The sequence below is a fragment of the Benincasa hispida genome, chromosome 3 (genome assembly GCF_027475165.1).
Source record: "Benincasa hispida cultivar pf3 chromosome 3, pf3_genome.v1.1, whole genome shotgun sequence".
NCBI lineage: Eukaryota > Viridiplantae > Streptophyta > Magnoliopsida > Cucurbitales > Cucurbitaceae > Benincasa > Benincasa hispida.
Window position 1 is genome coordinate 945317 of NC_143480.1, and position 131479 is coordinate 1076795.

General features: G+C 37.2%; 6 protein-coding genes, 1 long non-coding RNA gene and 1 other non-coding gene across 38 annotated transcripts; 2 read left to right on the plus strand and 6 right to left on the minus strand.

Annotated features, from left to right (window-relative positions):
- The first annotated feature begins 7162 nt into the window (after positions 1 to 7162).
- On the plus strand, positions 7163 to 16380 carry LOC120069972 (uncharacterized). Of its 22 annotated transcripts, XM_090312211.1 has the most exons (9): positions 7174 to 9484; positions 10256 to 10339; positions 11062 to 11084; positions 11185 to 11235; positions 11374 to 11488; positions 13815 to 13887; positions 14127 to 15097; positions 15857 to 16025; positions 16108 to 16380. In XM_090312211.1, exon 1 carries the CDS (start codon positions 7486 to 7488, stop codon positions 9481 to 9483), a length of 1998 nt encoding a protein of 665 aa, XP_090168337.1. In that variant the 5' UTR covers positions 7174 to 7485; the 3' UTR covers position 9484; positions 10256 to 10339; positions 11062 to 11084; positions 11185 to 11235; positions 11374 to 11488; positions 13815 to 13887; positions 14127 to 15097; positions 15857 to 16025; positions 16108 to 16380. The 22 variants fall into 22 exon arrangements, with proteins under 22 accessions (XP_090168340.1, XP_090168329.1, XP_090168328.1 ...); XM_090312203.1 differs by having other exon boundaries at positions 7170 to 9484; positions 11062 to 11235; XM_090312209.1 differs by lacking the exon at positions 11185 to 11235 and having other exon boundaries at positions 11062 to 11164.
- Positions 16381 to 17904: 1524 nt separating this feature from the next.
- LOC150036936 (uncharacterized) lies at positions 17905 to 18677 on the plus strand. Its single transcript, XR_016528583.1, has 3 exons — positions 17905 to 18043; positions 18149 to 18212; positions 18515 to 18677. It is a non-coding gene; the product is annotated as an uncharacterized LOC150036936 (long non-coding RNA).
- A 675-nt stretch (positions 18678 to 19352) lies between these two features.
- LOC120069945 (translocator assembly/maintenance protein) lies at positions 19353 to 23050 on the minus strand. Of its 3 annotated transcripts, none has more exons than XM_039021787.2 (11): positions 22882 to 23050; positions 22032 to 22157; positions 21877 to 21933; positions 21714 to 21776; positions 21560 to 21628; positions 21370 to 21462; positions 20693 to 20797; positions 20548 to 20625; positions 20150 to 20278; positions 19909 to 20014; positions 19353 to 19824 (listed from the first exon to the last, which is right to left on the minus strand). In XM_039021787.2, the coding sequence occupies exons 2-11, from the start codon at positions 22137 to 22139 to the stop codon at positions 19628 to 19630; spliced, it is 1005 nt and encodes a 334-aa protein (XP_038877715.1). In that variant the 5' UTR covers positions 22140 to 22157; positions 22882 to 23050; the 3' UTR covers positions 19353 to 19627. The 3 variants fall into 3 exon arrangements, with proteins under 3 accessions (XP_038877715.1, XP_038877716.1, XP_038877714.1); XM_039021788.2 differs by having other exon boundaries at positions 22437 to 22971; XM_039021786.2 differs by lacking the exon at positions 22882 to 23050 and adding an exon at positions 22297 to 22496.
- A 1681-nt stretch (positions 23051 to 24731) lies between these two features.
- Positions 24732 to 29038, minus strand: LOC120068814 (Haloacid dehalogenase-like hydrolase (HAD) superfamily protein). 2 transcript variants are annotated; one of them, XM_090312494.1, is made up of 5 exons: positions 28531 to 28799; positions 26942 to 27144; positions 26254 to 26640; positions 25648 to 25854; positions 24732 to 25223 (listed from the first exon to the last, which is right to left on the minus strand). In XM_090312494.1, exons 3-5 carry the CDS (start codon positions 26509 to 26511, stop codon positions 24939 to 24941), a joined length of 750 nt encoding a protein of 249 aa, XP_090168620.1. In that variant the 5' UTR covers positions 26512 to 26640; positions 26942 to 27144; positions 28531 to 28799; the 3' UTR covers positions 24732 to 24938. The 2 variants fall into 2 exon arrangements, with proteins under 2 accessions (XP_090168620.1, XP_038876374.1); XM_039020446.2 differs by lacking the exon at positions 26942 to 27144 and having other exon boundaries at positions 28531 to 29038.
- Positions 29039 to 30816: 1778 nt separating this feature from the next.
- POLH (Y-family DNA polymerase H) lies at positions 30817 to 39168 on the minus strand. Of its 3 annotated transcripts, none has more exons than XM_039020445.2 (16): positions 38727 to 39168; positions 37678 to 37798; positions 37505 to 37616; positions 37250 to 37420; positions 36210 to 36374; positions 36018 to 36121; positions 35816 to 35935; positions 35385 to 35508; positions 34598 to 34711; positions 34264 to 34479; positions 32916 to 33018; positions 32607 to 32833; positions 32053 to 32131; positions 31857 to 31963; positions 31425 to 31524; positions 30817 to 31308 (listed from the first exon to the last, which is right to left on the minus strand). In XM_039020445.2, the coding sequence occupies exons 1-16, from the start codon at positions 38800 to 38802 to the stop codon at positions 31091 to 31093; spliced, it is 2157 nt and encodes a 718-aa protein (XP_038876373.1). In that variant the 5' UTR covers positions 38803 to 39168; the 3' UTR covers positions 30817 to 31090. The 3 variants fall into 3 exon arrangements, 2 of the variants coding, with proteins under 2 accessions (XP_038876373.1, XP_038876372.1); XM_039020444.2 differs by having other exon boundaries at positions 31857 to 31981; positions 38727 to 39166; XR_005479365.2 differs by lacking the exon at positions 31857 to 31963 and having other exon boundaries at positions 38727 to 39166.
- Positions 39169 to 50998: 11830 nt separating this feature from the next.
- LOC120068815 (small nucleolar RNA R71) lies at positions 50999 to 51105 on the minus strand. The gene has a single exon (XR_005479366.1). It is a non-coding gene; the product is annotated as a small nucleolar RNA R71 (small nucleolar RNA).
- Positions 51106 to 72263: 21158 nt separating this feature from the next.
- On the minus strand, positions 72264 to 79115 carry LOC120073336 (alpha 1,4-glycosyltransferase family protein). The gene is made up of 5 exons (XM_039026119.2): positions 77308 to 79115; positions 77083 to 77232; positions 76144 to 76278; positions 74624 to 74812; positions 72264 to 72746 (listed from the first exon to the last, which is right to left on the minus strand). Exons 1-5 carry the CDS (start codon positions 78681 to 78683, stop codon positions 72560 to 72562), a joined length of 2037 nt encoding a protein of 678 aa, XP_038882047.1. The 5' UTR covers positions 78684 to 79115; the 3' UTR covers positions 72264 to 72559.
- Positions 79116 to 79849: 734 nt separating this feature from the next.
- LOC120072709 (uncharacterized) lies at positions 79850 to 113326 on the minus strand. 5 transcript variants are annotated; one of them, XM_090311595.1, is made up of 4 exons: positions 113135 to 113314; positions 112550 to 112923; positions 111595 to 111711; positions 79850 to 80080 (listed from the first exon to the last, which is right to left on the minus strand). In XM_090311595.1, the coding sequence occupies exons 2-4, from the start codon at positions 112871 to 112873 to the stop codon at positions 79988 to 79990; spliced, it is 534 nt and encodes a 177-aa protein (XP_090167721.1). In that variant the 5' UTR covers positions 112874 to 112923; positions 113135 to 113314; the 3' UTR covers positions 79850 to 79987. The 5 variants fall into 5 exon arrangements, with proteins under 5 accessions (XP_090167721.1, XP_038881098.1, XP_038881099.1 ...); XM_039025170.2 differs by lacking the exon at positions 79850 to 80080 and adding an exon at positions 107698 to 108381; XM_039025171.2 differs by lacking the exon at positions 79850 to 80080 and adding an exon at positions 107698 to 108381 and having other exon boundaries at positions 112550 to 112920; positions 113135 to 113290.
- Between the last annotated feature and the right edge of the window lie 18153 nt (positions 113327 to 131479).

Sequence of the window (131479 nt, forward strand, 5' to 3'; positions counted from 1 at the left end):
AACCTCAAAAGGACTTGGATGCCGCATACTCTCTAACCCCACAAGCTTCTTGGCTACCGCACACTTGATCAACGCTTCATGAAAATCCATCAACTCATGCGTTCATGCTTAGCTCCAACACATAGTTTGTCCTTGGCTTCAACACTTAGCCTCACACAACCTCTACAAGCCTTGGTTGCCACACACACAATGCCTCGTGTGTCAATGCTTCCCAACACCAACACATGCCTACTCTTGGGTTCTATACTTAGTCAATTTTTCACTTGTTAAACTATCTAAAACTCACCCGAGACTAGGTTTTTCCAACACTTAGAATTTTCTTCCTCCATCTTCCTACTTTCTTTAATACCTTTCACAACATTACTTTAACATATCCTTAGTCTTTGCTTAGCATACTTATTACTCATTTATGTAGAGAAAATGGAGTATGGGGTTTACATGCTCAATTTGTAAACCAAGGCAAAATTTTTCCTTTCCGAGATCTTTCATCTCAAATTATTTCTTAAGATATTTTATTGCCTTTGAAAGCTCTTCAAGAGTTAATTATATGCAAGTCATCAACAGATACAATTATAGTACCAAATCCTGATTCTGATTTCTTTATAAAAACACAGGGATATATTGGATGATTTTGATATCCTTCTTTCAATCAATATCCACTCAGGAAATTGTACCACATTCGTCCTAATTGTTTCAATCCATATAGTGATATATATAACTTTCTTAAGATATTCTATTGCCTTTAAAAGCTCTTCAGAAGCCTAACTATTACAAAATAGATTCCGAACTGCTCCCGGACCGCTCAAACCGTTCCAAAACAAACTCAAGTAGCTAAAACCGGACTAGCCAAAAACCATTCGAAGCTGAATCGGACCATACCACAAGAGAATAGGTCGAACCGGTAGCCCTCGCACATGTTCAATCGCTAAGTGTCATAGTTTAGCAATAACGACCATCATTTTGCAATTTGCCTGATCGTTTAGTAAATACTATACGATTGTTTAGCAAAGCTACACGATCGAGTAGTATTTTCTTTCTATCGCATAGTGTCATCGTCTAGTGCCAAAGGAAGCTACATGATCGTTTAGTGTCTCACACTATCGCGTAGGTCCATCGTTTAGCACGGACAATTTACTACACGATCACTTAGCTCCATCGTCTAATGCATGAAGCCGATCGTTTAGCACGCGTAAAAGGTAAACGATTGTTTAATGTCATTGCATAGCATTCAACGTATTGCCCAACTGCCACACAAAAGGTATGCGATCGCGTAGTACTATCGTATAGCAACTTGACACATCGCTGAGTTGCCATATTGAGGCAAACGATCGCGTAATGCTATCGCATAGCAACTCAACGCATCGTTTAGCTCTCGATCAAAGATAAACGATTGTGGTAAGCGATCGCTCAAGGCTATCGTATAACTCTTCATCACATCGCTTAGTTCTATCGTATAGAACCAAACAATCGCTTAACACCATCGTTTTGCTCTACATGTCATCGTTTAGTATCCTCCATAGCTAAACGATTGTTTAGCTCCATCGTATAGAACATCATCGCATCATTTAGCATCGTAGGTAAGCGATTGTTTAGTTCTATCGCATAAGCACTTCAACGCATTGCTTAGCTTCGCATCTAAACGGTCGCTCGGCGCTATTGCATAGCACTTCATCGCATCGCTTAGCATGTATCATTGCTAAACAATCGCATAGTACCATCATATAGTAAATTCGACATATCGTTTAGTTCCCACCCCAAAGCTAAACGATCGCTTAATGCTATCGTATAGCAAATTGAATGCATCTTTTAGCTCCAACAGGTACACGATCGTCTAGCGTAGGATACCTCAACGATCAACACTCAAAACTACACGATTGTTTAGCTTTTCTTCACATCATCTAACGAATGAAGCTAAACAATCGTTTAGCTTCTGAAGCTCAACGATAATAAGAACAGAGGTTGATTTTCTGGAACTGCAACTCAGCCTCTTCACTTGTTTCTTCGATTTACAGCTTAATTTCAACTATAATGACCCCAAATAAATTACAGACTCTTATGAACACATTAAAGCTCATCAAGCAAGAGCCAATTACAAATTTAAATGAGAAATTAAAGAGAATTAAACAGCCAAAACTCAGAAAACCATATCAGTGCACTAATTTCATATTTCTCATATAAAACACCCACCAAATCAAAATTAAACCTAATTGAATGCTTATGTGATTCTCTAATACCAATTGTAGGATTGTATCAATAGCAGTGAAAACACAAGGATCATCTAAGCATTTAAATTCACTAATTTGGGCAAAATATAAAGCATGCTTTTGTAGAAAAAGTGAGTTTTAAGACATACCTCTTGTAAAACTTCTTCAAAGCTCCTTCACCAGCTACAATCTTCTTCAAATCTTGTTGTAGACCACTTCAAGATTTTCCCCACTATTCTTTTGGTACTCTAGATTGAGTTGTGGGACTCAAAACAAGCTTGAATCAAAGGTAGAAGGAGAAAAGCTCACTATAGCAACCTTGTTGAATAATCTTTTCTTCAACCTGATTTTTCTCTAAAGTTCTCTATAGATTGCATGCCCGATTTTCACTCTAATCTCTTAATTATATAGCATATCAACATGCAAAGAGAAAAGTTGCATGAGTTACAACTCATGCTTGGAGAAGACAAGGCAAAGATATTGCCATTTGAGTGAGCTACTTGGTGATGGATAATAGAAAAACCTCTTTTTCCATTTAAGTGTTTTGTTTTCTTTTTGCTTTTTCAATTTTATCTTTAAAAATCAAAATTTGATTTTATTAAATCTATTTTGATTTTAAAATGAAAAAAATTAATTAATTTCATAAATTAATTATTAAATAAAACTTAATTAATTTAATATCAAACATTAAATTAATTCTAACACATATCCATCTTTATATAGTTAAATCATATTTAAATATATAAATTCTCCTATTTTGTTTAATTCTAAAATTAAACATATAATTATATTTCATATAATTACTAATTCCCTTAATTATAATTTGAACGTTTCAAATTAACTTATCATGCTACTCTAGAGCTAGTCCGTTACAAGCTAGTAGGAGGACCTTGCGGACCTACAGATCATAGGCTCCAACGATCCGAGATGAATTGGCTAAACTCATTAGACCAAATTAATCCCCATTAGTTAACTAATCTGTCATTCCACTAAAGCCCATAGTTGCATTCCCCTCGCTGTGGATATATTATGTCCACATGATTTAATCATAATCAACAAATCGACCATTCACAGATTGTTCGTAATAACGGTGGGGTCAAATATCTATTTTATTATTTCTCAAGTCTCTACTGATCCTCTAATGAACAATTGGTTTGTGATTCAATCACCAAACCAAAATCTCTCAGCCCAGTGAAAGGGTGAGACCCCTTATTCAAAACCTAGACTCAGTACTTGAGAGAACAAACTTTCTCCTATCCCTTACTTGAGTAAGCGTAAACTTCGTCTTGCACCTTATGTCCCCAGCTATCTATCTGGTCTTACCCCTGAAATAAGAGTCTTATTGAGTCGGCGCTGTTGAGCCAACCCTCAACTATGCAAATCTAAAGGCAATCCTGAATAAACAAGAGTTCATAGTTAGCTTAGGATTAAGATCGAGTTACCTAGGTCATCGGTTAGTCTTAAACAGTAAACAACGTTATAAAGTAAGAATGACTTATTTCTTGGTCTTGATCTTATGCAAACTCATTGAACATGTCATAACATGTATGAATTAGGATCACATTGTATGCAACACTTTACAACTCTTTGTAACAACTACAAAGTAGGTCGCATCCAATGGTGTTACCAGAATAAGGTACTCAACCTCATTCATGTACCATAGATTATTTTGACTATTTACTCAAACCCGATCCACTCTTATGTCTCCACATAAAGTTTAAGTACTCGTACAATAGTCATGGTCTTAGTTTATTGGATTTAGACTTTCGTACAATTTATGAAATCAATAACAAGTATATTAATTATAGAAAATATTTATCATTTTACAAACTGCAAGTTTTTAGGACATAAAACTCAACACATAAGCTAATTGTAATGGCGAATACTTATGATAAGCTACTGGCCTAATCCGTACAAGTGACGCTGCATGCAAAATAGCATGTCCCCATACATATGAAGGAAGCTTAGCTCTCATAAGTAATGATCTTGCAATTAATTGCAAAGTTTTATAAATGATTATGCTAAACTATTTTGTGTATGAATATGAGCTACAGGATGTTCAATATTTATCTCAATTGACATACAATAATTATCAAAAGCTTGGGATGTAAATTCACCAACATTATCAAGACGAATGATCTTAATTGTATAATTAGAAAATTTTGCTTTTAACTTAATTATTTGAGCAAGCAATCTTGCAAATGCAAGATTTCGATTTGATAATAAGCATACGTGTGACCATCTGTCGTATGCATCTTTTAATCCCATAAAATATCTAAATGGTCCACTTGGTGGGTTAATGGGTCCACATATATCACCATGAATTCATTCTAAAAATGCAGGCGATTCAGTCCCCACGCTGGTGATGGTCTAATTATCAATTTTCCTTGAGAGCAAGCATCACATGATAATTCATTAGATTGAAGAATCTTCTGGTTCTTCAATGGTGTCCATTTTGAATTCTAAATAATTATACTTATCATTATATATCCTGGATGACCCAATCGGTCATGCCAAATTGTAAATATGTATGAATTCACGAACTTTAGGTTTATTGTTGCATATGTTTCAACTACTCGTATATGAGTATAATACAATTCAGAAGATAAAAGCAGACAACTCTTCCAATATATGTTTTTCATTCGAGATAGTAGATATGATATATAGATATTCCACATTATTCTTATTATCAGTCTCAATATGATAACCATTGTAACGCATATCTTTAAAACTTAAAAGATTTCTCTTTGGTTGACTAAATAACCATTCATTATCAATTGTGAATTTTGTTCCTCTAGGCAAAATAATATTTGCTTTTCCAAAACCCTCGATCAAGTTTGCAGAACCTGATATTGTATTCACTTTTGCTTTCAGCATTGTCAATTTGGAAAAATATTTTTTTATTTGTAAGTATTGTATTTGTAGTTGCACTGTCTGCCAGACATATATCTTCTTTGCTTATCTTTAAGTCACCCAACATATGAAAATGATCCATGTTTCTTCATTAAAATAAAATAATCACAATAAGAAAAACAACACAAAGTATATAAATTTTACTTAAAAAAACATGAAGATAGATAAAAGAAAACAACAACATTAAGTCTAAATATTCTCAAAATCAAAAGAAACACTTAATATGCCACAAACTGTGCCAATCTTCTCTTCAGGAGATTCAAAGAAGTCCGCCACATCCAAATTTGTAATATGTGATGGATCAAATATGTCATTATCCTAGTATGCAAAATTTGCTTCCACATTTTTCTCTTTTTCCTTAAGGGAGGCTTGATAGAGGTCAACTAAGTGTTTTGACGTACGACAGGTACGTGATCAATGCCCAGTCATTCCACATCGGAAGCATTTATTTTCAATACTCTTTGAACTTTTACTTCGTGGAGTTTTTTCCTTTGTGTTCATCATTTTGTGTGGTTCTTTTGAAATTTAAATGATTAGAACGACTACCACGAAAATAATAATTATTTCTTCCTCTGCTACATTTACGACCTCGACTGCAACCACGACCTCGACCACCATCACGATTATTATTAAAATTCACAGCATTCACTTCAGGGAATGGTGTTGTTCCAGTTGATCGAGATTCATGATTTTTCATCAATAACTCGTTATTTTGTTCAGCCACAAGAAAGCATGAAATTAATTCAGAATACTATTTAAAACCTTTCTCTCAATGTTGTTATTGTAGGAGCATATCTGAGACATGAAATGTATAAAATGTCTTCTCTAACATATCAACATCAATAATTTTCTCTCCGAATAACAACAATTTTGAATTGATTTTAAATTATGCGGAGTTGTAATCACTTATTGATTCGAAATCTTGTAACCTCAAGTGCATCCACTTATAACGAGCTTTAAGAAGAATAACTATTTTTTTTTTACAATCATACCTCTCTTTCAAAATTTTCCACAAGATACGGGGATCTTTTATTATAAGGTACTCCATTTTCAATCCCTCGTGGATATGATAACGAAGGAAAATCATAACTTTTGTTTTGTCTTGACTGGATGTCGTATTTCTTAATAGTCTCCCCAAGATTCATAGCATCCAGGTGGATTTCGACATCAAGTACCCATGAAAAATAATGGCGACAAATCCTAATTTTGTGAGATTTGTCATGACAACACTATCATAAAATATTGTACTTATGTTAGAAATTGAATAGATATTGAATATGCAAAATAACATTAAATTTATTAATTATAACGAAGAGGAAAAAACTGACATACCTTATAACCTACCTTTAGTGGGGAAAACAGCAGGAGCTCGTGCTGATAACGTGTTATGAAATTGAGGAGCACAACATGAATACAAATATGAAAAATATAATATAATATTATTTTTATATAATAATAATAAATAGATAAAAACTAAAATTATAAAATAAAATAACTAAAAACATAAAATAACCAATATCATAATTGGATAATATGAAAATTAGTGGAAGAGGAATTCTAAGTATTTTTAAGATCTACCAAATGTTATTATAAGCAAAGTGACAAATATGATGTGAACTTACATGGACACCAAACATGAATAATTACAAGACACATGGACATGAATGTTGACACAAGACCTTTGGGACATTAAGCAATGTGTATCTATTTTCTATTATAATATTTATATTTTTAGACCTATTACGTTGAAATTTTAATATATGAAATTTTAAATAAATTATTTATAATTTTCATAATAGAAAAAAATTATTCACCCTTGGCTTTCTAGTATTTTAGTTTCCGACATGAACTCTTGTAAAACAGGATTATCCATTTCGATTAATGAAGTTAATCTTTAGAAAAAGAGAAAAAGAAAAAGAAAAAAGTTTCAATTTCACCCATTTAAATAAGTGTATCAATTAAAATTGATCGAATCAAACAAATTTAGGGTGAAAACTATTTATTATTTTTCTAACAATTAAAATAGAAGAACAAATGCTACTCTTAAAACCTAAATTTCAACAAACAATTACGAGCGGCGGCATTCGAAACAAGGTGGGCAAGTCTGCAGCCTGCAGGGAGTGAAGGGCATTGGCCATGGCTTTCAGTTTCAGTCATCCAATACTGCGCTTGCAACCCCCCCGATCTCAAACTACAACCAACGTTTCCATGGCTTTCAGTTTCAGTCATCCAATACTGCGCTTGCAACCCCCCCGATCTCAAACTACAACCAACGTTTCTCTCTCTCTCTACTTATAACTCTTCATTCTACGCTATTTCAAGCTCCACATACTCCGATTCCTCGCCGTAAAGAAAGCCTTTCGATCCCATGCCAAAATGTTCACTTCACCAATTAAACCTCCTGAGAATCTCTCTCCAGAGGCCGCCTGGGCTTCATTTCTATTCAGTTTCGCGCTACTATTCAACCGTTTTGCCTCTTTTATATTTTTCGTCTCTCGCTCTTTCTTCCAACCCACCTCCCCGAAGCAAACCCGGGAAAGATGGCGATAGTGAGCTCTCAATATCAGGTAAAATATTCAAATCCGGCCCCCAATTGGGTTCCTATAAGCTGGGGGATGCGACATTTTATCGTTTAATTGAAAACTATGCAAGTTCTGGGGAATTCCGCTTGATAGAGCAAGTTTTGGATAGAATGAAACGTGAAGGGCGGGTCCTTGTGGAAAGTAGTTTTATCCTAATATTCAAGGCTTGCGGGAAAGCTCATTTACCTGGGGAAGCTGTGAAGTTTTATGATAGAATGGTGAACGAGTTTCATTGTAAGCAGACTGTAAAGTCATTTAATTCAGTTCTTAACGTAGTTATTCAAGAGGGGGATTTTTCATACGCATTCAATTTTTATTTGCGCGTTTTCGGTGCCAATAAGAAGAGTTTTCAGCCAAACGTACTCACTTATAATTTGATTATTAAGGCACTGTGCAAGTTAGGACAGATAGATAGAGCCGTCGAGACTTTTAGAGAAATGCCACTTAAGAACTGCAATCCTGACGTCTTCACTTATAGTACGTTAATGAATGGGTTATGCAAGGAAAGGAGGATAGACGAGGCAGTGTTTTTGCTGGATGAGATGCAAGCAGAAGGCTGCCTTCCAAATCCAGTGACATTTAATGTGTTGATTGATGCACTATGCAAGAATGGTGACTTGAGTCGTGCAGCAAAGCTTGTGGATAATATGTTTCTCAAAGGTTGTGTTCCAAACAAAGTGACTTATAATACCCTCATCCATGGTTTGTGCTTAAAGGGCAAGTTGGATAAAGCTCTTCATCTTTTGGATAAAATGGTGTCGAGTAAATGTGTTCCTAACGAAGTCACATATGGAACAATCATTAATGGTCTTGTTAAACAAGGAAGGGCTGAGGATGGAGCTCACATTTTGGTGTCTATGGAACAGAGAGGATATAAAGCAAATGAGTACATTTACTCGTCTCTCATCAGTGGCTTGTTTAAGGAGGGCAAGTCTGAAGATGCTGTGAGGCTGTGGAAAGAAATGGTGGAGAAGGGATGCAAACCCAATGTTGTAGTTTATGGTGCGTTTATAGATGGTCTATGTCGAGATGGAAAGCCAAATGAAGCCGAAGACATTTTGCAGGAGATGTTAAGTAAAAGTTGTTTTCCAAATGCTTTCGCTTACAGCTCCTTAATGAAGGGGTTTTTTAAAAAAGGTGACAGCCAGAAAGCAATTCTTGTGTGGAAAGAGATGATGGGTCAGGATATTAGGCACAATGAAGTTTGTTACAGTGTCTTACTTAATGGCCTGTGTGAGGATGGAAGACTAAGGGAGGCGTTGATAGTGTGGAAGCACATGTTTAGAGAAGGACTTAAGCCTGATGTTGTGGCTTATAGTTCAATGATTAAAGGCCTCTGTGATGCTGGCTTTGTAGACCAGGGCTTGAAGCTTTTCTATGAGATGCAATGTCAGGAGCCTAAATCTCGACCAGATGTGATCACCTATAATATACTTTTCAAAGCCCTTTGCAAGGAGGATAATCTCACCCGTGCCATTGATCTTCTAAATAGTATGCTCGATAAAGGCTGTGACCCTGACTCAGTTACATGCAATATCTTTTTGGAAACTTTGAGGGAGAGGATGAATCCACCACAAGATGGAAGACTGTTTTTAGATGAGCTCGTGGTAAGGTTACTTAAGCGAGAGAGAAAATTATCTGCTTTGAGAATTGTAGGCGAAATGCTCCTGAGATGTCTACCACCAGAGGCATCAACTTGGTCCAGAGTCATTCAAAGGACATGCAAACCAAAAAGGATTCAAGAAACCATAGACGAGTGTTGCAGAAGCCTGTATGGACAATGACGTACGTCTCTCTCTCTCTCTCTCTTACAGATATGTGCTCACACACTCTTTTAAGTCTCAAGTGAAAATTTTGCTAAAAACTTATTGGACGTACTGACAACTTCCTTATTGTTTCCTCCTATCTCTTTTTTGTACTTGGTCGCTTGGTTATATATTTTTTCTTCACCCCCTTCAAATTAAAAAAAAAGAGAAAGAATAAATCCAACAACAAAGTGCCTTTGCGATAATTCGTTGATATACATTGGAGATCATAAGAAAGTTCCACTTCCATGTAATGTTTTGTACGTGACAAAAATGAGTACTCGAGTTTCAATAAGTTTTGTGAGTATGAAGTTCAAGAAACTTCTAGAACTTTGGTGTTATGGAAGGTCAACATAATATGATGAAGGTTTGAAGCTGTTGTGAAGTTAAATTCCAGACGACTCAAACTTGATACTCTTTCTGATGTGACTGAGGTTCTCTCTGCAAATGCAAGACAAGGTCTGAGATGCAATATTTAGCTTGAAAAGTATGCTTTCAAATTTGAAGACGGTGTTCTCAAGTTGATAGAATTAGAGAATTACCATCTGTATTGAAGATATGAGAGTTTTTCCTTTTCCATCCATGCACAATAAATATTTGTTCCTTATTTTCATGTATGGACATAACGTGCATGCATATTCTTTTTCACTCCAAAGTTGGTTGCATTGAACTTTTTGCACAGTTCTTAGATACTTTATTATTCTTTTAAAATGTGATTTTATTTTGAAGAATCATAGTCATTCTATTCCAGTTTAGGGACTGTGCTGTCCTTTGAGATGTCCAGTATATGGAGCATGATGTCTCAGAAGAAGAGTTCTCCGAGTTTCAAGGTGAGGTGAGAAACTCTTAGTCTCATCCATTTTAACCTTCGGTAGGTGTGCAGGTCCTGTAAATGTTTTATATATTTACCCTATTTTCGATGAACTTAATCATATTTTTATTTGACAAAGGTTGAATGTTCTCTAAATGTATTATTTTCACTGATTCGGGAAAAAGCAATTAACGTAGTAAATAATTGCCAATTTGTATCTTGTTAAAAAAATGGCAATTTGTAATGTATTTTAGTTGCAGAGAGCACATATAACCTTGTAATGGATATTTTGGTCACACTTCACTCCGTTCTGAGCGTTATGGAAATATGTCAAATGTGTTGCTATACAGTTGACACTTGATTCTAATTGAGATGAAATTGAAAGCTCTGAGTTATTTCTTAAGATGGATGTAATGCAACCACTCGTCCTTTAATGCGAATTTTCTAAAATCATGAACCAAATTTAGTATCCCGCTGCGATTATAAGTAGCAGTGGCTTTGTTTTGTTTAGTTTCTCTTTCACACTCAGCTCTACCTTGATGGAGCTTGAGTTTGAGAATGATTTGTAGCTGGAAGATTGGACTTTCTTGCACAAGCAAAATTTCCGTATTTCTTAATTTTTCTTCACCTTAGTACGCAAGTCCACAGCATTTCTACTATGATCTTGTTGCCACATCAATTTTCTTGACTAGCGAGTTTGATTTCTTTCATCTTGAATATTCCATTAATTATAGTGTTGAATCCAGGTGCCTTTTTAACATCAAATGACGTAAGAGTTTGGATCTTTCAGTCACTTCCGTGCGGATTTATTTCTTTGCTCAGTAAGCACTGAAAGAAGAAACTAATGTGGTATGTTTCAATTGTGCAAGAGTTGTATGCTAAAAGACTTAGAGCCAAAGATAAATTCCTTCAACTTGAAGGTACTTTGTTTTGCATTTCGATTGTGACTCAATTATGAACATATTATATATGTCGGCCCTCTCTTACGTTTTTCAGTTTTCTTTGTGGATGTCGTTTAAACTTTTCTAATTTTATGTAGTGCTTCTTCTTTTTTGCAGGAAACAAAATTTTTAGCTTGGTTGGTGGAGAATTATTGGTAAATATACGTCTAGCAGTACACCATGTTGAAAATCAAGAGTTACATGTCCAAAAGTAGATGAAGGGTACAAAATGGTATGGATTCCTTTGCGTTGAAATTTAAGTATTACTTTGTCTAGGGGTGTATATAGGATGAGTTGGGTTGAGGGTGTTTTTGGACCAACCCAATAATTCGAGTTGTTGGGTTGACAAACTAAATGACCCAAATAAAGTCTCCAACCCAACCCGACTTAATTCGTAAAATTCGGGTTTGGTTGGGTTGGGTTGCCGGGTTTTAACTTTTTTTTTTTTCCTTTAAATTTATCTACAACATATGTTTAGTAACTAAAATCTCATAAAATTTAAATGTTAAATATCAAATATCTATGATATTTATTACAAACTTTAAACAAAGACAAATATCATAAAAAATTTAAAAGAAATATAAATATACACACACACATTCGGGTTGGGTTGTGGCAACCCATTTTTTAGCCAACCCACAACCCAACCCGACCCAACCCAACAAAAATTAAAAAAGTTTAACCCAACCCAACCCAAAAAGAAAACTAACCATTGAGTTGGGTAGTCCGGATTGTCGGGACATTTAAACACCCCTAACTTTATCCTCAACAATGTGAAGCAAGGTTTGTAGAATTCCAGTTGTCCTCATAATTAATATTTAGTGCCTTGTTGCTCGTATGCTTTAATTTCCTTTGATTTGAGGCTGACCATTTGAATTTAGCCCGTAAGCTCAATAGTAAGATAAGTCACCTTTACTGCCATTTGAGAGAACTGTACATTTGATAGAACTGCCATTTTTAGTCTCCTTTCATTACTTTAATGAAGGGACTTGTTTCCTTTTCAAAAAAATTCTAAAGCCTTTAAAAAGGTGCTATTGGAGAACCCACTCAATTACTAACTCCTAAAAATACATGTGGAGAAAGTACTACTCCAAAAAATCATCTGGAAAAACGATTCTCATATATAACAAGGCCAAGTAGGAAACAAATATTTCTCACATATATCCCAATAAGCATCCTCTTGAACTCAAATTGAGCCAAAGTACCCCCTGTTAAAGGAAAATTAGGGATTATGACTAATTATTATTTTCCTTTTTGGTATTGCCCATTTATGTATTTTTCCTTTGAGGTCTATTTACTCTTGTTGTAGAAGGTTTATTATGTATTCTGAATTATCCTGATTTATTCAATAAAATACAAATTTAACATGGTATTAGAGCTCTAGGGTTTTGTATCATTGAACTCTAGTCGCTGTCGCTCTAATCTTTGTCTCCGTCGATTCGACTAGCCATCGACGGAGGCAGACCCACGTGTTGATCCATCTCTCTCTTTTGATTTGAACCTCCCTTGCTAAGAATCATTCCGCTGCCCCAGATCCATCTCCGATCCAACTGGCCTTCAGCCTATTCGTCCACAAAACTATTGTGCATAGTGCCAACGAATCCTCCCTCCCAGATCCAGATTTTGTTGTTCATCTTCGTCGCAAGTTTCGCACCGCTCGCTGTGGGTTTCATCCGATCTTCAGAATCCTTCAGCTTTGTGCTCAGTTTCGCATCGCTCTGTCCTGTACCTCCCAGATCTGCGCCGCCCTAATTCGATTTGTTAGCGCTGCTCCGTTGCTTTTGCGTCGTCGTCATTCCATTCGCGCCCAGCAAACATGATATCGTTCGTCCATTCGTGGAGTTTTTTATCGTAAAAATCTTGAAATTTCAAATCTGTTTTGGATTGAATTTTTGGTTAAATTTGTTCCATTTGGTTCGTTTCAGTTAAGGCCACTTGGTTCGATTCAATGCTCGTTTGGTTCAATCAAATCGGTTTGGTTTCAATTTCAATTTGGTTCAATTTAGTTTAGTTAGTTGGTCAGATTTGTTTTGGTTTATTTGATTGCTTTGGTTCATTTGTTTTCAGATCTACATTTGTGGCGTTTTGTTCCATTTTCAAACTGGCCCTTCGTGGGTTTTGTTTTAGATTTATCAGTGAGGGTTTTAGATTTATCAGTGAGGATCTTTGTTCCAACCCAGAAGTTCTTGTTTCGTTCTTTGTAGGTTTTGTTATAGATCTCTATATGAGGATCTATGTTTCTATCCCAAAAGGTTCATGGTTTTGCTCTTCGTAGGTTTCTGTTTTGCCTAGAAGTTCTTTACATTCTTCGTGGATTTCTGTTTCCATCCTAGCATTGATTTGTTTTGAAAGTTATCTTTGCAAACTCAAGCTGTTCGCCAATCTACCACCATGAGTTTGAGGGAGGGTTTTAAAGGAAAATTAGGGATTATGGCTAATTATTATTTTCCTTTTTGGTATTTCCCATTTATATATTTTTCTTTTGAGGTCTATTTATTCCCCTAGTAGAAAGTTCATTATGTATTCTGAATTATCCTAATTTATTCAATAATATACAGATTTAACACTCCCAACTTTATTATGAACAACCTGAAAATGTGCTTCAAAGATTTTAAAGGTCCTCCTTAAAAGGTAAAAATAAGAATCTCCCCAGTTTGTTATTATTATTTTTTCAATGTTCCTTGTGATAAGGCAGGACTTGGTTCTCCGACCTGCATGTGAGGAAAAGGTGGCCAATCTCTTTAAAATTCTGATGAATTCTCTGAGATCTCTTTTATGTTCTAGCTCAACATGAACAAAACTTTCTTTGGTATTAAATGGTCAGCAATCTGAAATTGAACAACTTGCTTCGTTAATGAATTGTACGACAGGTTCATGGTTCTAAGTATCTGGGGCTCCGCTTGGAGGCAACTCAAATTCAGCACATATTTGGCTCCCCTATGCTGAGACAACGCAGAAAGTTAAGTGCAAAAAGGCAGGGATTTCTATAGGTGGTTGGCTCATGCTAGTTCCTATGGTTTTATTTAGTCTTTCTTGTTCCTACTTACTATCGGTCAGGTTCTTGAACCGAGATTGCTTCAGATTTGGACAATATATTAGAGATGTCTTATGCAGAACCTTTGGATTGGAGAAAGGCAATTTACTAGTTAGGTGGTTTGGTGGGAACTGGAAGCGGCATTCCTTCCTCGAGCCTGATAATTTGGGAATTTATTTCAGAACAAAGATCTCTTGCTGAAGTTATCCTCATCAAGCCTCATTGTCACAGTTTCTTTAAGATTATGGCAATGGCAACCGTTGGTAGTTCTCTTGTTAGTAGCCTGCAGCAAGGTAATGGTAGATACGTTGGTTTCATAGAGCCAAGTGCAGAAGTATAATTGATGCCTTGGCAATACTTTGCATTCTTCTATGACGATGATAGCTGGCAACCGTACCAACCTTAACCAAAGGTCTCCTCACCTATGTTTTTGAGCTAACTAAAGAATATCCTTGTCAAGATTGCTAGAGGAGGTGTTTCAAGAGGGGAACTTTCATGTGAGGAGGTCGTTTCTTAATACAGAAACAGATAGGTGGGCTATACATGAAATTATGAAGATATCAGGCTGAACCATAGGAATAACTAGGTGGGGTGGAACTGAACTTCGACTGCAGTTTTCCTACAAGTCTTCTTATGAGAATATTAATGGTGACGACCAGATTATCTCCTGGGCCTCTGGCTAGCCTTTTCACAACATTCAGTGAATGGAGGGATTCTCACTTAAATCTCCCGAAGTCACGTGAAAAAGAGAGATGAATAGTCGAATTTCCTATTTGTTCAATGCCCAATTTCCCAAGCTCCGCGGAGGTATCTTTCTTAGTTTAGTTTAATGCATACTAGGGTGTCGCTAGGCTAATCAGACTTGGGAGCTATTACTTGAAGATATTATTATTAGTTAATAAACATCACTTTCCTAAAAATGGTTATTTACATAGCTTTTAGTTGGGCACTTAAGAAAAATGATTGTGAAGAAAAAATATGAGCGATTGATCCAGGCATATACTCTGCCCAATAGGTTGGAGGTTAAAGCACCACCCCATATTCTTCGAAAATATTAAAGTTACTTGGACTGCCATTTTATAATCTCTTCTTTACCTTGGTTGTGAACTTCCCATTCGTTTGCATTTTAGTACTGTCAGTAATATAATATTTCCGTTTCCTATCGAGCAATGAAAGCTTGGTTGCTTAAATAATAATAATATTTCCATTTCCTATCGCAATAGAAAAGGAATAAAGTGCACATTACAACTTTATAAATCATCGGGGATATCTGCACAGGGATATATCTGTAGTATGATTTATGTACAGTTTGATTGCATAACCAATTGGCTAATTCTCTTCTAAGTGGATAGTTTTAGGGTACGGGTTTCTGCTTGGCCTGACTAGATGCTGTCATTTTTTCTCTCATGTCTTTAACGCTTCAAGAACCTGACCTCCCATTCTTGGTCTTCTAAATTATCATCATATCAAGGGACTATGTGCTTCTAAATCCATAAATGTATTATGTATATTAGGTTTGATAGGAGTATGGTTTCCTCCTATAGAGGCCTAATTTGCTTTCTGTAGGATGTTGATTTGTAAAGAGTATAGAAACGGCAAGAATGAGTTGGCCAAGATGTAGGAGAGCGACAGGCAACCAGCTTCTATCCACGTATATTGTCCTGTGTGAAGTAACATAATGATGATGATGGCGAAGGATCAGCATCTAGCATGCATGCTCATTCTCCCCAACTTGGTTTGGACCTCTACAACCGCACCATTGATTGTTTCTTGGTCAATTGCCTTCTCTGATCATTTATATTATTTTTCTGATGCAGGTTAGGCGTTTTTGCTCCATCTACAGACTCTTTCAAAACCCAACTTCCAAGTATATGCAGTTGGTTTTTCTGGTGCAACGTGAAAATTTCCATTCACACCTATTTTCTGTTACAGACTCTTTCAAAGCCCAACTTGGTTCCCTTTTTAGCTAATACTATGAGCTATTATTGATGTACAAAGATCGAGGATATGGTCTTGGGGTCGAAAAACGAGCCTTGTATTGACGTCCACCTCAAAAGGATGGATCGAAGAAAGACCTCTTTCTTAGCTAACTGTTTGCCCTCCAAGTTCACTATCATATAGTAGTTGAATCAAGCAACGTATACACCAATCTAAACTCCTCATGCTTAATTAACAAACGTACGATAAAAAGACAAAGTACCTAATCACAGAATTAAGCGCTTCAAAAGAAAGGGATAGCTTAAAAACATTCAGGATACTGAAAAGGAAACAAAATGTCAATCTGTCTGATATCACCTTCCAAATAGCAAGGGAAAATTGTAAAAAAAACCGATTTTGAAAGTTCAATGGCAAATGATCCTGTTTTCTTAAAAAATTACTAAATGACTTTTTGCTGATGTCAGAGATATTTGAAGCTACACATTTACCTTTTCTTTTTTCCTCCATCCTAGCACACAATTTCCTTCTTCCTTCACAGATCTAGCTTTTGGAAAAACTCCGGCAAAATTTCTTTTTCTCTGCGACCATGCAGCTTCAGACTAATGATGCTCTGTCTTGCATGTCTGATGAGCAATGCATAACCAGCTCTGACCAACGATGTGCAAGATAACAAAAGAGAGTGAGAACTTCTCTAAGACTCTGCAGCTTCGACCAACACTGTGTGACTAGAGTTAGAGCGAGACAGGTGTGTGAAACCCGGATTTTCATTTTTCCTACTTAAGCAGGTGATTAAGGAAATTAACTAAGTGAAAGTTAAATCCTATGTTAAAGTGAAAGAAATTTCTAAGTGTTGAATAAATTTTCTTTGAGTAGCTTTGAGTTAAGCTTAAATCCCTGAAAATTGACTAAGTGTTGGACTAGACATTGTTATGTATTGGCCACAAGATCTTGGAAAGAGTACTTGGGCAAAGGGGAAATTTGGAAATTTGGCTAAGTATAGAATATTGTGTGGGATGCGTGGAGGGAAAATTTGAAAATTTGGCCAAGTATAGAAAGTTGTGTTGATGCGTTGGAAGAAGTTGTGTTGATGCGTTGGAAGGGTTGTTGGTGATGGCATGCTGCTGAAGGAAGGAAAATGGAAGTGATGCGTTGAACATCCTAGAGTTTGTGGACGCATATGAAGGATGAACTCATGGAGGATGTCATCTGGACATGTGGCTTGTTAGGAAGAATTCTTAAGCCTTAAGTAAAAAAGGTGGCATCATAAGAAGACATATAAAGTTAAGGGCCATGTGTTGGTGAAAGGAGAAGAAGACACATTGGGTTGTGCTAATGCAAGATTGCATTGATGGTGTAAGGAAGAGACACTTGGTCATGCGGCCAAGTAGGAGGTGTCGGCCATGGAGCAATCTTGGATGCCTATAAATAGAACTAAAGACTTCATTCTTCAGATCACAACTCAAAATACATTTAAGAAGAGTGGGAAAGTTGAGGAAACCTTGCGTTAAAGCAAAATCCATGCATTGGACATAGAAGTTCAAAGAGGACGCATTGGACAGTGAAGTCTGGAAAGTAGCATCAACTTGGAACGAGGAGTTCTCCCAGAATACTCGTGCGGTTGATGTGATTCCAAAGCCATTTGAAAGCTAAAAGAGTCTAGTTTTCATGGTGGGGCTGCCGGAGAAGAAGCTCCAAGGAATTGGGCTGGAGAATGAGGAAAAGACAGAAGGGTTGAGTTGTCGAGTAAGCTGGGCCAGTCTTGATGTTTTGATGATTCCGGCCAAACCACGAGGAGTTATGAGCTAAGATTTTAGGGTAAGATTCTTGAGACATTTTAGAGCATATTTGTAGAAGGAAGTATCACTAGATAAAACCAATTACTATGAGTAATCTGAGCTTTAAGTTGAATCTGGATTTTAGGGTTCAAAAGGGAGCCTGAGGTGACAAAGGAACTTCTAGAGAGGAAGGTTCCTGAACAATCAAGGTGAGTGACTAAAATGTTTTCAATGTTTTAAGAAACCATGTGCTAAAGAAAGATCTTTAAGATAAAGACATGTTTTCCAAGTTTTATTAAAGAAAGTTATTTTATGACTAGTTTTACTTAAAACTCGATACCGAAGGACATTTGAGAAGGTATCCGAGTAGCTCGATACTGAAGGACACAGTTGAGAAGGTATCTGAGCAAAAGTACCCAAGTGTGGAGTAGTTCTTCTGATAAAAATTAGTTTTCTGGTCACTTACTGGGCTTTATAGCTCATGCTTTCCAAATGTTTTTCCTTTTCCCAGGTAGCGAAAGGTGAGGAGTTCTAGGGTGCTGCTAAGGTCAAGGTCTGCCACGTGCCACAATTACACTTCCGGAGGGTTTTACAGTTGTTGTAAATTTTGTTGTTAAGTCTTTGAGTTGTATAAACGTTACATTGTTGTAATATAAGATGAGCCTACTTAATCAGTTGGTGGTTGAATTTATTCATTGGTACCAGAGTTATTTCCGCAAGAGTTATTAGGCAGTAAGTGTCAACCAAAGGGTTGATAACTGCTGTCAGTCACGCCCTTTCCCAGGTGCGGAGGGTGGTCTGGGGCGGGGTGTGACAGGCGAGTGGGAAAGAAGACGATTCATTATTTCATAGATGTTCGCAAATGAATCATTAGCGAGAGTGAGATGAACTTTTTCACGTGTGCAAATTTATTTTGTTAATTTCACTCAAACTTGACGTGAGAAAAGAGTTATTTGATATTTTTTCCTTGTCATTTGACATTTTGGTTCATTCGTTTAAATCGTCGCTCATAATAGAGTTTCGGATTATTTTGGTCCAACCACATGGCAGCGATGTTTGTTCACCATGGTCCGTTTTATTTTTTGTTCTCATTTTATTTTTTTTCCCGAATATTGTACTCTACAAAAAACAAAAATCTAGTTCCTTGTCTCATGTTCAGTTTTCAAATCATAAATAAATGCATCATTTTATTAAATTATATTAAAAAGTATATATAATAGAATAGATATTAATATTGTATTATTTTAAAAAATATCTGATTTCGAAAACAACATTGACTTTTATTTAAAACTGGAGATAACAAAGAATGCATAAATGGTTGTCAAATGTATTTGAAAAAACAACGGTAATGACACCAACAAAGAAATCATTCTCAGGCAAGTTTGTATTTTTCTTCTTCGAAAACAATAAACAAGAATAACATGAAACGAAAAAAGGTCATCAATACATTTTTTTAGATGATAATAGCAATAATATTAATAACTAAACAATTAAGGAACCCATTCTTATTCATCATTCTTAAAGCAGGAAAAACTGAAAACTGAAAATAAAAAAGAAACCCGAAACAAGAAACAAAAATTATACCAAAATGGTCCCTTCCCATGTTACGAGAAGTTGTTCAGTTTCATCTCCAGGATCTCCAGGCCTTGCACATTTTACTTGCAAGATACTTGGCAGCCTTAACACCGCCTACAGCCAATACACCAGACACCGCCTGTCTTGCACTTGAAACCATCACCTTTTGCCTCAGAACCCCCTGCATGCAATCTGCTGCCTCTTTTCTCGACCGTATCAACACTTGGTTTCTGCTTGTGACTCCACCTTTTTCATGACAGACACAATGTTTTAGGATCATGTGACGTCAAGTTCACAGTAACAGTACAAAACGATCAAATGAAATTGTACCGGATCCACTCAGACTTCTCATCTCCCCAAGCCTTATCGCCATTGTGTTTCGGACCGTCGTTGGTAATAATGAAACTAAATACTCAGTTGCTGATAACCCACAATCCTGTTTTACAAGGTCTGTTTAGTGAACATAAACCATCTGAATGTATATAACATTTTTACTGTTTGCCTCTGTTTTTACAACCATAGCGAAATACCAATCTTGTTGGACTAACACAACTACTAAATTTCAACAAACCTGGGAAATATTTGCTTGATGACCTCCACATGGCGAGAATTGCAACAACTCTTTTGTTTTGTACTGTTCAAGACAAGGTTGGTACATTGACTGAAATAACTGGAACTGCCCTCGAACTATTTTGTTAACCTAAGGAAGGTGAAACATCCCATTGTAGCATAAGTCAACTAGTGGTAACAAATAGTGAAATGGCAAAAATCTCTGCTTGCAACAGAATGAAATTAGGTACACAAATTTATAGAATATTTTTAGCGTTATCTGTAAAGCAAACATGATATTTCAGCACATTTACAACATAATAATTATAAGGCAAGCAAAAAGCAAGCCTACGCTATTAAAAAGTACACTTTACAGGTTATTTTGCTACATCCTATGCAAGTTAACTTAGAGTTATGTACCTTATCCCTGTCCTCTGCAAAAAGCATGCGCAAATCACCCATATATGAAAGGCTACATATTTTAGCATACAAGTCAACCTGCACAAATTAAACGTAACTGTAAGTTCAGAAATTACAGAGATGCAGTATAAAAATGGAAGACAACCTCAGTAAACTCAGGTGGCAGAAGAAGGAGAGCTGCAGATACAGCAGACCTCAGATTAACATAGTTAAGCTGTTGAACATCCAGGGAATCCACTAGTATATTAACCTGAACAGAAAAATTTAAATTCCTTAGAGATTAGGGCAAAAAACCCAGCTGGACCATTAATTTTTGCTGCTCAAATTTGGGCTATATAGAGATAGAGCGAGAGAGCATCTCTTTATATCTATACAATTCAATTTAGACAGAAAATCATGATTCCCAACATCAAACACGATAAACCACCGGCAACAGGTAAGAATGTAAAAGCACCAATGAAATACATCTCCCATTAGTAAATTAACACTTCCTAATTTACATGATTGGAAGTAGTGAAAAAATAGAAAATGGGATAAATTATCTCTATAGAGCGCTTATGAACATGTGATGATCCTTCTAAGAAGCCAGAACAAATCACTTGGTGTTTTAATTCTCACTATCTTTGGTACCTGTGCGCTGCCTATTCATGAAAAATCCCTACTAAATATTTGTTTTTCCATTTCACAAATTTAAACCAGAGGGCTAGATGTCTAAGGAGGAGAATATCTTTTCTGAGTATCTGACAAACAAATTATTCCCTGAAAATATAAGAACAGAAAATAGTTATTTTTTCAAAATGCAAGTTCCTAGGATACACAAACCGGCTTTTGCAAACGGCCACTAAGGTAGAATGTCTTCCAATATCGTATGTCCTGTATCAAATCATGCATCCGTACAACCCCATACTTGAGCATCTGTACAAATGTTCATGCAATGAGGCTTGGTACGTACAGAAAACCAAAAGCTTTTTGAGGTTGGAAATCAAATTACAATTTTACTCTATTCAAATACCTTCTCCTTCCACGTAACATAAGGATTAAAATGTACTCCAACACCAATTTCATCAGCAACTTCAGTAACCTAATCAAATCAATTAGAGAAGTAGCCACCAGGGGCAGAAATAGAAAAAAGAAATTCAGAAAAAAGAGAGAGGAGAAGGCATTACCAGTTTCCCCCCTCCAAGGTACACCATCCATGAGGCATAGTGATATTTGTTTAGTTGAATATTCTAGGTTCCAGGATGAATAAAATAAGTTAGTAAACATAAGGCAGTACCAAATCATGTTATAATGCACACTAAAATGGTAACGAACATTTTAAGATTTTACCTTTTCGTGCCATTTTTGGGGATCAGATACGCCAAGGATAAGGTCAACCATTTTTGACTGCCGATCCAAAGTTTTGAACCAAGTAAAAAAAATTGCAGTTACAAGTATGGAATAGTATACGTGTAGAGAAAAGGAAGGGGAAACCCAAATAAAACCTTATCATGATTGTTTGGATGCAGAGTCGAACCATATATGCAGCAGAACTCTACTGGAGGAAGTTCTTTGAGAAAATCTATAAGCTCGGTATTTTCTTTATTCTTCATGATGTTACCGTCTTCCGCCTATACATGTTTGTAAACAAGGTCATGACACAAGCAAGGATAGTAATTGAGAGAGATATAAGACAAATATGGCCGAAACATCTTAAGCATAGAAGTCAAATTTTACTTCGGAAACTCACAATAAACTCCTATAACTCACCATACTACTGCAATTAATTTCTGGACAAAATCCATTGAATAATTAATGAGACAACAAAGGTAATGTATCCAGCACATTCACTTGGACACGGATTAATATGTAAAAAGACCGCATATTTGAGATGAATATGCATATCTCACCCGATCTTTCACTTCAAAGTTCAAAGCCAAGGAGGAGGCGGGAAAAAGAAAAAGATAAAAAAGGGTTATTTTTCTTGACTAGGGGTAATTCGTAAAATGGGCCTATCTGAATCTATGTTTATACGCAGAACCAATGCAGCACTGAAAGGGGAATTTCATCGAACAGTTTGAAAGCACACCCCAGAACTTCCGCAGAAAATCTCCGTCATTGTCGAAGAGATCAGCAACAATGGAAGAATTTTGCAGCAAGTATTTTTTTTCAATCAAACACAAAAAAGAAAAGAAGAGGGTGGATGTCAAAGTGAAACAGTGAGTGTGAGTATAAGAATCCAGCCTCCTTCTTGGTAGTTAGATGTTCATGAGGTGGAGCCGTGTTCATAAGAGAGGGAAAGAAAACAAGAATGAAGCAAGACGGCAAAAGTGTGAGTGATTGAGAGTGGCGTACATCATCTCATTGTCATTGGCCGGCGGAAATAATAGAATAGGTGGCGCTCTATCCGGCAAGCGGTGGTGATGGCGGTGGCGGGGAATGAGCACGAGCCGCTTTCTAATTGTCTAAACAAAAATCGGTTTGTGTCATTTGAAGGCGGAAATGTCTTTTTCAACCTCCAACCAATTTTGAGTTTTTTTTCTCCCCAAAGGAAAATACTAAAAATATTTAACAAAAAACGGTTTGTATCCTTTAAAGTACTTTTTTTTAACAACCATATGCACTCAATTAAAATTTTACGCATGTCAAATTTTTAAAAGGATTAACAAATATATATGTGTATATATATATATTTTTTGTATGTATAGAAAGGGAAAGTTTGGAACTTAGGTGTAGAAGTATTGCTCGCTTGGAAAATACTTGAGTGTATCTTGGACATTGTTGCACCCAATAAAATTTGACACGTTTCAAAAGAAAAAATATTAAAAATATTTTTTTGTGCGTATAGAGGGGAATATGGAACATAGGTGTAGGTTACAGCTAAGTATTGCTCGCTTGTAAAAATACTTGTGTACACCATGGATTGCACCTATCTATGGTGCAGCTCTTGTTGCACTCAATTAAAAATTGACACATGTCAATTTAAAAAGAATTATTAAAAATAATTTTTTTTGTGTATGTATAGAAAGGGGGAATATGGAACTTAGGTATAGCCCTAGGTATTACTCGTTTGAAAAAAATACTTGGGTACACCCATGACAACTGTCTATTGCCGCTCTTGTTATACCCAATTAAAATTTGACACATGTCAAAAAAAATTTCAATATATATATATATATATATATATATATATATATTTGTGTATGTATAAAAAGGGGAGTACGGAACTTAGGTAACAACCTATGCTATATCTATGTATTTGGTTAGAAAAATACTTGATTGCACCTATCTATGGTACAACCCTTGTTGTAACCAATCAAAATTTAGCACATGTCAATTTGTATGTATAAGAGGGGGTATGGAACTTTGCTCACTTGCAAATTGTCCATTTTTTTCAAATGGTTCCTATACAAAATGTAGGTAATTAATAAAAACATACGAAAGAAAATAATATAAAATAATTTTTTGAAACCAGATGTCCAAAATTTAACTATACCTTTAAGATGGTAAAACTCCAGCTATGAGTAAGGTGGGTTTAATTCTTTCAAACCTGTTATAGTTCAGAAATTAATTTTGTACCAGGCCACAATTATACCGGTTGAAAAATAATTCATTATGATAATATAAAAATTCATTATGATAATATAAAAATTTACCTGCTTTCCATGATCGTAATGAGATGTAAAACCCACCTTGAAATTTGTAACTAAATTATGTAATCTGATTGAGGAATAAAAAGTGTCTTTGAAAATTACATAGGTCCACTACCTTTATCGTTACCTTCCGTTATAAATATTGTTACTAGTATGAAAATTATGAATTTGCCATGTCTATTGTTATCTTTATAGTTACTATTAGTGTTACTATAAGGATGAAACAGTAACGATAACTATAAAATGGGATAGATCCATAATTCTAGATAAACACAATAAAAAATAATTCAATTGTGCTTGCGATTCAAATTTATTACAATTCATATCAATAAAGTTCATTCGGATTATACCAATTTTTATTACGGTTTGAATATAAAAAAAAAAAAGGTTCATATTTCAAATACATGCCACAAAAAGTTGAAAACTGAATAAAATTAACCCATACCCATCTCAAGTAGACAACAACTAGAGTAAGCATTTCCCAAGTTTTTAAAAAATCAGGAAGCTAGTCCAAACATTAACTTCCATGTGTTGTTTTGTTAGCCATTCACATTTCACTCTCCTCAATTTCTTGCCAACTTTGTTATTGCCTCAACCACTTGGATGCATGATTTCAAGCATATTCGCTGAAGTAAAATCCTTACATATGTAAATTAACATTACATTTGTTTTTGTTTTTTTTCCTTTTTCTTTATAAGAAGAGAAGCCTTATAACAGATGACTTTGGAGACCCATATTTTAAGTTTTCAACATAACAAATCAGTTATTCTGAAGCCAGTCTCGAGCAGCCACCAGATCGGGAAGCACCACTGCCCCAGATTTTCTCCATTCCTCAGCATCTAATGTCTTAAATCTATCCAATAACAGACCATGCATTCCCACACTCTTTGCAGGAATATAATCTTTCCGCAAGCTGTCTCCAATGTGGAGAGCTTCTTCTGGGGCTATATTTCCAGCCCTCTCGATTGCAATCTCGTAGATTCTAGGATCTGGTTTCTCCACACCCTCGAGACCGGAGAATACACCAAAGTCCCATTCCGATCCCTGAATAGTCATGAAGCATAATATCCATTAGCAAAACTTGCTCGTGTATTCAAAAAGAACACTCTTAAATAAAAAAGAGTACCCCTACCCACTACTCACTGTGGTACAAAATATACTAATATCAGAAGGATTCTAAGATCATTTGTTAAACCATGGAAATGAATAATGGCCATTTGCATTCACATGTGTCGTAACACATCATTTGTCCTCCAAATGCAAATGGTAGTGATATTGAATATTCTCAAGTACTTAAAAATCACTTAAAAGTACTTTTCGAAGCACCTTATTAATGCCATTTTCAAGAGTGCTTTGAATTTCATTTAAAAATACAATTTTAAGAGTCATCTCCATCTCATCACAAGACCAAAATCTAGATGAACAGTATGCAAAAAAAAAAAAAAAGGTACAATGAGTTCATACATACCTGATTCAAGCCTAAAGCTGGAAGGATCACATCCTGGTACCGGTATTCTGCATTACTCACGATGCCAACCATAAGACCTTGCTCACGCACCCATCTAAGAAATGGTTGGGAATCTTCGAACACCTTATAAGGAGCGGATGAACCAAAGGATGCATATATACGTCTAAACACCTTCTCAAAAGTCTCTTCATCATAATCATATCCAGCCTATCGGTAAAACAAGATTTTTCACGTCACAAAAATTTTCCAATTATGTGCAAATTGTAGTCTGAAGGTTTTTTCAGTTCTGAGCTAGCGGTTGATGTGTCCCATTCTACATATGATATAACAACAGGTTTGACTCGGACTGACTATGCCTTCAAAACAGAATGTGGGGACAAAATTCTTACAAATGTGACAGCTTGAAGAGAATATGGAGAGAAAATTCTTATAAACGTGATTGGCTGAAGAGAATGTGTGAAGAAATTTCAAACAAATGTGATTGCCATGAATCTAATACTATTAACTACAAGCTATGCAAAGTCAATATAAATGAGAATGTCTATGAATCTAGTTCACTGCAAAATGTCGTGCCTGTATATCTAGATGGATATATCGATCTCTTACCCTGATAAAGGAATCTCTAACGCAAGTTTTCCACCAAATGATGTTAGGCATTTTTGCTGCATATCCAAAACATGGATAGTTTTTTGCCATCTCCTTGTAAGCAAGTTTAAATCCCTCATGCACACGTTTGTAGTCAGGGCATGGCAACCCCACGGACTTGGCTGCCATGCAATAGTAATCACCTAGCTCACCTTTGTAAGCTAACAATGTACCGGTAACATCTATGGTGATGCAACGCAACTTTGACAAAAGCGACATGTTAATAAAGAAACCGTTGCAGTTCCAAAGTGAATGATATTGACAATCGCTGCTAATGATTTTTTTTCTGAAAGCACCCAGCTAACAGACTTCAACCAAGCAGCCAGCTACAGCATTAACCAATAAGTCCTGCATTTAAGTACATGTACATCTTAGGTTATAAATACACAACAGCTGTTCAAGCAGATAAAAAGCAACGTGTCCTGTAGACAATTCAACTTTAGTGTTGAAATACCAAAAAAGGAAAAAAAAAATCCATAAATTCCAAATACTGACCATTTTGTACATAAGTTCACAAATTAGACCTTTTGGTTCACGTGGCAAGTTTAATAAGATGGTGAATGATTCTAATAGCAAAATGTATGCGAAAAACATAGGTGATGAGAATAGAAGGAAAGATGATAATTTGAACAATAAGCAAAAAACTGACAAAGTATATATCTATGCTGCGAGTCAGTTGTCATTTGTAATTTTCTTAAACTCCAATAGCAGGTAGTTTGTGGATCTCCTCCTTGATCTTTATGAACAATTTAAAGCATCTCACAGTATTCTCTTCAATCAACCAACAACCCGATATTTCATGGCTCCTACTGTAGCTTACTAGATAATTTCTACTTGCTTACCTGCATCGCACTGAATTTTGGGGGGTGGGAGTGCAGACATCAATGTCCATTAAATTTAGGGCAGTTTAACTGATAATGAAAAATTCAAGTCTAAATATAAATATTAATTCCTAAGACAGATACAGTTTCATTCCTCTTTTCCTATTTGCTCCCTACTGTGTCAATGTATTTCAACGCATTCCTTCTACCTAAGACAGTTTTCAATTTCATTCCCCTCTTTTTTTGAAAAACGTTCTATGCTCCCTACTGTGTCAATGTATTTCAACGCAGTGCTTCAATAAAGGTTCATAAAAGTTAAAGCTCCCATTTGATTACTTTTCATCTTTAACCTGACCATTACTTCAATCAAAATAAGAAAAGGACAGAGCTAGAGACAATGAAAAAGACCAAATGTGAGAGAAATTGAGGCAGTAAGAGAGAAAGGTTGAGTGGATGCGAGAAACAGAGGATTCTGAGAGATTGAAAGAGTAAGAGAGAGATGGAAGGAAAGAGTTTGATAGATGGAAGGAGGGAGAAAAGTTTCTGTAGCATGTAAAAATTTAAAAAGATTTCATTTTTTCCAACACACGAAGATAGGCAATACCAACCATCTTGTTTTTCAATTAATGTTAAATTGCACATCAAGGATTCAATTGAAGTAATCTGATACATTAAAAGGAAAACACAAATGTTGAAAGAATAGGAACAAAATTGAAAAACCACACACGAGACTTCATCGGTATATTTAGCCAAAATAAAATATCAATGCCAACACAATTAGCAGAACTGATTAGGAAGTCGGCCGCTGTTAAGGAAATTCTACAAAAAGTATATTTTTAATGATCAAAGGGGGATCTGAAAACATAAAAGCGCCAAAAAGATCTTCGATCATCAAATACATCAATGCCTACCCTGATGCCTTTTTCTTCGGGAGATATAAAGAAAGAAAGTTGTAGAAAGAGAGTGTACATAGGTTACATTTAATCAATGAACATGAAGGCCATGAATAACGTTAGCTTCACTTCAGAACTACTAACAGTGTCGAGAACTAACTGTGGAGCATGAAAAATGTTCTTCAGACTTAGAGATCCTCACGAAAATGATTAAAAAATGTGGAGGGAAAAAACATAGTTTGACTTTCTTCAGAAAACCAAACAAGCAAACAACTAGGATCAGATCACTGGAAATACTATAGACAAACAATGTTGCAACGATTTCTCAGCTGATTGATTAACCGGCGACAGTGAAAATTTCCCAAAAAACAAGGAGAAAGGGGAAACTTCGATACAGTCAAGAATATGAAGAAAAGCTCAATATCAAAATCACAATACTCGTAACAACAAAGTACTACAGGGACTACGAGATAAAGATAGAGGGAATAAGAGATTTCAATGAATAAGATGCTGCGAAAACATACCCAGAAGCCCAAAGGATGAAAAATTCGCAATGGTTGGCGCAAATCACAATGTCATCAGAAGCTAAAAGCTTCGGCAGGAGGTTGGTTGAAGTAATGATGAAGAAGGCAAGGCATGGGGTTTGGGGAATGAAAAGGTTTTGGATACTTATACAATGGAGGGAGCTTGATTTCGCATACCTTTCGTCCCAAGTTTGAGAAAACCAATGGGTGAACTGTACATATACATTCTCCCCACTTCTGTTCGCCATTTCCGTTTCTTCCCCCTTTCCTCTTCCGTATTTACCATCTTACCCATTTAACCTAGCATTCTATTATCATATGTTGATCTCCGGTCCAAAAAAGTTTATTGTAATTGGATAAAGAATATTCGATCCCCCTTTTAGAATCACATGAACACTTTTAAAAACAATCTAATTTTAAAATATTAGCATAATTCAATTTCGATTCCATTTTGTTTTGTAGTTGAATTTTCATATCTTTACTACATTTGATCCAAAATATTAAATATGATATGAAATGAATTTTTTTTTTTAACATTAGAGATTTGTGATTGTGTATATCTATTATCTTAACCTTTACCTAAGTGAATTATGTTACGCTAGCCCTAATTTCTCATATTAGCAAAGCAATAACTAGAGGTTGAGTATTTAAAGCTGTTTGTTTCGGCAACTTTCAATTTTTATCTTCCATAAAGTTTTGACAAAGCCTAATTCAATAACTTACAGAACTTAAAATTGTTGCACGTAAATTCATAATTTTAACAAAATAACAACTTTGACTATGTTACTATTAAAAGCAAACCAAGAGGGGGGAAAAAAAAAGTGCTTTACTTTCTGAAAGAAAAAAACATTAATTAAAGCGCAGTTACTTGGCATTAATTAAAACGCAGTTACTTCTTTATTGAAAAAAAAAAAAAAAAATTCAAATTCTGATGTGTGCCGAAATTTAACTTTATCCTATGGTTTGAAAGAAAGGGGAATTCTATAAATAAACAACGCGCTTGAAATATTATTAAAAAAAATAATGTCATTCACAAAATTTCAGGTAACTTCATTAAAATAACAATCAAAGCAAGTAATATTATAAAATCTAATAGAAAAAAATATATAAAAAAGTGAATATCTGTTTAGGCCTCAAAATTGGAGGGAGAGGGCGTGATTATTGTTATTTCGAAGAAGAATCAGAAAGTAAAATGGCGTCTTGGCAATAAATCTTGGTTTTGGTTAGGAAATAGAAATAAAGGGAAATTGGAGGGCATCTGATGAAAGGCAAAGTTTGAAAGAAAACTGTGGACTCAGCCCACGGGTATTATCCCTATCTCTCCCTCTTTGGGAATTGCTTTATGGAGAATGTAATACCACTCTGGTTTTGGGTTTTACATTCACTGCTTCCGCTCTGGTTTTTTATTTTCATCGTCTCTGTTCACCACGGTTCAAAATTCGAATTTTCACATTTCTTTCTATTCTACCCTGTATATGTTAACAACCAATTGTACTAAAGAAAAAGAAAACAAGCATGTTAAAAATTTAAACTAGATGCTTGTTCAAAATAAATAAAAATGTGCTTAAATAGATGATATAGTGATAGTAAAAACACTATGCTCATTTTGGCAACAACAGTTCAATGTTAGTTACAATGTATTTTCATTTCAAATATAATATATATATTTACTAACCCCCTCCACCTTTTCTTTTCTTCATTTGGTATTCTAAAACTCAATGAATGATTATATTAACATTTATTACACACATTTTTCTTGATTGGATTAGTTTTTTAAGTGTGAAAATAAATCATTTTGAAAAAAAATTGAAGTATTTACTAATCACTCAAAATAATTTTTGGAACACTTTCAAAGTTCATTTTAAACCGTCTTTATCAGAAGAGTTTAAACAAAAACAATTTTTTCAAAAAACACATTTTTCTCTAGTCAATCTAATCCAACACTCATACAGTCAATTTTCCAGTTTTAGAAACCACCTCCATGCTGGAGAGGGGAAATTCTTGATTCTTAGTCATGTTTCTAAAACTAGAGAAAAAATCAAAACAATTTTCTCCACAACAAACAATACAGTACATCATCAAATACAATTTGAAACAAATTGTCAGGTAAACAGAGCTTGAAATGTCTGTTTTTCCCCTCTTGGAATGCATCATCTCAGATCTCGAAGTTGATAATACAAGTTCATGTCAGTTGAGCGTCATGTTAGCCTCATTATGCATCTAACAAGATCAAGACTGGCAATACTTAATGCATGACTTTCAAATGCAATACTTAATCTGATGATATTTTGCAACAAAAAACGAACATAATTAATATAAGGCTATATCTGTAACACCTACAACTGCATACATAAATTTTAATGGATCTATAACCTTAATCAATGGAGTGGTTTTAAGTTTTTTAACAGTAATATCCTCTCTCGAGTATATTTGTCTTAGACAAATACTTACCAATCTTAAGAATGTCCATCCTTTGAGGGATTCCTGCTCTGTAGCTTTCACAAATCATTACGGAGATAGTACACATATACAACTATGATATCTAAAGAAAGCACAAGTGTCAACTACTTTTGGAAGGTAGAAAGTAATGAGCAAGGGTGGAACCCCGATTTGCTGTATTGGATCGCTTGTGAGGCCTAAGCCAAGACCATATTTCCTTCTGCATTTCAGGCGGCAACTCTTCAATGACCGAAATGTCAATTTCGTCAACTTTATAATTCCATCTTTCACCTCCTTGTTCACCATGATCAGACAATCTTAATTCACTACTGTGTCCATCTGGCATTATATACATAAAAGTTCAGTTCCAAGTGCTTATTCACTATTACAGATCAATTCTATGCCTAATATTTAATTCAAAGGGGATAGAAGAGGGCAATATATTTGAAAAATACCAGCAGATGACAAGTTATCTTGGATGCTTTCAGCAAATTCATGATTCCTTGATGTGGAAGAGTGATCAGGCTTAAAGAATCTCAAGATTGAAGCTGTGCCCTATCATCACATGTTACAGAATAAAAACAACAAATCTTCAAAATGTGATATCTCTATTAGTTAAACAAGAACTTTTCTGGATACAAAAACAATAGTTTCTTTCAAAATTCAAATGTACAAAGATCAACCATTTTTTTTCAGAGTATATTTATGTATCCAGTTGGCACCCATTAAAAATCCACCATTATGCTCTTGAATTCCATAGGGGCAGCCAAACAATTGTATATAACTTCGTTGATCTATTGAAATCTTTACTCCCATACTTCATAGCAAAATCCCTCCATGGTAACGGAACTGAGTAAATGAAATAGAATAACAAAATACATTGAAACCTTGTCTTTTGATTTGTTCCTTTTAGTACACAGCGAAGAAGTAATTCTTGTGTTCTTGGACTTCTGCTCTTCTATTGGAATTATTTGGAACTCACTTTTACTTGAGCCTGAACAGAACTTACTTTCTGTAAAAACCACCTGTATTTAGATTAGAACTGGGAAGGAAAGGAAAACACTTTGGAGTACATAAATTTACCTGCGACGACTACGGGCAGTTGAGTTGTTTCTATGATGACACCATCTTTTTCTAACTCTTTGGAAGAAGAACACGTATCCTGATTATCAAAGAATCTCGAGTTAGAAATAAGAAATGCTCTTTTACTAAAATTACTTTTCAATCAATCTTCAGAACTAGTATCGAAACATAGCATTTAGCAAGCATAAAAGATGATCCACTGAAGTGCTCAGCAACTCTTCACTCAGTCTTGTAGCAATGAAAATGCTCGTTACAATTTATCTGGGCACACGCAGAACTGCTTGATACAATTTGCAAATAGGAAAAGTGATCATATATACTTGGCGTTTGCAGTTATACCTATAGTCTTTCTAATATCTTTAATTGGTTCACAAAAGCTCAGAAAGGTCAATTTTGGAGCTGGAGGACCTAAAAGTAGAACTCGAAAACTATTGATTTAAAAAACTCAAGCTACCATAACATTAAAAGATCATATTAAAACAGCTTGATATGGAAGTCGTAGAATATGTTACAAGAACACAGATTCAGCAAAAGAACTATAGATTATCCTATACCATGACTTCTTCTTTCCATGAACCCCTTCCACCTTCCTCTTCATCCAAATTGCATCTATCTGTAGCCTTCCCTTCTTTTTCTTCCCCAGTGAATTTATCAAGAGCCTCACTTGAGTCAACTGAATAATTTGTACAACCTAAATGACTGTAGTCAAGCTCAATCTTCGTTTCTCCAGTACGTTCATCATGAGCTTCATTTGAATTCATCATGGAATAATTCGTACAACCTAAGTGACCAGGAAGTTCTCATCAATGAAAAATAAGTAAAATGAGGCAAAACTAGAAGGAAACATATTTCAACTCTTAAACCTGGATGTAAAGCAGTTTCTTGTATATCATTATCCTGAGGTTGCCCAGATGATGTGCAAGATGAATGCTGGACATGCAGGTACTTTGTAATTGAACATGTTCCCTACCACAAGCATCAGAAGGCTGAGAATTGAAATTAAAAGAAAAATAACACCAATGTAAAGAGAACTGATTGATCACTATGAGAGTCGAGTGGTTCCCACACACATCAACTAGTATTGTTCAACAGTAAATTCAGTTTGACCATAAAAACAGTATGAGTTAAGATGCTAAAACATTTAAACAATCATAGATACAATTTCCTATCAAATTCAGAAAGAAAACCTGGGAAGTTCTTTCAGCCGAAAGTGCATATTAACCATTCTTCAGCATCTTGTACTGACAAATAATAAATTAAAATAAAATAAACATTCTTCACAATGTTTCTCGATGGATATGGAATATTTGGGAGTTAAATACCTAGGACTTAAATGTCTAGGATAATGAGTGTCCGTGTTTGGATATGCAGAATAATTAATATATAAGTTAAATATTTGTCTTTGTTTTATATGCGTTTTGCTCAGGTAAAGAATAATTTAAATTAGGTTCATACCATTTTGGTACCTGTATTTGGAACTCATTCCATTTTAGTTCATGTACATTTAATAAGCGTTAAAATTAGCCATTATTGTTAGTATGAACTTTATTTGTATTAAATTTGATAAAGTAATAATAACTATAATTTCCATTTAACAACACACATAATGTGAATATCCTTCCAAACTTTATAGAACTATGGCTAATACAGATCAAACTTCTTCAGAAAAGTTAACCATAAACTATCAGTAGAGACTAATTTATGAACTATTGAAAGAATGAATTAAATTTAAACATCTGAAAGTACGGGGACTAAAATAGAACATGTCCCAAACTATATGGACCAAAATAGTTTAACCTTTAAATTATTCCTATTCAATTTTTTTTTTTATAAAAAAAAACTTTAAATTAATAGATTTTGTTTTAAAATAATATTTCTTAGTTAATTAAAATATTAATACTATATAATTAATAATAATATAAAGCACTACAAATTGTTTTGACATCAACTTGAAATTAATCGATGAGTATTTTCTCTCTCCTCCTATTCATTTCCCAAGAAAAATGTCTCATCTTCAAGAAGGACAATAAAATCTCATGTTTCATCCTTAGATAATAATTACATAGGTTTTAGAAGGTAAACATCTATGAAACAAATATGATTTTTTTTATATCTTTGCCAAAACTCATTTCAAACATGTGAAACAAACAGCCTTTAGTGATCAAACATAATCAGACCACAAAATTAGTTGCCAAGTATGCTCAAACTTACAGATGGTATGGTCATAATTTTACTTGCTGAGACAGAAAGAGAAGTTATTCTCCATCCACTGTTTGAATCTCCCTGGGTGTTAGCTCTGTAAGAACCTAAATAATCCCGCAGTGCAGCCTTAAATAAGTTTAGTGCATCCTCCTGAATTTTAGCAGCACCATATCTCAAGGGACAAGACTTGGATGGGAACTTTTTATGTGAATCTGAGTCACTCAACTGCACCACCAAGAATAATCATACCTCAATACATAATGAGCAGCAATCCATCTTATGAATACTTGATTCGTGCTGTGGGACAAAATCTCAGCAACATGTCAAAGCACAAAAAACATACCCTGTATGCACTAGCATGAAGTGTAAGGGTGTGAGCCATCCGCCTATTCTTATCTAAATCAGAACAAAGACGCTCGCTCAGTTCTTCAGAAAGTTCAGTTAGCCAGTGCTGAACCTGCAGAAGGGGGAATGATGATGGTAACTCTGTGATGGTTAAACAAGGCCTTCCAAACATGTACCTCCAATCTTATGTCTTATCCTAAGGGATTAGAAAAAAATCTCCTAGCATATGGAAGATGTATGGAGCAACAGTAAGCAGCAAAGCATAGAAAATGCCATACGGTAAAGAACAAAAACAAATCCATTTGCAAAGTTTGTTTTGATGCCAACGGACCTAGAAACCATTAATTTAAGCACAAATACACACGAAGAATCCCTACCTCCCATGTTATCGAACTCAAAAAAAATCAAAATCATGTCAAGTAAGAATTTTAAAGAACAGATCCATTATAAATACTTCAAAATTGACAAAATAAGACAAATAGCAAGTGGATTTAACTGAATATATGGTAACATCAATTTAGAATATCCAGCATTGGACACTCAAAACACTTCACATCAAAACCTTAATCAATATGCAATACAAAGGACACTGCCCATCCTCCTATATACACGCTCACATCAAGGAAAAAAGACAGAAAAGAAAGAAAGACCAAATGACGGGAAAATAAATCTCACTGATGTCCTCAATAAAAGAAATAATAAACAAAAAAACGATATATATATATATATATATATAAATTTAAAAAAAAAATCTTAAAAAAAAAAAAACTGACTGACAAACTTACTGAAGAAATTGTCCTCAGAGCTTGGGGCCCAGGAAAACTCTTCCCAGAACCATGGCTTTTGGGAAGAAGGCGACATTCTACTTCTTCCCCACTGATTCCTCTAGCAATATTCCATAACCAAGTACTGAGCAAAAGGAAAAAGTAAAATTATTATTTTCCAAAAAAAAAAAAAAAGGAAAAAGTAAAATCATTCTATTACACCTGTTCTGTTGATTAGTGACCAGGCAAAGAGATAACCCTACAAACCACAATAGCCTTTGATGTTCTCTCGCAACCCCCCAACCACCACCAAAAAAACAAACAAACAAAAACAACTTCACAAAGTATGAAACTACAAATAAGAACCTTTATTCATTGTCTACTTTATTCTGTTTTCTGTTTCATCGCAGTTATTCAGAAAAGATCCAACATTGAATTCAGTTAACAAATACCCAGTATTGATGCCATAACATTCTTGTAGCTTCTGCTCTGAAAATTTCAATAGATCTCCAACAGTGTTCACACCAAGGTCACTTTCTAAAGAACTCCCAAGCTTCCCACCTAGTTGCTTCCTGCCACAAAATTTCAGAACTGACACAAATAAGTAAAATGTTAACATAACGTTAGCATGTGATATGACATATGGAGACTTACATTTTTTTTATTGGCAGCAAATCAAGCAATCCTTTCACGCAGGAGAGAGGCACAACAGTTTGTTGGGCAGGTTTATTCATGGCACTCGCAAGTTTTGCCAGCATCTGCTCACAATCTCATATATGATTAAAATATATATGTGTGTGTGTATTAAATGATAGGATTCAGTATGAACAAATAATTCCATCCAACCTTGTTATGAGCAATTCCAGCAGAACAAGTAAACTTGGTCTCTCTCAACACTTGCATCCTTAATTCAGCAACAATTAGAGTCCCACAAGCCAACAGCTTATCACGATAATCTGCATCGCACTTCGTAAGCCACATCCTTACACATTCTAGGCTGTCACTTTGTCCCTGACTTAAAACCAATTTCAATATTGAATATAATACAGTGGCTGATGACCAAGCCAGTTCATAGCTAATATTATCAACATTATGGAGTAGATTTAATTTCTTAGAATTTTATTGGTACAATTGGAAAAAGCAAAACATCTCGTTTATACCAAGCTAAAAGGAAGAGGGGAAAAAGATATGCATATAAGAAATAAGAATTTGAGTCTTAGTGATTCCCCTCAAGTTTATGGTGGTTTATAAGAAAATGTCGGGAGCAGAGTTTTCACTGGAGAAATCTTTCGGAAGAACACATGTTTAATAGAAAGAAATCGGCTTCCTTTTTCAAAAAGAAGGTTTTCAAAGTCAAGAAGGGCATTGATACAAGCCAAATAACAAAATTGGATGGTTTTATCGGCAACATTCTCAAAGAGCAGATAGTGAAGGTATTCCAAGACTGTATTCCAAAAAGAGGGAACCTCCACCCACAAAAAAACTAAAGAAGTGCTTTCAGTTGTTCATGATCATGAACAGACTATAGTTACAAAAGAATTTCCGACTAAAACACTACCAAGAAGCAGCGTGTTGTACGTGAAGTGTTATTCCTGGTACAAACTTTTATGATTATGATCAGTCACTTATTTGTGTTAAGGCTCTTTTTGTAACTTATTTGTCCGCTATAGGCTTTCAGCCACTCATTTATCATTGCATCAGTGAAAGCTTATATATATATATATATATATATGTATGTATGTATGTATGTATATGTGTATATATATAACGGTCAAAATTATAATGCAAATTGGGCCTAATAATTAACATGTTTTATGTCTCTACATATTTGAGTCATGACTTAGAAGGAGATCAAGAATGAAGAAATCTCAGAGATTGTATTTGACCTCTTGATCAAGACCTAGGACATGTGATTTAAGAGCCTCAACATCAATAAATTCCATGCTCTCTGGAGGAGTTTCAATTAACATTGCTTCAGCAGCATCGGTAAGGTCAAGATATACTTCATCAATTGATGCTCTCTCACACCTTCCCTTCTTTGAAAGAACACTAACAACCTACAATTTTGATAGTTCTCCATCGTGAAACGTCAACGTTCCTTGTTAACAGAGACGACTTAATGCACAAACGGGCCTACTGACCTCTGAACCTGCATCCCGGTATGTCTTGAGGTCTGCTTTACCACGTGCCACAGGAACCTGAACGAGCTGAATTTGAGGGCAGACTTTCTTTGCCTCATCACCTCGCATCGATCTGAAGCTAATTAGATTTTTTAAGAGAATAAACTATAACTCAGGGGAAGAAGGGTCTATACCTCTTCACACCAAATTTGCGTGCCTCGTAGCCAACGGCAATCAAACCACCACCTTTCCATGAGTTATATTGAACCACAGCAGTAGGTAAACCCCTTAACTGTGGCTGCTTCCGTTGCTCAACTGCAGAAATAATAACAATTAACAAGAAAGCTTGAGGGAGAAAAAAAAAAAAAAAAAGACTTTGTCAATCAACCATAAAAAAATGTTGTCTGGCGTGATAACAAAAATAGAGTATGAAAAGCATGACATAGACAAAATTTTTCATAACTTCTCTGATCATACATTACTAATTTCTGCAAGAGGGGAATACGGAAATCTAATCCATGATACTAATGCTAACCTTTGCACCCAAAGGAATACATGAACCCCACTAACAGCTCATCACGAAGTTATGCAGCAACAACCTAAATTTCCTTGTCATATAAATCCTTATCAAGAATCTTTACACTCTCGCCAAAATTGGATACCATCACCATTGATCCCAGAAGCTTATGTAGATGGATTACAGTAAATTTAATCCTATACCAATACTTCACTCCTCTCACTTGTGGGCTTAAAAATTTGTAGAAGACCCAACAAGTGAAAACCAATATTAATAATGAGAAAATGATATTACAAAGATTGGAGCACAGGACCCCTCACTGATACCATACTAAATCACCGCAAGACTCAAAAACTTCAGCTAATTGGTTACGATAAATGTATTCTTATATCAATACTTAACAATAACCTATGTTTTTTAGATAGGAAATGAACTTTTCATTTTGAGTGAACCACTTTGGCTTTCTATTTTTCTTCTTCTGATCAAGAAAACTTTCATGGGAAAAAAAAGTAAGGCGCGAGATGACATGAGGTTAGAAAGCAGCCCCCATAAAAACACCAAAGAACTAGACATTTCAGCCATTAGGAACTTCGAAGTCCGAATTCAAAGTTGATGGTAGTTTATAAAGATCAGTATTCGAGTGGGGAAGTAGAATTGGAACGAAATGGGTATCTCAAAATAGTTGGGAGAATGGGAGCATAACAAAGTGTATAAGAGAATTGGAACCTTGAACGTAGAAGCAGTCCATATCTACGTGAGCGATGATTCTGACATCTGACGATTCCGGCTTCGCTACCGGCATCCCTACGCGATGCCCTGATCCAGAGGATAAGCATAAGCCAATTCCAACACCGTCAGAGCAACACACTCGTGAAAGGAAGGGAATGAGTAGTGTGCTTCTTCTTCTTCTTCAAGTAAGTAATATCAGGGAATGTTTAGCAGTTAGCATGCAGTGGCAGATGCATCGATCGAATACTAGTTCGTTTTACGAACATCGACGAATTAGAACTGGAACAAGGAGAGAAAATTAGACGAAGGGACTGCTCGGAAACCCATAAAAACCAATAAAACATAACCCGAACCAGAATGTGTAAACAGGATATTGTAATTTGCAAAAGAAATACACGTTCATTGCGAAATTTTAAAATTAACAATCTCCATGACTCTTATTTCGCCGTTCGTGTGAAATTGATCAAAATACCGCTTTTTTTTTTTTTTTTTTTTTTTTTTTTTTTTTTTTTTGGCATGGATAGCCTCTTTTCAGGGTGCCCATGAAGAATGGTCACCCACGAGAAAACAAAATGAAATTTGGCTTCCTGCTTGCATCGACACGTTTCGTCCCTGAAATCTACCCACATGATCCTCGATCACCTGATGCACGATCTTTGATCATTCGATGTACAATAGCTTTTTCACGATATTTGCCACATCATCACTGATCGCTAGATGTAAGATTACTCGATGAATCATCCTCGGTCCCCAATGCACGTTCTCGATACCCTCTAACTTTTTGAACTCTTACGTACCCACTTGAAACTTGGATCTTAAGCTAATTTTAGGATATTTTAAAATAATTTAGGGTTAAAGGTGCTAAAACCCTAAATTAAGGATATTTTGGAGTTAAATGACATTCAAGGGACTTTTAGTTGAAGTTATGAATTATTTATGGAATACTCAGGCTGAATAATTGTTTAGAGAGTAACCCTTGGCTTGTGACTTGATTTGTAGGCCAAACAAAGATAGGTGAAACTTACAAGTCCGAGGGGACAAATCGGTGACACTGGGTGACGTATGTTTTCAAAATGAATTCTTTTAATGATTTTAAATCATGATTTTGTAGAAGTATATCAACATGCAGTGGAAGCAACAAGAATCAAGAAGCATTCTAATTCATTAATTTTGGCTCTGAATCTAAGCATGCTCATAAAATACAAAGTGAGTTTCATGACATACCTTTGAAGAACACCTTGAATCACGATTCTCAGCTGCAAATCTTCCCCAAATCTCGTTGTGAACCACCTCAAGATCTTCCCTACTATTCACTTGGAGCTTTAGATTGAGTTATGAGACTCAAAATAAATTTGAATGAAGGGAATTTGGAGAAGAAATTCACTTATGCAACTTGAAGAACACTTCTTCAACCTTACAAGATTTCAACAAAACTTCAGCAAGTTCATCAGCTATTGCATGCCCGATTTTCTCTTCCATCTTCTCTATTTATTACAGGACATTCATGCAAAGAAGAAGGTTGCATGAGGTGCAACTCAGGCTTGGAAGATTGAAGCAAAATCAAGTGGGAAAATGAGTGAGCTACTTGATGAATGTAGTGGCGAAATCTAACTTTTCTCATTTTTGTGTTTTTTCAATTTTGCTTTCAATTTTGTTTTTTTATAAATTGATTTCCAAAATTAATTTAGTTTTTCAAAATTAAAACTTTATTAATTTTACAAAATTGATTTCATAAATTAATTTTCTAATAAAATTAATAATAAATAATTAGTTAAACAATTTAATTAATTCTAATTAATTTAATATCACATATTAAATTATTTTTACACAAATTCCACCTTCATGAATTTAATATTTAAATCATATTAAAATATTAATTAAATTCTTCAATTCCGTTTAATTCCAAAATTAAACGTGTAATTATATCTTATATAATTACTAATTCCCTTAAGTCTAATTTAAACGTTTCAAATTAACTTATCACGCTACTCTAAAGCTAATCTATTTATGAGCTAGTAGGGGGACCTCGTGGACCTACTGATCATGGGCTCCAATGATCTGAGATTAATTGGCTAAACTCTTTACACTGAATTAACCCTCATTCGTTAACTAATGGGTCACCCCACTAAAGGCCATAGTTGCACTCCCCTCATTGCAAATATATTATGTCCACTCGATATAACCATGATTAGTAAGTTAACCCTTCACAGGTTGTTCGTAATAATGGTTGAATCAAATGTCTATTTTACCCCCGAGATTACCTCTTATTCCTTAAGTCCCACTGATCTTCTAATGAACAATTGGTTTGTGATCCGATCATCAAACCGAGTCCATCTTGGGTCAATGAGAGGGTGGGGCCTCTTGTTTAAGGCCCGAAGTCACCACTTTAAGTGAACAACCTCTCTACTATCCCTGAAAGTGGGTAGGAGTGAATTCCATCTTGCACCCTATGTCCTCAGTTATCTACTCGGTCTTACCCTTGAAATGGAGGTTTATTCAGCCGACACTGTTGAGCCAACCCTCACCCATGCAAATCTAAGGATGATATCGAATAAACAGGAGTTCATACTTAGCTTAGGATTAAGGTCAAGTTACCTAGGTCATCATTTTGAAATAGTCAGTCTTAAACAGTAAACAACGTTATAAAGTAAGAGTGACTGATTTCGTGGTCCGATCTTGTACAAACCCATTGCACAGGACGCCTCCACTCCTCATGTCATAACATGTACGAATTAGGATCACATCGTCTGTAGCACTTTACAACTCTTTGTAATAACTACAGAGTGGATCACATCCAATAATGTTACCAGAATAAGACACCCAACCTTATTCATATACTATAGATCATTTTGACCATTATTTACTCGAACCTGATCCACTTTTATGTCTCCACATAAAGTTAAGTACTCATGTCATAGTCATGAATCTTTTAGTTTATTAGATTTATTTTAAAACGAAATAAACAATACATATATTCAATAACAACTTATTGAATTTTCAGAAATAAGTTTTATTGTTTACAAACCACGAGTTTTAGGACATAAAACCCAATAAATTTTCCCTTAAATAAATTGTTTATTTTGATAAGTTCTTGAATATAGTTGACTTATCATAAATGTTATGAGTTATATTTTCCATGAGCTATGTTTTAAGCATGATTATACAATTCGAGCATTATTAGCATGATTCCTAACTTTATAATTTTAAGAAAAGATATGTGCTCTTCATGCTTTGTTATCTTGGATTAAGTGCAAAACCCTCATGTTTTAAAAGTACAATTTTACAAGCTTTGAAGTATGTACCCTGATTTAGAGACTCCCGATACTCAAGGAGATAAAGGTATTTAGGAAGTTTAGAGAATGAGTATAATAGGTCTTTGGGACCCACCTCGGTGCACATATAGGCTTTGGGCCGTGTGCAGGGGTGCTTAGCCTTTTGGTGGTATTTCTATGTGCATGTATGAGATTTATCGACGCTGATTGTATTGAGATTACTCTACATCGACCCTAAGTGTATCGAGCTTGCTCTACCTCAATTAAGGCTTAGGGTACAGGTTTATGAATGTTTATGAATTATGAGATTACAAGTTTTATGTATGGTTTATAGATTATGAGATTTACAAACATGATATTCCATGTTTTAAGGTTTTTCAGATATTCTTAGTTTGAAATTATGAAAATGATTTCTAATGTTGTTGGTTTTGCTAAGCCAATTAATTTCCAAGCATATTTATAAATTCCGAGTTCTGAAACAAAAACCTATTCTTGGTTTCTCATTGACTATTAATATTTCAAAGCATGTTTTTACTTAACTAGTCACTCGCTGGGCTTCCCAGCTCACATTTTTAAAATGCTTTCTTCTCTAGATAGTGAACGAGTTCTCGGTACCTAGGCTACTGTAGATAGTTTGCCACCTTCTTAGTTGTAACGACCCGACCCCCTAGGACTTAGGTAAGGCCATTACTAAAATAAATGCATGCGCAGAATTTAAAAATAATGCTCAATTATTTGAAATAAATGCTAATTAAATAAGAGAAGTTCAAAAGACATTTATTAAATGTAATTGTTAAAACAATAATAGGGTACCCATAATTCGTAAAGACTATTAAAAGTATGCAAAAGACATAATCCTTAATAATAAGTTTAAGACAATAAAACTAAACATTAAGGGAAAAAAATATAAGGATTCTAAATGTCATGATGCGGAAGCGTAAAAACTAGTCCCAGTGGCACGATCACAAATTTCGCTACGCCATCGCTGGTGCATCTCTACCCTTACCTGAAACATCAACATAAGAAAGAATGAGCATGAAATACTCAGTAAGTAACCCCACCAATGGGGTCAGGCTAGGCATCTATGTCCTCTAGATACCCACCTATGGCACATAAACAAATGGAATAAACAAGAGACTGAGTCCTGTCCTATTGTAGTTAAGTATGCCCACAAAACTGATGAACCCCAAAGGGAACACAAACTGGTGAATCTCGAAGGAAACACAAACTGGTGAATCCCGAAGGAAACACAAAACTGGTGAATCCCGAAGGAAACACAAATTGGTGAGCATCTAACTAATCAATGAGGATATTCACACAGTCTCAACGTTCTAAGAATCAACATTGTACAATTCTAGAACATACATGAAAATCCCTGATACTATGGCTCCATCACATACACATGATTATTAACAACATATCATACTACATTCATGTATACCTTACATCATAATTCCACAGCATGCAAGTATGCCTCAACACCAGCAAATCAGATATCAACATATGAAAACACATACCATCACATACTAACAATCGAGTACCTAGGTGTATCTTTAAACAAAATAGAACCTGTACCAGAACATACTTGATTCAGGTCATACTATCAGTCAACGTGCTAATATTTACTATAACTTAACTTATCACGTGAACATACAAATAAAACCTGGCCCGTGGGCAGTTCCAATGGTAAGATTACTTACCTTAATCGAAATTCCATAGATAACTCTGACAACCAACGATGACCGCGATTTGAAGAAACGACTCTACCATACGAATGCAACCATAAAATTTTAGTTCAATAATAATTGTGACATCTCAGATTCAAAACCACAACACCCCAAAAGCTTACCCAAGGAACTTGATTAACAACCATTCCAAAATCTCCTTCCAACAGGTTTTAACTCCCAATGGATGATAGCTTGGAACCTTAAAGATTCAAGGGTTAAGTCAACTTAATTTAGTAATCAAAACGTGCCCACAAACCAACAATAAGGACCATAATTCTTATCAAAACTCTTGTCGAATGATCTTGAATCCGCTGGACAGTCGCTGCTGTAATTTCCCGAGCTCAAATCTAAAATCAAGATAATGCGACTAATTTAATCTTTAATCCAACTTAGTGGGCATCCAAAATCTTTCAAGAAACCCAACCACAAAATAGATCTTATCAAAATCTAAGAGTCAAGCTGCTGGAAGATGGTGCAGCACGCGACGATCAGGAGGTTTGATCGGCGGTGGAGCGTGGTGGTCAGGGGGCTGGAGTGGCGGCGACTCAAACAGCTCTCCGGCTGGGCGAGCGGTGCGACTTCGACGACGACTCTGTGGCTGGGCGAGCGGTGCGACGTCGGGTTTCGATAGTGAGAGAGGCGGCGGTAAGGAGGTTGTGACCGACAGTGAAGGAGATGGCGGCAATATGGGTTTGGGCAGTGAGGGAGGCGACGGCGAGACGGCTATGAGGGAGATGGGGGGTGCCCTTTTTATTTAAAAAAAAAAACTAATAATAATAATAATAATAAAAGGAAAATAGTATAACTCTAATTAAATCCTTTCCTTAACCCACTTTATAATATTTAATTCCTTTCCTTTTTCCAAAAATAATTAATTCTTGCCATAACTTTTCAAATTGAATTTGAAAATTGAATAGTTTTTGAATAATTTCCACGACAACACTTAAATCCTTGCACTTATACTTTAAATTCAAAATTCCAAACATGTCCTTCAACTAAGGACAATTACTGAAAAAGGAAAAATTTTACATTATTAATAAATAAATAAAAAGGTGTAGGATGTTACATTCATTTACCAAATAGACCAGAGTCTTTCTAGGTCTTAGTTACGTACTTTATCTTGACTCAACGTGTTATACATATTAGTTGGGAATGAGAGGGTACCTATATGTGTTGGTAAATATTTATGTATGTTGGGTCAGAAAGAATGGAATTCCTGCAATGGAAGCGATTGATCGCGTACGTGTCTTAGAATTCATTTGGAAACTTAGCAAAAACAGAGAAAGACAGAAACATGGATAAACATACATAAACTTAAGCATGCTTTTCTACGAAAAAAAAAATTACAGAGAAGAAAGGGGAAATGATATACATAAGAAAGGGGAAATGATATACATATCCTTGAAGAACCGTTTTTCTCGAATTTCCTCTCTAGCAAGATCATGTACTTCTCTGTCATTCTCCAGAACACTGCAACACAACGAACAGAATGTGACACCACCACAAGAGTTACTTGTTATTCTCAAGAATCAAGGAGAGTGTGGGCTTCTTATTCAATTCTGCTGAAAGGAGAAAGAGTGTTTGTTAAGAGAAAATGCAAATGGAGAAGATGAAGATACAAAGAGGTTTTCTACAAATGAAACAATTTCACATAAAAAATTGACTTCTCCTTTTTCCATCAATCTGTTATATAAGAGATGTGTGAGTGAGGGAGTTAACTCCCTCCACAACATATATAATAACTCCCAAAGAGACAATTTTTTAATTTAATATAATTATATTAACTATTTTAATATAATTAAATCTAAAAAATATATTATATCCCATATAATATACAACCTATAATTTTATATTATATCATACATGATATGACCTATAGTTTATATTATCTCATATAACCTATAGTTTTAATATAAATCATATTCACGTTAATTTTAACCTATAGTTTTTATATGAATCATATTCATATAAATAATATTTGAATCATATTCAAATATTTATTTATCTCATTAAACTTTATATTATAATATATCAACATACATTATATTAATTGTATCTTATACTATTAATTTCCTTTAATTAATTTGAACAATTCAAATTAAATCAGAATTAATTGATTCTCATTTCTTATTAAACTAACAAAGGGACCTTATGGACCTATAGATTAGAAACTCTAATGATATAAGATTAATTAATTAAACTCTTTAATTTAATTAAACAACATTCATTAACTGCTAATCACTCCACTAATGACCGACAGTTGCACTCTTCGTATTGTAGATATATTTCTGTGTCTATTGGATATAACCAATCAACAGTAAGTTGACCCTTCACAAATTGCTCGTAAGTACAGTTGGGTCAAAATTATTGTTTTATCTCTGTAGTTAAATCTAACTCCTTAAGTACCACCGATACTTCTAATGAACAATTAATAATAGTCCTACTATAACTAGACCCTTCTCTGGCCAGTGAGAGGGTGAGACACCTCATTGTTTATGACCTGGAATTAGCACTTAAGGAAGTAATTTATCTACTTACCCTAACAATAAGAAGGAGTGAATTTCTTTTTGTGTAGCTGCGTTTCCAACTCACCACTCAGACGAATCCTCAAAATGGTAGGCATATTAAGTTGGCGGATCTGACCACTCTCATCCATGTAGATCAAAGGACTACCTTCATAGGTAGAAGTTTACAACTCACTTAGGATTAAGGTCAAATCCCCTGTGGTCATCCTAGTGAAATGTAAGTCTCTTTAAGTAATAGTATTATAAAGAGAGACTAATCATTCCGTGGTTCGGTCTTATACAAACTCTTTGTATAGGATATCCCCACTCACATGTCTCCACATGAATGATTAGAATTAAATCATTTGTAACACTTTACAATAATTGTAACAATTACAAAGCAGGTCGTTGATACCAACGCAAGTGTATGTATCGAAGTAATAAATTTCCAGTTAAATTAGGGTATCATCCCCAGAGACTAGCATAAATAAATTTTCCCTTGACTTAGCTATTGTAGTTCCTAAGAATCAAAGACATAGATACGGATACATGATACGGATACGATACGATACGACGATACGTTAATTTATAAAAAACTAAGATACAGACACATTGAAAATACGTATATATATACAATGTCTAATTAATTGCTATAATACTTATTTTAATATAGATTAAAATAGATTTAAGAAAAGAGTGAAAACTTGAAAAGTCCAGTAATGTTGAGCGATTGGAGTAGACAATAGGAAATAAGTAGAAGATGAAGATTGAGGAATGAAGTTGAGGATGAAAGGGGTGTAAATCATGAGAGAGAAGGGAAGAATAAAGATATGATTACATTTTGGGTTTTTTTTTTTAATTTTTTATGTTTTTATCATTTTTAATTTATTTTGTTTTGGATTGCTCAATTTAAGTGGACTTTTATGTTTGGAAGTGATTTTAAAATGGTTGAAATCACTTCTGTCATTTTCAAAATCACCATGAAACATGTTTAATCCTTCAAAACTAGTTTTGATGATTTGAAAATTGCATTTAAAAGTGTAAAATTGAAAACTAAACTAATTTTGAGTAATTAAAAGTGTGTTTTCGAGTGATTTTAAAAATGAAAAAGTGATTTTTGATGATTTCAAAATCACTCCTAAACATGCATTAAAATAAAATGTTTTGTGGGTTAGACTTTTTAAGTGGTTGGGCTTAAATTTGATAGAAAAAAAAATTTGACCCATGTATCCCCTTCACGTATCAGGAAGTAGATGCACGTATCTGGAAATTAAAAATAAAAATAAAATAATCAGATACTTCAAATCACATATCAGACACATATCTACCACGTATATGGATGTATTCGTATAGTACCCATATCTGATATCGATTCTCTGCACAATTAGAAGTGTCTGTGCTTCCTAGAGCCTAAATTCAAGATATCCGAGTTTCTGCCTTAGGCAGATCCTTGTGATCACAGATGAGAGCGTGAGAAGACATTCTTTGAGAATTTTTCATTCCTTCAATCCATTCCGAGTGACGACCGTTGTTCTCCCAGAGATAGATCTCGAGAGAGACTACTCCACCGCCCATCCATGGCACCACCGACAACATTGACACACATCTGATGGAAGCAAGAGATTCCTACATCTAGCCCTCCACTTCTTTTTTTATCTCTATATTGTATTACATTTCAGCTTAAGACATTAATACATTTTGTAAGCAATTCATCTCTTTATTTCCTTCGACTCCATATTCATTATCTTCTTTTTTATACTTTCATTACAACGAACTAAGTAAGATTGCAAGAGTATCGCATACTTAATCATGTGACATAGATATATGAAGCATGTAGCAAATTGCTGAGAGGTGTGTGTTGCGCGAGTGTAGTGAGTAAATCCTCTTTGCTTAGTGCGAATCTGAAGCAACGCTTGTCTATGAGCTTATCAATGGCGACTAACTGTCCGAGAGGGTAAGTAGTAGTGGAACCATTAAGCAAAGTAAGCAATGTTCCCAGAGATAGGAATAATCTTATGTCAACCATGTTTTGTGTGATCATCTTATCTTATGCATGCATCATTCACTCTTTGGACATACTTGAGAGAGTAGTCTAAAGATAGAATCTAGGCTTGAGAGAGTCGGATTAGAATTGCATAAGCAAGAAGTAGAAACTTAGACATAAGTTCTATCTGCTATTTACAAATCACATGCGCCCTAGAAATAGGATATGGTGGTATGTGGTCACCTTGTTTTATGTATGCATTAGTCATCGCATAGGCAAGAGTAGAAACTTAGAAATAAGTTCTATCGACATTTTCGCATATGCATCGCATGTATATATTTGTGTATAGCATGATTGCATAACTTGTGCTAGCTGGGATTACCCTTGCGATCAAGCTTAATGATGCGGTGAAGTCACCCCCTCCACCATTTTATCTATTTTTTCATGCATTTTATTACGCGTTAACAGTTGTCGCGTCTCTTGATAACGGGCAGAAATGCATGTTATCATAGTGCTAACTTCTTAAACAATGCTGATTTGTGTTGATAAAATATGTTAAATTGCGTCCAAAAAGCAGTAAGTTTATTATATTGCGGTCGCATACGTTCATCGCATAGGAACAATTGATTTTTGTGTTTTTATGCAGAATATGCGTTAACGTAAGGCGAAAATTGCGATCATAGGAAATCATTGGTCGAGCGTAGCATTACTGCAAGGCTTTGCGGTAATTGTGCTCGCAACATTTGTTCAAGAAGGATTGCCACAACTTGATCAGCGCAAATAATGGGCGCATTTGGGTGAAAGGCATAATTAATCACGATGGGACAGAAAGTTTATGACAGTCGAATCCGAATTAAGTTGACAGCCGCTAATGATAACAAGTACATTCAGCTTTTCGGTGACAAATATTCGGCGCATCAATTAAGGAATTAAAACCGTCCCATCTATACAATCATGAGAGAGAAGCCACCGTTCACACTGGATGTTCTATAAATACCAAAACATCTTTCAGAAAAGGGGTTCACCGTTCCACCAGTTCGGAAGTCTGTTCATAGTTTAGACTTGTTCTTAGATTTTCTTTTATTTTAAGGCGGACGAGAGAGAAGAAGGTTGTGCCGACAGATCCTTTCGATAAGCTTACGAGAGTGCTGGAAGCTTTAAGGATAGAGAGAGGGCCGACGCCTGCAGAAGCAGGAACATCTTTGGAGCCGAATAGAGACTTACAGTGTAAAAACCTCGGTCAGCAAGGAATTGCTACTAGGCTCTCTATACCTTCATCTTCCATTATTATTTTGTACTCAACTCATTTATCGAAATGGAATTTACTTCTCTATATTTGTTCACTCTCTGTTATTTACACATGAGTAGCTAAATCAGTTGAATGGGTTGAGAAGCACTTAGCTAGCACAACTAGGGAATCTTCATTCTATGCGATTATGTTGTATTATGTATGCTTCATTCGTTCATTAGAGATACTCGGAGGGGGAGGGGGGTAGTCTAAGGACAGGATCTAGGCTTGGGAAGGTTAGGTTAGAATCTAGGCTCGAGAGAGTCAGATTAGAATGCATAATCAAGAGATAGGAGCTTAGGAATAAACACTATTTGCTATTAACGCATTGCATGCATCCTAGAGATAGGATATGATTGTCTGCGGTCACCTTGCTTTTATGCATTTTGTATCATCGTATAAGGAAAGAGTAGAGACTTAGGGATAAGCTCTATGGACACTTTTGCATTCAACACATGCGTCCTAGACTTAGGAGTATCGCATTTACATTGGAAAATGACTTGTGGTGCATGGTTGTAGCATGATCGCATAGTCTAACGCATTCCCAAGTAATGCTAGCTAAAGATCTTCTCAACCCGTTCATCCCCATACTCAGTGCATCTATCACACAACTGACTTTTCTCAAATTCGTCGCATTTGTTTATTTTTCATTAATGCAATCAACAACAAACCAACAATTAATTGAGTTACCGGTTACCACAAAGTTTCCTAAAAATTACCAACGCAACCTGTTTTCACAAGTCAATGAGTTCGACCCTGGACTTACCAGGAAACTCAGTGAAGTTTACACTTGGATTCCATTGAGGAAACTTAAGTGCTTAACGCAATTTCACCATCGCATATCACCCACATTTTCACAACATAAAATCAAGCATCAAGTTTTTAACACTGTTGCCGGGGACTTGGGCAAAATAGTGTGCTAACGATAATTTTTTTGATTTCTTTGCAGACTCTCAATCTCTGGAGAATTACGACCTGGAGATTGAGAGGACGTTTAGATGGAGATTAAGAGACCACCACCAACAACAACAATCAGATAAAGAAGAGATGGCGGAGCAGCCTGGAAACGGAGCACCAAATGAAAATAATGTCATGGCGAATCCAATCCTGCTAGTAAACGATCGCAATAGACCCATAAGGGACTATGCATCGCCAAACCTCTATGATTTCTCTCCAGGAATCATGAGGCCTTCCCTCGATGGAAGTAAATTTGAAATGAAACCGGTGATGCTGCAGATGATCGAGACTGCAAGACAATTCGGAGGCCAGCGTGGCGAGGACCCGCACGCCTACCTCCATAGGTTTATCGAAATCTGCAATATTTTTGTGTTCCCGAACATCTCTGCCGAAGAAGTTCAACTAACTTTATTCCCATTTTCTCTTTGTGATCAGGCAAGAAAATTGGCGTATTCTCTCGAGCCGGGAGAGATTACTTCATGAGAACAAGTCGTGGAGAAGTTTATGAAGAAATACTTTCCACCTACTGAGAATGTCAGACGAAGGAAACTAATTACAAATTTTGAACAAGACATAGACGAATCGCTCAACGATGCCTAGGCGAGGTTTAAGAGGTTGGTCAGGGATTGTCCACACAATGGTTTGCCACACTGCCTTCAGATGGAATTTTTTTTATCATGGTTTGAATCCCGCTTCGTAGACCGTTGTCAATGTGGCAGCCACTGGTGGTCTGCTTGATAAGACGTATGACAAGGCGAAGATTATCTTGGATCGCATCTCCAGAAACCACGAGGATTGGAGAGAGTGTGACCAAAGATTGAGAATCAAAGACAATGACGCAAGTAATGGTGCTATTGCTTCACTACAAAATCAGATGACCGCAATGATGAACTTAATCTAGGGAATTGTGATCAGCAACCCAACACCGCAAACCAGGTAAATCAATGCAATTAGTCAAAACAACGCAAGGTGTGCGACTTGCGGTGATGGGCACGCGATGGAGGAATGACCCCAAAATCCACAGTCCGTTTACTTTGTAAAAATTAATCCCTTTTCAAATACCTATAACCCCGGGTGGAGAAACCACCCCAATTTTGCATGGAAGAATCAACAACAGAATTTCCAATCCGTGGCGCAGAAAGAAGGGCCACAAGGATTTTTCCCACGCAACAACGGTCAGACAAGCAATCAATCAAATAGCTCGCAACTACCATAATCATCCTCATTGGAGAGCCTGTTGAAGCAATACATAGAGAAAAATGAAATTGTGCTTCAAAGTCAGGCTACGTCCATCCGCAATCTAGAGTTACAGATGGGTCAAATTGCAAATGAGCTAAAGAGTAGAGTGCAAGGGGCTTTTTCGAGTTCAACAGAACTCCCACGCAACCCAGGGGGATTAGGTAAAGAGCAATGTCAGGTTGTGACATTGCGGAGTGGGAAAACTGTGAAGGGAGAAAAGAAAGAGCTTAGTTGAACAGCTCCCATTGCGACAGATCCTGAAATTGCGATGACGCAAGAAGAAGAAAGAGAAAAAGAAGCAGTAGAGTCAGAGGATGCGTCGACCTCAAAGCCAACTAAGACGGAGACCGTGAAAGTGCAGTTACCCCCTTTCTCGCAGAGACTTAGAAAGAAAAAGAATGAAAGAGGTACAGTACCAACGCTTTCTGTCTATGTTAAAGCAATTACATATTAATATTCCTTTCAGTGAATTGATTGAGGAGATGTCTGCCTACGTAAAGTTTCTGAAGGATATGGTAATTAAGAAGAGGGGAGCTGGTAAGTTTGCCACGGTGGCATTAACACAAAGTTCAAAATCAATAATTCCACTGAAGATGAGCGATCCTAGGAGCTTTACTATCTCTTGCTCCATCGGAGGACTGTACATCGAGCAAGCCTTGTGTGACCTTGGAGCCAACATCAATTTGATGCCTCTGTCGATCTTTAAGCAGCTGAATGCGGGGAAACTTGTGCCCACGACTGTAACTCTCCAACTAGCCGATCGATCTCTGGTGCATCTAGAGGGAAAGGTGAAGGATGTGCTGATCACCATTGACAAATTTATCCTACCAACCGATTTCATCATTTTGAATTATGAGGCCGACAAAGATGTACCCATCATACTGGGACGACAATTTTTATCAACAGGTCATGCCCAGATTGATGTGCATAAAGGGGAGATCACTTTGAGCATCAACGGACAGAAGCTCAAGTTCAACATAATTTGTGGCATGAAGTTTCCGAATGAAGTGCATGACTCAGATGATGACTAGAATTTTATTAAAGAAGAAAAGTTTGATGAAGAGAATGAAGAAGAGGATGCCAACACATCCGTTGCTGCCTGGAATGCGATCATAACAAAAACAAGCAAGGAAGAAGAGACGATCGCAGACCAAGAAGGAAAGCCAACAGAAAAAGAAGAGAGAAAATCTACGCAACCATCCCTAGTAAAACCACCAACACTGGAATTAAAGACCCTACCGATCCATCTAAAGTACGCATTTTTGGCGCAGAACGAGAAGCTGCCAGATACTATTTCCTCTGAGCTCAACGAAGACCAGAAGAATACGTTGATGAGCATTCTAAGGAAACATGTTCGAGCAATTGGTTGGACGCTCGCTGACATTAGAGGAATTAGCCCAGTGTACTGTATGCACGACATTCGTTTTAAAGAGGACCACAAGGAAACAATCGAACATTAATGCAGACTCAACCCTGCGATGAAAGAAGTCGTTAAAAAGGAGATCATTAAATGGTTAGATGCGGGCATTATCTATCCTATAGCAGATAGCACGTGGGTTAGCCCCATGCAGTGTGTGCCGAAAAAGGGTGGCATGAAGGTAGTCCCGAACGAAAACAATGAACTAATACCGCAAAGAACCATTACTGGGTGGCGCATTTGCATGGACTATCGCAAGCTGAATGCGGCCACAAATAAAGATCATTTCCCTCTGCCATTCATTGATCAAATGCTAGACTGTCTAGCTGGAAATGACTTTTACTGCTTTCTGGATGGTTATGCCAGGTACAACCAAATTATGATAGCTTCAGAAGACCAAGACAAGACCACATTCACCTGCCCATATGGGACCTTTGCTTTTCGCCGCATGCCGTTTGGCCTCTGCAATGTGCCAAGCACATTCCAAAGGTGCATGATGGCTATCTTTTCAAACTATCTTGATGACTCTGTCGAAATCTTTATGGACAACTTCTCTGTTTATGGGAACATTTATGAAGTCTGTCTCGCCAACTTGGAGAAGATACTGAAGAGATGCGAAGAGACAAAGGTGGTGCTTAACTGGGAAAAATGCCATTTCATGGTAAAGAAGGGCATAGTGTTGGGGCATAAGGTTTCTCGGGATGGGTTGGAGGTGGATAAAGCAAAAATTGAAGCAATTGAAAAACTTCCACCTTCAATAAGCATGAAGGTTGTACGAAGCTTCTTGGGGCACGCTGGATTCTACAGAGGCTTTGTCAAAGATTTTTCCAAAATAGCGCAACCACCGAGTGCATTGTTAGAGGCTGACAGAAGATTTGATTTTGATGACAATTGCCTCAACGCATTCAGAGTTTTGAAGAACGCGCTGATTACCGCACCCGTGTTGATTGCACTGGACTTGACACTTCCTTTTGAAATAATATGTGATGCAAGTGGGTATGCGATGGGAGCAGCTTTGGCACAAAAGAGAAAAACAATCTTGCATCTCGCCGCATATGCGAGTAAAACATTAAATCCTGCTCAACAAATTATACCACCACAGAGAAAGAGCTTCTGGCGGTAATTTTTTGCGTTGGAAAAATTTCGAGCATTTCTATTGGGAACAAAGGTACTCATCCATACTGATCACTCGGCCATAAAGTACTTAATGACAAAGAAGGACACAAAGCCGAGGTTGATCAGATGGGTTCTCCTCCTTCAAGAATTTGACATAGAAATAATTGACCGGAAGGGGACAAAGAACCAAGTTGCGGATCACTTGTCTAGATTGGAAAACCCTGAAATTGACCGCAATGAATCAGAGGTGAGTGTAATGTTCCCGGATGAGCAACTGTTCCATATTGAAGAATTGCCTTGGTATGCTGACATAGTCAACTATTTGGTTTGCGGACAATTTCCAGAAGATTATACCTACCACCAATAGAAGAAGCTCAAACATGAATGTCGATATTATTATTGGGATGAGCCGAATCTGTAAAAATGAGGGGCATACCAAACCCTTCGATTATGCATATCAAATGCTGCTCAACAATGCATACTATCGTAATGTCACGACTCACCATATGGTGGGCACTTTGGAGAGCAGCACACCGCAGCTAAGGTTTTACAGAGTGGATTCTTTTGGCCTACATTGTTTAAGGATGTAGCTGACTATGTCATGAAGTGTGATCGATGCCAACGCACAGGTAACATTTCATGGAAACATGCAATGCCGATGAACACCATTTTGGAGCTTGAATTGTTCGACGTGTTGGGTATTGATTTCATGGGACCATTCCCTCCCTCGAATGGTAAAAATTATATTTTATTAGCCGTTGATTATGTATCCAAGTGGGTAGAGGCAATGGCATGCGCCACGAGCGATGGAGCGGTAGTCTCCCAATTCCTGAAGAAACATATTTTCACTCGTTTTGGCACCCCACGTGCCATCATAACTGATGAAGGGTCCCACTTTGTCAACCATACTGTTAAGAAGTTGCTGCGCAAATATAACATTCTTCACAAGATGGCCACTGCATACCATCCGCAGACGAATGGTCAAGCCGAGGTATCCAATCGAGAAATTAAGCTGATACTTGAGAAGGTAGTATGCCTTCACAAAAAGATTGGGCAACAAAGCTCGACGATGCGTTGTGGGCATACTAGACTGGATTTAAAACACCTATAGGTATGTCCCCATATGCGTTGGTATTTAGTAAGGCGTGTCATTTGCCTCTAGAGCTGGAATATAAGGCACCGTGGGCGGTAAAGAAGCTGAACTTTGATTTGAAAAAAGCAGGAAAAGTGCGAAAAATGCAACTGATCGAGCTAGAAGAATAGAGGATTAACGCATATGAGAACGCGAAGATTTATAAGGAGTGCATCAAGTGCTGGCACGAAAAACACATATGCGGTAAGAACCTCCAAGTCGGGCAAAAGGCCTTGCTCTTCAATTCAAGACTACGACTCTTTCCTGGCAAGTTAAAATCATGCTGGTCCGGACCATTCATCATTAAAGAAATATTCCAACATGGTGCGGTGGATCTGATTACCGAAGACGAGAGTCGTACGTTTAAAGTTAATGGGCAACGAGTAAAAGCGTATCATGGAGAAGGCTGACATCGCCAAGTCAAGTCCGTGGAACTAAGAAACCTTGAATGAAGAAAGAAGTAGGTGTTCCCTGTGCTATCAGACGATCGAAATTCATCAAAGACGTAAGTTTTGGAACCATGGAATCTTCAACTTTTCTCTACTACTCTGAATTTTCATTACACCATATATTTTCAACTTTATCTACTCTTATTCTATATAAAAAAAAACATGTTGTTTTGTTTAAAATCATTTGACCCTCTCACAGTTTTTTTACATCGATCGAGGCAGAGGATTAGGGAGGTGTTACACGAAGAAGCATTTTATCTTACTTCGTCATCGCAATCCAAAGAAGATAGATCACCGCAAAGAAGGATGCAACAATACATAATGCGGGCGACAACGCAAATTTGAGGGTTGTACTTTTCCTTCACTTTATTTCAAATTTTGCGCTATCACACTGCATTTTAGTTTTAAAAGTTTTATCACCACATCCTCTTTGATTACAACAATCATTTGACATGGATAAATTTAGTACGTTATCGCATGTTATCTCTTTGCCAATTATGATTTCAATGATGAAAAACAGCTTCTATTTCTTTCGTATATACTAGAGTCAACTTAACTCTAAAATTGTCACCTCATAAAATATTTCTAGAAGTTAGGGGTTTGCTTGCTTTCTTTCAAACTCTCTTTATAAAGCTTTCTAAGAACATCGCATGCCTCTCAATCTTTTAGCAATAAGGACATTGCCATATTTTAAATTTAGTGGTGAGGTATTTATTTTTGACTTTGCTATTTTTTTTTAAAACAAAAAAGGAGAAAAGAGAAAAATTTTGAGAATAATAATTTCACTATCAACGCAATGGAAAACCCATGTTGATAAAAGTTAAGTTGTAAAAGGAATTTACCCGTAGTTAGATGTTTGCATGACACACGTGGGGCCAAGCCAAAACGAAAGTAAGTCATCGGGATCAACGCATAAATAAATGACCGCAACTCCACTGCCAAGTAGGTATGAGTTTAGTCTGAAAAAGAGCGCATTGCTCGTAGTTGGATGCCCACATGACACACGTGGGGGCAAGCCAAATGAAGGCAAGACACTTGGATCAGCGCAAGGTTAGAAAAAAATAATAATGTCAAGAAATATACAAGGATAAAATCATTTGACACCTCGGTAGAAAATTTCTTTCTAAAATAAATCATGCGATGTTTCGGAATTTAGTAAAGTCTTTTTAAAGGTTAAGCTTGTCATCCCTAGGTCTTAGAAATATTTTAAGAAGAGATTTGAAAAAGGCTTAAGGAAATTTTGGTATATAGGATTTGAACGAAGTTTCCTTGAGAAATCTAGGAAAAAAACATTGCGGTCGACTTGCTAAAGGAAATCTTTAGCTTATGCTTGAGGACAAGCATTGTTTAAATTTGGGGTTGTGATAACGGGCAGAAATGCACGTTATCGTAGTGCTAACTACTTAAACAATGCTAGCTTGCGTTGATAAAATATGTTAAATTGCGTCCAAAAAGCAGTAAGTTTATTATATTGCAGCTGCATGCGTTCATCGCATAGGAATAATTGATTTTTGTCACTAGAAGAAATTTGGGCTTTAATGTCGATTTTAAACTGACATTAAAGGGCTTTAATGTCGGTTGGCATCCGACATTAAAGATAGTGTTATTAAAGCCCTTTAATGTCGATTTTAAACCAACATTAAAGAGCTTCAGTAACACCATAACACATCCTTACCGACATTAAAGCCTGTTTTTTTAATTCTTAACCGACATTGAAGCCCAAATCTATCCGTTTTATCAATTATTATCTGTTTTTTAAAGTTCCCTTGCCAAATCCATTTTTTCGATAAAAAAGTATAACATGACACATCATCATCGAACGCTATGGCTATGACATATTATTCATGTATGGATTGTAAATCTATTACATTTAATCCGCAAATTCTGCTATAGAATTATAATTTAAAAGGCGTACAATAATTCAGGCCTTAAAAACACAAATTACAAGTAATACAAAGATTATGATTTTACACATTATGAGTTTACTGTCCCTCCACTTGGTAAGTATGGATCCCTTAATAATTCTTCTTGAACAGACCCCCCAGCTTCAGCAGTGTCTGGTTATAGTCATCTTTGTTTGACCATTGTTGTTCAAGGGATCACAAATAACAAAGGTTTGAGCGTAAGCGTAACACATGCAATGGAAGATTATATATATATATATATATATAAATGGATAAAATGTTTGAGACCTTACCCTTAGAAACTCAGCAACTTTTGCCAACTAACTGTTGCTGCTCAAATGTACTTTGGTTACCATGCCAAGAGAAAACAGAAGAGCCGGATTGCAGAACAAAACACTCAGTAGAGTTCAATGAGGTTGCAACCTAGATAATCATAAGTTTAGACATTACCATAAGACTTGCAATGTCTCAAATTAGTACAGGCTTTCAACATAAACATGAAACATGACCCAATGACAATGTTATAACATTATTTTCCATCAGCTTGAATATGTATGCGCATATATATTTCAAACCTCAAGAGGCAAGATTGAAAGGCATTTTAAAAAGCATGAATCGCACAATTAACATGGTTAAGGGAATACTACATGCTTCCAACAACCAAGGTTGGAGATGAAATAATGATTAGAAGATAGAAAAAATTGTCTAGAATGCAAAATTTCCAACTTAGCCATAAATAAAATCCAAATAATTAGCTACAGCTACCAAGACTTGTGAACATGAGCTATATCTTTTGGCAAGGTACACAAGTCTGTTTAATTCTTCAAGCCCAAGCTTCTCACTAGAGAGCAACTTAAGGTAAGAACCTATGGTGACACCAATTATTCTTTCCAAATTCTCTTTAGGGATGCCAAATATGTCACCTAAAAGAGCATGAATAAATTCAACTGTAATTCTTAAAGAGAAAAATAAAACCGAGCACCTAAAAGTGGGAGTAGCCTCAACTAGTGCAATAAAGATAACCATAGCCATATCTTACATATCTAGTCTGGGTATGCATGTGCAAAAAAAAAAAAAAAAAAAATATCAAAACCATATTCAACTAGAAGAAGCACCTTTCCACTTGTTGTATAAGAGCAATGGGTACTTATTATGATAATCTTATACACCCATCTAATCAATATCACTGTCATAAAGAAAATAAGATAAAATAAACCACTCTCATATTAGATGATTAAACTTTACCTTCAACAGTACAAAGTCGATCAAGTGCATCAATCAAGTCCACTAGTAAGGATGAATTGGCTTGAAATTTTACAATATATGGACAACAATGAATAACACCCCATAAAATAGCCAATTTAGATTCATTAATATCAATCGTGGATGAACTGTGTTGCACAAAATCAGTGATCTCTTTAATCCAATGGCCAAGGATTTTAAGGATAAAATTATTAATCCTTGGAACTTCCTCTTTGGATGTACATAACATTTCTGTTGGTAATCTCTCACAGAAGGAAAGCAGAAGATAAATAACTTCTGCAGTACACAGTAAAAACACATCCAAATGAGATACACCAAATCACAGTAAAAATAACCTTCTCAAGTGCCTCCTTAATTGCTTCATCACTCAACTTCTCACTCCTACCTTTCTTAAGGATGTTATCACAAAAGGTAGCAAGTAATTATGCACTAGAACTTCAAGTAATTCAACAAATGTATCATATACAACAAAACCATTAATCAAATCGAATTTCAAAGGCCATAGACACATAAAAAGTCCAAAATCTAGGAGCAGAGAGACATATTGGAGTGAAACCATAGCTGACTTTCATTGAGACATTTACACAAACAGTTGAGAGGCGTAAACATAAGAACAAAAATTTCATGCCAAAATACATAAAGTAACAACATGCCTCCAACATTGAGACATTTTCTTTACAAGTTCACAAGGTTCTCAACCCCCTTCTCATCATGTTCTTGTTTAGTGATAATAATTGTTGATTTATATCTCTTACCTTTGAATTTCGTTGTTACTCTCTGAATCTTATTCATATCAAGTTTTACTAAAGGACTACATGCAACAGTTCTAGGAAAATGAGACATTAAGAGCAAAATATGTGCCCATACATTTTTTTTTTAAACTACATAGTTGTTAAATTTAATTTAGCTAACAAGATAAAAGATATCACTATCCTTTCATTTAATTGTGTAATTACATTCAACAAATTTATTTGAAAGATTTGGTAGGAAGACTTTGACTTATTTACTTAATGCGTCATGGTCAATCGACATTAAAGCCCAAAATTCTTGTAGTGTGTGTTTTTATGCAGAATATGCATTGACGCAAGGCAGAAATTGCGATCATAGGAAATCATTGGTTGAGCGCAGTATTACCGCAAGACTTTGCGGTGATTGTGCTCGCAAGATTTGCTCAAGAAGGATTGTCGCAACCTGATCAGTACAACTTGGTGGGCGCATCTGGGTGAAAGGCATAATTAATCACGATAGGATAGAAAATTGATGACAGTCGAATCCGAATTAAGTTGACAGCTGCTAACAATAACAAGTACATTCAACTTTTCGGTGACAAATATTCGGCGCATCAGTCAGGGAATTAAAGTCGTCCCATCTATGCAATCATGAGAGAGAAGTCGTCGTTCACCCTGGATATTCTATAAATACCAAAGGCATTCTTCAGAAAAGGTGTTCACCGTTCCACCAGTTCAGAAGTCTGTTCATAGTTTAGCCTTATTCTTAGATTTTCTTTTATTTTAAGGTGGACGAGAGAGAAGAATGTTATGCCGACAGATCGTTCCGATAAGCTTGGGAGAGCGCCGGAAGCTTTAAGAACAGAGAGAGGGTCGACGCCTGTGGAAGCAGGAACATCTTTGGAGCCGAATAAGACTTACAGTGTAAAAGCCTCGGTCAGCAAGGAATTGCTACCAGGATCTCTATATCTTCATCTTCCATTTTTATTTTATACTCAACTCATTTATCGAAATGGAATTTATTTCTTTATATCTGTTCACTCTCTGTTATTTACGCATGAGTAGCTAAATCAGTTGAATGGGTTGAGAAGCACTTAGCTAGCACAACTAGGGAATCTTCATTCTATGCAATTATCTTGTATTATGTATGCTTCATTCGTCCATTAGAGATACTTAGGAGGGTAGTCTAAGGACAGGATCTAGGCTTGGGAAGGTTAGATTAGAATCTAGGCTCGGGAGAGTCAGATTAGAACACATGATCAAGAGATGGAAGCTTAGGAATAAGCACTATTTGCTATTAACGCATCGCATGCATCCTAGAGATAGGATATGATTGTCTGCGGACACCTTGCTTTTATGCATTTTGCATCATCGCATAGGGAAAGAGTAGAGACTTAAGGATAAGCTTTATGGACACTTTTGCATTCAACACATGCGTCCTAGACTTAAGGAGCATCGCATTTGCATTGGAAAATGACTTACGGTGCATGGTTGTAGCATGATCGCATATTCTGATGCATTCCCAAGTAACGCTAGCTAAAGATCTTCTCAACCCGTTCATCCATATACTCAGTGCATCTATCACACAACTGAATTTTCTCAAATCCGTCGCATTTATTTATTTTTCATTAACGCAATCAACAACAAACCAACAATTAATTGAGTTACCGGTTACTGCAAAGTTTCTTAAAAATTACCAACGCAACCTATTTTCACAAGTCCCTGAGTTCAACCCTGGACTTACCAGGAAACTCAGTAGAGTTTACACTTGGATTCCGCTGAGAAAACTTGAGTGCTCAACGCAATTTCGCCATCGCATATCATCCACATTTTCACATCATAAAATCAAGCATCATCTCTACTAACTCTTATAGTCATACTTCCATTGCTTAATTTGTTTAGTTAGGAGTAGGAGTAGCGCATAGTCCTTTAACTTCATTATTATTTTATTCTTCGCCACAAACTCATTACTTCGCAACATTTAGTTACAAGTCCCTGAGTTCAACCTTGGATCACCCCGAGAAACTTGCGTTCTCGTTATACTTGGCGAGAAAGCAAGATGTACTGGTAGAAATTCAAGTGATTGTAGCGTTTTATTTAGAAATATGAGGACTAACAAGTAGAATGTGCGGTGATTATACTAAGAATTCATGTGAAAAGTGAGCTTGCGTTGATCAACATTGAAAATCTCGGCTAATCCAATATTATGCGTTATTCTGCGACAAAACGTCTATTTTTATAGCTATCGCAGGAACCGATCGCATGCAGTGAATCCTAGACCATCACAAGAATGATCGAGTACGTTCATAATGACATGCAGAAATGCACATTATCTTAGACCTTTTATTTATAATTATGAAGGCTGTTAAGCAGAATATGCGGCAATTATGTTAGGAATTCATGAGAAAATGAGTTTGCGCCGTTTAGCATTAAGAATCTCGGCTAACCCACTATTATGCATTATTATGCGTTCAATTGTCTATTTTTATAGCTAACGCAGGAAGTGGACGCAGACGCGAAAGCTGAGCTATCACATAGACGACCGCATGCGAAGAAATTCTCCATCGCAAATGCGAATGCATATGATCAACGAATGGGTGTTGCGGTAATCGACCGCATGCGTCCATCTCATAAAAGTTGCGATCGTCAAGCGATTGCAATCATCGTGTAGAAGTTGCGGTAATCAAGCGAATGCGGTCATTTTAAGATTATGGCTACACGATGATAACCATGATAGAGGGATGAACGCAAGGTTGGTGGAATTGAGGCATCAACGCATATCTCGGGAAAATCAAAAGATGATGTTGACATTTCACCTACCACGCCGTTAGCAGCATAGATACAGAAAAGGATTAAAGCGCCGCGAATGTCAGAATTAGAGCAAGTCCATTAATGTTGTCGGTGATCCAGCTCTATAAATAGAAGTCGATGAGCAGAATTTCATATCATTCAGGGTTTTTTGCCTGAGGCTCACCTTAGGGTGGATCCCTATGATCCAGACTAACACGTGAGAAGAAAGCTTGATAGTTCTTCATTTCCTTCCTCCATTCCAAGTGACGATCGGAGCCTTCGCCAGAGCTAGATCTCGAGAGAGTCAACTCCACCGCCTTTCCATGGCACCACCGGCAGCCTTGACACACATCCGCTGGAAGCAAGACATTGCTTCCAGCTGGTCCTTTCATTTTATCTTCTTTTCTTATATTGTATTGTATTACATTTTGGATTAAGGAATTAATACATTGTGTGTTCAATGCATTTCTATGTTTCCTTCGATTCCATCTCCATATTTCTTTACTTAGCATCCTTAATTTTCATTGCATGACTTAGTGAGACTATTAGAGTATCGCATACTTAGTCATGCGGATTATAGATATGAAGTATGTAGCAAACTACCGGAAGGTGTGCGTTGTGCGAGTGTGTGAGAAAACCTTATTTGCTTAGTGTAAAGCTGTAGCAACGCCTGTCTATAGGCGAACGCAATGCTTGTCTATGAGTAAAGTCAACAACAACCAACTGCCCAAGAGGGTAAGTAGTTGGTCGCATTAAGTAATGTAAGCCAGTGTTTACTAGAGATAGGAAAAATCTTACGTCAGCCAAGTTTATGTTGTTACCTTGTCTTATGAGGGCATCATTCATCATTTAGACATACTTGATAGAGTAGTCTAAAAATCAAATCTAAGACTTGAGAGAGTGGATTAGAACGCATAAGCAAGAATGGGGAACTTAGGAATGAGCTCCGTTTGCTATTACAAGCGTATCCACCCTACGGAGAGGATATTGCATGCATCCAAGAAGTAGGATACGGTGGCGGTATGCGATCATCTTGTTTATGTGTGAAAGCACATGAGCAGGAATAGAGACTTAAGAATAAGGCCTCTTGACATTTTGCATACACATCGCATACGTTCTAGATATAGGCACAAGTGTGTGTAGTATGATCACATAGCTTGTGTTAGCTGAGGTTGCCCTTGCAGTCACTCTTAAGGGTTGCGATGAAGACATCCTCACATTTTATCTATTTTCCATCCATTTACTTCACATCAACAGTTGTCGTGTCTCTACCTCTCATTCATACTTCTCATTGCTTTGTCTGTTAGTTAGGAGTAGGAGTAGTATTTAGCTTATACCCTCCATCATTCTTTTATTCATCCGCCGCATACACATTACCGCATAGCATTTAGCTACAAGTCCCTGAGTTCGACCTCAGATCACCCGAGAAACTTGCGTTTGCGATATACTTGGCGCGAGCATAAGAAAACTTGTGATGGGAACGCATGGTCATCGCATACATTCGTTAACGCATATTTTTATTCCAACGTGTGACCACCGACGCATGAGAATTATCGCATAACTTAAGACATGCATCGCATAATTGCGTCCCTCTAATTTTTGTCATCAAGTTTTTGGCGCCGTTGCGGGGGACTTGGCAGCTAATTATTTGTTGAGTTTTGTGTTCTCGTAGGCAACCTTTTTATCTTGGGAGTATTGTAGTTTGTGCGACCAAACTGCAACCAATATTGAAGTGTAGGCAATGCGTTGAAAGCCAATATTAACCCCAAGATAGAAGGGCAATCAGTCGTATGAGCTGAAGATAGTTCTAAGCACATGGTGGCCAACATGCACCCAACAATTGCCAGAAGTTCCAATGGTCAGGGCAAGCTTTTGGCCTAAGTAGTTGAGAGAAATCTTCTGCATGGGAGACTCCTTGCGGTGACAACACTCCAATTTCTCCACGGACGTCTTCTACTCTATCTTTACCTTGCTTTCTTAGTTTAGTTTATTTTCATTGTTATTTTGGATATGCAGCTACTTCCTTGGTTGTGGTGTGTTTGCTCCTTGCAGGTGCGACAATAATTCTCCTCGGTGCGTAGTTTCAACGAAAGAATTCCCTCCATCCTTCGACGCATGGCTTCGATCGCGTGAATTCCAAAGCATGATCGCATGCATTATTCCACCTAAGTTTCTTTTCTTTTTATCTTTTATGCATTATCCTTTTGAAATTCTCTTTTCCTGATTGCGTTCCTTTGCGATGCATCTATGATAGAAAGTATAATTCACCGCATCTGCTAACTAAGCATTGCAAGGCACTTTTTACTTTTAATAGCTTCTTCAAATTTCGAAAGTCTTTTTATTTTGCGCAAACCTTTGCTCAAATATTTATTACCGCATTTCTGTTGATTTTGTTTTTAGCTTTGCGGTGGGAACGCTGCCAACATCTAAGTTTGGGGGTGGCAACGATCTCAGAGAATTACGTTCATTACATTGCGATCAATTTCTATAAAAAAAAAAAAAAAGAATTTTGAGAATAACAACTCCAATGTCAACGCAATGGGGAAACCCATGTTGATAAGAGTTAAGTTGTGAAAGGCACTTACCCGTAGTTGGATGTCTGCATGACACACGTAGGGGCAAGCCAAAACGAAGGTAAGTCACTAGGATCAATGCATAAGCGCAACTTCTCTATCCAGTGCAAGCCAAAACAAGCAAGACAAGAGTTGAGTTGAATATGGAATGCAACCGAAGTTGGATGCCCGCATGACACACGTGGGGTTAAGCCAAAATGAAGAGCGTAACCAGGTTCAACGCTGCATTCTAATAAGTAATCGCAAAGTTTTGATATATTTTGAACGAACGCATTCTCAAAAGCTAAACAAAAAGTTGCAGTGAATGAATAAAAAGTTTTTGAGCAAAGGCTTGCCGGATTTAAACTTAGAAAAGATCTTTTTGAAGAAGCAGCCGAAGTGGAGGAGATCGTTGCGGCCATGGTTAGAGGTATGAGTAAATTATATTCTGAGAGGCTGGTCATCACAAAGGAAAGTCGGAAGGTGAGTTAGAATTTCTTGAGTATAACACATGCTTGAGGACAAACATGATTCTAAGTTTGGGGGTGTGATGATATGCAGAAATGCACGTCATCTTAGGCCTTTTATTTAGAATTATGAGGGCTGTTAAGCAGAATATGCTATGTTAGAAATTCATGAGAAAATGAATTTACGTCGTTCAACATTAAGAATCTCGGCTAACCCACTATTATGCGTTACTATGCGTTCAATTGTCTATTTTTGTAGCTAATGCAGGAAGTGGACGTAGAAGTGGAAGTCGGGCTATCACATAGACGACTACATGTGGAGAAATTCTCCATCGCATATGCTAATGCATACGATCAACGCATGGGTATTGCGGTAATCGACCGCATGCGTCTATCGTATAGGAGTTGCGATCGTCAAGCGATTGCGGTCATCATGTAGAAGTGGTGGTAATCAAACATATACGGTCATTTCAAGATTGCGGCTACACGATGATAACCATGATAGAATGATGAACACAAGGTTGGTGGAATGGAGGTATCAACGCATATCTCGGAAAAATCAAAAGATGATGTTGACATTTCACCTACCACGCCATCAACAGCAGAGATTCAGAAAAGGACTAACGCGCCACGAATGTCAGAATCAGAGTAGGTCCATTAATATTTTCGGCAATCCAGCTCTATAAATAGAAGCCGATGAACAGAATTTCATATCATCTAGATTTTTTGCCTGAGGCTCGCCTTAGGGCGGTCCCTGTGATCCAGACTAACGCGTGGGAAGAAAGCTTGAGAGTTCTTCATCTTCTTCCTCCATTCCGAGTGACGACTAAAGCCTTCGCCGGAGTTAGATCTCAAGAGAGTCAGCTCCACCGCCTTTCCATGACACCACTGGCAGCCTTGACACACATCCGCTGGAAGCAAAACATTGCTTCCAACTGGTCCTTTCATTTTCTCTTCTTTTCTTATATTGTATTGTATTACATTTTGGATTAAGGAATTAATACATTGTGTGTTCAATGCATTTCTATGTTTTTTTCGATTCCATCTCCATCTTTCTTTACTTGGCATCCTTAATTTTCATTGCATCACTTAGTGAGACTGTTAGAGTATCGCATACTTAGTCATGTGGATTAGAGATATGAAGCATGTAGCAAACCACTGAAAGGTATGTGTTGTGCGAGTGTGTGAGAAAACCTTATTTGCTTAGTGTGAAGCTGTAGCAACGCCTATCTATAGGCGGACGCAATGCTTGTCTATGAGTAAAGTTAGCAACAACCAACTGCCCGGGAGGGTAATTAGTTGGTCGCATTAAGTAATGTAAGCCAGTGTTCACTAGAGATAAGAATAATCTTACGTCAACCAAGTTTATGCAGTTACCTTGTCTTATGAGCGTATCATTCATCATTTAGGCATACTTGATAGAGTAGTTTAAAAATCAAATCTAAGACTCGAAAAAGCATATTAGAACGCATAAGCAAGAATGGGGAACTTAGGAATGAGCTCCGTTTTCTATTACACAGCGTATGCACCCTACGAAGAGGATATTGCATGCATCCAAAAGTAATAAGATACGGTGGCGTTATGGGGTCATCTTATTTATGTGTGAGAGCACATGAGCAGGAATAGAGACTTAGGAATAAGGTCTCTCGACATTTCGCATATACATCGCATACGTTCTAGATATAGGCACAAGTGTGTGTAGCAGGATTGCATAGCTTGCGTTGGCTGAGGTTACCCTTGCGGTCACTCTTAAGGGTTGCGATGAAGATATCCTCACATTTTATCTATTTTCCATTATTTTACTTCACGTCAACAGTTGTCATGTCTCTACCTCTCATTCATACTTCTCATTGCTTTGTCTGTTAGTTAGGAGTAAGAGTAGTGTTTAGCTTATACCCTCCATCATTCTTTTATTCATCTGCCGCATACACATTACCGCATAGCATTTAGCTACAAGTCCTTGAGTTCGACCTCGGATGACCAGAGAAACTTGCATTCGCGTTATACTTGGCGCGAGCGTAAGAAAACTTGTGACGGGAATGCATGGTCATCGCATATATTCGTTAACGCATATTTTCATCATCGGATGACTATCGACGCATAAGAATTATCGCATAACTTAAGACATGCATCGCATAATTGCGTCCCTCTAATTTTCGTCATCAATTCATCGCATAGATGTTGCGGCTATTAATCGCATGCGTCCACCGCATGGAGGTTACGGCTACAGAGTAATAACTATGATATAAGGGTGATCACAAAGGTGGTGAAATGCGCTGGTACTTTGGAAACCAAGCATGAATGCATACCTTGGGAGTATCAAAAAGATGATGTTGACATTTCACCTACCACGCCGTTAGTAGCAGAGATTCAGAGCAGGTCCATCACGCTGTTAGTGGCAGAGACTCAGAGTGGGACCATCAATGTTGTCGGCGATTAAGCTCTATAAATATAGCCTTAGAGCCCAAATTCAAGGTATCCGAGTTTCTGCCTGAAGGCAGATCCTTATGATCATAGATGAGAGCATGAGAAGATATTCTTTGAGAGTTCTTCATTCCTTCAATCCATTCCGAGTGACGACCGAAGATTTCCCAGAGATAGATCTCGAGAGAGACTACTTCACCGCCCATCTATGGTACCACCAACAGCCTTGACACACATCTGATGGAAGCAAGAGATTCCTACATCTAGCCCTCCACTCTTCTTCTTATCTCTGTATTGTGTTACATTTTGGCTTAAGATATTAATACATTTTGTAAGCAATGCATCTCTTTATTTCCTTCGACCCCATCTTCATTATCTTCTTCTTTATACTTTCATTGCAACGAACTAAGTAAGATTGCAAGAGGATCGCATACTTAATCATGCGGCATAGACATATGAAGCATGTAGCAAACCGCTGAAAGGTGTGCGTTGTGCAAGTATCGTGAGTAAATCCTCTTTACTTAGTGCGAGGCTGAAGCAACGCTTGTCTATGAGCTTATCAGTGGCAACTAACTGCCCGAGAGGGTAAGTAGTAGTGGAACGCATTAAGCAAAGTAAGCAGTGTTCCCAGAGATAGGACTAATCTTATGTCAACCATGTTTTGTGTGATCATCTTGTCTTATGTATGCATCATTTACCCTTTGGACATACTTGAGAGAGTAGTCTAAAGATAGAATCTAGGCTTGAGAGAGTTGGATTAGAATTGCATAAGCAAGAAGTAGAAACTTAGACATAAGTTTTATATGCTATTTACACATCGCATGCGCCCTATAAATAAGATATGGTGGTATGCGGTCACCTTGTTTTATGTATGCATCAGTCATCGCATAGGCAAGAGTAGAAACTTAGAAATAAGTTCTATCGACATTTTTTCATATGCCTCGCATGTGTATATTTGTGTATAGCATGATCGCATAACTTATGCTGGCTGGGATTACCCTTGCGATCAAGCTTAATGATGCGGTGAAGTCACCCCCTCCACCATTTTATCTATTTTTCCATGCATCTTATTACGTGTTAACAGTTGCCGCATCTCTACCAACTCTCATAGTCATACTTCCATTGCTTAATCTGTTTAGTTAGGAGTAGAAGTAGCGCATAATCCTTTAACTTCATTATTCTTTTATTCTTCGTCGCAAACACATTACTTCGCAACATTTAGTTACAAGTCCCTGAGTTTGACCTCGGATCACCCCGAGAAACTTGCGTTCTCGTTATACTTGGCGAGAAAGTAAGAAAACTTGTAGCAGGAACGCATAGTCACTGCATACACTCTTAAATGCATATTGCATATTTTTTAGTCCAATGCATGACCATCGATGCATGGAGATTAATGCACATCATAAGACACACACATATTTACTCTCCATTGTCCACGCATCAATTACATGAATACTCGAACTTTATGTGGAGACATAAGAGATGATCAAGTTCAATAAATAGCCAAAATGGTATATAGTATACGAATAAGGTTGGGTACCTTATTCTGGTAACACTATAGGATGCGATCCACTCTGTAGTTGTTACATTTTGTTGTAAAGTACTACAAATGAAGTGATCCTGATTCATTCATATAGTGACATGAGGAGTGGGGGCATCCTGTGCAATGAGTCTGCATAAGATCAAACTAAGAAATAAGTCACTCTTATTAATGCTATTTACTGGTTAAGAATGACTATTTCAAAGCGATGACCTAGGTTACTTAACTTAATCCTGAGCTAACTATGAAGTTCTGTTTATCCAGTATTATCCTTAGATTTGCATGAGTGAGGGTTGGATCAATAAGTCCCCATTTCAAGGGTAAGACTGGGTAGATAATTTGGAACATAGGGTGCAAGATGAAATTCGCTCTTACCCGCTTTTAGGGTTAGTAGAGAGGTTGTTCCCTTAAGTACTGACTCCGGGTCTTGAATAAGGGACCCCACCGTCTCATTGGCCCGAGAGGGATTCGGTTTGTTGATTGGATCTCAAACCAATTGTCCATCAGAGAATCAATGGAACTTAAGAAACAAGAGGTAATCTCGCAGGTAAAACAACTATTGACCCAACCGTTATTACGAACAACCTATGAATGGTTAACTTACTAATCATGGTTATATCGAGTGGATACAATATATCTACAGTGAGGGGAGTGCAACTACTGAACTTTATTGGAATGACCTGGTAGTTGATGAATGAGGGTTAATTCAGTTTAAAGAGTTTAGCCAATTAATCTCGGATCGTTAGAGCCCGTGATCTGTAGGTCCATTAGGTCCCCCTACTAGCTCACAAATGGAATAAGCTTTATAATAGAGTGATAAGTTAATTTGAAGCATTCAAATTCGAATTAAGGGAATTAGTAATTATATGTGACATAGTTACACGTTTAATTATGGAATTAAACGAAATTGGAGAATCGATTAATATTTAAATATGATTTAAATATTAATTTCATGAATAAGATTTCATGGTGGTGGAATTGGTGTTAAATTAATTTAATATTTGATATTAAATTAATAGAATTAATTAAATGGTTTAATTAATTATTTTTTTTAGAAAAATTAATTAATTGAATTAAATTTTTGGTAAAATTAATTTTTTTTCACTTTAATAAAGAATTAAAACTGAAAATTAAATTTTTATTTTGAAAATAGTTTTCAAAAATAATTGAAAGATTCGGTTTTTTCAAATACCCAAAAACTTGCTAGCACCTTAGTCATATTCCTTTTCCTAAATTCCACCTCAAATTCAAATAGGAGCTGGGTGTTGTAAATGCAATCTGATTGCAAGGTATTCCTACATAAAATCACAATTTTTTTAAGTTGAAGAACGCATGCAAACAGTTGGTTTTTGCTTTTGCTGAAGAAAGGGTTCTTTAGTTTTAAGATACCAGTCACCTTCTACTTCTTAATTTCATCAATTCCAGCTTGTTTTGAGTCACACAACTCAATCTAAGGTTCCTAGAGGATAGTAGAGAAGTCCTAGTGGTGGTTTACGACCATAAAAGAAGGAGATTGTAGCTGATTTTTGAGCTTGAAGAAGATTTACACATGTATTCGTGAAACCCTTTTATTATTTGATGAATATGTTTAATTTAAAGCTAAAATTGATGAATTAGAGTGCTTAATCATTCTATTTTCTTCCGCTTCATATTTGTTAAAACTAACAGTTATCTGTTCACATGTGGAAGAATTGCTATATCATGACGATCAGTGAAACAGACCATTACGACTACTTTCTCAAATCATGCTGAAATTCTTATAATTCACGAGACAATTCAAGAATGTGTATGGCTAAGATCAATGACCCAACACATTCGTAGAACATAAAGTTTGTCTTCTAATAAAAATCTTCCAAAGATATTATACGAAAACAACACAGCATGCATAACCCAAATCAAAGGAAGATATATTAAAGGAGATAGAACAGAGTATATTTTACCAAAGCTTTTCTACATTCATGATATTAAAGAAAATGACGACATCACTGTACAACAAATTTGTTCAAATGATAACCTGGCAGACTTTACCAACTGCAACCTTTGAAAAATTGGTGCACAAGATTGGAATGCGACGATTCAAAAATCTCAAATGATGTTTCTAAGAGGGGAGCAAACCGATTTAGGAGTATAAATATATGAAATATGTAATTTTTTTCCCTTCCCTAGGTTTTTGTCCATTGAGTTTTTTTTCTAATAAGGTTTTAAGCATATTTCATATTTATAATAGACATCCAAGAGAAGTATTATAAATATTATAATAAAAATAGATGTTCATCAATACCCAAGCTTAGTGTCCTAAAAATAACAAATGGCCTATCCATTGCTCATGTCCTAAAAAGAACAAATGTTTTATCCCTCATTACTCCATATGGCTTAATGCATTTTATCCATGTGTCTTATATTTACACATTATTAGTGTCCAAATAAGTCCGCCACCTACTTGCCAAATTACTATAAATAGTGACATTTGATGAATTTGAATACAAGAATGATTTTAAGAGGAAAATAGTGATGTATTCCACTATTCATAATTTCATAATTTTCACTTTGATTTTTTAATTTTCTTTTATTAGATTTATTTATTATTATTATCATTATTATTATTTCTCGATATTCATTCTTCCGCTCATCAATTTCAAAACAAAATTCACCCTTTCAACCTTGATGGAACCTTTTCTGGATTACAAGTCAATAATAATTATTAATTTACCTTTGCAAAAGTACAATTATTTTTAGAAAATGGCTATTGGTGTAAGCTAGGTCGGAAGAACTCCTCACACGTTGCTTAATATATATATATATATATAATGGAAATAAGAGCACAGAGCAAAAGATGGTTAAATGTGTACACGTATACAAAACAGAGTTGCAAATAAAAAAAAATAAAAAAAATAAAAAAAATAAAAGAGGGCTGAAAACACGGATCCACCTAATATGGATGTATCTAAAAGCACGAGGATCAAAGAAATAGAATTGCTATGCCAAGCCCAACCACACTATTAAGTTACAAAAACTCGATCAACTATGCTCTTACTTTGATCACTTCCGGGAAATATTAGGTGTCTAGATAGAGAAATTCACAATACATCGAAACATCTGATACAAGTATGTTCGAGGAGTCTGCTCACGAGGCTCTCGGACTCGGGAATGAGGGAATATGTCACGCTGTTCCAGAAATGAAATGTCACCGACTCTTTCAAGATTTTCTTCAGCAAACCCTCCTGTTGAGCTTTTTCGGTTGCACTTGCTGGTGCCGCAAAGTATCTATTTCCAATATAGTTGATTCCACAAGAAATAAAAGTTACTAATACAAACTGGAATAAGCTAAGTTCCACAACAGACGGTTCAAGTAATCAAATTTCAAAACATGTAGGGAGAAACGGCTCAAGTGTGCCTACTTGAAATATAACTTTAAAGTGTGCTTAAAAAGTGTTTCCAAGTGAATATATATATATATATACACTCTAGGTATGTATGTATGTATATATGTTTTAAGCACTTGTACACCATTTGATTCCAAACAGTCCCCAAGAAAGTAACGGCGGTTGAGGAGTTAAAGAACATGATCTCCACAACTAACAACAAATTGTCGAATCATGGCAGAAGAGCTGTCAGATTTTCAAGAAAATAATTAGATGAACAGTGGAGACCTAGGGAACGAGTAAATCTCCTAAACACTTCTCGCAGAAATTTTGTCCTTGCAAGAATAAAAAAAACACGGAAGGTAGATAGACAGGAAAGATGATGTAGATTTCCAAGAATGTTGGGTGGGGCGGAGCTGGAATTATTCAATGCATCAGTGGACTATCGATGCTGTGGGATGAAGCGAAGAAAAGGGAGTGATTGATGTCCCAAAAGATCCATCTCGTTCTAAAGACGCCAGGCAAACTCAGCTAGTTTTTAAAGGCCATTCTCGAGACATCCAATCTCTTAAACTCACAAATCAGCAAATCACATACACCATTATAAGCATTTTAGTTTCTTTTCCTCACGTTTCCATGGTGAGATGCATACGAGATGGAGATCATAAAGAACACCAATCAACTTCTCAATTTATCATTATACCCCGAGATGTAGAAAGCATTACCATGTCCATCCCACCCTAAAACTCTAAGAATTTGCTGAAATTAGAATAGATTCATCTACCAGGGATATAATTAAAATGTCTTGGCTTGGTGGTGATGGGTGAAATACATACACAAGACTCAAAATCTTGTGTTCCCCTACCCTTCTTTAACCCTGACAGATTTACTTATTTGAACCTAATTTCATTCTTTTGATCTTCTTTTATAACAAGAAACGAAACTTTATTCAAAAAAATGAAAAAGACTAATGCTCAAGAAATACAAGCTCCAATACGGAGTGTAAATGTAGTATAGTAAATATACATAGGATCAATCTTTTTCATTTTGTAAAAAGGAATGATTCATTATACAAAAGATCATTGATTGATTAAGCGGAGACGAGTCTTTGTCCATAGATCAGTGACAGGGAAGCTTTAATTTAACTAAAGTTCTTTAAAGGCTACCCACATATATATAGAACCAAAAGAGATATGAACTCTGTAGTAGAGGATGGTTTTCTTCGAGAATCTTTCTCATGATTGGATCAGAATGCTGTTCATTAATCATCCTTTCAAGGCTACGAAACCACAACTCTCTAGCTTGATTCCGGGTTGTATTGTGGAAGATTTGGGATGAGATACACTATAATATTTCATGACAAAGAAAGCTCTACTCTACTGGAGATGTTCTTGAGTTTTCTATTGGAAATAGGTACGTAAGGGGTGGAAAGGATAGGGGTAAGCAGTTTGTTAGAGAACCTTATTAAGAAGCAGAGGGGGATGTAAGGCGGTTATTTTGGAAAAGGCATATTGTTTGGTAGAGAAACTCAACCCTCTCAAATTGGCTGAAACTTTTGTAGGGTGATCAGCCAATTCCGGCTTACTGTTTGCTAAACAGTGCATATCAATCCGACCACTGTTTTGGTAATTCCTTGGAAGTTTTCACATACTTTATCTTTTAACTAAAATGTGGCTTTATATGTGTGTGTGTATAATGTTAGAGACTCAGATTCAGGATGTTAATAATATATATATTCATATATAAGGCATAAGATAAGCAAATTTAATTGGAAATTACCTAGTGATATTCTGTGAAGCAATGGGAAAAAATACAAAAGACGGCTGCACATTCAACTCAAACTGTTCTGAAGGCACTTCGCTGGAAAACCTCTTTGCAACTCTTGTCAAGAGCTCAGCCCCATTCCATCTAAAACCTCTATCATCATAAGTCGAATAGTATTCTTTCAGACACTCCATTATGAAGGGGCTGCAGAGAAGAAACAAATGTATAGCTCAAAAGAAAATCCAAGCTAATCATATACGTAAGACAAATGTGGGCACTGTGTGCTGCTCAATGAAGTGTTTGACAACGTGGAGAAACAATTGACAGTTCCCTCAACCTATCAAATACATTTTCTTTCTAAAAAAGGAACCTATCAAATACTTCTATAACATAGTTGCTAGAAGTAAATACAGAACAATCTACCTTTTAAATGAAAAAAACTGTACAAATAACATGACAACAATTATATACAACAACACTAGTCAATATATTAATCATTATCATTAATGTTGCTTAAATATTGTTTTCTTGTCGACTTGGTCTAATGACTACGAAGATATATCTTCAGATTAAAGAAGGAAAAAAAAGACTATGCATTCTTGTAGCCCAAGTAGGTTTGCTACACGAGGTGTCAAAGAATGCATTTATAACTTCTCTCCCCTGTTCTAAATCACCTCTAATCTCTCCTTGGGGACTATCAACGCACTGAGGCATGTTTGGGCAACTACCTTAGATTGCTAAGAAGTTACTTTGTGGAACTGTTTAGAGTTCCAGCAAAGAAATGGTATCCCATCGCATCACATGTTCAGGGATGATTGCTTTTCCTTGAAGATTTGAGCAGAGCAGAAAACAATTTTGAAAACGTATTTCAGGACCTTCGTGTACATATATAGATAGTGGGAGTAAACCTTTAACCATTAATAGCTCTCATAAGCATATATGACATGAATTTCTATACAACGGGGTGCATCAAAAGTGGAAACGTTTAAGGTATGTTATATTTCAGAACCTCTGTTCATATACATGATGGGAGTATTCTCTTAACCTTCGATAGTTCTAAAGCTAAGACATTAATTTTCCAAGTCAAATCTATTTCAATTTTCTCTCGTGCCAAACATTTGATCCCTCAATCTTTTCTTTTTGTATGTTGGAGGAGGTGCTTTTGCATCCTCCCTTTAGGGAGGAGGGCAAAGTGTTAAGGCAGGCAGGCAAGAGAAACAATAGAATTAAAAGAGGTGAAGAGGTTTAATGTCTTCTTGTGGGTGTTAGTCTCTAGACATTTTTGTAAGTATGCTATTGGTAGTTTTATTGGGAAGTGGTTAGGTTTATGTAGTCATTTTCCCCCCCTTTTTTTCTATATCATAAAAATGTTTTTTCCCCAAACAAAAACATGTAAATTCAAGTTAGACTAGTCAAAGATGTTATCAACCACTATGGTTTCAGAGAAGAAAATTTCATCTGTTATAATAACATAGATGATTCCTAAGCAGAATATGAATTGCCTGAGAACCGATGCCTTTTAAACTGCCACATACCTATGCCTTCTAAATGCCATTACTGCCCCATTCAAAGAACTTCCAGCAAGCTGATTCTCCATCCCAACAGAATTGTGAAGCGAAGATAGAGGTTTCAAGACTACAATGTCAGAATCAAGATAGATTCCACCATACCTGGAAAACAGAACAAATTTGTAACGTAAATGCTCAATCAAAAAAATTAAATACGCTATCAAAAGTCTGGACAAAATTCAGACAAGCCTTTGCCATAACAAAGATGATTGCCAAAATTCACTAAAATTTACTCAGGTAGTTCTTGGCCCTCTTTCCCGGAGAAATTGTCTTCCAAACCATATAATCCAACCTCACAGGCAATTAAGCCCAGGTACTGCATTCTCTTCAATGCACAAAAACATGCACACACACAACCCTCATAAACATGTAGATTCTCACATTAGGAGATTGGACGATGATTTGTGAGTTTGCCTTTTCTTGTTAGGGGTTACAAGTAGAAGAGCACCAATGATTATGACCTGATAACATCAACAGAAGGCTTGACATAAAGAAACCGATAAACAGAATGTGGATGGAGCATCTCCTTGCCTAACAAAGTATTTAGGACCTTCTGACTTTTTCTAAAAAGGTTCCTAGTGTTCAGATATTCTTTTCTATTTAATCCCCATGTTTGAAAAGTTTCAATTCAGTCGTACCAAATCATATATTTAGCCTTTCAGAAATGATAAATACTATATGATATTAAGTAATTGACTCTTGACCCTTCAAAATGAAATATCGTTTAATAATATTTGGAATAAGGACATGCCTGAGGTTTTTCTTGACCAGTGTCATTTGGCAAGAAACAGGACTGCTGACTTAAATTAACGGACGAAGCACAAACCACGTTATACCAAGAAAGGTTGTATTCATAAATATCTCAATAGAAAAAATGGAAATTAGGGTTAGATAGAGAAGGCTTACTTGTATAAAGCAGCCAAACGAACAAGCTCACTGTAATGAGTAGAATAGAACTTTGTCTTTTTCCATTCAAACCAGATAGAAGCAAATTTATGGGTTGGTGTATCCTTCAGTAATTCATCAAGATTTGGCATAGCAACCGCAACTTTGTAACTGTTGAACAAATATTGCAGTTAATCACAAAAATAAAATGTGAGTGAATTTGAAAGAATTTCATAGGATAAGTACCCATTTTTCACAAAGTTATCTTTGAAGAAATCAAGCTCAATTGTCTCCGAGAAAATAACAACGCATGCATTTTGATGATGCGAGAACACGCTCTCTAGCCCACGTTGATGCCGAACACCGAACATCCAAGGAGGTGAGTTCCAAACCATAAAAACTCTCATATCGCATTTATTTTTCTTGAAGAATGCATCCATAAAATGAGAAAATGACAGATGCGGATATAGACCAGGATAATAACCCCATCGCTTGCCGTCTGCATATATACTAGTAAAAATTTGAGGCACGACCCTCAGTTTAGATCCTGCATCCTTCGTAAAAACTACTTTATCTACTACATCAGCGTTTTCTGCGCTTCTATCCCGACTCTTCTCGTTCTTAGTACTCCTATTGATAACTTTTTTCCTCGAAAGGTTATTTCCGGCGTGTTCATCTGAAGTTCCGATCACGTTTAAAGTTTCCTTACCAGTGTCCATTACGTTTACATCAGTCTGACTACTTAGGCTCCCGCTCTTCTTGATACTTGCGTCCACACTGCCATTTTCTACTTCCGTATTAAAGACCTTCCGTGTAACGCCTAACGGCTTGTTAACAAGAAACGGGACTCTTTTAAACTCGTTCATCCACCATTTCTGAACGATTCGATCACCTCTTGTTAGCGCGGCCACACCAAGACCATCCGGATCTTGCAAAATGGGATTGTTCAGCGGATTCAGGACTTCCCAGTTGGACTTAAACATCCTATCCCTCCGCAAAAAATCGCCCTTCTTATCGAACCAATCTCCCCACCCATCTCTTAAGGGCGAAACACTTCCACCCACCTTTAACAAAAGCGCGTCCTCGATCCCAGTCATTTCACTTGCTTTCCTCCTCACCTCTTCATCAACCGGCACATCATCAGAGCCAAACGCAGCTTTACTGCGATCTTCTTCACCTAATCCGATAGGAAAACCAGAAGTGTCATCAGACCAATCTTCGATCGAACGTTTGTTATCAAAAATCTTCCTAATAGCCCCACTAACATGGTCAAAATAAAATCCAGAAACCCTGACCTGATCAGATTGATCTTCATCCTCTCCCAAATCCTCGTCGCCAGATGCCCTAGATTGGAGGTCCTCATCCACAAAATCGAGCTCATCGATCTTGTCCTCGTCGGTGGTAGTAGTGCCCAAAACAATGTCGCTGTCGTCATCTGAATCAGAGACCAGAATGTTGCCTAGGGATTTTGGATACATGTGAGGAGAGTACGTGTGTGACTGAGAGCGAGAAAGGCGAGTGTAGAGGAGGGAGACTGAAAATAGAAGCAGCAAAGCGGCGGCGAAGGCGCAAAAGTAGGCGCCACAGGAACCGCGACGACGTGTCTGAAGGTTCCGCAGCATTTTATTTTACAGGTAGAAATTGCAGAAGAGAGACAACATTGGGCAGAGGGAAGAAAGAAAGAGAAGTTCAATGGCGGACAATGATCTGAGTTAGCGGCACCCTACAACTGAAATGTAGCAAGAAGTTGTAGTGGTAAAAAATTTCCCGTAAAACTGTTCTGGGCTGATGTGACCGCCAGCTACGTGGCCTAACTGTATTGTGCCACGAGTTTTTATCCTATTCATTTTCTTACTCTTTTTTTTTTTTTTTTTAATTTAGTTAAGGAATAATTTCTTTTCTTTTCTTTTCTTTTTTATAAACTCTTTTATATTATGGAATTTTTCCATTTTTGTAAACTTTATCTTGATTTATTTAGATTTAGATTTCACATTTTAGAGATTTGTAATCTATTTATTTTGGAGGGATAAATCAATTTAAATTAATTTTGGTGAAAAAAATGGAATTAATTGTTGAAATCTTAATTATTGAGATTAAAGTGAGAAAATATATTTTTGTAGTTGTTGTGGACTGTGTTATGTTGTTGTAATTTGATATTAAATCCTTGATATTGGTGTATGTTTAGATTAGGCTGCTCAATTGAAGTGTTGGAGTGGGTTTGGAAGAAGCCATGTGTTGGGTAAGTGGTTTAAATTTTTGTTGAATAAATTTGTGATCTAGAATTTGAAGCTAAGTGTTAAAAATAATTTATGATTTGTGCTTTATGATTCAATTCAAAGTGTGTGGAACTTGGTGGTTAGTGTGCTTGAATTGAATTGTGTATCTAAACTTGAGGTAAGCACTTCACTACCGGTTCGCCCTTAAACTCGAGTTGTTATTAAGTATGTGATTGTATTGAAAGCATGATTCTGTATGTTGGGTTGAACTGTTATGACTTACTATGTTGGATTGTTGAGAGGGTTACGGAGGCCTATGTTTTATGCCACATAAATTATGATTGTATGTGAATATTGTGGTATCTGAATGATGGATGTATTTTGAGGATTGTTTTGAACTACGTTAGACTGATAATGACTATTAGTATTTTTATTAAGTCATGTACTGTCACACCCCTTCTCAGACTACTCTCTTAGCCTAGGAAAGGACATGACTGCAATAATTATTAACCCTTTTATGACACTTACTGCATACTAACTCTTTTTAAATAATTTGATAACAACATGCAATCTCAAACACAGCGGCTGCCACTAAGGCCAAATAAAACCATTAAACATAAAACATTTACAGAGATTACAATACAAGTCTATAAGTCCCAACTCCCAAACTTAGTCCCTACATGAAACAACTACAACATGTGTACAAATATTTACAGTAACCACCTAGCAGACGAGTTACTAGAACTTCTGCCTTTGAGTGGCAGAGCAGATGTAGAGCTATCTTCGGAGGATTTGACCGCTACCTGGGAAAAGAAAACATTTGAAAAATGGAGTGAGCTTACTAGACCATTGAGTGACTTAAGAAAGAAAACTGATTCTCATGCATAAGTCTCAATAAAGAGATCATACTGAAACATAAATCTTTACAGTAACCTTGTACTGAAATATAAACTTTACAGTAACCTTGTACTGAAATGTAAACATTTTCCAAGCATTAAACATGTAAAATTGTTTTCATCGTAAAACATTAAACTGATTCTCAGTTGAGAGTAACCCTGTTATGGTTAAGTCCCAACATCAATTCCTTAGTCAAGAGAGAACCCTTTTGCTCAATCCCTCGATGTCAAACTACCTATGTGCACGTGGTTATAACTAAGTACCGTCATACCTTAGGTACTATTGCTCAGGTACCTTCTCGATGTCCTTCAGTATCGAGCTGTTCGGATACCTTCTCAATATCCTTCAGTATCGAGCTTAAAGTAACACTAGTCATACTATGACTTACTCTTTAAAGCATGTAAAGCTAAACACATGGAAACATGTCTTTATAAAGGTACTAACGCATGCTTTGTGTATCTGAACACACAAAAATAGTTTTACAACATAATTTCATACATGGCATGCGTTTGAAAACATAAACTCATAGTTTGCTTGAAAAAACTACTTTGTAAAATAGCTAGCATGAGAATAATCTTTCTTAAAATCATAGTTTCTTTAAAAACATTATAAATACTTAGTCACTCACTACTTTAGGGCAACTCCTTAAAGGTGGATATGCTTCTAGCAATGGTGTCAATCCTGTGGACACAAAAGCATATATTTAGCTACTACATTGATCTCTCTTTTGAGACCAACTCTTAATCAAGCTTTGCGTTTAGCCTTCCCCTAGAAGACCTTCACTCAAACCATACCTAGCTGTAGATCAAGTACTTAGAAATTTCCTTGAGATTTTGGCTCTTGTTATGCGGGCAACAAACCTCACTAACGCATGATGATGAAGAAAACGGGAATGAAGGAAGTAAGATTTGCATTGATTACAAAATATCTTAATATCTTAAGTTAAAATGTAATACAATACAGAGATTAGAAGGGAGATGAAGGACTCTGCGTCAAAGCTGTCGGTGGTGCCATGGCTGAATGGTGGAGATGTCTCTCTCGAGCTCTATCTCCGGCGAATGCTCCGATCGTCACTCGGCCTGGGCTGTGGAGATGAAGAATTCTCACTGGAAATCTCTTTCAAGCTCTCAGCTATGATCACAAACTTCTGCCTTGAGGCAGAAGCTCAGATGTCTCAAAATGAAGGTCTCAAGGACTATTTATAGAACTTGGACGCTGACAGCTATAATGATGGAGGTATGGCTCACTGCTGCTTTTGTCGCGGTATGGGCGTTGTCACATCGCCTTATCTTGTTGTTACTCCCAAAGTATGCGTCCGAGCTGAATTTAGCTGAAGTTATCAACGTGTTCTACCCATCTTACGATCTTCTATTATGGTTGTCACTCCGTGGCCGCAATCTCTATTTGTTCACCACGTTCTCCATGCGTTGGACGCATGCGATTACTGCAACTTCCATGCGTTGGATGCATGGGGTTGCCGTCTGCGTACGTCTTTTGCGGTCACCTGGCTTCAGTGCATGCATTTGTCTGTGATTGCTTATTACAAACGCATGCGTTTGATTCTTGTGATAGCTACAAAAATAGACACTTTGGCATAGAATAACGCATAATATTGGGTCAGTGAGGTTTAAGGTGCTTATCGACGCAAAACTCAATTTTTCACAAATTCTAAGTATTATCACTGTGTACCTGTTAGCCCTCATAATTCTAAATAAAAAACTTATAATAATTGGCATTTCTGCTAGTTATCATTTAGGTTAGAGATCTAGCATTTAAAACTTTTGGTTAATTCGCTTGTTCATTCGTTAATTTATTGGTTTATTTAATTTATTCTATATTAGAGTCATGAGTGCCCCAAACAGTGTATGACATTATTATTTTAGAAATAAAAGTCTTGTCCCTTTCATTAAATTTTTCTTGGGAAATATACATTGCCAAGCTTATGCATGCATGTAGTAGCGTCTTGGAAGTGTAGTAGAAAGTCGAATTGTTATAGTTAGTATCAGAGCCTAAGTTTTAGCTTCTGTAGACTGACTTACTAAGTAAGTCCAGATTGTCCAATTGGCCATAAATGGATTCTTCGTCATTGTCGAGATGTCCTTTAAAGGAAAGTCCTTTAGGATTTTATGCATGAAACTTTACCTGAATTATAGTCATAATTAACGAGATTTCTTGTAAGGGTTTTTGTTGAAGTTGATTATGTGTAGTTATCAGGAGTGGCACCACGGATAAGATGGAGAGGTGGTCGAGGTAAGAATATTAGAAGGGAGCAAGACCCTGAAGTACGAGACCCTTGGGTGCAAAACCCAGAAGCGCAGGACTCGCCTACACAAGAAGACCTCATGCCGCCACTTGACCCTTCTAGGCCAACCTGGTAAAAGGTTAGAGCAAGAAGAGGGCCCCGAAATGTAACTATACCCCCACGAGTGCAAACACCCCTAGAGATCCCGATCGAGTATACTGTCATGGCTGTAATAATTGGAGAAGTTGTTACGAAGGTTATGGTGGGGTAACTAAAGGACAACGTGGCGGAACAAATATCTCAGCATGTTTAGTCGCAACAGGTATGTCCCTCGCAGGTTCTAACGCTATAAGTGAAAAATCAGGATCGGGCCTCGAACCAAGTTGTGGCAGGTCTTTTAGAGGAGGCGCTAGGCACTTGCAGGACTTTAAGAAATATGACCCTCTGACATTCTATGGGTCACTGAAGGACCTCACTAAGATGGAGTTGTGGATGTCTTCCATAGAAGGTATCTTCTGATACATGAGGTACCCAGAAGAGCAGAAATTCCAGTGCACCGTATTTGTACTCATTGATAACGGCAAGCGCTAGTGGCGCTCAGTAGAGAGAATGATAAATGCCAGTGGAGGGCAGGCAACGTGGGACCAATTCAAAGAGCGATTCTTCGAGAAGTACTTCTCTAACCACGTAAGATACAACAAGCAGGCTGAATTTATGAACCTAAAGCAGGGGACTGCAACGTGATTTGTATGTATGATATTCAATGCTCATAATGATGCGATACTACTACTATTTATGTGTTAATTAGAGATGTTCAAGTAGTATGCCCTGCGTTATCACAAGTTTCCTTACGATGGAACCAAGTGTAATTCCACCACAAGTTTCTCGGTGTGATCCTAGGTCGAACACGGGGAATTGGTGCCCGTTATTGCGGTATGTTCATGGTATATGTGACCGGGTTTTTCAATTCTTTATAAAAGTGTGTACAGTATGTAAATTACAGTAAAATAAAGGAAAGCAGTAAGATGCGATAAAACATGAAAATACAATAAACCTAAACTAGATGTTACAAGATACAAGGTTTATGTGCAAGATACTAGGATTAAGGTTGGCTGTGAAGGTTATGCAAAGACGTGGAATGCGACGACAAGTCTTATGAACAGATTAGAAAGAGAAAGATAAGTATTACAAACAACGCAGGTTCTTAATCGAATTGAAGGTACAAATATTGTTTCGCTATTCTCTTGGCGTACACCTTTCAGTGATCTGCCGCGTTTCTCACATGTCTGTGGTGAAACAGAGTCTAATGTAATGAACGCAAGGTTGCTTCCATATCTGGAAGTACTACTTGCTTTAGTTAACACACTCTTCTGACCTTCTCTCGATAGATCAGAATGACATCTTCACTTCTGCTCTCACAGGTGAAGATGCCGTCTAGCATGCTTTAGCTAAACGTATTTGATAACTTTAATACATATTAAGTTCTTGGTGATTCATATTGCTCATCAAGAGATTAAGAAAACATCATAGAGAAAGTGACTAGTGGGTGAATGAAAATAGACAGAGAATGGTAAATGAAATCTATCGAAACATTTAATATTTCTACTAAGTGTTTGATACATGATGTGTGAATGTAGAGATAAAGAAAACATGGAATACAGTGAAAGAGAGATAGAACAGATACAATCAGGTGTCAATGTCTTGGCATAGATTCAATGGAAATCTGCTTGCTGGATAGGATGGTTTTGATGGCAGGAAGAGCTTCCCTCTCAGGCTTGCTCCACCGGTAGCAGGGGTCTCTGCACAGAGCTTCGATCGGGTATACAGCTGGTCGGATCTGATATTTACCTCTCGGCCTTATCTCTTTCTCTTCCCGGATTTCTTCTTTTTAACACTCAGTTCAACCTTTTTCTCTCTAAAATCTTATAGCACTTAGCCCAGTATCAAATAGCATAATTTTCTCTAAATTCGCTGGGGTATTTATAAGAGCAGATCCTTTGACTCCGGCCATGTGGTCCCCACTTGATAGTTATGGTAATTCTTTCTGTTATGCAATCAGACCATCAATTCTGCACAATCGTTAGTTGTACACGTGTCTCAATTCTCTGCTTTCGCGTTGCTCGATTGCATCTTTCGATCATAGGTTCACATGCGGTGTTTGTTTTTATTACCGCATACGGTCGTAGCATAGCTCTAGACCGACTATCGCATTGCACCGTTACTTCAGTAATTGTCTCTTCAAGGTTGATCGACGGGCGCAATGTGATAGAGATGCGTTGATTAGTTTCTCATGAGCCTTGAGCGCAAGCGGTGACTTGGTCTCTTGCAAAACAGAGTAAAGTTTGGCTTGTCCTCCATCTTTTTGGCGTTAGTGGGTGTAATTGCAAACATTTATAATTGCTGTCATACTAAGTTAATTTTCATACAATTGACGCATAATTACAAACTTTTGGCCGCAATATCTAGATAAGATGGCATAAATAACTTGTATTTCTATAAGTTATCAGGGACTATGACGATGGAAGAATATGAGGAGGAGTTCGACAGGCTTTCTTGTTTCACCCCCGACTTGGTGTCCACTGAAGCTAAGAGAGCTAAAAGATTTGTCTGGGGACTTCAGGATGGGTGTGAAGCATTATGCAAGTGTTTTAGCCTACCACCTATGTAGCAGCATTCCGTGCAGCAACATGAGTAGGCTGTCCATCAGGACTAAAGTTTATGAAGTCCTTGGCAGTAGAACTGTCACACCCCCTCCCAAGATTACCTCTTGAACCCGAAAGGAGGTGTAAGGACGGTAGATGCGACCCTTTTTGTGATATCTAATGGCCATCTCACTTTAACTTGTCTTAACTCAATTTAATCAAAGACAAACAAAATTAACTTATTGTCTTAATTTAACATGAATTATTGATTTAAAGGTTTTACAATATTTACCCAACCCCAACTTACAATTACTATGTAAACATTTAACTCGTGACAAACGTCGTTTTCTCGCAGCAACCTGGACTCTTTTGCTATTTACGAAGGAAAACATAAAAGAAAAGAGTGAGCTGAAAGCCCAGTGAGTGGTAAAGAACTTACATGGTCTCTTTCAACCATCTAGAGAAAAATAGCTCAATAGTATATCCACATAGCGAGGTTACTTCTCAAACTTCATGCACGAACGAGTCCTCTACCTGTTATACCTACACACATGGTAGATAGTTAAATATATCTCTTTCATTACTACTATGTGCACATATATTTCCCTCTTTATGGGCTCAGAAGCTAGACTTGTCGGTCCTCTGACCATCCTATATGAGATTCCTTTCATAGGCTCATTGGGCCCTTATGACCCCCTCACCATCCCATGAGGTTCCGCCATAGGCTCAGGAACTAGGTCTTCTGACCCCCTGACCATCTCGGGCTTCATATTCTCATCTTCATTCAAGCTACTCATACATCTAAATATGCATGCCCTTAAAAGAATACCACTCACAATTTGTTCGTAGGGATCGCCCTTCTTCTCCAAGTTTCCTGGTTTCTTCTAGAATCTCGAACCCACTCTTATTAATATGAAGCTAGACCTCTGAATACTTTTGGACAGTAGTTGAAGGCAAGACAAGCCTTCCTTAAGACGTTGGACTCATGGCAGCACCTTCTGAATCCCTGGAATTCCTTTGATCAATGCATAGACTTAGGTTGGATGCATGGTGTCACAGTCATGCTTGTCCAGGGTCTGTTGCCCATGGTCGCATGCCCAATCCAACCCCATTTTATCATGCTTTCATGTTATGTATTTCATTAGTTAAGTAAGTTTGCTTTATGTCATCGCTCGCCCTTTTGCATATGCAAGAGTGCTAGTTGGCTTTTTGTTTAAAATGCACTATATGGAGATAAGACTAACCATCACTTCCCCATATCTAGAGTGGTATGCTATAAAGTTGTTGTTGCTTATTGCTTTCTAGTCTACTATAATCTTTCTCTTCTATATTCATATATTCAAAATGTTTACGAAAACCTTTTTTCTCCAAACCGTTTTCTCTAAAACTAGGGTGGAGGTTGGGAGAGGCTCCCAATGTGCCATTGGCATTCCACATTCGAATTGGCTAACTTGTTTGTGAGTGGAAACAAGTATCGCACAATTGCTATGTGAAGCTTCTGAAAATGCGATTACGACAGTTGGTATCAGAGCCAAGTCGGCTCACAGAAGGAAGAATCAGTAATCATGTAGGCGAAAAAGAACTTGAACAAGTCCCATGTGGCAGGCTGGTAGGCTCTACTTGAGGGAAGTCCCTAATAATATACGTTTCTTGGAAACTCGATTGCAAGAAGTTGCCGAGAAAGTCGACGAAATTGATGCGGTAGTTCATTGCCTAGAAGGGTTACTCGTCAAAGAATTGATGATGAGGGTGGAGACCCTAGAGACAAAAGCTGCACGATCCGAAATTTTTTAGCGTAGGGATAGCTCAACGGGCTCTGTTACCCACATAAATGAGTGCGTCAAAAAGTTGGACGACTCTCAAAAAGCAATAGTTCAGATGGTAACTGATATGTCAAAAGATTTTCGATCGGCCCTTGATGTCGTCAGAGTCGAGATTGTGGATATGAATGCGAGGGTGAATCTCACTATCCGAGCTATAGGAAACCAAGCCCCACCTTGAGGAGCAATTCAAATGAGCAGGATAAAGATCCCAAAACCAAAACCCTTCTATGGGGTGTGGGATGCGAAGGCCTTTGAGAACTTTATCTTCGACCTTGAGTAATACTTCAAGGCGACGAACACCGTGATAGAGGAATCGAAAGTCACACTAGCAACCATGCATCTTGCTAAAGATGCAAAATTTGAAGGAAATCAGACATGAGAATTTCCATGAACGGTGGAAGGATCGTTCCAAATTTCAATCGTATATGAACATTAACAATTACAATCACAAACAAAAACATACAGACTATGCATACAATGAAATTACAACATATTTTTCTACAAATCAAGGGATAGAACAAACATACTTTTGAAGACTCATCTTACACACCCTTGATCATGAATGCTCGAACAGACTCCAAGACTGCAACACATGAACGTTCGTCCACCACGACCGCAACACAGCATGATTAACAAAGAACTCGAACACCACAAACGGCCTCCAAATAACCTCGACTATGTCAAGTTGAGTATGACACCACCACAATGGCTACTTTGGTATTCTCGGTGTGAGAATCCAGAAGTATGGGCTCTGTGTGGACTTAAGGACAAGACCGGAGGAGAACAATCGTATAAACGATTGAGCAAGTGGGAGTTGTCAAAGTCTATCGTATAGACGATACCCAATCATTTAACAAACGTTATGCGATCGTTTAGCTCATCAGCCAACTGAATGTCTATTGTATAGAAACACTCCACGATCATCTAGTCTCTCTTCAGCTGTCGTTTAGTAAATCTAATTTACTTGACAACCTTTCCGTGAGTAATTTTCGAGAATGGAAATCTCAATACAACAACTACTAAAATTAGGAAAACATTTTTCCTTTTATCTCACGGTTACCATGAAACTACCAATAACCTCCCACTCAATTAGTTATTAGAAAAAAAGAGATAATTATCCAATAATTATTAATATTATTAGTATATTTATAATCTATAGTTTTAATATTTCATCTCATGAAATATATAAACCATAGTTCTTTTTCTATTTCATGGCACTTAATGTAAATCTCATTTACATTAATCCTCTACTTAATGTATCTCATACACCATACCGATCATATCATATATAATCGAATTACCTCTTGTCAATTTGAACATTTCAAATTAACACCAATAACTGATCCTCAACTTGAAACCATTAAGCTACCAAGGGGAACTTATAGACATGTAGCTCGAAGCTCCAACGATACATGAATAATTGACTAAACTCTTTAGTTACGAGATCCACCATCCGTTAACTGTCAGACTCTCCATTAAAGACCGACAACTGAACTCTCCTTACTATAGATATATTATGTGTCCATCCTAACCAGTCAATAGCGTGATAACCCCTCACAGATCGCTCGTAAGTACAGCTGGGTCAATAACCGTTATGCCCCTATAGTTACATCGAACTCCTTAAGTACCACTAATTCCTCTAATGAACATAAGTCATAGTCCTACTATGATTGAGTCCTCTCTTCCAAAGAGAAGTTGTCACCACTATGTTCAAGCCTCGGAATCAGCCCTTAAGGGAGCAATTTATCTACTTACCCCTGCTTCGGGGAAGAAGTGAATTCCATCTCATGTAACTGAGTTCCCAGCTCTCAAATTAGACATGTCCCAAAAAAGGTAGGCATGTTAAGTTGGCAATATGGCCACTCTCACCCATACTAATCAAAGGACCACCCTCAAAGGCAGGAGTTCCCAAAACACTCAGGATTGAGGTCATGTCACCTATGGTCGTTTAGGTGAGATGTAAGTCTCCAATATCAACGGTGTTATGTACAGAGACGAATCATCTCGTGGCCCGGCTTTATACAAACTCTTTGTATACGACACCCCCGCTTGCAAACCGGGTAGTATCCGTAGTGTCACTAGGATAAGGTATCCCTCCTTAATCCTTATACTACAGACCTATTTAGATTATCACTTAAGGCATGATCCACTTGTACATCTCATATACATGCTTAAGTTTACATACAATAACCATGGACTTTTGTTTATTGGATATGAGTAAATGCCAGAATGGAATAATTCTTATTTTATTCATAACAATGTGTATATATTACAAACAACGAGACTCTAGGACACCAATCCTAACAATCTCCTACTTGTCCTAATGCCTCGGGAGACTAATGTACAATACAATATAAATACATGTACAATATACAATAAACTAGGGCATATCCTAGTATCATCTCCAACTTGACCTAGACAAGATGTCGCATGCCACAAACCCAGACTCTCCAGGTGACCCTCGAACACTTTAGCCGTGAGAGCCTTTGTAAAGGGATCAGCAATGTTGTGCTTCGATGCGAACTTCGTGACTATCACATCACTGCGATGCACAATCTCCTTGATCAAGTGGTATTTCCGTTCTATATGCTTGCCTCGACGATGACTCTGAGGCTCCTTCGAATTTGTCGTAGCTCCGCTGTTATCACAATAAAGAATGATAGGCAAATTCATATTTGGAACAATTTCCAAATTTGAAAGGAATTTCCTCAGCCAAACATCCTCCTTAGCTGCTTTATAAGCGACTACATATTCGGCTTCCACAGTGGAGTCTGCGATGCATCCTTGCTTGATGCTTCGCCACACTAGAGTCCCTCTATTCAGAGTGAACACTGACCCTGATGTCGATTTACGAGAATCTTTATCGGTATGAAAGTCAGAGTTTGTGTATCCTGTAAGGATCAGATCCTTATCTCCATACACGAACATGTAGTCCCTTGTTCTTTAATGATACTTCAGCATCGTCTTGACCGCTATCCAGTGATCAAATCATGGATTGGACTGATACCGACTGACAATCTCTACTGCATAGCAAATGTCGAGTCTGGTACACAACATTGCATACATTAAGCTTCCTACAGCTGAAGCATAGGGAATCTGTCTCATCTCCTCAACCTCTTGAGTTATCTTAGGACATTGATCCTTAGACAAAACGATTCCATGCCTGATGGGTAACAAACCCCTTTTGGAATCCTGCATCCTATACCTGATCAATATTTGATCGATGTACGATACATGAGACAAGGCTAACCTTTTGTTATTACGATCCCGAATGATCTGGATTCTTGAAACGTACTTTACCTCACCCAAATATTTCATTTGGAACTGGGCAGCTAGCCATTTCTTAATGTCAGTCAGATACCCTACATCATTCCCAATGTGTAGGATATCATCCACATACAGTACCAGGAAAACTACTGAGCTGTTAATGATCTTCTTGTAAACACAAGACTCATCAACGTTCTGATCAAAGCCAAACAACTTGATCGCAGTGTCAAATCTAATGTTCTAAGATCTAGATGCTTGTTTCAACCCATAAATGGACCTATTAAGCTTGCAAACATTTTGCTCTTAATCTGGAACTACGAACCCCCGTGGTTGAGTCATATAGATGGTCTCCTCAAGATTATCATTAAGAAAGGCAATCTTGACGTCTATTTTCCATATCTCATAATCATAAAATGTGGCTATGGACAAGAGTATCTTGATAGACTTGAGCATGACAACAGGTGAGAAAGTTTTCTCATAGTCAACTCCCACTACCTGGGTATAATTCTTTGCCACGAGTCTAGCCATAAAGGTTTGTACCTTTCCATCTATACCTCTCTTTCACTTATAGATCCACTTACACCCAATAGGTCTTACCCCATCAGGTGGATCCACAAGATCCCAGACATTATTGAAGTACATAGACTCCATCTCCTGGTTCGTGGCTTCAATCCATTCATCCTTGTCAACGTCCTCCATTGCTTTCTTAAAAGACAACAGATCCTCGACTCCATCATTAGAAATGACATTTTGGGCTTCAATCAAACCCATGTATTGATCCGGTGGGTTCATAACCCTCCCATTACGTCTAGACAGTATCAACTCTTGAGCTGGTTGACTAGATGCACCGACCACAACTCTTGTTGATCTGTCAGCCTGTTCAACATCTCTTATTGAATTCACTGGAAATCTCACGTAAAACAAGCTTACTTCATGGCCTATGATCCCAAATGTGGTCTTCTTCCAAGAAGATAGCATTTGTAGAAACAAACACCTTGTTCTCTCTTATATCATAGAAGTATCCACCCCTTGTTTCCTTGGGGTAGCCTACAAAGAGGCAGACTTTCAATAACGGTTCCAACTTCTTCGGGTTAGTCACAAGCACATATGTCGGACATCCTCAAATCCTGAAGTGGCGTAAACTACCTTTACAGCCTCTCCAGAACTCAAAAGGTGTTTCATGAACACTTTTTGAGGGAACATGTTCAGAATATAGCAAGCAGTCTCTACTAAAAAACCCCAAAACGAGTTGAAAGATGAGCATAACTCATCATAGACCAAACCATGTCCAACAATGTTCTGTTTCTCCTTTATGATACACCATTCTACTGAGGCGTACTTGGGGCCAAGAGTTGGGATGCAATCCCATGTTCTATCATATAGTTCTAGAATTTGAGGTCTATATACTTTCCACCACGATCAGATCGTAGTGTTTTTATCTTCTTACCTAATGAAAACGAGTAGAAATACACGTTATTATGGCTCAAATAAGTAAAACAATGAGAGAATGCGACGATAAAATAAGCAATATCATGTCCAAAAGCGCTAAACTGAAGAAATTGCGATCACATGCGCCCATCGCATAAAAGAAGTTAATTTACTTATTTTGTGCAGGAAAAATGCATTGGCGCAAGGGAAAATGCGATCCAGAGGAATTAGGCATCAGCGGGCTTGAAGATTGCGATCGCAAAGTACTAACGGGCAGAAATGCATGTTATCATAGTGCTAAGTTCTTAAACAATATTGGATTGCATTGATGAAATATGTTACTTTGCGTCCATTAAGCATCAATTTCGTAATATTGCGGTCGCATGCGTTCAGCTAATTAGAACAGTTGATTTTTTTGTATTTTTGTACAGAATATGCGTTAACGCAATGCAAGAATTGCGATCATAGGAATCATTGGTCGAGCGCAACTTCACCACAAGGCTTTGCGTTGATCGTGCTCGCAAACATTCGCCCAAGAAGGATCGTCGCAACTTGGTCAGCGCAACATGGTGGGCGTATCTAGGTGAAAGGTCAATTAAGCGCGATAGGACAGAAAGCTGATGACAGTCGAATCCAAATTAAGTTGACAGCCGATAACGGTCACAAAGTACATTCAGCTTTATCGATGACAATTATTCGACGCATCAGTCAGGAATTAAAGCTGTCCCATCTGTACAACCAGGAAAGAGAAGCTGTCTTTCACCATGGATGCTCTATAAATACCAAGGGCATTCTTTAGAGAAGGGATTCACCATTTTTACAATCTTTTGTTCCACAAGTTCACGCCTCTATCCATAGTTTTCCTTTTATGGCGGAGCAAGAGAAGAGTGGCGGCGCCGAAGATCGCTCAGGGCGACTCGAGAGAGAACCTTGGGGCGTAAGAGCTGAGAGCGGGCCGACTCTCGCGAGAGCGAGATTATCTTTAGAGTATGAGTAGAAAAATAGTGTAAACGTCTGCCAGTAAGAAATTGCTACCAGGCTCTTTATTCTATACTTGCATTGTTATTCTATACTTCATCTTCATATTTATACAATTGAAGTTCTATTTCTACATCTGTTCACTCTCTTAATATGCATGAGTAGCTAAACTAGTCGAATGGGTTGAGAAGAACTAAGCTAACATGACCTAGAAAGTTCTTTGCTTGCGATTGTCTTGTTTTATGTTGTGCAAAATACCCTTTAGAATTACTTGAAAGAGAGTCTAAAGAAAGAACCTAATGTCTCGAGAGAGCTAGGTTAGAATCTGGACTCGAGAGAACAAGATTAGAACTGCATAAACAAGGGATAGAGACTTAGAGATAAGCTCTGTTTGTCAACCTGCATCGCATGCATCCTAGAGATGGGAACGATATTATGTGGTCGCATATTTGTGTGGATGTCATGTTGTCATCGCATAAATAGAAATAGAGGTTTATGTGTAGATCCTGTAGACTTGTCGCATATATCGCATGCGTTCTAGCCTTAGAAGTCGTGGTATTTGCACCGAGAGATGGTTTACTATTGTATGCATGTTGCATGAACGCATTCTAGGGAGTGTTAGCCGAAACCCTTCTCAACCCGTTCACCGCATATTCATCGCATCTCCCGTTTACCAACTCTTTTCAAACTCCGCCGCACAAAAACCCAACACTGTATTTATTTATCCGGTTACCACAAAGTCTTTGTGAAAATTACCAACGCAATATGTTTTCACAAGTCCTTGTGTTCAACCCTAGACTTACCAGGAAACTCAGAGGAATTTACACTTGGATTCCGTTGAGGAAACTTGAGTGCACAACACAAATCCATCAACGCATATCATCCACGTTTCCACTTCAAAAAAAAAAATCAAGCATCACAAAGTCATGCGATCGTATGCAATCATGAGGAGTTGCTTAAAAAGGTGGCCGCATAAAGACTGTGCATCAAGGTGACAGCATAATAAATCATGATAGGACGGAAAGCTGATGACGGTCGAATTCGAATTTAGTTGACAATTCGTTAAAGCCACACTGTAGCAAGTACACTCAACTTTCATTGATCATTAATTGGCGCATCAGAGTAGGAGATTTAATGACCGCCCATCATTGCAATCATTAGAGAGAAAGGATACTTCACCTTAAGCTCTATAAATACCAAAGGCCACCATTGTAAAAGGGGATCATCAGATATATATACAAGTTAGAGAGTTGTTAGTCCGTTCACATACATACACATACTTGGTATTTATAGAGCATCCATGGTGAAAGGCGGCTTCTCTCTCATGGTTGTACAGATGGGATGACTTTAATTCCTGACTGATGCGCCGAATAATTGTGACCAAAAAAGCTAAATGTACTTTGTGATCGTTATCAGCTGTCAACTTAATTCGGATTCGACTGTAATCAGCTTTATGTCCCATCGCGCTTAATTAGTCTTTCACCGGATGCGCCCACCATGTTGCGCTGACCAAGTTGCGGCGATCCTTCTCGGGCGAATGTTTGCAAGCACGATCAACGCAAAGCCTTGCGGTGAAGTTGCGCTCGACCAATGATTTCATATGGTCGCAATCTTTGCATTGCTTCAACGCATATTCTGCACAAAAATACAAAAATCAACTGTTCTAATGCGCTGAACGCATGCGACCGCAATGTTATGAAAACGATGCTTAATGGACGCAAGTTAACATATTTCATCAACGCAATCCAACATTGTTTAAGAACTTAGCACTATGATAACGCCCAGAAATTTAAACAATGCTTGTCCTCAAGCATAAGCTAAAGATTCCTTTAGCAAGTCAACCGCAATGTTCTTTTCCTAGATTTCTCCAGAATGCTCCGTTCAAATCCTATATACCAGAATTTCCTTAAGTCTTATTCAAGTCTCTTCTTAAAATATTTCTAAGACCTAGGGACTGCAAACTTACCTTTCAAAAGGACTTTATTAAATTCCGAAACATCGCATGATTGATTTCAAAAAGAAAATTTTTTACCGGGGTGTCAAATGATTTTATCCTTGCACAAAAAATTTTCTCCATTGATATATTTCTTTTCTGACCTTGCACTGATCCAAGTGCCTTACCTTCATTTTGGCTTGCCCCCACGGGTGTCATGCGGACATCCAACTACGAGCAAGGCACTCTTTCTCAGACTAAACTCATACCTCTTTGGCAGAGGAGTTGAGGTCATTTATTTATGCGTTGATCCTGGTGACTTACTTTCGTTTTGGCTTGCCCCCACGTGTGTCATGCGGACATCCAACCACAGGTAAGTGTCTTTCACAACTTAACTCTTACCAACATGGGTTTCCCATTGCGTTGACAGTGGAATTGTTATTCTCAAAATATTTTTTTTTTCAAAATAGCAAGGTCGAAAATAAATACCTCACCCCCAAATTTAAAATGCAGCAATGTCCTCATTGCCAAAAGATTAAAATAAGTCCTGCGATGTTCTGGGAATGTGTTGTAAAGAGAGTTTGAAAGAAAGCTAGCAAACCCTTAACTTCTAGAAATATTTTATGAGTTGACTATCTTAAGATTAAGTTGACTCTAGTATATAAGAAAGACATAGAAGCATATTTTTCATCATTGAAATCATACTCAGCAAAGAGACAGCATGCGGTAACCTACTAAAGTTATCTACGTCAAATGATTGTGGTAATTAAAGAGGATGCAGTGATAAAGCTTTTAAAACTAACATGCGATGTGATAGCGCAAAATTTGAAATAAAGATAAGGAAGAGTACACCCCCAAATTTGCGTTGTCGTCCGCATTGTATATTGACGCATCCATCTTTGCGGCGATCTCTCTTCTTCTTTTGGATTGCGGTGATGGAGTGAGATAATTTGCGTCTTCATGTAACATCTCCGCAATCCTGTGCCTTAATCGTTGTAAACAAACAAAGAAATTGTCAAATGATTTAAAACAAAAGAACAAGTTTTTTTTTTCATGAAAGTAAAAATGAGTAAGATGTAGATAGCTAAATAATAGTAAAAGTGCCAAAGGAATAAGAGTTCAAGAGTCAAGTAAGGGGTAGTCCAGGTTTTTCAGCTTTATAGAGGCTTTTTCTGGCGGGAAATCACCTCCGCAATATGCTTTAACTCGTTGTCCATTAACCTTAAATGTCTGGCTGCCATCCTCAGTGATCAGCTCCACCGCACCATGTGGAAATATTTCTTTAATGATGAAGGGACCGGACCAGCGTGATTTTAATTTTCCCGGGAAGAGCCGTAGTCTTGAGTTGAAGAGTAAGACCTTTTTCCCGACTTGAAGGTTCTTACCACATATGCGTTTGTCATGCTAGCGCTTGGTGTGCCCCTTATAAATCTTCGCATTCTTATATGCGTTAATCCTCCATTCTTCCAGCTCGACCAGTTGCATTTTTCGCGCTTCTCCTGCCTTCTTTAAATCAAAATTCAACTTCTTTACCACCCACAGTGCCTTATATTCCAGCTTCAAAGGCAAATGACAAGCCTTGCCAAATACCAACGCATATGGGGACATACCTATGGGTGTTTTAAATGCGATCCGGTATGCCCATAACGCATCATCAAGATTTGTTGCCCAATCTGTTCGTGAAGGCCTTACTACCTTCTCAAGTATCAACTTAATTTCTCGATTGGACACCTCAACCTGACCATTTGTTTGCAGATGGTAGGCGGTGGCCACTTTGTGGAGGATGTTGTATTTGCACAACAGCTCCTTGATATTATGATTGACAAAGTGGGATCCTTCATCACTTATGATGGCACAGGGAGTGCCAAAACGAGTGAAAATATGTTTCTTCAGGAACTGGGAGACTACCGCCGCATCACTTGCGGCATGTTATTGCCTCTACCCATTTGGAGACATAATCGACGACTAATAAAATGTAATGCTTACTGTTCGAAGGAGGAAATGACCCCATGAAATCAATCCCCCATACGTCGAATAGTTCAAACTCCAAGATAGTGTTTATTGGCATTACGTTTTTCCATGAAATGTTACCTGTGCGTTGGCACCGATCACATTTCATTGCATAGTCAGCCGCATCCTTGAATAATGTAGGCTAAAAGAATGCACTCTACAAAACTTTGGTTGCAGTGCGCTGTCCTCCAAAGTGCCCACCATATGGTGAGTCGTGGCATTGTGACAATATGCGTTGTTGAGCAGCATTTGGTACGCATAATCAAAAATTTTGGTCTGCACCTCTTTTATAAAGATTCAGCTCATCCCAATAATAATGTCTGCATTCATGCTTGAGCTTCTTCTGTTGGTGTTAGGTGTAATCTTCAGGAAAATGCTCGCAAACCAAATAATTGACTATGTCTGCATACCAGAGCAATTCTTCTATGTGGAACAGCTGCTCATCCGAGAATACGACACTCACCTCCGACTCATTGCGGTCAACCTCAGGATTTTTCAGTCTAGACGAGTGATCCGCAACTTGATTCTCTGTCCCCTTCCGGTCAATTATTTCTATATCAAATTCTTGAAGGAGGAGAACCCATCTGATCAACCTCGGCTTTGCATCCTTCTTTGTCATTAAGTACTTTATCGTCGAATGATCAGTATGGATGGGCACCTTTGTTTCCAGCAAATATGCTCTAAATTTTTCCAATGCAAAAATTACGCAAGTAACTCTTTCTCTATGGTGGTATAATTGGTTTGAGCAGGATTTAACGTCTTACTCGCATACGCGATAAGATGTAAGATTGTTTTTCTCTTCTGTGCCAAAGCTGCTCCCATCGCATACCCTCTTGCATCGCACATCAATTAAAAAAGAAGTGTCCAATCAGGTGCGATTAACACGGATGCGGTCAGTGTGGATGAGTACCTTGGTTCCCAACAGATATGCCCTAAATTTTTCCAACGCAAAAATCACAACAAAAAGTTCTTTCTCTGTGGTGGTATAATTTGTTTGAGCAGGGTTTAATATTTTACTCGCATATGCGATGGGATGCAAAATCGTTTTTCTCTTTTGCGCTAAAGCTGCTCCATCACATACCCTCTTGTGTCGCACATGATTTCCAATGGCAGTGTCCAGTCCGACGCAATCAAGACGGGTGCGGTAATCAACGCATTTTTTAAAACTCTAAATGCATTGAGGCAGTTGTTGTCGAACTCAAATTTTCTGTCTGCCTCTAACAACGCACTCAGTGGTCGTGCTATCTTAGAAAAGTCTTTAACAGTTCTTCTGTAGAATCCAGCGTGCCCGAAGAAGCTTCGCACAGCCTTTACGCTGGTTGAAGGTGGAAGTTTTTCAATAGCTTCAATTTTTGCTTTATCCACCTCTAACCCATCTCGGGAGACCTTATGTCCCAACACTATGCCCTCCTTAACCATGAAATGGCATTTTTCCCAGTTGAGCACCAGATTCGTCTTTTCACATCTTTTCAGAATCTTCTCTAAGTTGGATAGGCAGACTTCATAAGTGTTCCCATAAACGGAGAAGTCATCCATAAATATTTCCACAGAGTCCTTGAGATAATCTGAAAAGATCGCCATCATGCACCTTTGGAATGTGCTTGGCGCATTGCAGAGGCGAAACGACATGCGGCGAAAAGCAAATGTCACATATGGACAGGTGAATGTTGTCTTGTCTTGATCTTCGGAGCTATAATGATTTGATTGTATCCAGCATAACCATCTAGGAAGCAGTAAAAATCATTTCCAGCTAGACGGTCTAGAACTTGATCAATGAATGGCAGAGGGAATAATCTTTCTTTGTGGCCGCATTCAGCTTGCGGTAGTCCATGCATATGCGTCATCCAGTGATGGTCCTTTGCGGTATTAATTCATTGTTATCATTCGGGACTACCGTCATTCCGCCCTTCTTCGACACACATTGCACAGGGCTAACCCACGTGCTATCTGCTGTGGGATAGATAATGCCCGCATCTAGCCATTTGATAATCTCCTTATTGACGACCTCCTTCATCGCAGGGTTGAGTCTGCGTTGATGTTCAATTGTTGCTTTGTGGTCATCTTCAAGAAGAATGTGGTGCATGCAGTACGTAGGGTTGATTCCTCTAATGTCGGTGAGCGTCCAGCCAATTGCTCGTACATGCTTCCTAAGAATGCTTATCAACGCATTCTCCTGATTCGTTGAGCGCAGAGGAAATGATAACTGGCAGCTTCTCATTTTGCCCCAAAAATGCATACTTTAGATGGGTTGGTAGGGTCTTCAATTCAAGTGTTGGTGGCTCCACTAGGGAAGGTTGCGTTGTTTTTCTTTGATATGTTTCTGTTGGCTCTACTTCTCGCTTTGTGATCATTTCCTCTTCCTTGTTTGTTTTTGTTGTGATCGCATTGCAGGCGGCAACGGATGCGCTGGCATCCTCTTCTTCATTCTCTTCATCAAACTTTTCTTCTTCAATCGAATTATGGTCATCATCAGAATCTTGCAGGTCTTCTTCATCCGAAAACTTCATGGCACGAATTATATTAAACTTGAGCTTCTGTCTGTTGATACTCAGAGTGATTTCCCCTTTATGCACATCAATTTGAACACGACCCGTTGATAAAAAAAAAGGTCACCCCAGAATGATGGGCACATCTTTGTCGGCCTCATAGTCTAAAATGATGAAGTCAGCTGGCAAGATAAATTTGTTAATTGTTATCTTCACCTTTCCTTCTGGATGAACCAGAGATCTGTCGGCCAGTTGAAGAGTCACTATTGTAGGTACAAGTTGCCCCACATTTAATTGTCTAAATATTGACAGAGGCATCAAATTTATGTTGGTCCCCAAGTCACACAGGGCTTGTCCGATGTATAGTCCTCCTATGGAGACAGGAATAGTAAAGCTCCTAGGATCGATCATCTTTGGTGGAATTATTGATTTGGAACTTTGCGTTAATGCCACCGTGGCAAATTTTCCAGCTCCCCTCTTCTTAGTTACCATATCCTTCAGAAACTTGGCATAGGCAGGCATTTCCTCAATCGCTTCACTGAAAGGAATATTAACATGTAATTGCTTTAACATAGATAAGAAGCGTTGGTACTGTACCTCGTCGTTCTTTTTCTTCCTTAGTCTCTGTGGGAAAGGGGGTAACTGAACTTTCACGGTTCCCGTTTCAGTTGGCTTCGAGGTTGACGCAACCTCCGATTCTACTGCTTCTTTTTCTCTTTCTTCTTCTTGCGTCACCGCAATCTCAGGTTCAGCTGCGATGGAAGTTGTTCTACTAAGCTCCTTCTTTTCTCCCTCCACAGTCTTCCCACTACGCAATGCCACAACCTGATATTGCTCTTTACCTGATCCCCCCGGGTTGCATGGAAGTTCGGTTGAACTTGGCAGAGCCCCTTGCGGTCTACTCTTCAACTCACTCGCAATCTGGCCCATCTGTAATTCAAGATTGCGGATGGACGTAGCCTGACTTTGAAGCACGGTTTCGTTTTTCTCTATGTATTGCTTCAATAGGCTCTCCAAAGAAGAGGATTCCGGTGGTTATGAGCTACTTGCTTGGTTACTCAGTTGACAGTTGTTGCGAGGGAAGAATCATGGTGGCCCTTTTTCTGCGCCACAGTTGGAAATTTTGTTGTTGATTCTTCCAAGCAAAATTGGGGTGATTCCTCCACCCGGGGTTGTAGGTGTTTGAAAATGGATTATTTTTTACCAAGTAGACAAATTGTGGATTCTGCGGGCAATCATCCATCGCATGCCCATCACCGCAAGTCGCACACCTTGCGGTGTTTTGACTGATTGCATTGATTTGCCCATTTTGCGGTGTTGGGCTGCTGATCACAATTCGTTGGATTAAATTCATCATTGTGGTCATCTGGTTTTATAATGAACCAATAGCACCGTTATTTGTGCCAGTGTCTTTGAGTCTCAATCTCTGGTCACTCTCTCTCAAATCTTCATGATTCTTAGAGATGCGATCCAAGATATTGTTTGCCTCATCATATGTTTTATCAAGCATACCACCAGCAACTGCCGCATTAGCAGCGGTCTGCGAAGCGGTAGTCAAACCATGATAGAAAATCTCCATTTGAAGGCAGTCTGGTAACCCATTATGTGGACAATCTCGGTCCAACCTCTTAAACCTCGCCCAGGCATCGCTAAGCAATTCGTCCAAGTCTTATTCAAAATTTGTGATAAGTTTCCTTCGTTTGGCGTTCTCGGTAGGTAGAAAATACTTCTTCATAAATTTCTCCACTACCTGTTCCCAAGAAGTGATCTCTCCCGACTCGAGAGAATATGTCCATTTCCTAGCTTGATCACAGAAAAAAATGGGAACAATGTTAGTCGAACTTCTTCGACAGAGATGTTCAGGAACACAAAAGTATTGCAAATTTCAATAAAACTTCGGAGGTGGGCATGCGGGTCCTCGCCACGCCTTCCTCCGAATTGACCTGCAGTCTGGATCATCTACAGCATCACCGATTTCATTTCGAGGCCTCGTGATTCCCGGAGAGAAATCATAGAGGTTTGGCGATGCATAGTCCCTAATGGACCTATTGCGATCGTTTGCCAACATAATTGGATTCGCCATGACATTATTATCATTTGGTGCTCCATTTCCAGGCTACTCCGCCATCTTTTCTTTATCTGACTGTGGTTGTTGTTGGTGGTCTTTTAATCTCCTTCTACATGTCCTCTTAATGTCCAGGTCGTAATTCGCCAGAGATTGAGAGTCTGCAAAGAAATAAAAAAAAATTACCGTTAGCAAACTATCTTGCCGAAGTCCCCGGCAACGGCGCCAAAAACTTGATGCTTGATTTTATGAAGTGAAATGTGAATGCTATGCATTGATGAAATTGCATTGTGCACTCAAGTTTCCCCAGCGGAATCCAAGTGTAAATTCCTCTGAGTTTTCTGGTAAGTCCAAGGTCGAACACAGGGACTTGTGAAAACAGATTGCGTTGGTAATTTTTATGAAGAACTCTGCAGTAACCAGATAAATAAATAGATTGTTGGGTTTGTTGTTTTGTTGATGAAAAAGAAATAAATAAATGCGGCGGATTTGAGAAAATGCAGTTGTGTGATAGATGCAATGAGTATGCGATGAACGGGTTGAGAAGATCTTTAGCTAGCATTACTTGGGAATGCGTCAGACTATGCAATCATGTTACCACCATGCACAGAAGATGTTTAGCTAGCGTTACTAGGACGCATGTGTTGAATGCAAAATGTCCATAGAGCCTATCCCAAAGTCTTTACTCTTGTCCTATGCGATGATGCAAAATGCATAAAAGCAAGGTGACTGCATACAATCATATCCTATCTCTAGGATGCATGCGATACGTTGATAACAAATAGTGCTCATTCCTAAGCTCCTATCTCTTGTTTATGCGTTATAATCTGGCTCTTCTGAGTCTAGATTCTAACCTGACCTTCCCAAGTCTAGATCCTGTCCTTAGACTACCCTCATGAGTATCTCTAATGGACGAATGAAGCATACATAAAACAAGATAATCGCAAATAATGAAGATTCCCTAGTTGTGCTAGCTAAATGCTTCTCAACCCATTCAACTGATTTAGCTACTCATGCGTGAATAACAGAGAGTGAATAAATATAGAGAAGGAAATTCCATTTTTATAAACGAGTTGAGTACAAAATGACAATGGAAGTTAAAGGTAGAAAGCCTGGTAGCAATTCCTTGCTGACCGAGGCTTTTTTACACTAAAATTTCTATTCTGTTCTAAATATGTTCTCGCTTCCGCAGGTGTCGGCCTCTCTCTGTCCCTGAAGCTTCTGACGCTCTCCCAAGCTTACCGAAACGATCTACCGGCACAACTTCCTCTTTCGTGTCCGCCTTAAAATGAAAGAAAACTATGAACAGAGACGCGTGAACTGAAGTATGAAATTTATAATTGTTGAACTCATGAACCCCTTCTCTAAAGAGTGCCCTTGGTATTTATAGAGCATCCATGGTGAAAGGTGGCTTCTCTCTCATGGTTGTACAGATGGAACGGCTTTAATTCCTGACTAATGCGCCGAATAATTGTCATCGAAAAAGCTGAATGTACTTTATGACCGTTATCGACTGTCAACTTAATTCGGATTCGATTGTCATCAGCTTTATGTCCCATCGCGCTTAATTAGCCTTTCACCTGAATGTGCCCACCATGTTGCACTGACCAAGTTACGGTGATCCTTCTCGGGCGAATGTTTGCGAGCACGATCAACGCAAAGCTTTGCAGTGAAGTCGTGCTCGACCAATGATTTCCTATGATCGCAATCTTTGCATTGCGCAACGCATATTCTGCACAAAAATACAAAAATCAACTGTTCTAATGTGCTGAACGCATGCGACCGCAATGTTATGAAAATGATGCTTAATGGACGCAAGTTAACATATTTCATCAATGCAATCCAACATTGTTGAGAACTTAGCACAATGATAACGTGCAACCCTCTCACTGTTTTTCTTGCAACGATCGAGGCACAGGATTGCGGAGATGTTACACACAGAAGCAACTTATCGTATTCCATCACCGCAATCTAAAGAAGATGGATCACTGCAAAGAATGATGCATCGATACACAATGTAGGCGACAACGCAAATTTGGAGATTGTATTCTTCCTTCACTTATTCCAAATTTTGCATTATCGCATCACATTTTAGTTTTAAAAGTTTTATCACTGCATCCTCTTTGATTATCGCAATCATTTGATATGGATAAATTGAATTACCGCATGTTGTCTCTTTGTCAATTATGATTTTAATGATGAAAAACATACTTCTATTCCTTTCATATATATACTAGAGTCAACTTAATTTTAAGATAGTCACCTCATGAAATATTTCTAGAAGTTAGGGGTCTACTAGCTTTCTTTCAAACTCTCTTTACGAAGCTTTCTAAGAACATCGCATGACTTCTTTCAATCTTTTGGCAATGGGGACATTGTCACATTTTAAATTTGGGGGTGAGGTATTTATTTTCGACCTTGCATTTTAAAAAAAAATTGAGAATAACAACTTCACTGTCAATGCAATGGGGAAACTCATGTTGATAAGAGTTAAGTTGTGAAGGGCACTTACCCGTAGTTGGATGTCCGCATGACACACGTGGGGGCAAGCCAAAACGAAAGTAGGTCGCCAGGATCAACACATAAATATAATGACTGCAACTCCGCTGCCAAAAAGGTATGAGTTTAGTTTGAGAAAGAGCGCATTGCTCGTCGTTGGATGTCCGCATGACATACGTGGAGGCAAGCCAAAACGAAAGCAAGGCACTTGGATCAGCGCAAGGTTAGAGAAAAAAAATATAATAATGTCAAGAAATATGCAAGGATAAAAATCATTTGACACCAAGGTGGAAAAGTTTTCTTTTTGAAATAAATCATGCGATGTCCCAGAATTTAGTAAAGTCCTTTTGAAGGATAAGCTTGCAGTCCCTAGGTCTTAAAAATATTTTAAGAAGAGACTTGAATAAGACTTAAGGACATTTTGGTGTATAAGAGCTGAATGAAGTATCCTTGAGAAATCTGGGAAAAAAGATTTGCGGTCGACTTGCTAAAGAAAATCTTTAGCTTATGCTTGAGTACAAGCATTGTTTAAATTTGAGGGTGTGATAACGGACAGAAATGCACATTATCATAATGCTAAATTCTTAAACAATGTTGGCTTGCGTTGATAAAATGTATTAGATTGCATCCAAAAAGCATTAAGTTCATTACATTGCAGTCGCATGCGTTCATCGCATAGGAACAGTGGATTTCTGTATTTTTATGCAGAATATGCGTTGACGCAAAGCGAAAATAGCGATCACAGGAAATCATTGGTCGAGCACAGCATTACCGCAAGGCTTTGCGGTGATTGTGTTCGCAAACATTTGCTCAAGAAGGATTGCCGCAACTTGGTGGGCGCATCTGGGTGAAACACATAATTAATCACGATGGGACAGAAAGCTAATGATGGTCGAATCCGAATTAAATTGACAGCTGCTAATGGTAACAAGTACATTCAGCTTTTCAATGACAAATATTCGGCGCATCAGTCAGAGAATTAAAGCCATCCCATCTATGCAATCATAAGAGAGAAGTCGTCTTTCACCTCGGAAGCTCTATAAATAACAAAGGCATCCTTCAGAAAAGAGGTTCAACTGCTTACGAGTTCACAAGTTCTGTTCTTAGATTTTCTTTTATTTTAAAGCGGACGCGAGAGAAGGAGGTTGTGCCGACAGATCGTTCCAGTAAGCTTGGGAGAGCTCCGGAAGCTTCTAGATCAGAGAGAGGGCCAGCTCCTGCGGAAGTAGGAATATCTTTTGAATCGAATAGAGTTTGCTAGTGTAAAAGCCTTGGTCAGCAAGGGATTGCTACCAGACTCTCTACCTTTATCTTCCATTGTTATTTTGTATTCAAACTCATTTATAAAAATGGAATTTACTTCTCTATATCTGCTCACTCTCTGTTTATCACGCATGAGTAGCTAAATCTGTTGAATGGGTTGAGAAGCAATTAGCTTGCACAACTGGGGATCTTCATTCTATGCAATTATCTTGTATTATGTATGCTTCATTCGTCCATTAGAGATACTCAAGAGGGTAGTCTAAGGACAAGATCTAGGCTTGGGAAAGTCAGGTCAGAATCTAGGCTCAGGAGAGTCAGATTAGAACGCATAATCAAGAGATAGGAGTTTAGGAATAAGCACCATTTGCTATTAACGCATCGTATGCATCCTAGAGATAGGATATGATTGTGTGTGGTCACCTTGCCTTTGTGTATCTTGCATCATCACATAGGAAAAGAGTAGAGACTTAGGGATAAGCTTTATGGACACTTTTGCATTCAACACATGCGTCCTAGACTTAGGAGCACCGCATTTGCATTGGAAAATGAATTGTTGTGCATGAGTGTAGCATGATCGCAGAGTCTGACGCATTCCCAAGTAATGCTAGCTAAAGACCTTCTCAACCCGTTCATCCGCATACTCAGTGCATCTATCACACAATCAAACTTTTCTTAAATCTGCCACATTTGTTTATTTTTCATTACTGCAATCAACACAACCAAACAACTATTTGAGTTACCGGTTACCGCAAATTTTTCTAAAAATTACCACCGTAACCTGTTTTCCTAAGTCCCTGAGTTCGACCCTGAACTTACCAGGAACTCAGTGGGATTTACACTTGGATTCCACTAGAAAACTTGAGTGCTCGAAGCAATTTCCATCACCGCATTTCCTCCATAATTTCACATCATAAAATAACGCATCAAGTTTTTTACAATCTCGCTTCTCTCGCTTCTGCCTTAAGGAAAAGAAAATCTAAGAACAAAGCTAATCTATCTAAGGCAAAATTCTCTCTCTCCGAACTCGCTGAACCCCTTTTCTGAAGGTTGCCTTCGGTATTTATAAAGCTTCAGGGTGAAAGGTGGCTTCTCTCTTATGATTGCACAGATGGGATGACTTTAATTCTCTGACTGATGCATCGAATATTTGTCACCGAAAAGCTGAGTGTACTTGTTATCGTTAGCAGCTTATCAACGTAATTCGGATTCGACTGTCATCAGCTTTCTGTCCCATCATGATTAATTATGCTTTTCACCCAGATGCGCCCACCAAGTTGCGCCGGCTCTATGCGTCAATCCTTCTTGAGCAGATGTCTGCGAGCACAAATCACCGCAAAGTCTTGTGGTAATGCACTCGACCATTGATTTCTTGTGATCGCGCTTTCCACCTTGCGTCAACGCATTTTCTGCAAAAGTTAATTGTTTTTATGCGATGAACGCATGCGACCGCAATGTTATGAACTTAATGCTTTTTGGACACAATTTAACATATCTTAACAACGCAAACCTTCTTTGTTTAATAACTTAGCACTGTAATAACGTGCATTTCTGCCCGTTGTCAGCCTCCGATCAATCACATGTCGTTCTAGCATTGCTAGCGCTTGTTCACGTTGCCGCCCAGTACCTATCATCGTCAAAACTAATTTACCCATAAATTTTGAGGTTAGATTCAGGAATTTGGGGTTGTTAAGAAAGTTGTCTAGCAGAGTAGAAGTTCGTTTGAGCAGTTTCGATACTTTTGGGTAAATTGGTAAAATTTCAATGCGTTTATGGACTGGCCTACTGTACTTTGATATTAAACCCTTGATATTGGTGTATGTTCAAATTCGGTTGCTTAATTGAAGTGTTGGAGTGGTTTTGGAACAAGCCACGTGTTGAGTAAGTGGTTTAAATTTTTGTGGAATAAATTTTTTATATGTAATTTGAAGCTAAGTGTTAAAAATTAATTTATGGATCGTGCTTTAGGATTCGATTCAAAGTGTGTGGAACTTGGTGGTTGGTGTGCTTGAATTGAATTTTGTGTCTAAACTTGAAGTAAGCGCTTCACTATGGTGCGAGGAAAATGGAGAGTAAATATGCGTGCATCTTATGATATGTGTTCGTTCTCCATGCGTTGATTGTCATATGTTGGACTAAGAAATATACAATGTGCGTTTAAGAATATATGCGATGACCATGCGTTCCTGCCACAAGTTTTCTTGCTTTCTCGTCAAGTATAACGAGATCCAAGTTTCTCGGGATCCGAGGTCGAACTCAGGGACTTGTAACTAAATGTTGTGAAGTAATGTGTTTGCGATGAAGAATAAAAGAATAATGAAGTTAAAGTACTATGCACTACTCCTACTCCTGACTAAACAGATTAAGCAATGGAAGTATGACTATGAGAGTTGATAGAGGCCGGCAACTGTTAACGCATAATAAAATGCATGAAAAAATAGATAAAATGGTGGAGGAGTTGAATTCACCGCATCACTAAGCTTGATCGCAAGGGTAATCCCAGCTCGCCACACTTACGCATCGCACACCTCTCGATGGTCAGCTGCATGCTTATATCTCTATAACGCATGATTGTGTTGAACATAAGAATATTCCTATCTCTAGGAACACTGCTTACTTTGCTTAGTGAGTTCCACTACTTACCCTCTCGGACAATTAGTCGCCGTTGATCAGCTCATAGACAAGCATTGCGACCACTCATAGACAAGCGTTGCTACAGCCTCACACTAAGTAAAGAAGATTAACTCACTAGACTCACGCAACGTACACCTCTCAGTGGTTTGCTACATGCTTCATATGTCTATGTCGCATGATTGATTATGCAATAGTGCTTGCAATCTTACTTAGTTCGCTGCAATGGAAGTATAAAGAAGAATAAAATGAAGATGGTGTCGAAGGAAATAAAGAGATGCGTTGATTACAAAATATATTAATGTCTTAAGCCAAAATGTAATATAATACAGAGATAAGATGAGGGATGGAAGGCTAGATGTAGGCAATCTCTTGCTTCTATCAGATGTATGTCAAGGATGTTGGTGGTGCCATAGATGGGCGGTGGAGTAGTCTCTCTCGAGATCTATCTCTGGCAAAGCTCCGGTCGTCACTCGGAATGGGTTAAATGAATGAAGAACTCTCAAAGAATGTCTTCTCACGCTCTCATCTGTGATCACAAGGATCTGCCTTAAGGCAGAAGCTCGAATGTATTGAATTTGGGCTCTAAGGCTCTATTTATAGAGCTCAATCACCGACAGCATTAATGGTCCCACTCTGAATCTTTGCTACTAACGGCGCGATGATCCAGCTCTGAACCTCTGCCACTAACGGCGCAGTAGGTGAAATGTCAACATCATCTTTTCGGTACTCCCAGGGTATGCATTCATGCTTGTTTTTGCTGAAGTACCGTTGCATTCCACCAATCTTGCGATCACCCTTCTATCATGGTTATTACTTTGTAGCCGCAACATCCATGCGATGAACGCATGCGATCAATAGCCGCAACATCCATGCGATGAACGTACGCAATCACCCTTGTGATAGTCTGGGATTCACCGCATTCGATCAATTCCTGTGATAGCTACAAAAAAAAATAGACATTTCAACGCGGAATAACGTATAATATTGAGTTAGCGGAGATTTCCTATGCTAATCGACGCAAGCTTACTTTTCACATGAATTCTTAGTATAATCACCGCATATTCTACTTTTAGCCCTCATAATTCTAAATAAGAGATTACAATAACTTGTATTTCTACTAGTTATCACACTACCAGTTTGCCCTCGAACCCAAGTTGTTGTTAAGTATGTGATTGTACTTAAAGCATGATTCTGTATGTTGGATTGAACTGTCATGACTTGCTATGTTGAACTGTTGAGGGAATTACGAAGGCCTATGTTTATGCCGCGGAAATTATGATATCATTGTATGTGAATGTTGTGGTATCTAAATGATAGATGTATTTTGAGACTGTTTTGAACTATGTTAGACTGATAGTGTCTGTTAGTATCTTTATTAGGCCATGTACATAATATGTTGTAAGCCTTCAAGTTCACACCTCGTGTCTATGATTGTGTCCCTCCAGGGTCACTACTTATGAAAGCGTGCCTTTGGATTCGCCCCTTATTCTTATGTTTATGCCTCCAATGCATAATGTGCACTTGAGTCTGGTGAATGACAAGAGGAATTCGTGACCCAGTCATTGATACATGTCAATGCTTCCACCCTTATGTCTTTCTTATTTTATTTTACTTTAGCATAATTTAAGTTAGAAGTCTAGCATTTAGAACTTTTGGTTAATTTGTTTGTTCATTCATTAATTTATTAGTTTATTTAATTTATTCTAAATTAGAGTCGGGATGCCCCGAACAGTGTATTATGACATTATTATTTTAGAAATAAAAGTCGTCCCTTTTATTAAATTTTTCTTGAAAAATATAAATTGTCAAGCTTATGCATGCATATAGTAGCGTCCTATAAGTGTAGTAAAAAGTCGGGATTGTTACAATTTTATACTTTTTTTTTCTCTCATATACACAATACAAGTTATTTTCAATAATCATTTGAAAATTATACGTTTTATTTTTATTCTTTTCTAATCTACGTACTACCGTCTTCAATAAATGAACTGAAAATTGAGAGTTTAAAATAACAATGTGGGTCGAAATTGATGTTTTCAAGAAAAATGCTATTTTGAAATATAGACATTTGACACATAAAAGATTATTACTTACATGAAAAAATAATAAGTTAAATAAGTGAAATGCAAAATATTATTTTGAAATATAGACATTAGACGTATAAAATGTTATTACTTATTACTTACCTGAAAAGATAATAATTAAGATAAATAAGTGAAGAGATAAGAGCAGAAAAGTTAGGTGCATTCCAAGTAGCACCAAGTTTTACTCCTTGAAGATCTTAATATAAAGTGTAATAGTTGTACGGACATCCTACAAATTTCTTTTAACAATTTCGGCATATTTCTCATTTATGCAATGAAGTTTTGAGAACATTCGAATTTTTTTGAAAAAAAAAAGTGAACACTTAGGTACACTTCAGTCCTAAAATTTGAAAAAGGGTCACTGAACTCATTTCATCCTTGTCTAATAATTTTGTTAATTTTTTTAAAATACTGATGTTAGAGATCCGTTAGGCCCTTTTTTAAGTTCATATATAATAGACAACAAATTAAAATTTAGAAATTTAGTACGCACTCTATAAAATATTGTTCATAAATACTTTTTAAAAAAATAAAAATTCTATTAACACAAACTTGAAACTTCAAGAATTGATCTGGTAGTTTAACCCTTTCTTACCCTGAAACGGAGGCAACTTCATTAAGCAAAGTTAGCACAGGCAGTCTTTAGCTAATACATGCGCGAAAGCGAATTAGGAAAAGTGTAGTGGCAAAGCATTGAGCCTAATTTCACCTCTCTCTCACCCAAATGCCTTCATCCGGCAGCACATCTATAGTATCAGTTATTAATTCAATCAAGTTGCCTTGCCACAATCAGATTCCACCATTACCACATTCTTCTATAATAATCACACCCATCCCTGTTTTCCTTTTGATTCTTGCAACTTCTTTCTCTGCTCTTCTAAATATTGGTAACTTTAGTATGAATGCACAACAAATATTTATTTATTCTAATGATGGGCCCATGGGTATTATTATTATAGTATTATTGAGGGGTTTTTTTATAATCATATAGATAAGATAAATATTAATATTAAAAATATGTCTAAATATTCAGTTAGATTAGTGGTGCATTCAGTCTATAAACATGCATTCCCTCTCCCCACTAAATGACTTGGATCACTTTCTCTTAAGATGTGAAAATTCATAGTTTTAGTAACTTTAGGGGTGGGGATGGCTTCAAGACTTCTCCTACTATGATGAAGGAGATACTTATAGCTGCTTTCCTTGGCTAACACTTGGAACATCTACCTAAAGAGAAATGAATGAGAAGATTTTTAAAGGTACGGAGGGATTCTGGAAAGAGGTACAAAGTTTGACCCATTTCTATAGCTCCTACTGGTCCTTCTCAACTATTACCAAATATTTATCAAAATTGTCCCTTCTTGCAATTTTTTTCTGGAGCTCTCTTTTGTTTTGGGCTTGTGATCCATTGCTTTGCTTCTTACTTTCTTCCATCTCAAGGAAACCAGTTTATCAATTAAATAAAAACAATATATGATATACATACTTTTTATAGAAATTGAAAATCTGATACGGCAATAACTGCCTATTTAGCATCATTTGCACTGTAGCATGCTCATACGGAATGTACAGTTCACAAGTGGGGGTGGGGGTGGGGAAGGAACAGCATTATTGCTTCCAAAGGACAATAAATTCGTGTTAGAGAAAAATATTCTACAAGTAACCATCCCTTCTGTCCTGATCCTCAGCTTCCTTATTAGCAACTTCAACAGATTTGAACCAAAGGAATGCCTGTCTCGAGAAATTAGATAGAGAGCCTTGTAAGTGGGAGGTCATATTTTTGCAATGGTATTGTCATTCTTCTTATTACCTCCTTTGCAGTTGACACAGAATACAGTACCTTATGTGCAACGTTTCTAGCTAAGAATTTACGTTTAATTTTCTGATCCCCCCCCCCCCCCCCCCCCCCCCCCCCAAAAAAATAAAAAAAAAAACACAGAAAGATGGATACTTCATATTTATGTTCATTAGAGAAACGCAAAAGGTTCATGTTATATTTCATGCTATGATAAACGCATAGGAAAAGATGTGATAATCCCTTCGCAAATGTTGGAGACAGAGGAACTTACAGCAGTGGGAATGCCAGTAAATGCGAAAAATCCAAGCAACGGAGCATACAATATGCTGTCTGAATTTATAATTCCAAAGACAGGCTTCTGGTTGACGTACTCAAATACGGAACCTATCTGCAGTTTTGGAAGTCGTTCCAATAAACATACAAAAGGCTTCAATTAGAATTAGTATCCGCAGCACCAAACTTGATCATGCATTGCTGAAGAAATAAATTAATTACATACAATCACCTCTACCACTTCACTGCATTTACATGATCTCTTAATCATCTTAATCAAGCTAAAGTATTAATGTAATTAAATTTACCACAACTTATTATGTTAAGCTTTTGAATTCATTTTTTTTATAATAAGCATTGAAGTTCATTGATGATTTAACATGACATCAGAGTAGGAGGTCTTATATTCAAACCTTGTAATGTTATTTCCTCTATAATCAATATTGATTTCTAATCATTGAGTCTTCTAAAAAGTAAGATAAGTGATAAAGTATTGACAATTAAATTTATTATAACCTAAAATAGGGTGATCGGTGTATTAACACATCACTCTCCTAATTCTAAATATGAACAAATATGCAATAGAGGATAAAGGAACAACTAGAGACTGCTATCATACAGATGGTTGTCAAATGGGCCACAGTTCCCCAAGAAGTTGACAAATATTTTCAGGGGAAAAAAATCATTCTATCCATAATCCAGTCTGCAAAAGCCATTAATGCATTCTTTTGACCATAGTTAGTAGTGATTTAACAGGACATCAAATTACAACGTTACAAGTTAAAATTCTCACAATGTTGTTTTCTCCTTATATCATATAAATGATTGTGTTAACAGGAGGTAATGACGTCGTTTGCTAATTTCTAAGCAAATAGGAAGTACTGCAGCAGTTAGTATAAAAACAACACTATAAAAGATGCCAAAAACAAGTATGTAGTTGGAGGGAAGCTTACAGCAGCAATTGCAGTGATAGATGAGGCGAGCAAGTAAACGTAGAAAGGGACCTGAAATCCCTGTTGAGTTCCAATTTCCTTGCCTTCTTCCCTTGCCCAAGGAGGAGGCTCCTCCGAATCAGGTTTGGCCCAAGAAGGGATTGTTTCTTCAGACTCGCTCGATTTTGCAGACCCTTCTGTAACGGCAAACACGGTAAGCTTGCGGTAGCCATTGTTTCTACTTCCAATAGACCGTAAATGTCCGAAAGCCATGTGTTTCGAATCCATCCTCCCGTAATTACAAGCTAGACTTGGATTGCAATAAGACAACAGCGTCGCAGACATTACTCCCAATTCTTCTTTCAACTCCTTCAATCTTCTTTCTCAATCAGCTTCTAGATAAATAACATTTGATATAGAAAATTCACACTCCAAGTGAAACACTTACATATAATATCACTGCTAAACATTTAACAGAAATGGCACAATTATAGCAGCAGTTAATATAACTATTGATCCTTGTTTCGCCAGTAATTGGTACTTTCATTTTCCTTTCATACGCGATTAAATGTCGAAGAAGAAGATAAGAGAGTGGAGGGAACATACTGGTACGGAACGAACTTTGTTGCAGAGAGATGAGTGAGATGAGAAGCCCCTGCGAGCGTAGGGCTTTTCCAACCTCCGTGATACTACCGGAAGCAATGGAGGAGAGAGGACTCGTCGGTTTCGGAGGGAGATAACCCTGAGGATAACGAATGACGCAAAATTAAAATTAAGGAAATTATTAATTTTTAAAATAGATTTTCGATAGGGATCTTTTTAAATATAAAAAATATTTAAAAATATTTACATTTTATAGCAAAAAGTTACAAAAAAAAAATAAAGCACTTTTGGAACTTTTTACTACAAAGTATAAATATTTTTGGGAATTCTCTATTTATAAGAATTTCCCTTTTCGAAAACTATTTACATAAAATAGAAAATTTAATTTTCTTTTATAGAGATTGATAAAAGTCTATCGGAGTCTATCATTTATACTACGTGATAAACGTTAATAGAATTCTATCAGTGTCTATAAGTATTTTTTCTATTTCTATGAAGTTTTGACATTTTTTTTAGTTACATTCTAAGCCCCACTATCCCACTAAATTATCCAACTATTGTCATGAGGTAAAATTTTCTTTTAAAAAATATTTTGATTATTATTATTATTATTATTATTTGGTGAGTGATGAAGGTATGATGCATAGAGGGATGTACCGATGTATTATCCAACAGAAAATAAATCATAAATTATGTACGTTATCCAAAAGAAAATTTTCAATCATTGTTTGCCACAAAGTAGCAGTTAAGAATTATGTGAGAGTCTACAAAATAAATGAATGATAAATTACTAAATTATTTAATTATGTGTCAGTTACTAAGGAGGAGATTAGGTACTACGATATCACTAGTTATTTTCCCCCGAAACAATCGAACTAGTGTTGGTTAGTTGGTTTTTCATTATTGTTAGTTAGTTTAGTTATGGTCTTTTGACATGCTTAAATTGATGACAACAAAACAATAAAATAAATAGAATTGGAAGATGTCTCGATTGATTTATCGACATAAAACAACTCCAAAACTGTTGGTTGTAAGGTGGGGGTTTGAACGAATTTGTATGTATGCCACCTATATGTTTCAATTCCTAAAACACAGTTGTTATTTCTTCAAAATATTCAATTCGATTTTTCACGTGGTATATCAACAAACATTTATACTTTATATTTGGTATATCAATAAACTTTTATACTTTATATTTAGTAAAATCAATCTGTTAACTAATATGTCCAGTATAAAATGTATAAGATAAACTATTGATACACATGTACACCAATGAAAACACATTTGTGTAAAATAATAGTCCATTTGGCTATTCGGGTAAAACATAGGAAAGTTTACACAATTGTGTAATTGGGCATATTTATTGAAGTTATATGTGTAGAAAACCCCATATTTAATTGTTGCGTTAATTGGCCTCCTGTTGGAGCTTTTATGTACGAATGACTTTAATATGCAATTGCGTTCACGTTCCGAATTCCGAAATCAATCAACATTAACATCTTGCTTATTTTACGTGCCATTTAGATTGTGCTCGCTACTTCATTCATTACTCTTACTCACACTCCTTTATCCCCTTCACACTCACGTTTTTTCGCTCCCTCTATCCCCACGTTTCTTTCTTTTGTCCCCCCTCTCTCACCTGAGCCTATGACCATTGTCTAACCGCTCATCACCCATTTTGATAATCGCTCATGTTCGCACTTCAGGCCACTCGCCAACCACTCATCACCTACTCCAAATGAACATTGTCCTCATGCTTACATCCACCTTCTAACAGTTTATCGCTGGTGTGATGATCCGAGAGAGGAACACAAGGATTTGCTATGCTTCAAGTGTTTAAATAGAAGAAAGAGAAAACACAAGTGTGGGGATCTAAAGGATGAATGCAAGCGAGAGGGACAAAGAAAGTAACAAACATGATCTGAGTAGCATGCGATGTAACAAAATGTTAGTATTTATTATTATTGAAAGAAAAATACTTAGGTGCATCATAGGTTACAACTATCTCTGTGCATCCCATTAAATGATTCAAATTCTCCAAAGATAGTGTGCCACGTGACAAATTATCCTTACTTTCTTCTTCAAATATTCTATTGCTATTTTAGGTGTGAGATGAGAGTGAATGCACAATGATAGCGCATTTTGAGATGCACCCAAGTATTGCTCTTTTTAAAATCGGGGTCATTCCACATTAGAGGCGCAATATAAATTTGGTCATCCATATACAAAAACCTATTAAATTTTGTGGAATAAGAGTTTATGTTAAAACAAATGAGTTTTAAGGGGATGAGTTGAGATAAAATATCTGGAATTCATATGTTTGTGTTTGAGGTGCAAAGTTATTTGGTCTGAGTTCATAAGTCTATGTTTGGGATATATAGGTGAGTTTATATGTCTGAGGTATCTAGTGCAGTTTTTTAACTCTAAATAATATGCTTTTATGATTACTATTTTTGTTTTGAAACTTTTTTATTCAATCATTCTACCCATCTTTGTTTAAATAAAATATGGATTATAATTTTTTTCTTTTAATATTTAAAGCTTTTCTTTATTTATTTGTTTATTTTTTTCTGGCAAAGAACAACAATTAACCCATTATATTACTTGTAGAAATATGGTTAAGTAAAATGAGAAACCAAAGAGAGGTCAAAAGTTTTATTCCTGATTATTCTTCATGAGTTACATCGTATCTTCTTCTTCTTTTTGTTGCTCTGTGTTTTTACTTTGTCATTAATTTTTTTAATCGAATCTCTCCCGTCATCTTAGCAGCCAATGGAATGCCATCATATTTCTTCAACAATTCCGCTTTCAATTCCTCTAAATTTTGGGGATCATCAGAGAATAAATCTCAATTTTTCATTAATTCTTGTTAGAAAATGTTCCAGGAAAAAATCTCCATTTTATGGTTTCCAAATATTCTTTAACACTGATTTGATATATGATTTTAATTAAATAAAAATATATGTTATAAATTTTTATATATAGATATTGTACTTAATGTAGACAAAATATCATTATTTATATAATTATCAACCATACAACATGCTTTAATAGTCATCAGTTTCATAATAGCTCGAAGTGGTTGTCAAAGTTGATTATCAAAGATGATTTTCACTGGAGTTTTATAGTTGGAGGTGGTTGTCGGAGCTTTAAATTGGTCATATGAAGGTGGTAGTTGTTCATTGGAGTTTGGCGTCGGAAATGGTTTTCAGAGTCCGGAGTTGGTCACTTGAAGGTGGTCATCGAAGTTGATCATTGAAGATAATTTGTGCTTGAGTTTGTAGATAGAGGTGGTTGTCGAAGCCAAAGTTGATCACATGAAGGTGATATTAGAGTTGGTGTCAAAGTTTTTCGTCAGAGGTGGTTCTCAAAGCCCAGAGTTGGTTTCAGAGTTGCTCGCTCGAAGATGGTCATAGAAGTTGATCGTCGAAGATGATTTTCGTTGGAGTTTATAGTCGGAGGTGGTTGTCGGAGTCTTTGAAGGTGGTTGTCAGAGTTGGTCATCAGATTTTGTTATCGAAGGTAGTTGCATGAGCCCCTAATTAATTGTCAGAGTTGGTCGCGTGAAGGTGGCTGTGACATCCCAAAATTCTAGGTAATTTCAATTTAATTGTCTTGAATTAATTAGGTGATATTAGGAATATTGTGTTTTTAATTGAGTTATTGTGTGGAGATAGTTCAAGTCAAATTGTATATGATTAAGGATTTGAAAATTGGAATTCAGTTTAAGAAAAATTGGATAAGTTATTGTGGGTTTGAAATTTAAAGTTGGTGGATTTAATTTTTGGGAGATAATTAAATTGTAGATGATTAATTTGCCTTATAGCACATCGTTTTTAATTGATAAAAGGAAAGGTAGAACCATGTGACTATGCATTGACTATTATCAGTTGAATATGATAGCGTAACCAAGTCGCAGGGGATGTAGGGGATTGTCGAGGCTATTAGGTACCGAATCTGGATTTCAAATCCTGGACTTGGAGCGCCACATATAATATGTTTCCTCTAGCATGGGCAACGAGTCGATCAACTCTATGGAGATGGATATATTATCGAGATAAATTGATGAACCAGGAAGGTTTTATCTTAAAAACTATATACAGAGGTTAGATACAGTTATTATGATGTTGTGGTGTTGTGTTTTAGATTGTCTAATTGATGCGTTGTTTTATGCGATGATATAATGAAAGAAAATTGCGGTGATGGAAAATTTGTTATGCAACACGTTTTCTCAGCAGTACCTAAGTATAAATCCTACTGAGTTTCCTAGTAAGTCCAGGGTCAAACTCAGGGACTAAGGAAAACAATATGCGACAATAATTTTTAGATTACTTTGTGGTAATCAATAAATCAAAGAGTTGTTGGGTTGTTGTTTACAGTATAAAATATATGCGACGGAGTTAAGAAAATAGTTAATAATAAGGAAGATGCGATGAATATGCGGGGAACGGGTTGAGAAGGGGTTCAACTAACACTTCATAGAATTGCATTCATGTTATGCGATCATGCTACACACATAAAATAGCTAATCATCTCTCAACGCAAATGCTACAGTTTCTAGCTTTATAACGCATGCGATATATGCGATGATGTCTATAGGACCTATACATAAGCTTCTACTCTTGTCTATGTGATGACAATTGACACTCACACATACAAGGCGACCGCATAATACCATAACCTATCTTTAGGGTGCATGCGATGCATGTTGACAAACAGAGCTTATCTCTAAGTCTCTATCTCTTGCTTATGCAGATCTAATCTTGCTCTTTTGAGTCTAGATTCTAACCTAGCTCTCTCAAGTCTTAGGTTCTTTCTTTAGACTCTCTCTCGAGTAGCTCTAAAGGGGTGATGAGCGCAACATAAGACAAGATGATTGCACGCAATGAAAATCCTAGGTCATGTTAGCTAAATTCTTCTCAATCCATTTGATAAATTTAGCTACTCATGCGTGCTTTTAAGAGAGTGAACAGATGTAGATAAGCAAGTTCCATTTTATAGATATATAATTGAAATACAAAATAATAATATGAAATAAGAATAGAGAGTCTGGTAGCAATCTCTTACTTCCCAAGGCTTTTACACTGTTCTTCTTTACTATACTCAAAAGATAGTCTTGCTCTCGCAAGATTCGACACTCTCTCTATTTTTTCACGCCTCTTGGGTTATCTCTTGAGCTGACCAGGGTGATCTTCCGGCGTCTCATCCCTTCTCTCGCTCCGCCTTCTAAGTATAAGAAAATTATGAACAAGGCTACTTCTATCTATGGAGAAAATTATCTAACTATCGAACTCCTTCACTGAAGGTGGCCTTTGGTATTTATAGAACTTCGGGGTGAAAGTCTTCTTCTCTCTTATGATTGCACTAATGGGATGACATTAATTTTCTATCTGATGCGCCGAATATTTGTCACCGAAAAGTTTAGTGTACTTGCTACAGTAGTTCGTTAACGGCTTGTCAACTTAATTCAGAATCGACCATCGTCAACTTTCTGTCCCATCATGATTTATTATGTTTTTCACCCAAATGCACCCACCAAGATGCACCGGCTCTATGCGGCAACTTTCTTGAGCAGATATTCGCAAGCGCAAATGATCGCATAGCCTTGCGTTAACGCAATCTCTTAATGCGCTTGGCCGTTGATTTCTTTGGATTGCATTTTCTGCCTTGCGTCAATGCATATTCTGCACAAAAATACATAAGTTAACTGTTTTCATGCGATGGACGCATGCGATCGTAATATTGTGAACTTAATACTTTTTGACGCAATATTTTTATCAACGTAAACCTGCATTGTTTTATAACTTTGCGTTGTAATAACGTGCATTTCTGCCCGTTATCACTAATGCTCTATAGTATCCAGGGGCTTCAGGAACCTCATTATGAAAGAGATTTCCATACTCATTTATAGTAGGGTCTAAATAATGATATATGCTTGTTTAGGACTAAAGAGTAACATGAGAATTGCTTTGAGTAAGCTTTACAACCATTGGTAGTAGAAAGCATTATGCCAAATTTCTAATGAGTAAGAAACCTAATTGGACAAAGTTGTTTCTTAGACACATGTAGCTACTAGGAAGCATCACAACTGACAGCAAAACCGACTTTGAGATAAAAGATATTTAATACAGAACAAGAGGATCCTTACATTGTTGATAAATTTCGTCAGGTGGAAATAGGGCAAGTTTATGAGTTCTCAGTAACCTTAGATAATGGTCTCTTTTTTCAAGGATGTATATGAAAGAGTGGATGACATTTTATGCGGAAAGGATTGGTATCCCAAAATTGTTTTATAGAACATATAATCAAACAAAAAACAAAGACATAAACATTTGATATAGTTCAACATGTCATCATACAGAAAATGAAAAGGAAGAGGTAATCAGAAGATCACTTGTTGGAAAACAGAAACATGCAGCAGAAGAAAACAAGATCGTTATGTTAGGATTGGTATCTTAATTCTTCTAGTAGTCTCGTAGTTTGTAAACACTCTATAAACATATTGTTATTAATAAAATAAGTATGATTTTATAAGCATTTATCTAATCTAATAAACTAAGATCCGAGGTTATTTTATGTAACTTAAGCATGTATGTGGAGATATACAAATGGATCATGCTTTAAGTAATAACCTAAATGGTTTGTAGTATAAGGATAAAGAAGGGATACCTTATCTTGGTGATACTACGGATATGACCCGCTTTGTAGATGTTACAAGTGTTGTAAAATACTACAAAAGGTCTGATCCTGACCATTCTTGTGGAGACATGCGAGCGGAGGTATCCTATATAAAAAGTTTGTATAAGACTAGACCATGAAATGATTAGTCTCTATAACGCCGTTCATAATTGAGACTTACATTTCACTAGGATGATCATAGGTGACATGACCTTAATCCTGAGTAAGTTGGGAGCTCCTGCTCATGAGAACGGTTCTTTGATTTGTATGGGTGAGAGTGGCAAGATTACCAACTCAACAAACCTACCATTTTGGGAATCCGTTTGATTGGGGAGCTGGGAACTCAACTACACAATATGGAATTTACTTCTTCCCCGAAGTAGGGGTAAGTAGATAAATTGCTCCCTTAAAGGCTGATTCTAGGTCTTGAACATAGTGGTCACATCCTCTCTCAAGAGAGAACTCAGTCATAGTAGGACTATGATTTATTGTTAATTAGAGGAATCAGTGGTACTTAAGGAGTTAGATGTAACTACAATACGGTAAATTGTCCCAACTGTACTTACGAGCGATTTGTGAAGGGTCATCGCACCGTTGATTGGTTATATCCAATAGACACAGAAATATATTTGTAGTGCGAAGAGTGAAACTGTCGGTCTTTAGTGGAGTGATCAACAGTTAATGAATGGTGGATCTCGTGATTAAAGAGTTTAGTCAGTTATTCACATAACATTAGAGCTTCAAGCTACAGGTCCATAAGGTTCCCTTGGTAGCTCAATGGGTTCAAGTTGAGAATCAGATTTTGGGTTAGTTTGAAGTATTTAAATTAACAAGTGGAAATTTAATTATATGTGATATGATTAAATTGATTCAATTATATGTGATATAATTGATATGATGTATTTGATACATTATTAATTGAATGAATTAATATAAATATGATTTATATTAAATACCATAAAATAGAAAAAGAACTATAGTTTATATGTTTCATATGATGAAATATTAAAACTATAGGTTATAAATATAATATGATAAGTTGGTTGTTGTATGTATTTATAATATATTAATTATGTGATAATTAATTAATCTTTTTCTTCAATAACCAACTTGAGTGAGAGGTTATTGGCAGTTTTATGGTAATTGTGAGATAAAAGAAAAATTGTTTTCCAAGTCGAGAGGTTGATTTATTGTACCGTTTCACAAAAGAAATGACTATCGAGTAAAATAGTTTTACTAAACGATAGCATCTCCCAGCCTACACGATCGAGTATCGAGTTTACTATACGATAGCTACTCGTTTACTTGTTACTACATGATCAAGTAGCAAGTCTATACGATATGCTTTTTCTTACTAAATGATTGAGTATCAAGTCTATACAATAAACTTCTTCTTTCTCCCACTTACTCGATCATCTACTCGATCGTTTTCCTCCTTCATTCCTCTATCTAAAGTCACATAGAGCCCACAACTCCTGGATTCTCACACCAAGAATACCAAGATAACTATTGGTGGTTTTCTTATTCCACTCGAGGGTCGAGGATCGAGTTGCACTCGATAGTGATCGAGGATTCTTCAGTTTGTGTTGTTGGCTATTCTGATCGTTGCGTTCGAGTTCTTATTTGGACACGTTGGAGATTGATTGAGGGAATACTAAAAGAAGGAGTTCTTCAAAGGTATTGTATTTTATTCCCTTGTTCATTCTTTTAAGAAGCATACTTGTAATCTACTTATTATGTATAATCTATTCTTCTGGACTGTAATTGTTTGTGTTCTTTCTCAATGGAGTTTGGAACGATTCGCTTCCGCTCACTGGATCTCTATTTAGAGTTCCTTCAATTGAGGCGACCATTTTTATCAATAGATCGTGCCCAGATTGATGTGCATAAAGGGAAAATCACTTTGACCATAAATGGACAGAAGCTAAAGTTCAACATCATCCGTGCCATGAAGTTTCCTGACGAAGAAGACCTACCTGACTCAGACGACGACCAGAATTTGATTGAAGAATAAAAGCTTGACGAAAAGAATGAAGAAGAGGATGCAAGTGCATCTATTGCTGCCTGTAATGCGATCATAAAAAAAAATAAACAAGAAAGTTGAAATGATCGCATTTCAAGAAGTAAGAGCCAACAAAAAAAGAAGAAAGAAAAACGCAACCATCGTTAGTATAACCACCAACAATGGAATTAAAGACCCTGTCGAACCACATAAAGAACGAATTTTTGGGGCAGAATGAGAAGCTGCCAGTAATAGTTTCCTTGGAACTTAATGAAGGCCAAGAGAATGCGTTGATGAGCATTATGAGGAAACATGTACGAGCAATTGGCTGGACGCTCGCTGACATTCGAGGAATTAGCCCAACCTACTGTATGCACCGAATTCGTCTCGAATAAGGCCACAAAGCAACGATCAAACATCAACGCATACTCAACCCTACGATAAAAGAGGTCGTTTAAAAGGGAGATTATTAAATGGTTAGATGCGGGCATTATTCATCTAATAGCAGATAGCACGTGGGTCAGCCCCATGCAGTGTGTGCCTAAAAAGGGTGGCATGACAGTAGTCCCGAACGAAAATAATGAGCTGATACCGCAAAGAACCGTCACAGGGTGGCACATTTACATGGACTACCACAAGCTGAATGCGACCACGAAGAAAAATCATTTCCCTCTATCGTTCATTGATCAAATGCTAGACCATCTACTAGGAAATGACTTCTACTGCTTTCTGGATGGCTATGTCGGGTATAACCAGATTATGATCGCTCTAGAAGATCAGGAAAAGACCACATTCATCTGCCCATATGGGACTTTTGCTTTTTGCCGCATGCCATTCGACCTCTGCAATACGCCGAGCACATTCCAAAGGTGCATGATGGCCATCTTTTCAAACTATTTTGAGGACTCTGTTGAAATCTTCATGGATGACTTCTCTGTTTATGGGCACACATACGAAGTTTGTCTTGTCAACCCAGAAAAGATACTGAAAAGATGCAAGGAGACGAATCCCGTGCTTAACTGGGAAAATTGTTATTTTATGGTAAAGGAGGGCATCGTGTTGGGGCACAAAGTTTCTCGGAACGGGGTGGAGGTGGATAAAGCAAAAATAGAAGCAATTGAAAAACTTCCACCTCTAACAAGCGTGAAGGCTGTACAAAGTTTCTTAGGGCATGCTGGATTCTATAGACGCTTTGTCAGGGACTTTTTGAAAATAGCACGACCACTGAGTGCGTCGTTGGAGGCAGGCAAAAAATTTGATTTTGACAACAATTGCCTCAACGCATTTAGGATTTTGAAGGATGCGTTGACGACCGCACCCGTGTTAATCGCACCTGATTGGACACTTCTTTTTTAATTGATGTGCGATGCAAGCAGGTATGCGATGGGAGCAGCTTTGGCACAGAAGAGAAAAACAATCTTACATCTTATCGCATATGTGAGTAAGACGTTAAATCCTGCTCAAACCAATTATACCACCATAGAGAAATAGCTACTTGCGTAATTTTTGCATTGGAAAAATTTAGAGCATATTTGCTGGAAACAAAGGTGCCCATTCATACTGATCATTCGACGATAAAGTACTTAATGACAAAGAAGGACGCAAAGTCGAGGTTGATCAGATGGGTTCTTCTCCTTCAAGAATTTGACATAGAAATAATTGATCAAAAGGAGACAGAGAACCAAGTTGCGGATCACTTGTCTAGATTGGAAAAACATGAGGTTGACCACAATGAGTCCGAGGTGAGTGCGGTGTTCTCAGATGAGCAGCTGTTCCATATTGAAGAATTGCCTTGGTATGCTGACATAGTCAACTATCTGGTTTGCAAGCAATTTCCAGAGGATTATGCTGACCACTAGAAGAGAAGGCTCAAGCACGAATGCAGATCATACTTCTGGGACGAGCCTAATCTGTACAAAAGGGGGGCAGACCAGATTATGCGACTATGTGTACCAAATGCTGCTTAACAACGCATCTTATCGCAATGTCGTGACTCACCATATGGTGAGCACTTTGGAGGATAATGCACTGTAGCTAAGATTTTACAAAGTGGATTCTTTTGGCCAACATTGTTTAAAGATGCAGTGGACTACGTCATGAAGTGCGATTGGTGCTAACACACAGGTAACATTTCATGGAAACATGCAATGCCGATGAACATCATCCTGGAGCTTGAGTTGTTCGACGTATGGGGTATCGACTTCATGGGACCATTTCCTCCCTCGAATGGTAAACATTATATTTTATTAGCCGTTGACTATGTATCCAAGTGGGTAGAAGCAGTGGCGTACGCCACAAGCGATGCGGGGTAGTCTCTCAATTCCTGAAGAAAAACATTTTCACTCGTTTTGGCACTCCACGTGCCATAAATAATGATGAAGGATCTCATTTTGTCAATCATACTGTCAAGGAGCTGCTACGCAAATATAACATTCTCTACAAGGTGGCTACCGCATACCATCCGCAAAAGAATGGTCAGGGCGAGGTGTCCAATCGAGAAATCAAGCTAATACTTGAGAAAGTGGTAAGGTCTTTGCGAAAAGATTGGGCAACAAAGCTCGACGATGCATTGTGGGCATACCGGATTGCATTTAAAACACCCATAGGTATGTCCCGTATGCGTTGGTATTTGGTAAGGCGTGTCATTTACCTCTGGGGCTGGAATACAAGGCATTGTGGTCGGTGAAGAAGCTAAACTTTGATTTGAAGAAATCAAAAGAAGTGAGGCAACTTCAACTAGTCGAGCTGAAGGAATGGAGGATCAACGCATATGAGAACACAAAGATTTACAAGGAGCGCATCAAGCGCTGGCACGACAAACACATATGCGGCAAGAACCTCCAAGTCGAACAGAGGGTCTTACTATTCAACTCACGACTACAGCTCTTCCCTGGAAAACTAAAGTCACGTTGGTCCGGACCATTCATAGTTAGACAAGTATTTCCGCATGGCGCGGTTGAATTATCAAATGATAACGGAACCAAAATATTCAAAGTTAATGGGCAACGAGTAAAAGCGTATCACAGAGAAGGCTGGCATCGCCAAGTCGAGTTCGTGGAACTGAGAAACTTTGAATAAATGAAGAAGTAGGTGGTCCCTACGTTATCAGACGATCGAAATTCATCAAGGACGCAAGTTTTGGAATCATGGAATCTTCGACTTTTCTTTACTACTCTGAATTTTCATTCCACCTCAGCTCTTTATCTATTCTTATTCTAAAAAAAAAAAGAAAAAGAAAAAGAAAAAAAAAGAAAAAGAAAAAGAAAAAGAAAAAAAGGAAAAAAAAAGGGAGATTGCAGTAAAAGAATTTTGTTTTGTTTAAAATTATTTGACCCTCTCACTGTTTTTCTTGCAACGATCGAGGCGCAGGATTGCGGACGTGTTACACGAAGAAGCAACTTATCTTACTCTGTCATCGCAATCTAAAGAAGATAGATCGCCGCAAAGAATGATGCATCAACACATAATGCAGACGACAGTGCAAATTTGGTGGTTGTATTCTTCTTTAACTTCATTTCAAATTTTGCACTTTCGCATCGCATTTTGATTTTGAAAGTTTATCACCGCATCCTCTTTGATTACCGCAATCATTTAATATGGACAAATTTAGTAAGTTGCCACATGAGTTCTTTGCCAATTATGATTTTAATGATGAGACACATGCTTCTATTTTTTCGTATATACTAAAGTCAACTTAATCTTAGAAAAGTCACTTCACGAAATATTTATAGAAGTTAGAGGTCCGTTAGCTTTCTTTCAAACTCTCTTTACGAAGCTTTCAAAGAACATCGCATGACTTCTTTCAATCTTTTGACGATAAGGATATTGCCGCATTTTAAATTTGGGGGGGAGGTAATTTATTTTCAACCTTACTATTCTACAACAACAACAACAACAAAAAAAAAAAAAAAAAAAAAAAAAAAAAAAAAAAAAGAGGAAAATTTTGAATAACAACTCCACTGTCAACGCAATGGGGAAACCTATGTTGACAAGAGTTAAGTTGTGAATGGCACTTACCCGTAGTTGGATGTCTGCATGACACACGTAGAGGCAAGCCAAAACGAAAGTAAGTCGCCAGGACCAACGCATAAATAAATGATCGCAACTCCGCTGCCAAGTAGGTATGAGTTTAGTCTGAGGAAGAGCGTATTGCTTGTAGTTAGATGTACGCATGACACACGTGGGGGCAAGCCAAAACGAAGGCAAGGCACTTGGATCAGCGTAAGGTCAGAAAAAAATAATAATGTCAAGAAATATGCAAGGATAAAAATCATTTGACACCCTGGTGGAAAAGTTTTCTTTTTGAAATAATCATGCGATGTCCCGAAATTGGGTAAAGTTCTTTTGAAGGTTAAACTTGTGGTCCCTAAGTATTAGAAATATTTTAAGAAGAGACTTGAATAAGACTTAAGGAAATTTTGGTGTATAGGATTTGAATGAAGTATCATTGAGAAATCTAGGAAAAGAGAATTGCGGTCGACTTGCTAAAGGAAATCTTTAGCTTATGCTTGAGAACAAGCATTGTTTAAATTTGGGGGTGTGATAACAAGCAGAAATGCACGTTATTACAGTGCTAAGTTCTTGAACAATTCTGGCATGCGTTGATAAAATATTTTAGATTACGTCCAAAAGCATTAAGTTTATAACATTGCGATCGCATGCGTTCATCGCATAGAAACAATTGATTTTTGTATTTTTATGCAAAATATGCGTTGACGCAAGACAGAAATAGCAATCACAAGAAATCATTGGTCGAGAGTAGTATTATCGTAAGGCTTTACGGTGATTTATGTTCGTAAACATCTGCTCAAGAAGGATTGCCGCATAGAGTCGGCGCAACTTGGTGGGAGAATCTGGATGAAAGGCATAATTAATCATGATGGAACAGAAAGCTGATGACGATCGAATTCGGATTAAGTTGACAGCTGCTAACGATAACAAGTACATTCAGCTTTTTGGTGACAAATATTCGGCGCATCAGTCAGGGAATTAAAGCCATCCCATCTGTGCAATCATAAGAGAGAAACCGCCTTCACCCCGAAGCTCTATAAATTCCAAAGGCATCCTTCAGAAAATGGGTTAACCAGTTCACCTGTTTACCGATCTAAGAGCTTTTGCTTTGTCCATAGTTTTCTTTTATTTTTAAGGCGGAGCAAGGGAAGAGTAGAGACGCCGGAAGATCGCTCAGGACAACTCGAGAGAGAACCCGGAGGCGTAGAAGTAGAGAACGGGCCGACCTTCGCGAGAGCGAGATTATCTTTTGAACATGAGTAGAAAAGACAGTGTAAAAGCCTGGGAAGCAAGAGATTGCTACCAGAATCTTTATTCTATTCTTGCATTGTTATTTTGTACTTCATCTTTATATTTATACAATAGAAGTTCTTATTCTAGATCTGTTCACTCTCTTAACACGCACGAGTAGCTAAACTTGTCGAATGGGTTGAGAAGAACTAAGCTAAAATGACCTAGGATGTTCATTGCTTGCGATTATCTTGTGTTATGTTGTGCCAAACATCCCTTTAAAGCTACTTGAGAGAGAGTCTAAAGAAAGAACCTAAGACTTGAGAGAGCTAGGTTAGATTTTAGACTCGAGAGAGCAAGATTAGAACTGTATAAACAAGAGATAGGGACTTAGAGATAAGCTCTGTTTGCCAACCTGCCTCGTATACATCATAGAGATAGGTATGATATTATGTGGTCGCCTTATTTATGTGTGTGTCATTTTGTCATCGCACAAATAAGAATAGAGGCTTATATGTAGGTCCTATAGACTTGTCACATATATCGCATGCGTTTTAGCATTAGAAGCCGTAGCATTCGCATCGAGAGATGGTTTACTGTTGTATGTGTGTTGCATAATTGCAAAGCATGAACGCATCCCATGAAGTGTTAGCCGAAATCCTTCTCAACCCGTTCATCACATACTCATCGTATTTTTCATTTTATCAACTCTTTTCAAACTCCGCCGCATTTATTTATTTCATTACCGCAACAAACAACACCAACAACTATTTGAGTTACCGGTTACCGCAAAGTTTTCCTAAAAATCACCACAGCAACCTGTTTTCCCAAGTTCCTGAGTTCAACCCTGAACTTACCAGGAAACTCAGTGGGGTTTACACTTGGATTCCATTGAGAAAACTTGAGTGCTCAACGCATTTCATCCACAATTCCATATCTTAAAATAACGCACCAGATGCAACTGCGTTGCTCTTTTTGTCCACGATTGATCATTGCATGCGGTGCGAATGCGTTGCTCTTTTTGTCCTCGAGCGATCGTCGCATGTGGTGATACCTGTTTCCTACAAAACAAAGACTTGGACATCCCTTTTTGCCATCGCAATGGGGTTAACGGGTGTGCTTCCGACATTTTACAACTTTTGCATTTCTAAGTTAATTTCTATATGTTCGACGCAACTTTTTCCTTCTTTTTGCCGCATATTCTAAATAAGATGATATAAATAACTTGTATTTCTACAAGTTATCAATGGGCGTGCGGATCCTCACCACGCCTTCCACCAAACTGTTCGACCGTCTGAATCATCTGCAACATAATTGGCTTCATCTCAAACCTTGATCCGTCCAAGGCGGGGTTCATGATTCCTGGGGAGAAATCAAAAAGGTTAGGTGACACATAGTCCTGGATGGGTCTATTGCGGTCGTTCTCCAGGAGAATGGGGTTTGCCATGACGTTGTTCGCATTTGTTGCTATTTCTTCTGGTTGTTCTGCCATTATAGGATTTCTCTCTTGTTGTTGTCGGCGGTTGTTTCTTTGTCTTCTTCATAACGTTCTTTTAATCTCTGGTCGTAGTTGGGCTCAGGAATATGCCCTTCGCTCATATGACACCAGTTTCTTCCTTTACCGAAAGAATGGCAGTGAACAGAGGTCAAAAGTTGCAAAGAAAATAAAAAAGTTATTGTTAACACAATATGTACTGCCGTAGTCTCCGACAACGGTGCCAAAAACTTGATGCGTTGTTTATGTGATGTGATTATGGTGTATATTTGTGGTGATGAGTTATGTGTTGCACATGCAAGTTTTACTATGCGACTACTGAGTTACTATACGACAATAAAATTGATTCCTTTGCGGTGGCGAAAACAAACAAGTTGGTTGGTGTTTTGTTCAAGTATAAATCCTATGCGATGGGTTCGAGTAAAGAGTTGATGAAATCGAGAATTACAATGAGTATGCGATGAACGGGTTGAGAAGGGATTTAGCTAACACTTCTTAAGATTGCGTTCAAGTTATGCGATCATGCTACACACACAACAACATGTCATCTCTCAATGCAAATGCCATAGTTCCTATTTCTAGGACGCATGCGATGTATACGATAATGTCAATAGGACTTATGTCTAAACCTCTATTCTTGTCTATGTGATGACGAATGATGCACACATACACAAGGTGACCGCATACTATTATATCCTATTTATAGGGTGCATGTGATGCATAATAGCAAACATAACTTATGTCTAAGTTTCTATCTCTTGCTTATGCGGTTTTAATCTGACTCTCTCAAGCCTAGATTCTAATCCGACTCTCTTAAGTCTAGATTATTTCTTTAGACTACTCTCTCAAGTATCTCTAAAGGGTGAATGACGTATACATAAGACAAGATGATCGCATAAAGTGAAGATCTTAGGTCATTTTAGCTAAGCACTTCTCAACCCATTCGAAAATTTAGCTACTCATGCGAATTGTGGAGAGATTGAACAGATATTGAAATGAGAATTCCATTTTCTATAAGTGTAGAATATAAAACAACAATAGAAGGTAGGGATAAGAAGCCCGGTAGCAATGTCTTACTTCCCGTGGCTTTTACACCGTCTTTTCACTCCAACACTGCCCAAAAGAATATCCTTGCTTTAGCAAATGTCGGCCCTATCTCCTTTTATAGCGCTTCCCGGCAGTCTTTTGAGTTGTCCAGGAATGTCCTTTCAACGTCTTTTTCTCTTTGCTCGCCTTCGCCTTCTAAGTATAAGAATAACTACAGACTAATGGCTATCTAATTTGTATATGATCTATCTTCTATATGTGGCGAACTTGTTTAACGATGGTGGCCTTCGGTATTTATAGAGCTCAAGGTGAATAAGCTTTTCTCTCTAATGATTGCAATGATGGGTTGTCATTAAATTTTCTGCTCTGATGCGCCAATTAATGGTCACCGAAAAGTTGAGTGTACTTGCTACAGTGTGTCGTTAACGGTTTGTCAACTAAATTCGGATTCGACCGTCATCAGTTTTTCGTCCCATCATGATTTATTAAGCTTTCACCTTGATGCGCCATCTTTATGCGGCCACCTTCTTGAGCAACTTCTCACGAGCGCATACAATCGCATGACTTTGCGGTTGTAATCTTTCAATGCGCGTGGACGCCGAATTCCTTGGATCGCAATTTTATTTGTGCCAACGCATTTTTTCTGCACAAAATAAGTAAATTAGCTGCTTTTATGCGATGGGTGCATGCGATTGCAATATTCTCAGTTTACCGCTTTGGACATGATTTTGTATATTTTTACCGTCGCATTCCCTCATTGTTTTACTTATTTGCGCTGTAATAACGTGCATTTCTACCCGTTATCACTATTCTACAAAGCGAGCCGCATCGTAGCGTTATCAAGATAAGGTTTCCCTCCTATATCCATATACTACATACCATCTTGGTTATCACTTAAGGCATGATCCACCTGTATGTCACCATATACATGCTTAAATTATAATGACAACCAGGGATCTTAGTTTATTGGTTTGTGGTAAAGCAAATAAAACATCCAATGTTTCGTAGACAAAAGTGAAGAAAAATATCATATATTATTACATCACAAGCATTTGTTCAATACAATGTTCATAAACTATAGGACCCAACGAGAGTTGAGGGCATCAACCCCAATAGTAACATGGGGTTCAGAACAACTCAAACTCTAGAAATGGATAGGGTCTCTTAGGTTGATTCCCAACTTTAACTCTCTAATTTGGTAGCATTGTTGGGGCTGACCTCTAAGGTCTGAAAATAGAGGTTTACACATATCAAGTTACTAATTGTTAGTAATTTCTTGACCGAAAATGGCAACTAAATGATTATAGGAATAAAGAATTATTATGGAGTTGGTATTTAGTCAATAATGTCTTGCTTCAATGAAAGACTATTTGACTACCCTTCGGTAGCATCTATTCTGACTTACTAAAGCATCGTTGCAAATAAATAATAAAATTTGGGTACATTATAACTTTTACTAAAATTTGATTGGGTTTAGAAAACAATTTACTAATAAGAATTTGTTTATATTTTTATCATGTTGAATCCTTCTAAACAAACGCTTGCTTCCGATAAGTTTAATGGTTTTAAATATTCAACATGGAAAACAAATATAAGCTCAATACCAACAGATGATGATTTAAGATTCGTTTTAACATGGGAATGTCCTCTAACTCCCAACTCTTTGCAAACCAAAAGGTTTGGAATACTTATGACAGATGGATTAGGACAATTCAAAAGACCCAAATCTATATATTAACAAGCATATCCGACATACTAGCTAAGAAATACGAGAGCATAGTTTTCGCCAAAGAAATCATGAATTCGATGCAAACATTGTTTGGAAAATATGTCAAGCACGATACTCTCGACAATATTTATAACTGTGACATAAAGGATAGAACCT

Bases quoted from the DNA above. Each gene is read 5' to 3' on its own strand.
- LOC120068814 (XM_039020446.2), bottom strand. From the start codon at position 26,511: ATGTCGCTTTTGTCAAAGTTGCGTTGCATCACCATAGATGTTACCGGT. The intron at 25,855-26,253 runs GTAAGAGATCGA...TTTTACCGATAG, and splicing joins TTAGAGATTCCTTTATCAGG to GCTGGATATGATTATGATGA. The intron at 25,224-25,647 runs GTATGTATGAAC...ATGACTATTCAG, and splicing joins CAGCTTTAGGCTTGAATCAG to GGATCGGAATGGGACTTTGG.
- POLH (XM_039020444.2), bottom strand. From the start codon at position 38,802: ATGCCGGTAGCGAAGCCGGAATCGTCAGATGTCAGAATCATCGCTCAC. The intron at 37,799-38,726 runs GTTCCAATTCTC...TTATTTCTGCAG, and splicing joins GGACTGCTTCTACGTTCAAG to TTGAGCAACGGAAGCAGCCA. The intron at 36,122-36,209 runs GTTGGATGGAAT...GATTGTGAGCAG, and splicing joins CTGGAATTGCTCATAACAAG to ATGCTGGCAAAACTTGCGAG.
- LOC120072709 (XM_039025170.2), bottom strand. From the start codon at position 112,873: ATGTCTGCGACGCTGTTGTCTTATTGCAATCCAAGTCTAGCTTGTAAT. The intron at 111,712-112,549 runs GTAAGCTTCCCT...CCAAAACTGCAG, and splicing joins CTATCACTGCAATTGCTGCT to ATAGGTTCCGTATTTGAGTA. The intron at 108,382-111,594 runs GTAAGTTCCTCT...TTTTTTTTGTAG, and splicing joins TTACTGGCATTCCCACTGCT to CTATCACAGGAATTGATCGA.
- LOC120069945 (XM_039021786.2), bottom strand. The intron at 21,777-21,876 runs GTAAAATCTTAA...CCTGGAACCTAG, and splicing joins CCCAAAAATGGCACGAAAAG to AATATTCAACTAAACAAATA. The intron at 19,825-19,908 runs GTACAATTTCAT...GTCATGAAAAAG, and splicing joins GAGAAGTCTGAGTGGATCCG to GTGGAGTCACAAGCAGAAAC.
- LOC120073336 (XM_039026119.2), bottom strand. From the start codon at position 78,683: ATGCTGCGGAACCTTCAGACACGTCGTCGCGGTTCCTGTGGCGCCTAC. The intron at 74,813-76,143 runs GTATGTGGCAGT...TCTTCTCTGCAG, and splicing joins ATGGCATTTAGAAGGCATAG to CCCCTTCATAATGGAGTGTC. The intron at 72,747-74,623 runs GTAATTTCCAAT...TATTGGAAATAG, and splicing joins GCTTCACAGAATATCACTAG to ATACTTTGCGGCACCAGCAA.
- LOC120069972 (XM_090312214.1), top strand. From the start codon at position 7,486: ATGCCAAAATGTTCACTTCACCAATTAAACCTCCTGAGAATCTCTCTC.